Raw genomic sequence first — 144,179 nt, forward strand, 5'->3', positions numbered from 1 at the left:
TTATATTTTATATTCATTCTAAGACGTAGTATCATTTTTAAAAATCATATTTGTATAAATCCAAATTATAATAATTTAATTTTCCAACTCAAAATGCGTATATAGAAAGCATAATATATTATAATAAAGATATCATTTCATAGTGCATAATAGGTAGGCCTATTACATAATATCAGATAACATTTCAGTATGAAATATTTCAGGATCATTATTGATTAATTTGGAATTCGATTGGTGTGTCGATGATAAAATATATCTAATATTATCAGTCAGTCTGAAATTCCTCAGTCAAAAATAAATATTTTCGCATTAACCGCATAATTGATATATTCTTTGATTGAATTGATAGTTAATTCCGCCTTTAAAAAAACATTTCAATACTACATTCTATCTATGCAAGCACCTGAAGGATTTTCCGTAGACAAATGATTGTTTGTATTATCCTTTGCTGTGGTGGGAACATGAAAAGGTACAGCTTTTTGTGTTCAATAAGAATGGGAAGAGGAACGTGTGGACTAGAGGTCGACATAAAACATCTGTAGGGTTACCGCCCTTGCCTACACTTGTGCAATTTGAAGATGGAAAAGACGCTCAATACAGAAGGATATAATTAAGGAGGGAGGCATCAAAGACAGAAATCAACTTGGCTAACACTCACATTCTCTGGTGCACATTTACTTGTAAACTATTTACACGTGATGTTTGGTTACCATGTTAACCAATATCATGTTTGATTTTATTAAGTCAACAAAATTTGACAATTTTCTATTCTTCAAACAATGTTTACTTTTAAAAAAATTATTATTCTCTTCGAAAGTTGTAAATTTGTGGAAATATCGAATTTCGTATCTTTTTTTCACATATAAACATGTTGGTTACAAGCAAAGAAAATTGTTTTATTGAATAATTGTTGATTAATTGAACAAAAATCTTTCAGTTTTGTTTTGTTTATATTATTACTATTATAAGTATATTGAAGCTTGTATAAAAATCATACCAAATCAAGAAACCATATATGAATAATGATAATTATTTGACGACATTTCAATGAATATTTTCCAACTAAAATGTTTTCATATTGCCCCCTTTAATGTAAAATATTTGTATTCACTTATTTACACTTTTGATGATTATGATATATTAATCTTTGCTATTTTTAACCAAACAAAATTATATACCAATTATTCATATAATTTTTCCAATATTATAACCAAATGAATAAAAAAGCAATGAACAGCTTTTCTGCACTAAACGACATGTGGTAAAGTCAAAACAGAAACGATGATTAAAAATTAACGAAATTCGTCAGGCTTAAAAAGGACTGTTAGTGGGAAGTGAAGCAAAACGATTAGAAAAAGAAATCTACTTTTTTATGTCATAAATATTTTAGGTCTGGGTGTCATGATTATTTTCATTGTGGAGAGAATTTTAAATAACATTCTGATCTATAGGGAAAAATTGGTTAGTAACCGTTAACTTTTATACACGTTGTACACACTTAACCTTTCTTACAGAAAACATCGCTATGCTGATTACCTTTACACATTCAACAAGATGTTATATATAAAGTATATTATTCATATCTCTACTGTAGCCATTTGCTCAATCTACACAAATTGAGGAGTAGACAAAACGAGAAGAATATTAAGTAGGTTTAGTAGAGTTTCTCACTGATCTGGCGACTTACAATCTGGTTTTGTTTACATCTTTAATTTAAACCACCGACAAATCCACTTCTTTTCCTCATCTCTCATGTATTAGGAACAACCTCTTGGGATAATATAAAAACAAGAATAGCTTCCTTTACGTGAAACGAAATATTAACGTCTGAAAGGCTCGTACAAAGCTCGATTAATTCTAGAGTATAGACTACAGAAGATGGAATGTGGTGAATGTTCTTGTTTTATAATACAAGCTATGATATTGCTGCTACAAACAAATTGTTCCCTTTATTTTGAAATAAACTGAATTTCAATAGAGAATTAATGAATGTTACAAGTGATTAAGTACAACTTCAGCTCCGGCCACCAAAGAAGTGTGAAATATATATTTTCATTGTTGCGACGCTATCTGTTCATTTCATAGTTTTTCTTCTACGCATAGTTTTAACAATTAACAATTAACTAGCAACATCACCAAGCGAATAAAGATTGATGTATTACTTTTTAACTATCTTTACACAGTATACTTTAGGATAATCTGCTTGGAATGTAGTTCTAATTGTCATGATTTGGTTTTTATATTGGTAGACTTCACTTATCATCCATGATCTGATGATTTTTTGCGACTCACTTTCTAGGTCATTGAAATAGTCCACCAATCAAATACGCTACACATTAACAGACTACATTTGAGAAGTACTACGATATTTGTTGTTTAGAACTGACATATAAATCGTTCAACTTTTAATAGTTTGTTATTGTTATAGAATCTGATTGGTTAATATTAATTATGACAATTTTTTAAGTTATCATGGTTACTAGGATAAAATTCGCTTAAATACGATTGTAAATTTTTCATCAGATCATGAACGACGATTGCAAAATTCCACAGATAGAGCCTAGATTAAAAATTTTATGTTTTTCCTTTGTATTCCCCGCCATTTTAGCTTAGATCTACATTTCGTGCGAATGAAATATAAAAATATTCAGATTAGATGGAAAATTTGAGATTGGAAAGGATAGAATTAAAAAGTTTGACATTCGACACAGGCGGATAATTATAATTACAGGCGCTCGAGGATTAGACTAGAATGATTTAGTGTCAACAATGTTATAATCCCTTGGCACTCGAGACCAATATCACCTTTTGTTTCTTCATTAAAAACAGACTAATGTCATGTTAATGGAGTCTATTATCTCAGGGGACATAACTCCGACAAATCTTTACTGATGAGAATATAATTCTTGTAGGCCAACTTAAAAGTTCTCGACATTTTAATAAGGATAGGAAAATGTAATTTTAGCAGTTAAAATTGTAAAACTGTGATATAATGTATCTTCTCTCAATCGTTACTTTTCTTTCAAAGACATCAAACGACATCAGAAATATACAGGTTCCTTTAATCCCTTACAATTGGTGACAAGCTTTCACCGAACACAGTATGTGATCGGTTGATTTAATCATTATGCTCCTTCTCGAGAATGAACAAGCTAGATTTTGTAGTTTAAATTTTAATCTACATTATAGAACTTAGAAGTTAAACCACCAGAACGGCGAAAAAGAGAGATTTAATCATGTTATTCAAAGCGAGTACCGATCTGTAAGAAAACACACTCACACTCACACTCTGTCTGTTGAAATTACAGAAACTGGTTTTGGCAATTGGTTACAATTGGTGACAAGCTTTCACCGAACACAGTATGTGATCGGTTGATTTAATCATTATACTCCTTCTCGAGAATGAACAAGCTAGATTTTGTAGTTTAAATTTTAATCTACATTATAGAACTTAGAAGTTAAACCACCAGAACGGCGAAAAAGAGAGATTTAATCATGTTATTCAAAGCGAGTACCGATCTGTAAGAAAACACACTCACACTCATACTCTGTCTGTTGAAATTACAGAAACTGGTTTTGGCGGTGGCCTTTTGGAGAGCGCGTACAAAAGTATGTCTTCAAGTAATGTTGACTACGAGGTCGACATAAACAGAAAAAGAAATGAATCTGTCCCCGACTGCGTTTTAGTGTTAATTAAATTTTAAACCGATATGGGTCTACATGTAGCAAATTCGGAAACTCAAAGAATTCAACCAGCAAGATTATTTAGACAATCTTGATTGTCTACGCTATCTAGCCTACGTAATAGCAATGAGAAACGTGTCTATTAAAAAAATTGTATTTATTTAAAAGTCTACACATGACCTAGCACACCCTTGAAAATTCTTACAAATAAATCCTCGACAGGAAAAAAGTAGCAAACATCGGTGTAGGGATGTAATGCTTCAGACAAGGTCAGAGGTCAGTTATTTAATCTGGCAGTAAAATTCGTTCTACAGTAATGAAATAATTTATTCATAAGCCTTGTTCTGTTTGATGAGGTGTATATTTCAAATAACGGGACGTATAAAGGATTTGCAGAGTCTGGATGATAGACGCTTCAGAAAACAATAATTCATAAGATAAAAATATGACATGTTGTCATAATGAGATACAGTATATTATAAAATTCCATATAAACAAACAAGACCTTGATGACCTCTCGCATATAACACCGGTAATTAGAGAGATCTCACGAGAATTTTTTTTATCTGTAGAATTGAGTTCGCCTGTGACGTTACAATCATGATATATCCCATAAGACATCATTAAATCTCCACTTGCCTGTAGTTTCAATTATATGTTTTGGCGATTTCTTCAATATCTTATTCAGAAAACACGGAATGGGCCTTTAACTACTGTTATGTATGAAAATTATAATACTATATTCGAGTCTTTTAATGATATACAAAATAGTCTATGCTGCTGTTGGTACATTAAGGCCTGTTGTACAGGGGAGATAGGCTTGAGCGTCACCTGCACATGCACGACGCTGTCGTGGTGTCCTTGGTGAACAAAACACGAAATTACCTTGCAAGTTAAATCAAGATTTATTTAATAGTAGAACTCATACAAATTGCATTATGTATACAAATTTAGGTTACAAAGAAAAACTTTAATATTTATCACGAAATAGCAATGCTGTGTTGTTGAGGATTCAAAGATATGGCAATAATTTCAAGATATAACATTAACAGATTTGTGAAACAAAATATATTTTAATCTTTAAATATATATATTATATATTATAATATTAGGTTATTCCCATCATATAATTTAGAATTTGAATTTTATAAAAAAAATTGAATTAGTTATAATGATTTATGACCGTTTATTTTCCATCACGGAGAGTGACCATTTCGCAATTTTTTCATTTTTGGGTTGAAAAATCTTTTAGGTTCAAGAAGGGCAATTTACATATCATTCTAAAAAAATACCACTCGTATAGTAGCCCTTTTACGACCTAAATGATTTTTTGTGGAAATCAAATATAAATGGCGGAGGAAAATGATGATTGTTTGAAGTGCTATTATTCTAATTGGTGTATGGTTCCATCTAATTTGATAATTTTGAATCGTATCATTCATTAGCTAATCGATTCCCGACTAATAGACACTGATGTAATTAAAGTCACAACTCCGTGTCTGATTATTACGCGATATACAAATGTTCCTCATAGAAATATTGTACAAATGAAATTAGGTCGTCTGGAATTTCTGAGCCCCAGGATATATTTTTAGACTTCTGTGAAGATCTAAATTACGGTTAAACTCTAAAAGGAATGCATAAATATTAAGGAAGAATCATGGTTGAATATTAAGAAGGGTAAATTACGGACGAGAAAAATTTTCAAATAAATTATGTCATACAGCCATTGTCTTAAAATGTGCCAGTATTCTGGATGTCGCAAACGGTATAGACGATGCAGTTAGGCCTATACATCCAAAATGTACTTGTAGTTGGCTAGCATATATAATGCCAAACTTGTTCACTTATTTATATATAGAGACAATTTTTACTATTACTTCAAATATTTGGCGTTATAGACGTCAAGTACGCATGATTTATTTTGCACCCCAGACAGAAATTGGCAACTTATCGTTGAATAACACATTTGTACACCAGACATAATAAGTGATAACAGTGATGATTTAAATTTCCAATCGCCAACTCTCCTTTTATGTACAGCAACATTCCTTACTCTTACTGCTTCCTCTTCTGGTCACTTGATGCCATTTTTCATTATGACATGTCGATTCTTTATGAATGCGGTTGCAACTTCTTTTGTTATAATACAACATTTGTGATGAGGTCCCGCCGTTGAACTATTGAAATCAAATAAATATTTTTTATTAGTTACGTCCCTTGAACCTTTAAAATTAAATAAATATATTTTCATCAGTGACACCCCTTGAACATTTAAAATTCATAAGCCTGTAATAGTCACTATGTTTTTTTTTGTACGTTCCCAACCGCCTTGTTTGCTGTGCATGTTAAACAGCAATGACGGGTTTGGCGCAGGAACAGTAGGACTATAATTCTTACTCTTCTAGACACCTGATACCACTTTTCATTATGAAATACTTACTCGTCTATGACAAATATAAATTAATTAAATGTATATTTTATATTACCTCCCTTGAACATAAAGCAGGGTTGTTACTATCAAATTTTTAACTAACACTCCTTTTCCCCGCATTTCTCCAACATGGTGATGACACCCGAAACGTATAGGGGAAATGTTGGAGACAATAAGACAGTGTCAACACACCCAAACTGACGATATTCTTAGCAGGCACAGAACCCGATTGACATAGGAGCTATATACTATTTTGCTATTATTTGTACGATTTGAAATGATATTGAAATTACAAATTTCTTTGTAAGATACCTATTTGGTTTTATAGGTGAGGGTAAAATTAGGACTTTAAGGGATTATAAAAAGGTAAAGAAAAATTGTGCAAATTGATGCTATCGGTGTCCCCGATACGCATAAAAGGGATGAAAAAAGGATCGAAGAGAGAAAATGAAAACATGCACATCTAAAATTATATAACGGTCTTTGCTCATTTTCACACAACTGCACTTTTATGTGTGCTAATGGGTTTTCTAGGGGCATTCTTGGAGGGAAAAGGTTGACCGAATTATAGTTGTAGGCCTACCTGATATCATATCAATTTTCACATTAAATCAAGTTATTTGACATATAATTCTGTAGATAATAATTCTTGATGGAACTTGATTAATTTAGTTTGATTTAAGATGTTGAATAATTGATGAAGTTATCTGAAACTAAATACGTGAAATTGACAGCTTTAGTATGAAATATGGTTGGCGATATACATCAGATACCACTGTTATTATTATAGTAGATTTATAATTAATAAAAAAAAATACACAGTTCTTTACACGGCATTCGTGTCACAATAACAACAATAGATCACTATATTCCAATCAGATCAGGCACAACCAAACAGCTTCCAAAATTCATCTAAAACAGAATTACATTTATTAGCTTTTTCATTTCGACTAAAGAATTGTTCATTAAATCTTGATATAGCGCTGTTATAGATTGTTAGCGACCAACGTTAACCTCATTAGTTATATCCAGTCACTTGTTTCCCAAGAGAAAATATATTAATTATTCAATAGGTATTAATCAAGTCTTGTTGTTTGCTTCATTTTCAATTCACCATTTTTTACAAGTTCTGTTGTTTAATGATAATTATGTTCAGTTTGTTTGTGTTTTTGCAGTCATGTAATTCAATGGCATCCATTTAAACGCCTATGTTGGATCAAATGTGGCCACATGGATTCTAGATTTGCACATTTTCATTTCATCGTAATCATTACGATGCTTTTACCCATTTGACCGAAATAAGGCTTTTCCATTGTATACGAGGAGTTCTAGTATAACTGTGATTACAGTGACGTCAATATAAAAAGAGGTCGACAGTTTCTTTTCTTCCTTACCACACCATCCAACTCAAATTCCAGCACATTCTATATTCCTTGGTTGATGTTTGATCAGATTATGATGTAATTCTGGAATTTTAATTTTCCGAATCGTTTCAAGTTGGGAGATAGCAGAAAATGGTACTCGAATGATTCATTACCAAATTAAATTCTGAACGAAAAGTGTCAGTTTCTAGTTTTTATCACATATTTATTTCAATTTTACCCATTTATTATTTTATAAATCTTTACCGGTTTTTTTCCTTGGCTTAATATCACTTTCATGTTTTTTCATGTGACTAAGTGTATTTATATTTATTTATCTTTTTCATTGGCTTTCGAGCCCAATGTTTTAGACCATTCTTGTAAGTAAATTCCGGCCCCTAATTCTGTGCCCAAATGGTTAACACGGAAAATGTTTGCCGGTCAAAAGAAGACTTCACAAATAGACCTGCCATATGTAGGTAGGCCCTATGATAGTTGGTTTAGATAAAAAAATACTACTTAGGCATAACCTATAACTCTGTCTAATCTATAATACGCTGCATGAATTTTTTTTTCTAAAAGGATAGTGGAAAGATAAAAGTAGAGCTATATAAGACTTTATCACATTCTTAATTTTATTAGGAAAAATACATCGTATACCTTTCAAACCTTCTTCCCGATACAATGGCAGATGTTATGAGGACGAATTCTTTTTCCAATATTTCATGAAAATTATCAGAGGAAAGATCTCGGCAGAATGATAATGAAGAAGTCATGAGTCACAGGACAACTTAACTGATAATAAATTTCATTTCGTTTTCCGTTCATCATTCGTATCAACTTTTTAATCAACAAGCCAACAGTCATATTTATTTCTGACCTGCGGATTATTCAAGTCACAATAAATTGACAAATAATCAGATTTTTATTATTTCGTTTAGTTTTATAATATCGACCTCAGAGTTCAAGTGATTGACATGAGTCTGTTAAATAGCGATTTTATCCAATCAGAAGATTAGAAGACATTTATTTCTTGAAGCGATTTTCTTATCATTCCATAGGAGATTCTTCTAAATCTGATTTTGATAGTTAATGGGATAATGTTGGATTATAATTTTAATAAATGTGAAGTTCATTGAAATTTATTTTCAATGTTTTTTTTTTGAGTAACATTAAACACTTTGTCTAACTTCTCAAAGATATTGCATAAATGTGCCTCAAACACATAAATGTCCCCCAAAAACAAGCATAGGGCTTATTAAATATTAAGCTATTTTCCGGATTTGTTACATAAATTTATATAATTATACCAGTATTAATTTCTACCAGTAAATATTAAAGACCAAGTTTACTTTTTAACAGACAAGCATTTGTGAAAAATGTTAACCACATGTTTATATAAGTCAATGATCTGTGATTGTTTAAATTGTCAAAGTTGAAATGATAAAACCTTAATATTGTTTTCATTATATTTTATTCGTGTTTCAAGTTTTAGTTTACTTAATATAATATTGTCAATAAATTTCAGATGATAAACTCTTTCTTTCGTTTGTTTATGTTAGTTTTATTAATTTCCGACTCTTTCAGAAAATATTGACCTCAAAACATGGACAGGAAGTTTGTCCAAACATGGAATGTGCTACTATGAACTTCAGCTTCTCAAAACATATGCTCCTTATTTTAGTATTTGTTTGTTCACAAAGACAGTTCATCAGTTCTGAAGAAATGATCTAGTATTTTAATTGTCCGCTCCCCTGTGACACTGCAATAAACATAACATAACATAACCAAAACATAGTTTTTTTTTTAAACAGATTGGAAACATAAAAAAATAATAATAATACAGAATATTACAAGTTTAGAGTTATATTCAATTGTAAGATATAGTATAATGTAATATTTCAGAAATATCTTAATGTTCTTCATTTCTTACAATCTAATATAATATTCAAGATTTATCTTTTAATCTCTAAACTTGTAATATTCTGTATTCTGCATTATTAACCCTTATCCTGTTTTATTTTTTTCGTAATGTTTCATATTGTATTATGTTTCGTTCTGTATATTATATTAATCTTTATGTAACATTATATTTGGCTTTTTATTATAATTTTCTACTGACATCTCTGTTTATCAATAACATGTATCATTATTTGGGTCTGTTATCAAATAGAATATATTTTGCGAAAAATGTTTGTTAGCAGTATTTTCAGTTTGCAAAATTCCATATTCTTAAGGTTTTTCTATTGTCTAATTTCCAATTTTCGGGACAGAATGGTACTGAATGGACCCTACTCCGGCACTTATTTTATGGATTGTAAAATGTTACTGGATGGAGTAAAATCTAGATGTCATAAAATTCAGAAACATTCATGCGTCCCCAAATGTAAAAGGTGACAGATGGAAACGGTCGGATCAAAGCATCATGTCACGTGAGTTGGACCGTTACACAGATCAAAGCATGCCGACACCAGCATCTTTTAGTCGTGATTACCCAGTATTCTAAATTCTACAGTACATTAATCAAATAATATAATTAGTAAATGATAGAGATTGCGATATGAAATATGTTACTGTTTAGAATCAATTCAATTAATGACAACCCTTTAGGCCAAATTCTTCGGTGATGTCATGTCTTCTTCTGTCTGGTATGTTACAGTTCTGGTCCAATTTTACGATCCTCAGATATGGCCCTCGATAGATGAAAAATATGCATTTGGTTTACTAATTACGGAACTTATATACCTGTTAAATTTGACAAGAGTGTACTTAGAATGATGGAACCCAAATAAGAAAAATTGAATTTTCTACACATGATTAATATAATGATAAACAATGTAAAATGAGCTATATTTTACCAGCGGCACAGTAGTACTTTCTTTTGGTTTCCGACCGGCCTTAATGTGCACAGCCTGTTAGTTAGCGATCAAGCGTCACTGAGTAACCATAGTTCCCTAAGTTTAAATATTTGAATTTGTTAGTTCTCAATAGCAGTGATGATTTTCTTGCTATGTATAATTATTGTTTGTGTGAATGATGCGAATATATCACCCGATCCTGTAAAATTAGCTCTCTCAAATCGAGTGAATATATATATATATTAATATGCGTCTAGCTCTAATACTTTGTTTTATATAACAGTGTCTACTAAACTGTTGAAATCATGATCGGAAGACATCATTAGTTTTGCCATTAAGATCTGAAGACATCATTATTCAGTGTAAACATGAAAATTAGAGGGGAAAACTGGATTTTGACTGATTACTGTTCAATTTCTACCGGTTACCAACAGACACCATCCATCTCTTTTTTACTCTAGAGACGCGCTCTTTTGGCAAGACAAGTTAAATGTCTCGGGCATGTGGACACGAAATGAAGCAGAAGTCAATAGAAGCCCGGAGCGATAAAAATTTTGTCTATTAAATCTGGTTTGGAAGAAAAAAGGAAACTCTATCTTTACAGCATTTGGATACTCTTTTTTCCATTTTCATTGTTTTACTCATAATAGATAATTATGATTGTCGTTAAGATTAAAAGATCGTTTTGTGGCAGTATCTCGAATTTCCCGCCACATGGCACGAGTATCAGTTTACTCATTTTACTGTTAGATTTTGAGCCGATTTGAACCCGTATTGTCGTAAATATGGTATTTTTGAAATTCTTTAATTATTAGATATTGACAGTTCATAAATGGTATTATTTTATCATAAACTATGATAACTGTTACAACCTGTTCATATAATTCTACTCTAGATATACGCTTTCTTTGAACCTTTAGTGTTTACTTGTCAATGGGCAGTTTTAATTTTAATCCACTCCCTAAGGAAGAGGTGGAGCAGTGAAATAAAACGATCCTGGACTGATCATGGGAATGTTTCTGTAGGATACAACATATTATCACTCAGTATTAATGTGTCATTATTATATACTTTTTATACAATATTTATAGAAAGCTAATAACAAATTAAGTATCTAAGATAGCCAAATCTTCCTTGTTGACATTTGAACCGAATCCTGTAATGATGACCGAGGTCGAGTAGCTGATGTCACTTGATTTGACAGACTGAATCAAAAGTCAATTGAAAAGATGTTATAATAGCAATAAGATTGTGTTGGGGAAGTCTAGCAAATGTCCGATTCTAATTTCAACATTAATTTTCAGCTTGTCAATTACAGATCTTTAACTCTATAGGGGTCATGATTTCCTATATGTAATTCTTAGTACAAGGGTCTGGGGTATTCATTAACCTTATGTTTTTTTCAAGCTGCGATAGTCGCATCTTTAATGAAATGAAATTAATAATATGATTAAAATATAAAAAATTCACTTGTTTAAATTAATGTGGCATTGATTCAAGAATATTTTACAGGCATATTTTACTTTTTACATTAACAATTTTACTACTATAATGATATGTAGATAATCAAACAGATGTTAAGAAATCCCCTTTTTGATGTCGGTCACAATGGTTTCTCCCCAAACGTTCATCGTCCAATATTTACACAGTTGAAAAAAAAGCCCGACACTACTTCAAAGCATAATTTTAATACCCGTGCTGTATGACTATTTTCAAAATTCAATCTCCTGGACATTGTCATTGAAAATGTCCCGTAAGACATTTAGACAGATTACGGTTAATAGGTTTGTGAATCTTTATATATTATTCATTTAACATTTCAACTTCCGTATCGAGGGATTTCAATACAGCAGTCTACAAATGATTTCAACAATTAAATGAACAGCTAACAACATTTGGTCAATAGTGATGATGTGACGTAATGTAGCGTGAAGCAAATTGAAAAATAGCATTATTTTGTTTCGTTTGATAGCTCATTATAGGAATAATGGGGAATTAAATTAGATATTGGATAATAATAGGAAAGGAAGGTATAATAATAGAGTTAGTGGTAAAAGGCTAATTAGACGGAAACCGTGATATTGATACGTGGTCTCTTTTCTTCAATAGACCGGTGGTTTGTTAGGCAGCCACTCTGGAATAGGCGTTGGTGTATCATTTTATATAGCCACAAAACCAAACGCCATCCAACAGGCTCGACTACATTGTATCCGAATATGGTTTTTGACATATCCCATCTCTTGAGGAAGTTATTGCGAAAGGGGTGTGGTTTGCTCACGATGATCCTACTATTGAATTTTTAATTTCCGCCAGCATACTCGATCTAAACTTTTGAAACTTTTACTTTCTCAAGTAAACCAGATTTTCTCCGGAAACCTTAACCACCTGCAGTACAATCGTCTTTCAGGAAGCTCGACTATTTCAGTAAACTTTAACGCCCTCCAGCATATACATTTATCTAAGAAACCTTTATTTTCTCAACATGCCAGAAATTGAAATGAAGTATTACGTCATATTTTCTGTATTTATTGTGTTATGCAATGTGCAATGCTGAAATGTTGTATATTCAAGCACGGCTGTCCCCGGAAACCTCAACCTTTTTCATCGAGCCAGATGATCTCCGCCATAGTAACGCCCCCAGCATGTCTGACTATCTCAGACAACCTTGCAAATAGCAGCCATACCCTATATAGAGCCAAAAGCTTCTGTAAATAAATCCAAATCCAAACCAAAGAAATATCTTTCATAGAAAATATGGAATGGGCGATATTGGAATAAACCTCTGCATATTCTATATCATTGTCGATCATGTTGGCTCGGAGTCAAAGGCGAGCAAGGAGTCCTGATCGTGTAAAAATTGTTTTGTGATATTCTGATTCATGTTTCCAACTCCTGAAATATGCAGTTTATGCATCCCGAGTGAATGCACATAAGAAGGGGCTGCAGACATTTTGAGAGTAAAAGTCACGAGACTGTCGCGTGTGTTTGTTCATGGATAGAGCCGCCCTTCATCATTTAAAATAAAAAGTGGTAAATTGTTTGAAAATAAAATGGACATATCGCGTGCAGTGGGAAAACGAATTCACACTCTCCAATAATTGGTTTGGAATGATGCTTCAAGAACACAGAATTTCCATTCGTTAGATCGACCAAAAGTCATTTCGGCACTTGGCATTTGAGAATAGGAAGATTACTCTATGGAATTTATTCGATTATTTCTTTCTGATGTTTGCCAGGTCCTGTGGGATGAATGAACAGCAGACCTCCGATTACATTCTTTATTTCCAATTGTCTTAAATTCCTACGTAAATACCATGACTATGATTTGTCTATTGTCGTTTTTCTAAGATCTCCGACCTGATTCAAAAAGTCATAATACATTTTTGAAAGCCGAAAGTGTAAAGGCTATAAACATGAAGAGTTCTTCCAAATTAGTGGAAATTATTCCCATTTAAAATAATGATTATAATAATTACATTATCGCGTATTTCATATCAACAAAATATAGTAATCATTGGGTGACCCTGTGAATAACTTCTATTTGGAATTATTTAGTAGCATTAGGGATTGGGATGTCCAATATATAATCAACTAAATCATGCAATTTTGCTTGAAGTCAAATAAGATATTGTTCTAACCAGAAAGCAACTTTAAATAAATTTTTGTTGTATTTGTAAAATAAATATGGAATAATTGTAAAATCTCCATCTTTAAAGTTAACCGACACACAGCCTAATGGAATATGTAAATGACATGTATACCAATCCTTCTATCTTACTGAATAAAGATGTCCCCAATGACTGCTGCCTCTCTATTATGGCACCACAAATCATTTTTAAACGGTGTTAGTCGACTTTACAACCCAAATAAATTATTCTGCTCTATAGAAACACGACCAATATAATTTACATGCGAGAAATTAATTTCCCCGCTATTTATGCAGGGAAAGTTTTGTCCACATTCGATACAGAGAAATGACTTTCTATTTTGATATTTGATGCCGTTACATACATCTATAGAATTAGAGCTTTAAAAATTCAATACTGCTTTATGCAAAAGGAATGGGCAAACAATTCAAAAGAAATTCAGTAGTTCACATCAAATATGCATAAAATTCTTTAAAATGAAGAAACACACATGAATTTTCAGACTAAAATTCCAAATCTTGTGTTGCGCATAAATATTTTCCCTTGATGATTTCTTACTAAATTATCAATATCTGGAGGGAAATTTCACACTTTAACGTGACCTCTTGACTTGTAAAATTTCATTAAACCTCATACAGTGAAACTAATTGTGGAATTTACTCCGGCCTTTAGAGATTTTCTTTCCTTATAAAATCCACTTGTTTCATTCCACAAAGACAGAAACTAACAACATCCAATATTGAAAGGTGTTACAAGTTCAACGTCAATGGTGTCATTTATCTGTCACTGTAATTGCTGACAATGACTTAACATTTTACCTTACATTTAAGTAACTATGTTGCTTTATTTGCTTTTCTCTCCAGCGTTTGTATTCTTATCGCTCAACTCTTTGTTAGTATATAATTGTTACATGACCTCCCTTGAAGTTAAATGTTATTCAAGTTTATTACTTCATGTACTGTACTTATGCACTTCGTTCTGTTTTGATTTAGTCTGCAATAATATAACAAAAATAACAGTAATTTATTTATACCATTTATTTATTACCGGTCTATCTGCAATGCAATAAGTTATATTTATATTTCATATATAACTCCTCTTGATTTTCATCTAATTCATTGTCCATCTTAATGATCTCACACTATTACATGTCATTTAAAATTTTCTACATTAAAATCGTTTTATGTAAGCCTTTTCTTCATTACTATATTATGGTCCTGCATTTGAACACCATTCGTAAATATGTATACTTCTCTATTGTATTCATTCTCTATTGTATATTATTTATTTTTCAGATACAATAGAGCCAGTTGGAGAACATATAATGTCACCGCTATTGTTCTAAAACTAAATGATCCAGATGATATGAACACGAAAACACCACTTAGAATGGAAATGAAGAATGGTAGTAAATTTGTTGAGAAACGTGATATTTAAATGTGAATTGTATATGTCTGCTATTTTCTACAATAATTTATAGCTTTTCCTGTCATAATTGGAATGGATTAAAAGAAATTTGGCTTAGCATTCATTTTGGACTAAAGAAGTCTGACTAAATACCAGATAGATGTTGTAGGAGATAATAAAAATTTATGGCATGATAAGGTCCTCAATATTCTATCAGCGTATAAAATTCCAAGGTTTGTACATTTTTTATGAATTTGTATTATTACAGACACAAGATCTATCTGGAATGGCAGCTCTCAGACGGACTCTTTCGATCAAAATGAAAGCAAAGCGATTTTTTTTCATGAGGAGTATAACCGTACAATTTCCTCAACATATGGACAGAAGGATAATAATGTTTAAAATTAAAACGAATTGTAAACAGAAAGTCTCCAAAATAGTGTATTCCTTCTATAGTATATTTCTAATGGTCTTCATTATCCGGACGGAAAATATATATATTAAAAACACTAATCTACACGTCTTTTAGTGGTCTTTGCTGTGTGCCTTCTTTCTGCGATGGTCATAAGAGCGACTTATCACTCTCCGATTGAATACCAATTCCTTAACTTTTCACGTGCTACATCAGGTGTGAGCTGAATAGAAACAATAATTATCATCTCAGACTTTTTCTCTCCAATTAGATACAAATTGGAATCGGATCTGACAATTTGGGGAACAGGTTTTAATTGGATCCTGATTTTCGCCACCTCTCTTCATTAATTGTAGAAAAAGCAACTGGTACCACATGAGACGAGTAATTATTGTTATAATTAGAAATGTAATTACATCAATTAATATAAATAACAACTATAAGATAAACGTTTTCCCTGTTCGAAAATGTATTGTTGTTGTAGCCCTACACCCAGTGGTGGAGCCCCGAAGGCAAAAATCTCATAACTAGGTTAGAAATTCGGGCAACCTCAGGTATTTCGACCACCCCCCCCCCCCCTTCCCCTCCCTTTCGGACGTAAACCTTGTGCCGCCACTGCCTACACCGACTCTCTTTTATAAGAACGCAAAACGTATATACACTGAATTTGCCAGACAATTTTTATCTTGTCTGAATATTTCATATATCTTAGTAGAAATTAAAAAAAAATTCAAAAACTCAATATACAGAAAAAATTGATATAAAAAAACCACCTTAAAACTTCGTATACAATATTTTTTTCCCTGTCAGTGTTCAGAAGGTCTCACATAACTTGTTACAAATAATAGCCAATACCAAACAAATATTTACAAAAATACTGAAGACCAGAAATTTTGTAATCTATAACAATACTTTCTCAGTTTTTTTTTTAACTTAAAAAATAATCCGCATATACATGAAGTATGATCATTCTTGACATTTGTTAAAGAGCAGTATTTTGGTATCGACCATGATCAGATCTGTATTCAGTTGAGAGTTTGATGGAGGGTTTCAGATTAACTGGACAGATTGAAGGATATTAGTTGACAACAATATGAAGTAGTTAATAATCATGATAATATTCCACACTTCCTTAAAGAATCGCAGTTCACTGTGTACAATGGTTCAGATTACCACGAATAGATCAACCCTAAATTCTACTCTCTAATTAAAAAGGCTCGTTAGGTATTAAGAGTGTTTATTATCCCATTTCAAGCTTGGATAATTGCCTATTAAACTTCAAGAATAATGGATGGATACTATTGGTTGAGCCCCGACAACAAACTGTTCCTGATAGACGGACGATATCATCGTTAAATTTCGTGTTTTGAATCTTCGGTGTAGGCCTATGTTGAAAATATAGATACGTAACAATGAAATGATCGCATTTAAAATGTGTATCAAAATATCTCAGAAATATGAAAATAAAAATATTCTTTGTAAAATTTGATAGATTTTCGATGATTTAAAAGAAAGTCTATTTGAAAAATAGTATATAAAAAGAACAACATATGCACTTATATTCCATTTTTTGCGCAATGAAAACTATAAAAGTTAATCGTAAACAGATTTTTTTCTACTGTAAAACGGTTCAAGATTAACATCAATAACCAAAGAAAAAACAAACACACAAAATTAGGCTGAAAAACTATTAAAGATGTTAACAAGAATGAATAAGAATGGTGAATTATCTTATTTCACAATCATCTTTATTTCTTAATTGTTTTATTTTCAAAGATATTTCATTGGCAATGTTACCTTCGAGAAATATTACAATTAATACATTTTGTTCAACTTTTAAAAAATAAAAAGCACAAATTCCCTCTGTACCACTCATTAAATGTAAGTACAATAGCTTGTATAAAGACAAGCCGTTCGGGATTCAGGAATATTGTTGTCAAGCTTCATCGACACTGTTGTAAAAGAATGTAAAGAAGAATACATGAATCTCAAAAAGACATAAACAGGCGTTTTAAATCCCTTGACAACAGCAGAAAACAAAGTGCTTTTCACATGGGAGGTAGAAAAAAGCAAAATAAAGATGGCGGTCATTTTCAGCTTCATAAATTGTTGATTTGTTGAGTGAATTAATCGAAAATGTTGTTTTTGAGTCTTAAGATCAGAGGATGACATTTGATTGTCGATTTGACGAGCTTAACCAAGCATGATGAAGAAGTGTAAATATTTCAGACGAAATTTCTCTAATGTAATGGCTGCCTTATTTTAAACAATAAGTAAAATTCAGTGGATTTTTTCACAAACCGCTATGAATTGATTTCTTTTCATTTACATTCATAAATAAACCAAATCGACATACAGACCTTGAAATTTAGTCACATTAACCAGTAACACAAAAATAAGGATGGTTAAACTTCTTTTTCTAAGAAGATAAAAAATAATCTTTAATAAACAGATTTCAATGATGTCAAAACAAAAACTAAAGTTATTTCAACTCAACACACTTTGGCTTACAGTAGATCCGTGAGTCAGCCAGCTTGCCAATTTTCGGTTGGCTAAGTGTTTGCATCAGCTGACAGCAGCTAAACCAACACCTTTGGTGGCTTTAGCTGGCTTGGCATAAGACCAACTTGCTAGCCGCAGCTTTGAGCAAAACATAACTTTCGCACTAAGTGCCACTAATATCAGATGGTAAATGATTCTCTCCGACTAAGACTAACCGGTTCCATAACCAAGAATCGTAGCCTTATAATGCAAATTGCTAAATTGGTTGCAAAGAAATTTATTAAGGAAAAGACCAATGCTGAATTTCAACATTTTGGTCCAGATCAAGTAAAACACAACTAAAAGTTAAATGAGATCAAAAATTCTAGAATTACAGGAAACAATATTAATTTCCAAATACTTAACAATGCGTTTGTGACAACTTGCTTTTAACATACATGTCAATGCCTTAAACTAAAATGAACCGAGTTGCAAGACTTGGGTGCGCAGTATGAAAAGTAACTAAAATAGATTCTAAGATATATATACTATTTTAAAAACGTCTTTAGCTGAGTTTATCTGGATTTTCTAATATCTGTTTCTATTCCAGCCTCTGATACCTATTTGCACAGGATGTCTTCTAGCGTAGAGGCAGAAAAAGGCCCTGTGAAATTGGGACATTCTGCATCTCTGCAGGTGCGGGTTTTTTTTATACCTTTTTAGATGTTTCGGATCTTCAAAAACCAGATATATTTGGAAAGATTAATGTTTTTGTAGTTCAGTCATACACCATTTATGTCACGTCTCCGGCTCCTCGCATCGGCTGTTTTAAACTGCGTGCGCAGCCAGGTGTTGAAAATCCTTAACTAACAGGGTGTTTCTTTCTGACTCTACTTCAGCTGACAATTGTCAAAATATCCATCAGAGGCTGAAATAGAGGCAGAAGTTTCGGACTACCAATATCTGCACTGCATTTTAACTTCACCTACCAGTCCAAGCAAAGACTTACAAGTTATGGCAATGTTTGATATTGTCATGAATAAGAAAGATCATGTTCATATTCGGAGCATCAAGTGAACTTCGTTTGGCTTTTATATTTAACCTTTTAGTAGAAACATAAAACGCTTAGTTTTAGAGGAACACAAATGTCCGATTGAAAATTGGAATGGTGAAAATTGATATTAAAAATGTCAAAGATAGACATACATTTAGAAAACCTATACAACCCCTTTAATGACCAAAGAATTGTAAGTCTTAATTTAACAGCACTTAAAACAAGAGGTGGAACCAAAGTTAATTTTCCAATAATTCTTGAATTTGAAATTCTTTTTATCTAAAAAAAATAAGGGTATTTTTAATTACAGGAGGCAATATCTGTATAATGTCATTATAATACACTATAATAAAAGAAAATATGATAAACCTTAGACTTTGATCAATAAAATAATATTCTAATGACAACTCTTATTCTTCATTTCATTATCTTTCCTTTTTATATTGGAAACATTGTAGCCATCTTTTTTACTCCTGGGAACGTTGATGGATGACACGCGATCCGAATTCATGCATATTCATAAGAAATTTGGTAAGATATAGTGACATGTAACAGGAGAGAAATAGATGGACTCTAAAGCCAATAGAGTTGTTGACCCCCGGGGACTCCTTAACATTAGGATAGCACGAAATATTTATTACGATTTTTCTTTCCATTTTTGATGGATGACTGGGAAAAAATTAGTTCTACTGAAATTCTGGCCTGAAGGCGATTCAGACCCATCTGTCTTGCAAGGCGTTTTAACGTGTGTTTTTTCCTAATGACTCGTATTTATTGACGTAATATGAAGAAAAAACGTTTTAAGTCAGGTTTTATACAAAAGACGAAGAATGTCTTCTCTATTTAGTAATGAGCTTTGCCTGTTTCACATCCCAATAGTCTCATTTTTCATCCCCAAAACATTGTCTAATAGTTCCGAAATTATTCGTTCCATTTTGTAAAAGAAGTCATTAATTTTAGACTGTCAAAAGTTTGTCTCCTATTCACTACTTTGCTCCATTTAATTTTACGCATTTCGAGCAAGCCTAATAAAATTCTCGCTAATCTTCAACCAAATTAATACATTTATAGAAATCCTCTTAGAAAACACGAATAGAGAATAAAACATAAAACATACTGCAATTACTTCAGAGAATACAAAACTATAAAACCCCAGTCTCTAGGCAGCCATCTCTAATTCTCTTGATTAGAACAACTACAAAAAATGAGATTTTATAAAATAAAAAAAAATAGAGAAGTTTACAAAAATAATTATTTATATCCTGCTCTGGCATTTCGTCAATTTTGTATAGAGATTCTGTTTATTCCAGTCTTAAAAAGTACAGAAAAAAGTATCCACCGTGAAAAAGGGACGACAGTAACAAATTGTATGTCAAGTTACTTTGTATGTCATGTTCCTTTCTTGATTACCAGTCGCATAGTTCTCAATATATTGTAAATCGGATTTGAAATAAGACAAGTTGACTAAATCTAGTTTGAACCGTCGCATGAAAATCCCCCAATGGGCGATCCGTGGAGGTCCACTATTTATCCTGTAGGTCTTTAAAATGTTTTCTCTTGCCTCTCAAAAACCATATCTAATCTGGTTAAGTTCAAGTTAGGCATGCGCAACAACAACAAAATCTGAAGAGAGATCTGCAGATGTAGTTAGGAATTATGGAAAATAGAAAACGCTATCTTGATTTCAATATTTGATCTGTAGACCAAATTCAGATCACGACCACTTCTGACAAAAGCTGTGATCTCGTATTTACACATGTAACGAGATTTAACGAGACTATGTTTACAAGTAATTATTAGTAGTGTATTGAGTGAAATGATTGTTATTAGCAGACGAGTTGGATTAGCACTTTCCTCAACAAATATTATTAAACAAATAATGGTGAACATCAGATTAGTTTACTCTAACTAAATTTGCTTAACCTGTTATGGAATTAATATGCATAAGTGAAGAAGAAGAAGTTTAGAAAGCAATCACAAGGAAAGATGATTTTTTTTATCTACTATATCAATACAAATATAAAAAATTGATTAAACAGATATTTTTTGACGCTTCAGTTGTTCAAATCTGTACCATAGGGTCTAATGCATCAAGATTCATTTGAGAGTTCCTGGTATCAGAAAATGTAAAAGTTTACAGTTTTAACAATTTGTTTTACTGTGTAGTGTATCAACTGAAAGAAAACAATCACGCCGTCGCTATCACTTTTCTAAAATAAAATCAAACGTTCAGCAAAACGTAGGCGCTTCCAGGGAAGTCTATAATATCGCGTCTTCAAGGTTGTGAAAAATTTAGCTTGATAGTGTTGTATGTTATTAGACTATACCGAATTACTGTTTAGATTAGTCCAATACTGGATGCGTCTCACCCGATGGTGGATTTTCATTTACCCGATGTTATTTATATATCAATCATGGTGGAATAATAGAAATCAGCACTTGTCGATAGTTTAAAATGAAAGGCTATTAATCTCTAACAGAGATACACCATGAAGCATTAATATTATAATGTTATAGAAATAACCTAATATAAACTATAAAGCCATGCTGTTGATAAAATAAAGTTGATCCTTGACACCTTTCACCAAATTGCTTGACTATATTAGCCATTAAACACTCGCTAAATTAGTGCTATTTGAATAAGAAATTGAATTAAATTCCGTCTCAATCTTCCAAGATGGCAGCACATGTCCAATCCCATAGATAAGACAACCGTACGAAAACCAGACACGTGATCTCATCAGAACCAATTCACGCACCATCGGAATAAATCCGTCAATTTTACTTTTTAACTTAATTAGGAAGAAACATGAGGAGATTATTCTACTTAATTATTTCAATAGAAAATATCTCAGTGAATTTTTATCACATTTGTTGTCAATTCAAAGCAAGAAGTAATTCAATTATTGCAAAATATCTCAATACAAGTATAGTTTACCAGTATAAATCCTACCTATTCCTAATCTACCGTTATCTACCAGCATCTAGTTTACCAGTATCAATCCCACCTATTCCCAATCTACAACTACCAGTATTTAGACAACAAGTATTTAGTATATAGACTGTCAGTATCTAGTCTATCAGTATTTAGTCCAGTGCTTCTCATCCTCAGTGCATGAGGTCAAGTTTTAAGGGTCAAGGGTTAAGTAAAAACGTTGAGTACTAATTGCTAATTAAGCAGTTTGACCTAGTTTTGGTGTTTGGGTTTATAATGGTTCGATATTGTTAGTTGAAACCTTTAGAATGCAATTAGGCGTTTATTTTACTTAAATCCGTACAGTAGTTTTTAACAGCTTCCACAAAGCATAACGAAATTTACAAGTTCACTTAAACCTTTTAGATACTTTTGGCTGGATTGTTTTGGTTAAAACAGGGACACTGTTCTCTAGATTTTGGAGTATAGTTTTCACAAATTTGAGCAAAAAAAAAAATGCGACGGAATGTCCCTTTAATTCTCCCAATGGTCTTCCAATTCCTCCCCTGTTGAGAAGCACTGATCTAGTCAACCAGTATCTAGACTAGTAGTATTTTGATTACCAGTATCTAGTTTTTCAGTATCTAAACTACCTATGACTAATCTGCCGGTATCCAGTTTACCAATATCTAGTCTACCGGTATCCATTTAACCAATCTCTTGACTACAAGTATCTAGACTACCAGTATTTAGACTACCGGTATCCAGTTTACCAATATCTAGTCTACAAGTATTTAAACTACCAGTTTCTAGACTACCACCATCTATACTACCAATATCTAGATTGCCAATATCTAGATTACCAGTATCTAGTCTACCAGAATCTAGACTACCAGTATCTAGAATACCGGAATCCAGTTTTTAGTATCTAGATTACTAGTATCAAGATTATCAGTATCTAGACTACATTATTTAGACTACCAGTATCTAGACTACCAATATCTAGAATACCGGAATCCAGTTTACCAGTATCTAGACTACCAGTATCTAAATTACCAGTATCTAGACTACTTAAAGCACTGATTGATAACATCGCGTTTAGATAATTTTATTTCTGTCATTCCTGACAAGCTTCTGAAAAAATTAACCAAAGTTCAAAATACTGCTGCACGCCTCATATCTAGAACCAAACTCCATGACCATATTACATCAGTTTTATATGATTTTCTCCCTGTTAAATACAGAATAGAATTTAAAATATTATTATTATTCTCTGTACAGGTGCCTCTCCTGGAATAAATCTGCCTTTCAATTTAAGATCAATAACTTCTACCTATAGTTTTAAGAACACATCTCTTCACTCTAGCCTTTTAATAAATAATAATAATAATAATAAAAATCTTCCTTTTCTATGATTATTAATGTATTGAGTTGTTTATTTGTATTTTTGTTATTATTATTTGATTCTCATAATCTTCATTATTTTATTTGTTTTATTTTATTGTGTATGTTTTATATGATATTCAGTTTTAGTGTATGTATTAGGGCCTGTATTGTACTGTGTACTTGAACACGTATGTGAAAGGTGGACGATAAAAATGTGTATAATAATAATAATACCAGTATCAAGACTACCGGTATCTATTCTACCAGTAACTACACTAGTCTACAAGTGACTGGTCAATATGAATCTAGTCTACCAGTATCTAAATTGTCGGTATATAGTCTACCAGAATCTAGTTTACCAGTATCTAGACTACCAGTAGCTAGACTACCAGTGTCTAGTCTACCAGTAATAAGTTTACCTGTATCTAGACTACCAGTATCTAGTCTACCTGTATTTATTCTCCCAGTAACTATACTACCAATAATTAGTCTAACAGTATCCAGTTTACTAATATTTAGTCTACCAGTATCTAGTTTACCAATATCTAGACTACCAGTAACTGATCAACCGGTATCTATACTAGTTTAACTAAATCTAGTCTACCTGGTCTATCTAAACTAAAAGTTTCTAGTCAACTACAATCTAGATTACCAGTATCTAGACTGTCAATATCCAGACTACCAGTATCTAGACTGTCAATATCCAGACTACCAGTATCTAGACTGTCAATATCCAGACTACCAGTTTCTAGATTACTATTAGAATATCAGAATATATAGAAAAGCTATACCGTACGTATTAAAATCCCTATATAAGTCGTTTTAAGACAGGTCAGCAAATTTAACTCTTAATTAATTCTTAATGGATCTACCATTGCTAGATGTACGAAGTTAACTTGCCATGATATTGACATATGCCAATCAAAATTAAGTGGGAATTATCAAATAAGTAAATTCATTTATCCGCAATCGTCTTACTGGAAAATATAACAATTTTTTGGACCTTATATCATTCAATAATTGGTTCTTAATTGGTTTGTTTTTACCACTAATTATAAAGTTTTAATTTCTATATTATGTCAGAAAGGGAAATCTGCATTTGGTAGTTTGGTAGTTGATCTGCCAAAAAGTCTTTATTTCAGCCTAGTGTTAATTGGGTACATAAAATTTTCAAAGGGACTAGTTAACGGCCTCAAATTCTATCAAATAACCACAGTGTAGGGTACCCGTTAGTTACTGTTTAGATTCCAAAGACATGTTTTCATGAATTATGCAATATTAAGATGACATCACAAAACAAATCAACATACGTATAGACCAGAGATGTTCAACCCTGCAAGGTTGAGTATCAAAACAGATAAGAAAAGAAATATCAGGGGAGGTGACTTGGAAAGTAAAGGTAAATACTTCTGGGAAATTTAGAGTTAGATGTCTGACAACAGTTTAAGATAATGTCCTCACGGGGCATACAAAATTTACCATTTATTGTAGACATTGTCAGAACTAATTCTTTACAACTGTCAGTAACATGAAATACTTAAAATCCCCAATGAATGGGAGAATCAAAATTTCTATGACTATTGCTTATCCTTCAGAGTAAATACTCAAGCTCGAAACCAGTGGTCGTATAAAACATTTATAACACTGTTCGGTATTTATCAGACAATTTTCTTTATGTATTCAATTGCAACGTATGATAATTGATATTGGGTTCATTGGGGTTACAAAGGTACCTAACTCTATATGATTTTTTAGTAAAACCTAACTGAGTAAGAAATGCACAATTTAACAATTTATTACAGATAGATCAGACGAAGGAACCATTTAAGACTGATCTTAATTAATGATTTGAACAATATTACCAAAAATATTTTACAAAAAAATATGAAAAATGTTCATAGTATAAATCCCATCTTATTCCTCCTGATTATAATATAATATTTCTTATCATTTGTCACTGACAGAAAGTGTTCTACTCATTTCTTATTTTACGTTCGCGGTCAAGGGGAAGCGACTGAAAAAAAAGTCTAGAAAGAAGATCGAGCCCGTCGAGCAAAACAAGACAAGTTAAGGGCAATAACTCAAAACTTAATTGTAAATGGTTAACTCATCTGAGATCTCAGCAAAATACATAAGCATACCAGGTTTAGTTAAAATACGATCAAAAGTACATTCTATTGCGTTCTCGAATCTGTTAACGATGAAGTTGAAATTAAATTGGTCTCATTCCTGAAACTTGTAATAGGTTGTCTCCCTTTAACCGCAAACTGACAGATTCTATAATGTAGTCTTTTAATAACCACGAGCAATCCAAATTAATTATATTGCTTGTCTATTCAAAAATTGAGTAAAATTATCATTACACAGAAGAGTAGGCTAATAATTTTTAACCAAAAAATGTCAAAAATTCTGTCTTTAAGAGATGTCGACCTATGACAGCAGTTTCATGATCTGAGGAAAGGCAACAACTCTGTTTCTAACTAAAACAGGTGTTTGCATAAACATGTTAATTATATTTGTAAAATTTGAAATCAGAAATTATTTCAGATGCATAAGATTAAACTTCTCCTTCCTTTTATTAAATTATTCTATTTCGCTCATTTTCAGTCCCACATTGATTACTGCTGCTCCATTCAGGAAACTTGTAATAATTATTCTTCAGCAGCTCTTAATAGACTTCAAATATTGGCTTTTAGGCCTATAATAAGGCAGTAGGCCTACGATGCTTTAGGAACACGAAAATCGAAGTCAATAGCTTGTATTTTATTTCCGTTTACTGATGGAACTTAGATATTCCCCAATTTGTACGTTGTAGTTTTTAGTTTTTGACATGTTCTATTGACGATTTGATTCAAATATTCCGTGAAATGTCGTTTTTCGTTTCAGAACTTATTAAAAACAAATGTTATAAAATTGTAAGGTAGCATCGACGTATTGATGGACTCCAGTGACGGAGTGGCGAACTCATTGACGGAGTGACGAACTCACTGACGTATGAGGTAGCCCTGACTCAAACTTGGTGTGTTCGTAATCACCCAAGGATGAACACTATTGAAAATTAGAAGAATCCAAAAATATTTAGTATAAGTTATTGCCCTTGTTCTTGTTTTTAGCTCGTAAACACTCTACAAGACACAATTCTTAATGGATTTTGACAAAACTTGGTGAATTTTTTAATATCACCCATGGATGATCCCTTTCGAAAATCGAAAAATGTTTCATAGGAATTATTGACCTCGTTCTTGAACACGCTTTCAAATTTTATCTCTTGAACACTAAAAGGCATGATTCTTGCCGGATTTTAACAAAACTTTGTTTTATTATTTAGGACCGTATTTGCCTTCTAGAGTTTTCAAGAGCTAAAAATTGAACACGTTTTCAAGAACATAACTCATACTCAATATTATTCAGTATCACCCTCAAAAAAAAGTGTATGACTGAAGGTTGAATATTGCATGCTGGTGATTGTTACTGTACTGCCAAATATTTTTATTCAAAATCAAAGCTACCAGTGGGCGTATATTACCTTGCCTGGCAAGCTATCTTAAATAATTTATGGTTGACAGACCATTAGGACTTTGTGAAATCATTAAACTAGTCTTATGTCTTATTGGACAACAATAAAACCCCCCAAAATCCAAATATTTCATTTCTGCAATTTAAGAATGCTTAAAACAGTAATATTAAATCTGGAAGAAGAGGGTTTTAGCTCTTTTCTCAGCTTTTACCTACACCAGCCCCACCACTCAAAAATCTAAAAACTTGGTTTTCAGATGTCTTAATGACACGTAATGTGTCATTTACAAATTTCATTTGCTCCACATTTAGAGATCTCATCAAATGTCTATACTCATTTTATGGCATCTTCATGCAGTGTCTTGTTTGGGTATACCAAAATCTGGACCAATGTCATATCAAAATTTAACAGACTCTTCCTTCTCTTTCAGAACATCTATATTAGCCTGTTCTTCCTGGTCATCCTCTCTCTCAGGCTGTTGACCTGAAGGGACTTCTTTGTCCCAGGCATCATCCGAGTTATCTTTTTCTGCAATCATTGATGCAGCAACAGCTGATCTGTTATTTTCAAACAAAACCTGCTGAGATGCTATTCTATCTCTCATTTCTGCAAACCTTTCACCATAAGAAATATGATTTCTAATTGGGTCTACAAATTCATCTCTCCTCAGGTACTTTATCAATGTTAAAATTTACATATCCTATCACCCCAGGAACAGATCGTTTGAACGATAAAGTCATCATATTTCAAATCTGCGTTTTCCAAAAACTCATCAAAAGTTATGTCTTCTCCTTCAATCATGTCACCCATGACCAGTTTCATTTTACTATAATTTTCCTTACAATTCTGGGCATGTGGAAAACCACATTCAAGTGGTTCTAAAATTTTAGTTTCTTTCATAGAAGGTTTGGGTAAACCAAATCGACAAGTTTTTTGATTCTTTGCTTGTGAGTTTGATTTTTCATATACTCTTTCATCCAAATTTTCATCCTCCATCATTCTAATTGTATGTAATTGTAGAATCAACAAATTTACAAATTTCATCAATGCTTCTTTCACCATAGACAGGAGCTTCCGCACACCACAGCAATGTATGGAAATGTGGTGAACTTCTGTGTTGGAGCTAAACTCTATAAAAAAAATCGGTGACTTTTCTTTCTTTAGAAGTAAAACATCTTTAAAAAGCAGTTTGACCTGGAAGTCAAATTGTCTAGTAAATGTAAGAGGGCCAGAGTTTAACTTCAGAGAAAAGATAAATAGCGCAAAGAAACTATAATTGGGCATGTGGAAATGGCGTCCATTAACAATAATTGGCAGAATATGTGTCATTAAATCTCTTGTTTTACCCAAGTTCATACAGTTACTATTATCCTTACCAAACCCAAATAATCGCGTATTTAATGAAATAGAAAGTATGTTTTTCAAATTCATCTGGAATAACAAGCCAGACAAGATAAAAAGAGAAATTATGAAACAAGATTATCTAAATGGGGGTTTAAGAGTGCCAGATATTAAAATTTTCAATAATGCATTAAAAATCACTTGGATTAAACGTATTTACACAGGAAATGAACGTTATGCTTATTTCACAAACAAACATAAAAATTTCAATGTATTTTTTATTCTCATGCGGTTCCACAAACTTGGAAAGTTTAAAATCAAAAAATCCTTTTTGGAAAGATGTTTTTAGTGCTTGGAAAGTTTATGCAATATTATGAATGATTCTGGTAAAAACATAGCCTACCCTATCTGGTTCTCTTGTAGTGATAAAATTTTTTTTATTAAAGAATGGTTTGATAGAGGGATACGTACAAATTTAGATCTTTTTAATGAGAGTGGTGAAATGTATTCATTTAACGATATAAAACGTATATTTAGATTGGTTAATGGAAATTTCCTTGACTATGAAAGAATTATTCGAACAGTCAAAAAAGTACATAAATACCTACAAAAATGTATGGCCCACATCTCTCAATATATCATAAAGTTCTTTTTAAACAAACTGGCAGTAGACATATATATGATCTTTTAATAGGAAATAATTCAGTAGAAGTCAATTAAAATGGGAAAATAGATTTAATCAAGAAATGGATTGGAAAACAATAAATATGATAGCAAGGACGAATTCTTCAAATACTAAAATAATAGAACTTCAATTTAAAATCCAAAATAATATATTAAACAGTAACGTCTTTCTTTTTAAGATAGGATATGTGCAAAGTCCACTTTGCATTTGCCAGGAGGAGGAGGAAACATTAGATCATCTTTTTTTTATGTGTAAATGTATTCAAACCCTATGGAATCACATCATTTACTTTTAAAACAAATGCAATAGAAAATAAATGTGTCTTTAGTTGTTAAATATTATATATACCTCTGTGAAAACCAAGACAGGAAGCCAACTATCCAGAACATGATTATTTACATTAATTCACAAATAGACTTTAAATCAAAAAAATCACGATTCCAACACCTTTAGTGAAAAATGGCTTCTTTTCCGCTCTATTCTCAATAATGTAGAATAATTTAATAACATAAAACTTGTATCTGTTTTGAAAAGAAAAAAATTCTGGATCAGTATTATTTAGACATGTGTAGCTTCTCCATTGATTCCCCCTTTTATCAAATTTTTAACAGTTGCTGAATTTTTTTTAAATCTCCAACTGTTACTTTCCGTCCATCAGTTTTGTTTTTTCCAAGGGCTATTTGAGCACCTATAAGCAATGTTTTCATTTGCAACTTTTTTAACTTAAAAAAGATGTTGTCAATGCATTTGCCTGCCCTCCAATCATATCTTCTTAATTCTGATTTACAAATTTCACTGCAATAAACCTTAGTAGGTCGATCAGAAATTGCAGTTCGACCTTTCCTAAAGAAAATGTTAGGAAATGCAAGACTTTTCCATTGCCCTGATTTTCAAGATCCCCCTTTCCATCATCTTTTTTGAGATTCAAGTCTACGACTTCTGGAATCCCGTCAAATTCAGAATCCTTCAAGACTCCATTGCCAAGATTTTCAAGACCCTGATTCCAATTTTCTTCAAAGCAATTTTCCTGAAGCCAATCGGCAGCCTCTCCGATCTTGTAGGGCCGAATGTTTTCAGTCATCTCGGCATGATTGTATTTCAATTGCCTTTTTAATTGAGCTGCTAATGTAATTGTGTCACCTGTTGCTCTAGGCAACATTCGAACAGTTGTAGTGACATGAACAACATTTCCATGAATTTTCCTCTGTTTCCCACTGGGAGCAGCTTATACCTTCATGAAAGGTATTCGTAGGGACAACAGTCTCCATTCTACAGGGAATAACTCCAGACTGTTTGGTTTATTTGGAAAATTCATTCCATTTTCATTCAAACAAGGTGGAATTTTGTTTTCTTTATGTAGGCCTACTTTTCACGTGTATACACTGGTATACCACATACCCATCCATCATTTTTCAAACAAAGCTCTGCAGTTTGAATTACGCATACGAAGGCACGCTTTTACACTATGTCTGAACCACAATTGGTGACAAGACACCCATACGTAAGTTGGCCAATTTTTTGATATTCTTGTGAAATTCAGAAATAAATTCAACAGTTGATGAAAGATCTTTCTCCTTTCTTTGAAAAATTTCAGCTGCATTGAAATGAGGATCATCTCTCTTAGTCTGTTTACCATAGACTTCCCTTTCTCTTTCAGTTTTTCTTACAGCAGGATTAGCTCTCTTAGTCTGTTTACCACTTTCCTTTCTCTTTCAGCTGCTCTGAAATCAGAATCAGCTCTTTTGGCACTTTTAGCTCCAACCTCTTCCTTCAAATCTCTGTAATCAGGATCTTCATTTCTTTTTCTCCTCTTGGTGGGAGTTTCTCTCAAATTTTAGCTGCCCTGAATTCAGGATCAGTTCTTCTCAAATTGTTGTATTCTTTATAATACCTCATTCCTTGATCTGATTTTAATTCTTTCAGTCGAATCACGTTTGTCTGCTTTCCTTCAAATTTAAAATATTTTTCAAATGTTCACCCATTTTCTTTGAATGGGAACATCATCTGTAACGGATGGATTTCCTTCCAATACATCTGAATTCAGTTTGTCAGTCACATTTGTGGGGCTGTCATTTCCATCATAAAAATGTCCATCATCTGTATTGGATATTTCTTCCAATACAACTAGAAATAGCCCAACATTTTCATCATTTGAATTTCCATCATCTGCAATCGCTTACTCGCTAACCTGAAGGTCCAGGGTTCAATCCTGGCATAGGTTGAGATAATACCTTCGGATTTTTCAAACCCGGTTTCCCCCTGTCAGTGATGCAGGTATGAGGGGCTGACATGGAAAAAGCGTCTAGTCGTTCGGATGGGAAAATAAACCGAGACCCCGTGTGCTAGAGGCTGTGCACGTTAAAGATCCCTCGACAGTTGGAAATCGAAAAAGAGCAGGCTAATGCCGCTGTCCTGGCAAAATTTCCCTCATTTCACCCTACATGGCGTTGCCCGTCTTCATTAACCCACATGGTGCAGAAAAGTAGGACGTAAAACTCCATCATTTCATTTCATTTCTTTTGTCTGTCAGTGCAGAAATCAAATCTTTCTGCTTCTTTCGTCTTGATAGATTACTTTTCTTCTTCTTTCTTGGCATGTAATAAACTTAAAATATTAAAAGATAATTATGTGTGCATTAAAAGCTGTCATTTTATATTTCTTGAATGTTTATTTATTTTCATTTATCTATTTAATGTTTGAAAATAAATTAAAATCATTTCTTTTAATTTGTTTGAAAGTCAGGATAATAAATGCATAAACTTTAGACAAGTTGTCTCACCAGTTTTTATCAAACCCAAGATATAGTTTTATTATCTAAGATAGCTTGCCAGGCAAGGTAATATACGCCCACTGGCAACATTGATTTTGAAAAAAAATTATTCATCCTTCAGTCATACACTCCTTTTGAGCTCTTTGCGGCAATACTGAATAATATTGAATACGAGTTATTGCCCTTGTTCATGAAAACGTGTTCAATTTTTGCTCGTGAAAACCCTAGAAGGCAAATATTAAACCATCAGCGTTTTCAAGAACGAGGTCCATTTCTCCTATGAAACATTTCTCTTTTTTAATTTTCGATAGGGTTCATCCAGTCGTGTTAATACTTAAAAAAAACCTACTCAACACTCGGTTTTTGCTTGAAAAATCATAGTTTTGTAAAAGGGCGTGTTAACACTTAAAAAACTATAATTTTCAAGCAAAAACCGAGGGTTGGTGGCCTAATACATATATACCTCTTTGCTCAATAGATTTCTTCATTAAATTAACTCATTTAAAAACAGAATGAGTTTAATTTTAAAACACAAACAACACAAATTCGAAGGAGATGGTTTCTTCTCAGCTCTATCGTCTCTCATCCCAAAAAGTAGCCAACTTTGTCTCAAACAATAAATCCCTTATTTCCTCAGAAGCCCAAGCTGTTGGATCTGTTGCAAAAGCAGGAGTAAATATAAGCGAAGCAGTGAAAAGATCTAACGAGTTGAAAGAATTACAACATATAAGGGAAATGCGAAATAAAAGACTAGAAAATAAAAAAGGCAATGGTTTTAAAATTATTGGATAAAAATGTAAAACTTATTTCGGTTCTGACATTCAAAAATCATTAGGTTCTCTTCCTGAATTTCCATGGGCAAAATACCCCGGAGAAAAACATCTTCCCGGTCATAATTACACTTGTCCAGGTTCAAGGTTAGATCTGCGATTAGACGAAAACGATAAACCCAAACCGGTTGAAGAACCAGTCAATAGAGTTGACGCCGCTGCGCTTAAACATGACATTTTATACAGAAATAAAGACATAATTTCCAGACACGAAGCAGACAAACAAATGATAATCGAACTTGAAAATATTCCAAATCCAACTTTTAAAGAGAGAATGCAAAGAGCATTAATCATTAAACTCTTGAAAGCAAAGATGAAGATAGCTTGCGAGGCAAGGTAACATACGCCCACTGGCAGCTGTCAGAAATGATAAAATAGTCTTTAGTGAATAAAGTACTATTTTGAAGAAATTTTATTAGTTTGAATTCAATTACATATATATATATGCCAGTTATTTGTGCTGAGTAATATTACAAAATTTTCTAAAATCAATATTAATAACCCAAATACAACAAACAATTAAATCACACTGCTCTAATCAAGGGCAAAAGACAACTTTTGCCGTGTGTCAATGGCAATAACTCAAAAAACGTTCATCAAAAATATCTCAAGTTAGAACTTGTCCGAGATCACACCAAGTTTCATCAAAATTGGTTGAAAACTGTAGCTTCTATTGTGCTCACAAACTATTTTTAACAAATTTCGAGGTGTTTTTACAAAGTCAAGGGCAATAACTCAAAAAACGTTCATCGAAAATGCGTCAAGTTAGAACTTATCAATTCCAATGATCACACCAAGTTTCATCAGAATCGGTTGAAAAGTGTAGCGTCAATCCTGCTCTCAAACTATTTTTAACAAATTTTGACACGTTTAACAAAGTCAAGGGCAATAACTCAAAAACCGTAAATCAAAAATGCGTCAAGTTAGAACTTGTCCGAGATCTTATCAATTCCAATGATCACACCAAGTTTCATCAGAATCGTTGAAAACTGTAGCTTCAATCCTGCTCACGAACTATTTTAACAAATTTTGACGCGTTTTTACAAAGTCAAGGGCAATGACTCAAAAACCGTTCATCGAAAATGCGTCTAGTTAGAACTTGTCCGAGATCTTATCAATTCCAATGATCACACCAAGTTTCATCAGAATCGGTTGAAAACTGTAGCGTCAATCCTGCTCACAAACTATTATTACAAATTTTGACGCGTTTTAACAAAGTCAAGGGCAATAACTCAAAAACCGTTCATCGAAAATGCGTCAAGTACGAACTCGTCCGAGATCTTATCAATTCCAATGATCACACCAAGTTTCATCAGAATCGGTTGAAAACTGTAGCTTAAATCCTGTCCACGAACTGTTTTTAACAAATTTCGACACGTTTTAACAAAGTCAAGGGCAATATCTCAAAAACCGTTCATCGAAAATATGTCAAATTCGAACTTGACCGAGATCTTATCAATCTAAAGCATCACACCAAGTTTTATCAAAATCAGATGAAAACTGTAGTCTCTATAGTGCTCACAAGAAATGTTGTAGTCTCTATAGTGCTCACAAGAAATGTGGACCGACGGACCGACGGACCGACGGACAGGGGCGACGACAATATACGACCACATATTCATGTGGGCGTATAAAAATGGGTATGGGAATAGCAGATAAAATACACAAAGAATTTTAAAAAAAACAAACATTTTTAAAAAGTCAAAGTGTTTTATAAAGATGAAATATGGTCAGCTGATTTAATTAATATGACTGTTGAAAGAGGATATAAATATTGTTTAACCGTTATTTGTACACAAGATATGCTTGGGTTATTCCTCTCAAAAACAAAACAGGTTTATCAGTCAAACACGCATTTGAAACAATAATGAAACAATCCGACAGACGACCTCAAAAGTTATGGGTAGATAATGGAAGTGAATTTTATAACAAAAATATGAAATCTCTAGGATTTGAAATTTACAGCACACATAATGAAGGTAAAGCTGTAGTTATTGAGAGATATAATAGAACTCTAAAAAATGAATTATTCAAAAGTTCACGGAATTCCCAAAAATGGCTTAAAATATTACCAGAGGTTGTAGATGAATACAATATCAACAAAATTCATTCATCTATAGGTGTCACGCCATCACAAGCCACCAACAATCCAAATATTATAAAGTCAATTAACGCACAACATAACTACAAAAATGAGATAAACAATTTAAATATCAAACCCAAATTTCAAGTCGGAGATCGAGTTCGTATTTTCAAATATAAAAGCTAATTCGAAAAAGGCTACGTTGGATTTTGGACCAACGAAATATTTATCGTAGATAAAGTAAATAGCACATCACCTCCAATCAGGCCCGTAGCCTGACCAGTACTCCTGGGGGGTCAAACGTGCAATCGAGGGGGGCAATTTAGCAAAGCACCTTGACAGACGATTAAACGTCGGGAAACGGACTTTCATGGAGTATTTTAGATTAGAGATTATTTTTGTTAAAAGACACAAGTTATAATACGCTACATTTTATTGCCGTTTTAGTTTAAACGTAGTCGGGTATGTTTTATGGCAAAACGTTGAACAAATACGTCCAAGTTAATTTTCTGAGTACGCTTTCTGTTCAAGGCAAGAAGAACAAGATTGCGCTGGCGAAGCTGAGTCATAGATCGTCGTTGTGGTGAGTTAACGCGAGTAAGAGTTGAAAAGCTGCTTTCACAGTGTGTCAGTCGTAGTAGTGTCGGAACCATCAAGCAATTTGTCTTTTTTGATCAAATATTTATCCATTTTTCCTACTTTGGGTTGTTTGATTCATATGAATATTTTTTAGGATAATATATGTGTATTGGTTAGAATTTATTATCAACCAATCAAATCTTTTGAATTTTGAGACGGGACAGATTACAATCCAGTATCAGACCAATAATTTTGTTACCAACGACGCTTTACTGCAGACTTTTTATGATTTTCAACGAACTCAAATTGTCTATTCTAATGTAATTAAATTTTAAAATGTTATGAAAAGCTATGATGTCTGGTTTCATCCTCAGCTAAGTATAAACAGAAAGATATTTAAAAACAGTTCTTAAGTAGGTCTACAGATAGGAATACTTAGTATTTTGTTGAACCATTTCGCATAACGCAGCCCTGAAAGCCATAACCTTATTTTTCGTTACGTAAAATCAAAATATCGAAATACTCATGATCATATGATCGACAATGCAAGAGCAGCTGACTGGTGCACTTATTCCACCATAATGCCTGACCAGAATGACCACTGTTGGCCATTCACTCAGACTCAGTTACCTGCCGCTCCTATTGAGGAAAAAGAAATGGTGTATTTTAAAAAAGCGACCCTTGGCTACGGGCCTGCCTCCAACATATGAATTAATCGATCAAGACAAAGAACAAATCATAGGTAGGTTCTATCAAAACGAACTTCAAAAAACTAACTTTTAAAAATAATATCTTTCTCGATAAATACGTAACCGATACAACTACAAACTTTCAACTTATGAGATGGGCAAACGAGTTAAATATATAACCGTTTTATTATTGTAAGCGAGATGAAATAAATAATCTCAATGATAAGAAAGGTAAATTTTATGCGATAACAAATATACATACTTCAGATCAAAACGGAGTTCGTCACTCTGCTTTATACAAAGACTCTTTAAATAACTTTTATTTCTCCGATTCTTTTGGATTAGAACCAACTGAAGAGATAATACAATTAGTGAAAGCAATAAAATGTTTAACATTTCAAATTCAATTACCAGGACAAAAGTTTTGTGGACAGCTTTCACTTTGGGTTTTATATCAATTAAGTTTAGGAAAACAATTTAAAGAAATTATAATAAATTCAACTTAATAAAAATGGCGAATAAATTTGGATTAGGTTCTTTACCTATAGATACTAAAAAACTTAACACAACAGCATGGATAAAAAAGCAAAACCTTATTTTGTGGAACAAAAGGTGATTTAGATATGAATAATTTTACCATAACTAATTTAAAGTTACCAAAAAATGATTACGATGCCGTTCACAAGAAATATTTAATGGATCAATTAAATTTAATTGAAGTAAATAAAGACCATTTAAAAGAAAGAATAAATGATGTGAAAAGATTCTTCAAATGACAAATAAATAATAAAGATTATATTGATGATACTAAATTACAACAAGAAGTAACAAGTTTAAAAAGTTTTATTGAAGAATAATTACTTAATGTAGTAGATAAAACTCAGTTACAATCTTTAACTTCATTAATATCTAATTTAGATGATAAGATTACAAAACAAAAAATAGATCTTGAACAACTAATAGCGAATATTAATCCAGGTATATGTGAAGATAAATTAACAACATTAGAAACTAAACTTATTGATAATAGTGAAATACAAAAACAAATAGTTGGTATATAACAACAATTACTTAATGTAGTAGATAAAACTCAATTACAAACTTTAACTTCATTAATATCTAAATTAGATGATAAGATAGCAAAACAAAAAATAGACCTTAAATAACTAATAGATAATATTATTCCAGGTATGAATGAAGATGAATTAGCCGCATTAGAAACTAAACTTAATGATAGTTGTGAAATAGTCGCTATTCAAAAACAATTACTCAATCTAATAGATAAAACTCAGTTACAATCTTTAACTTCATTAATATCTAATTTAGATGATAAGATATCAAAACAAAAAAAAGATCTTAAACAACTAATAGATAATATTAATCCAGGTATGAGTGAAGATAAATTAACTGAATTAGAAACTGAATTACAACAAGAACTAACAAATATTAAACAACAAATTCAACAACAGATAGAAAATATTGATTATAGTGAGCAGATAATTACTATTAATAATAAAGTTTTAAAACAGGAAAAAAATATAACCACATTAGAAAACAAACTCAAGGAAAATAAAACAATCATAATATTTCAATCTTCCATTTAAAAATATTGGTGGAAAACATGTTTCTATTACTAATAATAAGATTATGAATTTAAAAAATATGGATTTACAGCAACCGTTAAAGGATATTCTGTTCAAGATTTTATGTTCCTCCAAGGTATTTTTAATGAAGAAAATTCATCATATTTTATTTTCCGAGGAAAACTTCAAATTGAAATTACTTTTCCTTTGCAAAATTTGATTCAATATTCTTCATACAAAAATCAGAAACATCTAATCAATTTAACGCTCATAAAGTTCTTCAGTTTATCAATGGTAGAGAAAATGTAGAAACTAAAGAATTGGAAATTAACGATGAAAACAGTAAGGCTTATCCCTACTTATATGAAATTAAAACGAGTGGAAAATATATAGACAGGTTGAGAATGTCAATTTTACCAGATAAAGAAGATGAGGTGTTTGGATTGGGTAAATTCCATATGATATTGGAGACGGAAACTCCACCATCAGTAAGTATTATTAGAAATCCAGAACCACAAAATATAGAGGAACAAGGAGTTATGAGTTTTTTACGAACATCAACAGACTTTGAATATGTAAAACTATATTTTGTTAATACTGATTTATTTACCTCAATTGATATTCATAAAAATCAACAAGATAACAAATTCATAATATTTTCATCAATAATTGAAAGTGAAATAGTTGGTGGTATATATACTTATACATGTATGATAAAAATCAATATCAAAAAACCAAAAATTTCAGTTCATTTGATTAAGATTAATGATTCGAAAGAAGAAATATCTATAGTAACTGTAGAAGTTACTATTTTTAAAACTATAGAAATTTATCATGGCTCAGCGGTTGAGATGGATATTTTAGATAAAAATTATCCATCTTTTAAGTTATCAGAAATTCACTTAATTTAATGTCTTAAAAATGGAACTGGAAAGTAGACAACAATAAAGACAAACAAAACGAGTTAAAAGTCAAACTAGAACAGTATAATAATTGTAAGAAAAGATGGATTAGAGTTGATTCTGTTTTCAAAACACTGAGTGTAGTTCTAACAGTAGGAACAACACTTGCAACAGCAGTAACTGGTGGATTAATGGTTCCAGTACTGTATTAGCCACAATTACTGCTATTCAAACTTCATCTTGTGGCTTGGAAATATCAGCAATAAAAGTTAAAAAAAAATACTTAAAAAAATAGATAATTAAAAAAGCATATATAAAAAATAATATGAATAAATCAATTGAGCTTAATGATGATGAAACATTCATAGAAAACGTGCTATTTTCAAATATTATCAAGATTATTTCTGATAAATTTTTAACATTCAAAGGACAAATTGATATAGATGGAGAGATATGTCAAGATGGAAAACACAAACAAGATATGCATCTTGTTGGTTTCAATGCTAAATCTTTTCACACAATCTTTTCTAAAATGGATTTAGAATCTGATGCTTCTGATAGGTATTTTACAGGAAGAATCCTTATACGTAAAGACAATTTTAAAGAAATCAAAAGATCAAAAGTTGGAAGAGGAAGTGAACTACTCAAAAAAATAAATGAATATAAAAATGAAAATTGTTACATACCAACAGATGGTAACTGTTTTATCAAATGTGTAAATTATGTTTAAAATAAAGATTTAACAAATGAATTTCAAAATTTCATCAATGGTTTCTCAAAAGCAAATAGAAAAGGAGTGATGGCAACTGCTAGAATTAATGAATTCAATAAGAAATGTGATATTTCATTTCAAATTTATACTCATAATAATAGACATTTGCGCCCCACAATTGAAAAAGAGGACTTAGATTGGGTTTTATATTTACACAACTCACATTTCTGTCTTATAAGAAGAAATAAAAAAAGTTTGGGTATTAAAGAAATAGAAAATAATTATGAACAAGTATGGAAAACCTGTAGAGACGATAACGCAGTAACACAGGTTTCACCTCTTAAACTAAACGTGTTTTCAAGTATAAGTGATGGTGGGTTATTTGCTTGGGATTATGAAACATATTCAGAAAGTGAAACGCGTAAAACAATACCTTAACAATACCTTATGCTGTACGTTAATCAATTTAGAAAAACTAAGAAAAATGCTAGACAGAATAAATAATCTCTTTCCACATTTAAATCCTACAGGTAATGTTCCAGAAGAATTTTATGATAAACTAATGAATATCGTAGAAATATTTGTAGGTACAGATTGTATAGATCAAATGTTGAAATATTTAGATCAATATGATAGAAAGAGAATAATATTAATTTCTCATAACGGTAGCGGTTTTGATAACTGGATCGTGCTTAAAAATATAAAAAAAACTAACGCATTGTCCTTTAAAAACACCCAGAGGAATTCTATCTTTACCTTTATCTAATCCATACACAGATGAAGATTTACAGAAAAAATGGAAAAGACAGAAAGAAATAACAAGCAATGATAATTACTTACAACATATTAATTTCACTTGTTCCTTTCAACATGAAACATCTAGTTTAGCGGCATGGGGTAATTCATCTACTCTACCAATGGATTTGAGAAAGATCACTGATATCAATATTGCAAAATACACCGAAGATAATTGGGAATCTTTAAGACAGGAATGGGAACCTTATGCTAAAAGAGATACCCTATGTCTTGAGCTTGTTTGATAAAATATAACCAAGTCACGAAAGAAGTTGTAAACCAAAATATGTCCAATAATCTAACGGCTCCAGCTTTGTCTTTTAAGAGTTGGTATTATTTGTATCATTACGATAAAGAAATGGTTGAAGAAGAATGGTATGAAACTACTAGAATGGTTCCGAAACATACAGAAACAGAAAATATAGAAAAAGTTTATTCGCATACACACCCTTTTATAAGACATTTTATTAGACGATCTATTAAAGGAGGAAGAGTTTCGGCAAATAGAAAATTATTTGAAACGAACAAAATGGATGAAATTTGTAATGTATTAAAGGAATTTATTTCACAAAGTAAAACAGGGAGTGATATTTCACAAAGTGAAACACCACGTGATACAGAAAGTATTTCACAAAGTGAAACACCAAGTGATAACATAAATGATTTATTCAAAGAATACAGCGCAAGCACAAAAGACAAAACAGAAGTTAATTCAAAACTTAAAAAAAATAAACTGTAATAAACTAATGGCATTTGATGCTAATGTTTTGTACGCTTCAGCAATGTCAGATCAGGTTTAGAAATGATTTCTGTTCAGAAGTTTTAACATCGGTTGATATTCAAGAAATACTTAAAGCCGGTGGTAAAATACTCAGGATATTAGATGGTATAGTATACGAAGAAAAATTTAAAACTCCACCATATAGAGATTATATTTTAATTTTAAGAGGTCTTAGAAATAAATATAAACGAGAAGGTAATATTGTGGGTAATAATTGCATGAAATTATTAGGTAATTCCTTCTTTGTCAAATCTATTCAGAGGGATAGAATCACGAGTAATTATTTGTGGAATGAAAAAACTTTTCAGGCTAACTTCGACGCACATGTTAAAAACTATGAAAAAATAAATGATACTCCATATTTCGTTGAGATAGAAATTGAAGAAAAAGAGATTACTGCTGAAGATCACTCAACTAAATCTACAGGACTAACACCTAGTCATTTGGGATCATTCGTTTTATCTCACAGTAAAAAAATAATGAATAATTTCATTCATGTAATAAATGGATTTTATAAACCTGAAATATACCGATACTGATAATTTATACATTTCATCTAGAAATTGGGATAGATTAAATCTAGCTGGGTTGGTATCTGAAAATGAATATTGTAAAGGCAAGAATGATAACGGTGATGGTGATGGTGTATTTAGCGCCAAAAGTCAAATATAATATCATTCTAACTTCTGATGGTGTTTTAAAAGAAAAGAAAACGTTTAAGGATTATTCTAATTCTAAAGACAAGTGTAGAAGATTATATTCGGTTGGCTAGTGGACATGATGTGTCGAATGAATTTAATAAAAAAGTTTCACAAATGGAGTGGTTATTCCAAAGGATGATGATAAACAAAAGAAAGTTTTTAGAAGTTATTTGAATCTTGTAAAGAGAAAACCACCAAACAGTGGAGGAATTATGTTTCCTTATAGTGATAAAAATGAGTATACTTTTGATGAAAACTATGAATTTGATGATTTCGATTACCTATATATTCAAGAAGAGAATGAAGAGTGATTAATTACTCAATAAATTTTGTTCTTTTCTTTAAAATGAAGTTGAAAAACAATTTCCTCGTTACCAAAATCATTAAACCTATTTTTACCATCTTTGATTTCCAGATTTATATCTTTAATCATAAAGGAATTAAGTGGTAAATATGTTGTTTGAAATGGTTTCTCTATAATTCTATATTCAATCGGTACAGTGAATGTTTGAATACTGTAAATAATCTGACGTTTGTGTTTATTGAAAAATCCACCGTTTACTAAATTACAGTGAATATTAATAACGTCGATATCATTCTCGACATTAGCTTTATGTGGCGCTAAAGTGGATTGCGTGTATGCACCCGATTCGCCTATTATTAGTTGATTCTTTCATCGGGTGGTGTATATTTGTTTATCAAATCCTAATAAAGTATTCAAAGAATTTTCTACGTTGAAATCAACTTGACTATTATTTCTCAATATCAATTTTATTTTGTTCAGATTTAAATTACCATTTTTTACCATTTGCACTTCCTCCATATTCAGATAGATATTCGTTTATGGCAACGTATTCATAGCTTCCTGGTAGTAAACTTATGGTTTTGAATGTAGCTTCTTTATCTGTTGATATTTTCATTTGGTTATTATTTTCGTTGATATTTCTAATGGAATTGTAAACAGAGAAATATTTTAATCCCAATTCATATTCTTCATTGCGATCGAGTTCATACTCATAATCTAGAGACAATTTAATGTCTGATTTATTTGAGGTGATAACGAAATATTGTTCTTTATTTGGCATTTTTTATTACGTTTTTATAATCATTTTTATCTATGATACCTTTCTCTAGGAATCTTTTTAATATACAATTAACTTCATTATATTGTCTGTCTGAACGATGACCTTCTTTCATTGCTGCTAATATTATTTCTAATCTATTAAGCAATTCTTCGTTATTATCGGATAAAAACGTTATACCTTGTCCACTTTTTTCTCCAGCTATCTCCTCTTCCAATTCGTCTATTTTTGTGTGATTTCATCATCTTCAGCATATTCATCATCTTGATTAATAGCTCTTATATATTGATCAACTTCTTTTAATCTTTTTGTTTCGGGTCCCGTCTTTCTTATCGTATGTAGAAGGTCTGAGTATTCTACTAAATCCTTGTAATCGGCAATACCAACATCCCCACCATTCATTAAATCTATTAATCCTTCTGTTAATGTAAATATAAAGTCTTTTGTATCGATTATAAATTCGGGGGTATTTGGCTTAAATCTTATTCTAAAACCATTAAACATTACCCCCACTTCATCAATGATTGGTGAAATGCTCTTTGCTAAATTTGGGTTTGGATTTGAAAAATAATGCTTTATATTCTATTTGATGAGGAGAAGGATGCGGTGGTTGTTGAATTTGTTTAGGTGTGGGGGTTGCTGCTACTTCTAATTTCTTTTTAATGTCTTGTTTAATATCCTCTTGACTTTTTAATATTGGGTTAAATAGAGTTTGTAGATTTTCTGTTAATCCAAGTTGTTGTAATTTGTTATTTTCAACTTGAGTCTTTATTTTATTCTTAGCTTTGATATACTGTCTATTTCTTTTTATAATATTATTCCAATCACCCATTTTTAAAGAAATAAAATTAAGATATATCTGTCATAATTTTTTCACCCGCAGGTTTTCTAGTATTAACGAATATATATCCATGATCATCTGGGTTTCTCCATTGTGCTTTACAATCCTTTTTGAATGTATCTCTATCCATTCCGTGATTAATTGAAAACAAAAATTACTCCATCTTCTTTATACTTTGAAAGAAAGATTCCCTCTCCAGAACGTATGTTTTTAAAAACTATGGCATTCCCCTTATGTTTGACCTTCATTTCTCCAGTGTCGATTTTATCTATAAGATTACTTAATCCCTCTTTAACAGTTTTTCTTGGTTTCTTCACTAAACCGATTTCCAAATTCTTTAACTGTCCCTAATATATCTGCTACTCCTGAACCTTGTGCTATATTCTCCATTTCCATATTATGTCTACGTTTTTCACTTTTTTCAGCATCAGCTGCTTTCTTGGCGTTGATGGCGTGTGTTATCCCAACCGCCCCACCAGTTGTCGCCCTGCCGCGGCCAGACCAGCAAATATCAAGGGTAGGAAAGGTAAAAATCCACCTTCCTTTACACTCTTGTCAATTCTTTCCAAATCTATATCATCTCTAACAATGTTTATATTTATCAATAATTTTTTAGATATTTTAATCCTTTTACCATTGTAGTTGATGATTCCGTTTCGATAACTTCTATTATTCTTTTTACTAAAGTTTCCGGCTTCATTTTAAGAAAGTAAATGATTATTCTATACGAATCATCCGTCTGTCGGATATTTTAATTAAATGTTTTGCTTCTTCCAATAATAAACAATAACCGGTTACATCTCCTTGTGTTTTTTCAATATGAATATTTATATTTACTCCTGTTTTGAAAAGATCTTCTTGATGAGCTGATAGATCAAAACAGAAGATTGGATGATTAATTGCAAAATCTACATTTTCAAACTGAGGTGGATTTCCAAATAATTCACACATATTTTTATAGTTTGTATACAATTCATTATAATCCTTTGTGGATGGATTAATTGTTAAAGGTTGGTTAGAATAATTATCATTATTTAATCTTTCTTGAACTTTACGGATTATAGGATCTTGAGTTTGGTTCATTGCTACTCTAAAGATATTATTGTTATTCGTTTGAGAATCTGGTAAGTTCTTGAAACCAACTATTAAATATCTTGCTGGTTTAATAGTGTTAGTGATTGGCCATGTAGTGGATTCTCCAGTTACCTATTGTATTGCGACGAAGAAATGCTATTTCAATATCTTTAGTTAATGAGTTGAATATTCTCGTTTCTACTTCAATTGATGGTGTTATTACCGGTATGTAAAGTTGGAGATTCGTTATTTCTAATTTTGCATCTGAAGCATTCTCTCCAAAGAATATCCTATCTTCTTTGATTTCTCTTCGTAGATGAATTTTATATGGTAACCCTATGGAAACTTTTCTGTGCTCCAATAGACCGAATTTCCAATTTACGTAATTACCCCACCTATTATTCTCAACAACATTATTGTACTGAAGTACTCATTTTTCAAATCCATGATTACCTGCTCGTCCTACTCTTTCTATTGTTTTTCGAGCAATAGCTCTCATTCTATCTTCATTTGCATCATTTGGAACATTTCTCATCGGTTCTTTTAAAACACTTCCATCGCCAACATCGGGTATCCATCCGGAAACAGAATCGTAACTTTTGGGATATAGAACTGTTTTCAACATTGTGTCAAATTCCCCAGGATGTTTGATGGTTTCTATGGGATTTGAATCAGCTTCCAATACCATTTCAGTAAATAAAAATGGGAAGAAATTGTTTTCTAAGGTTGTGTTGGTTTTTTTTATTTTGAAATCGCATCTGAAATAGGCATCAGACAGAAGCAACCAATTCGATAATGAATTAATCTCGAAGGTGACACTATCCCCATCATTTAGTTGAGACCTAGAGCCTACGGTTGGTGATATGATAATGTAATCCTCTTTTATCTTATTAAAAGAATAACGAATTGAATCATGTAATTGATAGATCGGATCTAATCTGTAATTTTTTTTCTGTCATTTTTAAAGATAGGTTTTACCCTATTATTTGAAACCATTTACCCCCATGGAAATAAGATTGGTAATGTTCACCTCACGACCGCTCCTTCAGAATCGGTAGATATACTTTAGGGTCATGACCGGTCCTGGAGAATCGGTAGACATAGTTCAGGGGTCATGACCGCTCCTTCAGAATCGGTAGATATAGTTCAAGGTCATGACCGCTCCTAGAGAATCGGTAGACATAGTTCAAGGTCATGACCGCTCCTTGAGAATCGGTAGACATAGTTCAGAGTTATCTCCCCTCTTACACAATCAATAGACATAGTTTAAGGTCATGACCGCTCCTAGAGAATCGGTAGATATACGTCACATATTATATCCTTTTCCAAAACGCTTGTTCTTCAGCACTTGTTCTTTCTAATTCTCGTTCTATTTTTAAAACCTGCGTCAATAATTTTGAAATTGAAATGGTTAAATTTTGAAACCTCGGATATTTGTCACAGAGTTTGGCAAGTTTACGTAATTTTCTACTCCAACTTACTGATATTGTTAACTCATTTATCGGAATTGATTCGAAATCCCCGTGATTTAAGATATATAATTTCTGTAACCATAATCCAAAAGTAACATATTCTTTAATGGAGCGGAAGGGGGCTTGTTTTATAAATCGATCGCAGTTGATCACAATATTTTTGACAGCTTCATCCCCAGTTTTTGTATGGTCATATGGTTCTATTGTTATTGGAATTTCTATATCATGTAGATGCGCTTTAAGTTCTTTTAACAAACCCTTATTGTGAGTAAGATTTTCACTAAACTGATTTTTAGGCTTTTTACTAAGTTCTTCAAATTTTTCTATATGAAAATTCTTAGCCTCTTGGTACCCTTTAGTTAACAATATATCCTTCAATTGCCAGTTATGGTTTAAATGTTCTACGTGATATGAAATGTTGGCATCTATTAAACTTGTGTCTGGAATAAAACAAAATTGATATTTTGAAAAACAACAGATAACATATCATCTTAATTCCACCCTCTCGTCTTATGATTGAATTAAACAAAGAACATACCTTGATTTTGCATGATTAAATTCCTAATCTTCCAGCGTAACAAAATTGAGACAGTATTAATAGTTGAGTTTAGTTTGTCTATGCTGACGTGGCATGGGCGGAATGTTATATGTTAATATAACCATCTGTTACTTAGTGACGTATATCCAGTCAATAATAGTCAGTCTGACTGTTACTAGGCGTTAAAGGTTTTTATTGTGTGAGTTTTTATTCAGTCTATTATAAATCAATAACTGTGTATAAACTAGTTGTCATTTTACTCTGAAGTAAATAAAAAACTTATCTCCCATTAATCAGTTGAGATTTTTATCCAATAATTTAAAACCATTGCCTTTTTAATTTTCCAGTCTTTTATTTCGCATTTCCCCTATATGTTGTAATTCTTTCAACTAGTTAGATCTTTTCACTGCCTCGCTTATATTTACTCCTTCTTTTGCAACAGATCCAACAGCATGGGCTTCTGAGAAAATAAGGGATTTATTGTTTGAGACAAAGTTGGCTACTTTTTGGATGAGAGATGACAGAGCTGAGAAGAAACCATCTCCTTCGAATTTGTGTTGTTCGTGTTTTAAAATTAAACTCATTCTGTTTTTAAATGAGTTAATTTAATGAAGAAATCTATTGAGCAAAGAAGTATATGTATAAGGCCACCAACCCTCGGTTTTTGCTTGAAAATTATAGTTTTGTTAAGTGTTAACACGAGCGAAGGGAGTGTTAATGCTTAAAAACTATAATTTTTCAAGCAAAAACTTTCCTTTACGAAAATGAATTCTTAAGTTCGACCACTGTATTCTTGAGAGTTGTAAACGTCTGCATTCTTGAACGTTTACCATAAAAGGTAACGTGACCTACTTCATTTACATAATCCGGAAATTCACGGAAACTAACGGAAATATAAATCAATAATTGCTCCTTGTCAAAGGGACTGAAATCTAAATAAGCCTCAAAACCGGATGTTCAAATGCAGCATTGGTAGGCTACTTCTACAAAAAATGTCGGAATTGAAAAAATCCGCAGAAATTCTTCGAGTCCCTGGAAAATGAAGTACCGGTAACTTCTAGTTCAAGACCATATTCACTTTGCCTCAGACATAATGTCCTTTTACTTACGGAAAATAAATTTGCCATGGTTTGTAAAGAAAACCCATTGGCAACTAAAAATTCCAATTGTTCAAATGGAATGAATAAAGTTGGTCTCCCAGTATGTCCTTGAATAGGCATATGTCCTAATCCAAAATACTGTTGTTCTTTGGAGCACAGTTTTCCTATTTGCTCAGCAGCTTGTTGGATTAGTTCCAAAGAGTTTCTATACAGCAAGACCTATAGGACTAAATATTCATCATAATGTAGGCATAGCACCCTTTGTTGTCCCGTTTAATACAACCAGCAATCGAGCAAGCAAGATAGTTCATGCCCACTAAAGAGCCTTCAAGAGAAATTCCCCCATGTCTATAAGCAGAAAATGATAGTTGCACATTCAAAAAATAAGAACTTAAATGATAATATTGTTCATAGTAAACTAAAAACAATCAGTACATAACAGATATTATACTTCTCGCCCATCGGGCGAGTTATTTTTCTAATTTCAGATCAGAATAAGAACAGAAGAAAACCAATATCAAGACCCTTAATCCTAATTTCTAAATAAAGTGTCTGCTCCACCCTAGGCCTGTACATTTGGGAGAATCAAACCCTCCCTTCCCCGAAATCTAATGATGATGTACAGGTCACTGGTTCGTTCAGTTATTGATTATGGTTGTATTGCCTATGGTAAAGCAAGTGATACTCAACTGAAGAAACTCGACGTTCTACACATGAAAGCTATACGTATTGCCACCAGGGCAGCCGTAGGTACGAAGAATGAGGCGCTACTTCAGGAGGTGGGAGAGAAACCCCTCTCTCTTCGGAGGGAGGAACTATCTCTCAAATTCACAAGCAAGCACGAGAACCCAGTGGGAGCAAGAGCTAGCGCTCTTGATCTCATTGATTCCATGTACGCCGACCATTTGAAGATCTACACCGATGGTTCCAAGAGTAGTACCGCAACAGGTTACGGTTTGTGCATCCCAGCAAAAGGCATCAGCATTAGTAAAAGGATCCCCCCGCACTGTTCAGTGTTCACAGCAGAACTTCTTACCTTTAGGGACGCGGTAGCATGGCTGTCCGTCAATCACACGGAGCATGCCGCGATTCTATCCGACTCGCTAAGCAGCCTCCAATCTATCTTTCTGACCTCTTCTAATTGCAGGTCAGAAGTTATTTCCAAAATAAGAAGAATGATCCACAACTAACAAACCAACAACGACCAGAAGATTGAACTAGTATGGGTTCCATCGCACGTCTCCATTCCTGACAATGATCAAGCAGACCGTTGTGCCAAGGAAATCTTACCGATATAGATTTTGGGTATGGACAAAATAGTATAAAAATCATTCGTCTAAATCGTACCAAAAATCGTGCAAAATCAAAAAAATTAAACCAAATAGTGTCAGCAGTTGCATGCTCTGGGGAAAGGCAACAACTCTGTTCCTAACCAAAACAGGTGTTTGCAAAAAAGTAAGCGTTCTTTCTAGAGAACAATACCCAAAGAGAGTCAAGCTGGATTCAACATGGTTAAAGGGAAACAACATATTAAAAGTGTCAGGAATGAGACCAATTTAGTCCCACTTATTTGAAACAAGCAAACTTTACCGTTAACTGACTTCATATGAATCATGTAATGTTGAAGAATTCAACAGATCAAAGTATAAAAATATACAATTTACTTTATTCATCAATTTATTGGTGTTTACATACTAAAAAGATAGCTTGCCAGGCAAGGTAATATACGCCAAACTTTCAGCTTTGATTTAAAATAAAAATATTTGGCAGTACAGTAACAATCACCAGTATGAAATAATCAACCTTCAGTCTTACACTTCTTTTGAACTTTTTGGGGCAATACTGAATAATATTGAGTATGAATTAATGCCCTTGTTCTTGAAACGTGTTCAATTTTTGTTCAATTTTTAGCTCGTGAAAACCCTAAAAGGTAAATATTCAACCCAGCGCATTACTGAATAGTAAAACCACGTTTTGTCAAAATCTGGCATTAATCATGCCTTTTAGTGTTTAAGAGCTAAAAATTGAAAGCGTTTTCAAGAACGAGGTCCATTTCTACTATGAAACATTTTTCGATTTTTTGGATTTTCGATATTTATCCATGGTTTATAATAAGCAATTTAACCAAGTTTCATCAAAATTTGTCAAGAATTGAGCCTTCTAAAATGTTAACGAGCTAAAAATTGAACAAGTTTTCAAGAACAAGGGCAATAACTCCTACTAAATATTTGGGTTTATCCTTGGGTGAAAAGAAACACTCATGCTAAATTTTGTCAAAATCTGTCAAGAATTGTGCCTTCAAAACTGTTTAAGAGCTAAAAATTGAACGCATTCTCAAAAACAGGGGCAGTAACACTTAATTAATATTTCTTGAATCTCATGATTTTCGATAGGGTTCATCCTTGGGTGATTACGAACACTCACCCCATGTTTCGTTAAAATCTGTCAAGAATTGTGCCTTCTAAAGTGTTTACAAGCTAAAAATTGAACAAGGGCCATTACTCATACTAAATATTTTTTGATTCTTCTGATTTTCAATAAGGTTCATCCTTGGGTGATTACGAACACTCATACCAGGTTTTGTCAAAATCCATAAAGAATTGTGTCTTGTAGAGTGTTTACGAGCAATTGTGGACGGATGGACGGACATGGGTGACGGCAATATATTCAAAAATTATATAGAATTAACATGATCAAAATAGAACGGGTGGCATCTATCTTTAATACATATTATACCAGATCATATCCCAATGGATCTTTATTCTCATCTAATAATTGTAAGGAAGAATCTTGTAAATGACGAAGTAAGGTCTTTAAATTTTCTGGATTGAATTCCTGTAAAAAAAGAATGGAACTTGTAAAAACTCCACTTTTCTGTTAAAGCTTTTTCTACAGCATATCAGAAAGGTTTAATTTTTGAAAAGTTTATAAATATTACGAAATAAAAGAATATAATTCTGATTGCAACAAAGAAATCTGATTCCATTGAATCTTCCGAAGATATGCTTTCTTCACAGCCATAATAATGGAGTCACTTCGATCTCTTAATTCATATGTTTTGATATTTTATAGCATGGTTTAGAAAATATAAATAAAAACATTGTAAAACACATTTAAAAAAAATATAAGTCCATATACCTTGTATAAGAGATATCGTTCTGATGCTATATAATCAGCAAGTTGTAAACATTCGGCATACAGTCCAGAAGAGTGTAACATATGATGTAGGTTAAAACATAAACCAGGAATGTGTAATTCTCTTAATCTTTTCAACTGTAAGCTTCTTCCTTCATCTTCATTGCTATCCTATTTTATTAATAGAAATGGTACAAATATAACCATAACAAAACATTGGTTTCTTAAAGATAGCTTGCCAGGCAAGGTAACATATGCCCACTACCAGCTGTCAGAAAGTCTGTAGTGGTTTAATATGTGAAACCAATCACCCTATTTTTACTAATTTCAAGTTAACAGAGATCTCACATAAAAAATGTAGTCTCTATCAGGCCTATAAGCCAAATTAGACGCTTTGAATTAATTCAAAAACCGTTCACCCGATTGTTACCAATTTCAACTTGACTGAGATCTTGTCCATATATACATGCATACCAAGTTTCATCAAGATCAAAAACTGCACCCTGTATCATGACTACAAGCCAAACTTGTAGGGTTTTTACAAAATCAAGGGCAATAACTCCAAATCCATTCATCTGATTATGACAAAATTCAAACTTAACCGATATCTCATCAATATATACATGCATACTAAGTTTCATCAATATCAGGTAAAAACTGTAGTCTATAGCCTGCCTAAAAGCCAATTTTACTAAGTCAATGGCAATAACCCTGAAATCGTTCATCCAATTATTACCAACTTCAAACTTGACCGATATCTCATCAATATATTCATGCATACTAAGTTTCATCAAGATGGTATCAAAATTGTAGCGTTCATTGGGCTTACAAAGCAATTTTGAATGCAATTTTACTATGTCAAGGGCAATAACTCTGAGACCGATTATCCAATTTTGAACTTTACCGAAATCTCATCAATATATACATGCATACTAAGTTTCATCAAGATCGGATAAAAATTGCAGCCTCTATCGTGCATACAAGCAGAATTTAACACGTTTTAACTCAGTCAAGGGCAATAACTCTGAAACTGTTCATCTGATTATTACCAATTTCGAACTTGACCGAGATCTCATCAACATATAAGTGCATACTAAGTTTCATCAAGATTGGATAAAAATTGCAGCCTTTATCATGCATGCAAGCCAAATTTAACACGTTTTTACTAAGTCAAGGGCAATAACTCTGAAACCTTTCAAAACCCAACAACTGGTACATGAGAGAATATGTAATTTGGCATTCAATCAATATGAAATTTGAAAATCATAGTAAACAATAAATGATTATTTTAATTATTTTACCCAGTTCTAATTTACAGGTATTAATGTTTTTGATAATGAAAATGTTTTACAAAAAGCAGAATGCCTCTTTAAGTAAGCTAATATATTAGCTGACAAGTGCCACAAAATGTGAGAAAAATATAAAGCAATTATTTATAGAAATTACTGTAGGATTTTATTGGAATTTCCGATTGTCCCACAGGCTCGATGTAATATTCTTTGTCACAATGCTTTATTATATATAGTTCTTCAAATTTGAAACTATTCTGTTTCAGAACTGTCAACTACTAAAAAGATAGTTTGGCAGGTAAGGTAATATACGCACGCCCACTGGCAGCTTTGATTTTGAATAAAAATATTTGGTAGTACAGTAACAACCACCAGTATGAAATATTCAACCTTCAGTCCACTTCTTTTGAACTTTTTGGGCGATACTGAACAATATTACCAAGTTTTGTCAAAATCTGTCAAGAATTCGGCCTTCCAGAGTAATTACGAGCTAAATATTGAATGCATTTTCAAGAACAAGGGCAATAACTCATACTAAACATTTTTCAGTTCTTCCGATTTTCAATAATAGGGTTCATCTTTGGGTGATAAACACTCACACCAAGTTTCGTCAAAATCCATCAAGAATTGTGTTATTTACAGGCAATTGTGTACAGAAAGATGACATGGGTAACACCAATATACGCTTCAACCCCCTCCCCCCATTTTATGTGGGCGTATAAAAATATATTTACCTGTACTAAATCCACCATCCAACCACCATCAGTAAATAATAATAAATTATATATTCTATCTTTACTAATCTACAATTAGAAATTACTGCTATATACTATCTCAAATCTCTTTTATCTTTACTAATTTTGATAATCATTTGGTTACATTAGAATAATGAAGGTATATTTCCATATCAACTGGTGTATAAAGTTTGTATAAATATCATGTAATATCATATTAATTCATAAATTCATGCACTATTGCATTTCCCTACCTTTGTTTGGGCAGTGAGGTTATGTCTCCATCTATCTAATTCTGATTCAAATTGTTTCATTCTATGTTCATAAGCTACTTTATCAGTAAAGCTGGCTCCAACAGTTAAATTAGGTTTCTGAGGCTTAGCATGATGGAAGAATGAAAACCAGTCATTAAAACTGTCCACAGCATCCTTAAAAATAAAGTTTAAAAGTTTTATGACCTTAGAAGAAAAAGATAGCTTGCCAGGCAAGGTAACATACACCCACTACTGTCAGAAATGATAACAAAATCCTTGGTGGCTTAATAATGAATTTTCAAGTAATCTTAAAATAATCTATTAGTCGAGGCAAAAACCTGAAACAGTTCATCAAATTCAAACAATGTCTCAGTGCTGTACACACAAGGACAACAACTCTGAAACTGTTCATCCGATTATTACCAAAGTCAAGGGCAATAACTCTGAAACGATTCATCTGATAATACCAATTTCGAAGTTGAATGAGAACCCATCAATATATACATGCACACCAAGTTTCATCAAGATCAAATAAAACCTGTAGTCTCTATCGTGCCTACAAGCCATATTTGACATGTTTTTGCTAAGTCAAGGGCAATAACTCTGAAACCATTCATCCGATTATTACCAATTTCGAACTTGATGGAGATCCCATCAATATATATACATAACAATTATCAGGATCAGATAAAAACTAGTCTATATCGTGCCCACATGGCAAATTAGAAACGTTTTTTCTAAATCAAGGGCAATAACTCCGAAACGATTCATCCGATTATTACCAATTTCGAACTTGACTTAGATCTCATCAATATATACATGCGTACCAAGTTTCGTCAAGATCAGATAAAAACTGTAGCCTTTATGGTGCATACAAGAAATGTGAACGGGCATATAAAAATAAAATCTACAGAAGAGAAAGATCTAAATTTGAATTATAGATTTTACAAAATGCTGACAATACTGCCAAACATTTCCTCAGTCGGTTTCTTGAAGTTTGTATAGGGTTCACTTCATAAAGCTATGTAACCAGCTTGGTCAAATTTAACAAATCCACATTACTGATTCAGATGTTTATCCTTACTAGATATGCCTTTATACACATGTATTCTCTGATAGCATTTTCATCTGCTGGTTTTAGATTTCTGTGACCAGCCTGAAATATATGTAACAATTTATTTGAAAAGAACTGGATGCAATGTTAGAAATGAAAAATGAAATGAATCGAGTTTTACGTTCTACTTTTCTGCACCATGTGAGCTAATGAAGACGGGCAACGCCATGCAGGGTACAATAAGGGAAATTTTGCCAGGACAGCGGCATTAGCCTGCTCTTTTTCAATTTCCAACTGTCCTGCATCACTGACAGGGGAAAACTGGGTTGAAAAAACCAAAGGTATTATCTCGACCTATGTCGGGATTGAACCCCGGACCTTCAGGTCAGCGAGCAAGCGTCTAACTCACAGGATGCAATGTTAGGATATCACATTTTTATTGCCTAAATGAGTTTAAAGATAGCTTGCCAGGCAATATAATATACGCCCACTGAAATATTCAACTCTTTGGGGCAATACTGAATAATATTTAGTATGAGTTATTGCCCTTGGTCTTGAAAACCTGCTCAATTTTTAGCTCAAGAAGGCTAATATTCAATCTTCAGCTCAGTACTGAATAATAAAACCTAGTTTTGTCAAAATCCGGCAAGAATCATGCCTTTTAGTGTTAAAGAGCTAAAATTTGAACGCGTTTTCAAGGAAGGTCAATAACTCCTATGAAACATTTTTTTATTTTTTGATTTTCGATAGGTTTCATCCATGGGCGATAATAAACAATTTCACCAAGTTTCGTCAAAATCTGTCAAGAATGTTTACGAGCTAAAAATTAAACAAGTTTTCAAGAACAAGGGCAATAACACCTACTAAATAATTTCAATTTTTCTGATTTTCGTCAAAATCCGCCAAGAATTGAGCCTTCTAGAGTGTTTACGACCTAAAAATTGAACACATTTTCAAGAACAAGGGCAATAACTTATACTAAATATATTTTGATTCTTCTGATTTTCAATAGGGATCATCCTTGGGTGATAACGAACACTCACACCAAGTTTTGTCAAAATCCGTCCAGAATTGTGTCTTTTAGAGTGTTTACGACGGACGACAGACATGAATGATGGCAATATACGACCCCATTTCATGTGGACCTATAAAAATGGTTGTATGATCACTGCAACAAAAGTTTTGCAAGAAAAGGTTGTTGTGTGGCATTTAATGTCGAAGTTACACTCCATTATATATAGCCTGAGCTTGAACACAATTATCATAGTTTTTTTTTTATTAATTTAAGGAAATGGTATTTATGTAATACTTACTGTACTATGGTGTATTTTATATATAATGTCAATGGAATCATTGGGTAACTTATGAAATACTTGTTTTGCTGCTTCATGTTTCTTGACAGCTAGAAAAAGAATAACTATAGTTACGTATATATATATAAATACAGTCAAAATATCATTCCTATCAAAATGTACTAAAACATAACAATCATGAATCTCTGTGCCACCATGAATTTGATATTCTAAAACATAAACTTGATATGAGTCAAATGTATTACAGACCAAATTCACTTTTGAGTTATTTTCTTGTTCATAAGGGTTTACTCTCAAAATTGTCAAAGCACTCTATATTTTCAAATTCTTTAAGAAAATAGAGCTAATTTAAAAATACACAAACCTATAAAACCTCTCATTACAGCATTAGCTTGTTTAACAGCCTCTGATCTGTGTTTAGGATCAAACACCAGCCAATCAATGGCTTCAATTTTCTCACGGTCTTCCTACAATATCATATAATAAACATGTAATGTTCCATAAACTCTTACTTTCACAAAGGGATAGTTTCTACTTCTTCATGATTTCTTGCCAAGAACAAAACATAGTCTTGCGGCAAGTCTCGCAAGCGAATACGCCCACCAGCAGCTTGATAAAGAGCTAAATGTGAACTGTAAAACAAACTCTATATCGCAGCCTGTAAGGTGAGCACAAGCCAAAAAAGTGAAAAAACACGATGTCAGAGTTTTATGCGATATCTCTTAAGGAAATCATCGGATCCTCACCAAATTTCATACATGTGGGCGTATAAAAATGTTTTTAATTAAGCTCTATCATAAGTAAATTCATTGAGGTCATCATCACGTAAGCATAAGACTCCCAAATAAGAGATAATGACTTACATCTGTTATTTCAATATTACAAGCACTATCTGATACAGTGCTTGAATCTTCCCGTTTACGTATATTTTCTACTACAGTTTTGGTTATTAAACCTATATCTAATTCTTCTTCTTCAGCTAGATTTAATACATGCTGTCTTTCTTCTTTATCTTCTATACCTAAATGAAAATATGGACAACTTTATCATTTATTTACTGAGTATTTTCGAATCAGACTTATTAGAATACCAAGATTGTAGATTGTATGAATTAATTTGGTATGAACTAAATAAAAGCTGTAGTCTCTATCTCGTTCTCAAGCAAGTGTGGACGGAAGGACATGGCCATTTAATATTTTGGAAGTATGTTATTTTCAGTTTGTAATTGAAAGTTTTTAAGATTTTTAAAGAAATGATTTGTTACAAATATAACCATGTGAGAAACAAACACTGATTTTTAATTTCATACATGACAGACTTTCAGATATTACCTTACCTTCTAAAAACTTGGCATACCAATTAATCTGAGATGTTTTAGGTAAGTTGGACACATAGAATGCTACTAATTCTTTATTACCATTTTTAATTAAAATGTCTATATAAGTCTCTATAATTACTATAGCTTTCTCTTCCTAATGAAAAAAATTATATGAAATAAACAACAACAAAACAACTTGTACACAGAATTAAGATGCAAGAGAAACACGATCACCATGAAAAATAAGGGAAATTTCACTTGGTAGATTTCCTCTACATGTACGAAGCTTGCAGAAAATTGGGGGCATGGATTTCAACCTCGACTACAAGACAATTAATAAAAATTTTAGCCTTGAGGCAGGAGATTATTTGAATAACTTTATCACTTAATCAAAATTGTTTTGTAATATCAATGCAGACCTTAAAAGTTATAAACAAGACATTCATTTACCTGGTCCAATAATATAAAGGCAATCTTCATATAATAAATGTTAATTGAATACTATGATAGAACAGAGTAATAACTTGTTTTATTAAATGATCGAAAAATATCTCTCTTTTTATTGGTTGAGAGTGTACATCGCTTCCTTTGATAAAACATAATATTCACTGCGCAACTTTGCACGAGAGGTTAATAACTTTCATATTGGGTCAAGCATCTACCCAAAAATAGTATAAGTTAGCATAAATTAGATTCACAGTTTTCATTGGACAAAATTTGATCTTCGGCCAATCAAACTGGTTTTGTATGTGTCCTTCGGATTTCCCCAGTTGATGACAACAGTCAACAAAGTCTGTATTTATAGATGTCATGGACAGCAGTATACAAGAATTGCAAATGACGGCATCTTGACATTTCACTGGCTCATGCCAATGACGTATAAAGCCATGAATAGACAGTGCAAGATAATTTATACAGACGAAAATAGAAAGTGAATATACGAGCTATGGATCTGGACACGATTTGCTTCTATCATTTTCAATACCGTACCTAGTCTATTCGCGGCTTTATTGAGAAATTGTCATTTAATAAAACGTTTAATGCCTTTTGGTTTCAGTTGACGTGGGTTTTATCAACCTCAGGGATGCAATATTCATCTCAACTGTTGGTCTCGGTAAATATTACACCATTTGGGTTTATAAATCCTCATGTCAACCTCACCAAAAGTCATAGTATAAAACTAACCTCTGCTATATCTGTTATTCTACGTAATACAAGAACTAGATGTGCCATAAAACGTACAAGATGTTGTGGAATTCCATTATTGTCTGATTGAATCCATTTGTACATAACCTGAATTAATGCTAACAAGGAAAAATAATTACTACTCATCTGCTTCCTCATCAAGAATAATACCTCAAAATCAAATCAAAACTGTAGTATCTATTGCATTCACAAGCAGATTTATTTAGGTATTTGGACGAAGTCAAATGCCATATCTCAAAAAACAAATTTGCAAATATCACATTAAAATGTAGGCTTTTACAATACAAGATGCTACTCTATTTCACTGAATCATGTTTAAAACTATTGTAGAGCATTGATTACTAAAATTTTTATATACTTACTAGAAATATCTCCTAGTATAATATACTTCTGTATCACATTATACCATAAATTACATTCCAGTTGAATTTTCTACAATAAAAAACAAATATGTAGTTAATCTGACCAATATATTATGACAGTCAACATTTCAACATACACATTTGACATGTAGCATACTTGAGACATATCTGTTCGATTTTTGTACACAACTGGGGTCTAGTCAGTACATAAATAAGAGCAGTCTATTTTGTTTCAAGATAGAATAGATATATTTTGACTCCATGCAAGTCAGACATATAATGTTGTGTTAAATAACAACTAGGTAAAAGTAAAGCGCACTGCTTGTGAATCATCTCTGAAAGCGTACAAATGTATTTCTGTCACTATACAGTATCTGTAAGTTAACCAGAGAAATAGAATTTACCTCATTTAAACTAGCCTCAATTTCAGCAAACACCAAATCTGGATACAACCTATAATCAAAATCATGAACTTTTGAATTCAGTGTACCTTAACTTTCATATTTTTGTTCAGATTATGATGTTAATACCAAAATCACTGAGGGAACATTGCTCTATTTTAAATCAACCAGATTTTGTTACATTTCATGTCTGTTGTTGCCCATAGCAAATTACATGTATTTAGACAGTGACCTCAGATATAAATAAAATTTCTGCCATCATACATCCAGATCTCAATTCTGTCTTAAAAAAAAAATCAAAAACTTACAATTTACTAAAATATTCTGGTGGTAAGTCTACAAATTTTCTGGCAGATTTGGTATTTCTTCTTATTTCACCTTCAACATGTGTATCAACCATCACTTTAAAATAGGCCCATAAATAATCATGCCATGATTTACATACTGGTAATATAGCTGACAAATTACCACTCATCACTCCATAGATAGATTTCTCATATTTATCAAATTTTGCCTAAAAAGTAGATTTTCACAACTTTATTTCTACCATTAATCATATACAAATTAAATGGGCAAGTTGATAATGAATTTAAAGCTCTCTAATTTTATAGCATAATCATGTTATAGAGTATTTGAAGATAATAAATACATCTTACTTCTTGTCAAACAGAATGTGTACACAAATCATTTCATACAATATAACAATCTTATGTAATGTAATTTTACCTCTCGTGCCATTTTCCAACAAACAAGTTTCCAGACATCTCTATATTGATTACCCTGTATAGATTCAACTTGACCACCTTCACCCAACTTCTGATAATTAGAATCATGAAATGGCTGCCAACCTTCTAATGTTGCTGCTCTCCATGACTGGCCACAATTACGACAAACTTCTTGTGCCTTAAATCAAAGTAATGGATTTGTTATTTACCACTTTCAAAGGGAAGAAAAAAGAAACGCTGTTTTAAATTTACCAGACCAATAATACTCGTCTTTAGCCAAACCATTTTCCCCATATCAAATATAACATTTACTGCTCAGTTAACTTAACAAGGATTTGAGGAAAGATGATATACATGTATTAAATGTCATCAGAATTCTTATGATGACCATGACTAAAAAACAAGATTATTTGATTAAGACTCAAGTACATGCAAGATTCATAAATGTTTATGTCCTCTGCATTCTGGGAAGATACACCAAATGAAGATGACCTAGCTAAGAAGCTCTGCAGTTCTATAAGAATGTGTATAAATGATGAAGAATTCTACATAACCTACCCGATCTAACTGTCCAGCTCTGATGCATACAAACATATGTTGTAATAATCTCAATTCATCTTCCTTATCTAAATCATCTAATGAACTGTTCTGACGTATAGGTGCATCAGGATCCTTAAAATAAAGAATGAGAATCTTATAGTAACACTTCACCAAGTGGTAAAATAAGAGATAAAGAAAAATACTGTTCAAATCCAGCCTTAATTCAAAATAAGTCACCATATCAATAGGTATATTTTCTTCAAAATGACCGGAGAGAAATATTTTTAAGAACTTCTTCAATATCATTCTAAATGTCACATGTTACATAGATTGGATGCATTAGTCATATTTAAATCTGATACAATATAACTTAGTTGATACCTACCAATTCATCAACAAACACTCTAGAGGTTCGGACCATTTTACCTTCTTTCTTTTGTTTCAGTTCATGAAGTGAATTTTCCCTACAATAGGTCACAGGACATTAAATATACTCTCTGTCTACTTGTTTTCTCAGTGTAAATATTAGTATTTGGCTTATTTTTTTTTTACCCAGCAGAATATTTTGCATAATAAATAGTAAGTAAACCATTTTGAAAAATAACTTTGAAGCATGTCCCATCTACATTCGATATTTAATGTATCACAGCTATCATGTTTAAAAAGATAGCTTGCCAGGCAATGTAATATACGCCCACAGGCAGCTGATTTTGAATAAAAATATAATGTCTCCTACGTATTCTAAAGGTTTCAACAAATAATATCAAGCATTCATATTTTCCAGTGGCATGCTTGATGAAGGAATTCAGTGACTGAAAATTTGGAATGGTTGTTGTCATATCCACGAGAGGAGGCTTTTCATACTGAAATGACACCTGGCGAGCCAGCTGCTGGCTTTTAAGTAGTCCGGCGGCAGCTTGTGGCAAATTTTCAGTGGCTCACAGGTCTAATCAGTTATCTTTAACCGCAAACTGACAGAGTCTTTGCGTGTTGAACCCAGCTGGGTCCGAAATCTTACCGATATAGATTTGGGTATGGACAAAATAGTATAGAAATCGGTCGTCTAAATCGTACCAAAAATCGAGCAAAATAAAAAAAATTAAACCAAATAGTGTCAAAAATATACTGTCAGCAGCTGCATGCTCTGGGGAAAGGCAACAACTCTGTTCCTAACCAAAACAGGTGTTTGCAATGCGTTCTTTCTAGAGAGGGCCAACTTTCAGCTTTGATTTGGAATAAAATATTTGACAGTACAATAACAATGACCAGTATGAAATATTCAACCTTTAGTCTTACGCTTTTTTTTAACTCTTTGGGGCGATACTGAATAATATTGAGTATGAGTTATTGCCCCAGTTCTTGAAAACTTGTTCAATTTTTAGCTCGTGAAAACTCTAAAAGGCGAATATTCAAATCAAGTTTTGTCAAAATCCGGCAAGAATCATGCCTTTGCGTTTTCAAGAATGAGGTCAATAACTCCTATGAAACATTTTTCGATTTTTTTTTATTTTTGATTTGATTATAAACAATTTCACCATGTTTCGTCAAAATCGGTCAAGAATTGAGCCTTCTAGAATGTTTACGAGCTAAAAATTGAGCAAGTTTTCAAGAACTATGGCAATAACTCCTACTAAATATTTCCAATTTTTCGGATTTTCTATAGGGTTCATCCTTGGGTGTTAACACTCAAATTAAATTGCATCAAAATCTGTCAAATCTTCTAGAGTGTTTACGTGATAAAAATTGAACGTGTTCTCAAGTACAGGGGCAATAACTCATACTAAATATTTTCCGATTTTTCTGATTTTCAATTGGGTTTATCTTTGGGTAATAACAAACACTCATGCCAAGTTTCGTCAAAATCCGAGATAAAAATTGAACACGTTTTCAAGAACAAGGGCAATAACTCATACTAAATATTTTTTGATTCTTCTGATTTTCCATAGGGTTCATCATTAGATGATTACGAACACTCATACCAAATTTTGTCAAAATCCATCAAGAATTGTGTCTTGTAGAGTATATACAAGCAATTGTGGACGGATGGACATGGGTGACAGCAATATACGCTCCCCATTATCATGTGAGAGTATAAAAAGGGTATGACGACTAATTCTAAATAAATATTACCATAATTAAAACATGCCTTAAGGTAGTCAAGTTAACTTACCAAGCTACAGACTGATCAGAGAAGAATCTAACATCATCAGAAAACATCTCTAGATTATCTAAAGAACAATTTTCTAACCAATCTATCACCAACTGAGATTGTCTTATTAATGGTGTTTTTTCAAATAAATCATCAACTATCATCTGGTCACTTTTATTATCAATCTGAAATGAATAGATACGTCAAGAAAACAAAATAAACTGGGATAAACTTATAGCTATTTGGAATCTTCTGAAAGTGATAATCAAAGTTGAGTGTCTTTTTGAATTTTTAAATTTTGCGTACCAAGAATGTCCCTAATGCAGAGTAGAGGAACCATAATTTCACCAATTACCACAACATGGCATGAAATTTTTTCTTCTTTTTTTTTTTAAATATATTTATGAATTTACATAGAATTAAGTTTCCAATTTCCTGTTTTCTTCCAAAGCAACAAAAAACTCAATTTCTGTTTCAAACCTACAATTTGTCCATTCAATTACATTTTCCCAAAATATGATGCCATATGGACAATCCTATAATAAATGTTTGATTGTTTCAATTTGCTCTCTACACATGCTGCAGAATGGACTGTCACTGACACCCGTTTTGTATAAAATATCATTTGTTCCTAAAATTTGGTGAATTATTCTACTATAGTACATTGGAAAATTAGGAAATTAGGAAATAACTCATCCATTTGTTTATCAAATCTGATATTCATTTTCCCATTTGATCTCATTTCAAGGTTTTTCATCAATATTTTGGATAAAGTGATTATAGAAGGATTTGCAACCCTTTATGTCATTTAGTTATTTGTCTAGGTCACAGAGCAATAGATAAGCCCATTAATTATGTGAAAATTAGTTAGTCATTAGTATGATTTTAGTTGAAAAGACACACACACAAAACATACACTGTATGTTATATAATGTACTGTATATAGCCATGGCACCAGTCCTGAAATAAATATTCCCTGAAATCTAACTTACAAATCGATTAATCTATTAATGTAATATGATACATTTACATGAAGAAATATTTGTTCCTAGGATGAATGGGCATTGTTCAATGGTTCCAGATTTTGATTTCTTTTGTAAGCTACAACCAAACGTTTTGTGTATACATGGGGAAATGTATCTGGTTATCGTGTTGAATCCATTCATTATATTTCCATAAAGTAGGTCACATATAAATCTTTAGTTCCCATTCTTTATAATATATGGTTTGATTGTATATTTTAATCATACTATTAAATCAAATAGGTAACATTAGTTTTTCAGTGGTAAGACTTTCCTTTATTAATATTTCTATAAAATCTTGCAGAAAAGACATCCTTCTAAAAATGGTTATTTATGTTCTTACCAAACTTATCATCATATTTGAAATAATGTTTATTATTGTCAGGCAATATGTCAAAAAGTAATGTTTTCCAACAACTTTCTGATCCTATTAACTTTCTCATCCATGTTAATTTGAACTTTTTATAAAAAGCCTCACATTAGTCATTTGCAGGCCTCCAATTTGATGAGTTTGTACGATAACTTTCCTTGAGATTCTATCCACTTTATCATTCCAGCAATGATTCAACTTCTTTAATTTTGTTTTCTCTTGGTGTATGTAAACTTATGAAAAAATGTGTTATTATGGGTAATAAGAGAGTTATTAGAACAACTATTTTGCCAGGCACAGTTAAATATCTTCTTGACCACTGTTTAGTCAGCTTTTTTTATGTTAAGTATCTTATTATGGCATAAAATGTTGATGTTACCATTGTCATAAGTTAAACTAATGATATTGAAACAAAACTTGAATCCTACAATTCATGTGATGTACAATCATTACTAGCTACTAGTTGCATCAACATACTTAGTATAATCTACTGCTTCTGAAAGAAAATTGCCAAGCCAATACTGATTTTTTTATGAATTATTTCAGAACTTTTAAAGCAACATTGAGTTTCTTCATAAGATGACACAAATCACAATGGTATCAGGACTTAAATACAGTACAAAAGAGACTGGAAAATGGCTACAAAATATACCTTTGCTGGTGTATCTAATATCATTTCTTCTTCATCATTATTATCTTCTGTATCTAATAATCTATCTTTAGATAGAGACCGTAATAACTGCCACGTATATTTCTCATTTTCTAATAATTCTAATGTGTCATATGTTTTCTGAAATCTACATAAAATACTTTTCTAATTACACCTCACTTCAATACATTTCATTCTTAATTTCCTGAAAGCTGACTGATTTGCAAAAACTAATGAAAATGACATCAAAAGTTATAAATTTGAAGCTACAAAAGCTAAAAAAATACAGCATAAGACCTACTTGTGTTGAGCATTTTTGGTTGATCTGTTGACTAATTTCCTTAATAATATGACATGTTCTGAACAAATATTTTCACAATCAGACATCAAGTTAAACACCTGCATGTTGGATGGACTACGTTTTACTGATTGGTGAAATTCTCGATAAACACCACTTGATGCTGGAAAGTAGAACAGACAACAGAGTAAATGACTAAAGTTGATCATATATCTTTGACATCAAATTCTCAAGACTAAAGCTGTTTTTTTTTTCATTTACAATTTGAATTTCCATGGTGACTTCTCACTCTTGATCTGATCAATTGTTGAAAATTAATTTCTATTTCCTATTCTATTTGAAACAAAATAGATCAAGATTTTGTTTATTCCACCATTTCTAAGAAAAAAACCCTGTAGATTAACCATTCAATTTCCATGTGCAGAGCATTCTACTTCTTCTATTCCACTAAAATACAAATCTGACAGAGACAGATAAATCAACTAAGTTAAGTTGCCAATTAAAGACATAAGTTGACAAACCTGCAAGTCCAGGGTCATCTTCAATCAATAATGAAACATTAGTGGTGGTCAAATCATCACCAAACTAACAAATAAAAAAAAAATCATTTTATATGTTATTTCAAATCTATCCATTGTACACTGATGTTCCTTAATCACCGGTAGGATATATTGTTTATATTCTACCGTTGCTCTCGCAATCCCATATTCTCGTCATTAGAGACCAATAACCTCCCTTGGCAAACCATATGTCACTATTTAATTTATACAATCAGGAAGCTCGTAGCAAAAGATGGCGATTGCAATTATCTGGAAATGTTGCATCCCATCAAACCCCTTTCCATCTATGTGAAACTTGACAGAAAATTACTAACACATATGCTTAATATTCACATAAAATTTCAGAGCATTCTAACATTTCATCCATCTTAAGCAATTTTCAATTTTTTCAGGTGGGATTTTTCCCGTAATGGCGAAATGGAAGGGGACATAATTCATTCATGTAGTCGTACTCGCCTTGCCAAATCATTGATTCACATGCCATTTCAAATAAATACGAATTTTCTTGTCGTAAAGATTATAGAAGATATTCTTTTCATTCGTCTTTTGAAAACTATATAATAGCTGTTTGAAAATTGACACTATATGACAAAAAACTCAACCATGAACTTTGAGACTCAATTATCAGAAAGCAAATTTGTTACTAAAATTTTGTGTCTGGTAATTCAAAAATTAGGAATCTAATTGGTTGAGAAGTAAGCTCTCTACCAATCAAAATTAATGACGAGAATATGGATTGCGAAAACAATGGTAGAATAGAAACAACATATGCTATGGACACTAGGGTTAGGTATTGATTACCAAATTGAGATCGATTATTGACGGCAAGGTATCGATCAATAATCGATTAATAATCAAAATAATCCTTAGATACTTTTTTGTATCATAAAATTATGATAATACTAATATCAATGCTGAGATCGATTATTACAGTTTATTTTGGGTAAGTTATATGCTGATAGGAAAAAATTGTGGAAAAGTGACCTTAAAAAGACAGGTAGACTGGAAAAAATGTTACTTTGATATTAAATCGATTATGAAATTTGATAATCGAAATTATAATTTCCTGGTGATGATACTCAATTATTTTGATTTATTTTACCCAGCCCTATTGTACACAATAATCATATCAAGCTCACGGCAAAATTCAAAGAAAATTCATTTTTGTTCTGTTTTTTAATTTCAATATTGAGGCATTATTAAAAGCAATCTTTGAATTTTCTATTGCTCATTTCATTTCAAATTATAACACACAAATACATGTACAAGATGATGGTTCATACCTGAGCAGCCATATAATTTGACTGATCTCGAGAAAAGGCGAAATTGGTAAGCATACTATCATTAATAGTCTGATAACCTGTCACTCCTGGTCTACTTGGTGAAGCAGCTCCAATAGCTGATATATCAAATTTTGGTCCTGGGATAGGAGAGGCATATTTTGTTGTATCTGAAAAAATATAGTATAGAATTGCATTTTATAACATTTTGTCAAAAGATTAAAACAAAATAAAATAGGGCACATGCAGAATACCACAATAAAAGAGATAAAAATACCTACATGTACTATTCCTCAAAATACCAGATTTAGGTGTTTGTTGAAATCTTGGTGGATGGATAGGGGAAGCCACAGCTTCATCTAATAACTGTAATGCTAATCAAAAGTTAAGGCTTTTATGGTGTAATCTAATTTAATAAATATAATTGATACAAACTAAAAAATCTTAACCCATTTGTGCTTTTTCATCAAGAGTTACTGATTTCATACTGATCAGTAGTTCCAAATATGATACCAATTTTTGTACATAGATATTCAAATTAATGTTTCTTGAAGAAAAAAGGATACACTTATGAAAGTTTGGTTTTGGCAGTGAATGCTGTTCTTGTTGCTGATAAGCAGCTTTTGATTTCTCTGGAAAGAGACTATCCAGTTTCTGAAATGAAATTACAGGTTTATATTTGAAGCTAACCATAAACATACAAATGATTCCTAACTCTATTATCAAAATCAAACAAGCTGAAAGAATGATATGTATACATCAACATTTAAGAGTGTGTCACTTTCACCATGAATTCATTTTCTAAAAAGCAAATATCACCAATCACAATAAATATGAATCCTTTATGGATAACGCAACACAATCATATGATATACTAATACCACTCTTAATTTTTTTTTTTCACCTCTGATGATGACAATGTAAATTGTTGAAACATTATCTCCAAAAAAAAAAATCAGGAAGAGTATCCCATAAAATTGTGTTCTATTATTACAATAAATATTGTGTGCCAATCATTACTAAATGAATTGAAAATGAAACTCCAAAATGATCATGAAAGTTGAAGGTTGTCTTTTTTGCTTTTAAAAGAATCTAATCGGAAATTTGTAATTTGGAAATATGATTTTGCAGAGGGTAATTTTCACATATACCAGTAATTCAAAAAAGAAATTTAAAATCTAAGGACCTGAAGACATCCTTTGCTATTTTCAAACCAATGATGAGACTGTGAGTTCAGATGTGAATTTTTTCTGTCATTCCATCCATATCAACAACAACAAAATGTCAACTTCTTTTTATGAGAATGTCTTCATGATACATACACAAGATAAGGTTTAGCAACACTCCCTCTGACATAATACCACTTCCCCCCCCAGATATATTCCATCAAAATGACCCACATTTCAGTCTGGAACTCCTCATCTGTAAAATCATACTTCCCCATTATCATTTTTTTATTAGGTCTATTGGTAGGCATTTTCATCAACCGACAGACAATTAAGACCTTCAGTATTAGTTTGGGGTTTATATCACAAATCATACACAAATAATAATCAAAATAAACAACAAATTGGTCATCGTCCTGTTCTTCCCTGAATCAAAATTTCAAAACAGACAGTTCTAGAAGTGTCAAGCAAATATTTGTGTTTGAGAAGAGTTCTACTTTTATACTGAAGCCTTTCATGTTTTAGGCCCCTTAACATACAGATGATATATATGTGTTGGGCCTATTCAACTAATAACAGCTCATGGTTTTGTCTTTTTCACCTCACAGCCTTTTTCCCAGAGCAGTTGTCACACTGAGGATAGTGACCCTTGTGATGGCAGCGCCATCCGCGGATGGGTGTTGTAGTTCCTTCTAAAGTCGCTAGATGGACCTACTGCTGGTATTTCCTATTATATGACCGTTATTCCACTTTAAATGTCCGCGAAAAGTTTAATTTTTGCTATACCTACGCTATTGAGCAGATTGTTAACGGTTTTCGAAAAAAGAAAATCTGGGTCGGGACCGTTTTCGGGCACAGACAGGACAGTCACCAATTGTTTTTTTTATGTGGCTTTAAAATGTGATCAGACAGTTGGACCTGTCTAATTAATGACCCAATTCATATTTGTTGATTGATAAAAATAGGAAGAGACTATTGTTTTATGGCAGCCATGAACTTTTTAATGAATTCTTTAGTTGCCTTTAGCGTGTTTGTTTGGGTCTAAACAGTTCTTTGTTGTTTAAAACAAAAAAGTGAGTAGTCTGCCGTAAGCATAGAAAAATTATTTCAAATTACGGCTGCATTCTAATTCTATCTTGTTCCTCAAAAATAATCAATTCATTCAATTCCAGACATTACAGTTCTTGAGAATAGATCAAAACCAGTTATACCTGTTGAGGAAATGAAAATGAATCCATAATTTTTGCGTTTAGTTAGGCTAATTTATTGTAATTTTTATTCATATTTGTATAGAAGTTTTTACTGTCTCATATTTTGATCCCGCTCTCAAGCTCAAATTCTTGAAATAGTATTAAACAAAACGAAAAAATAGTGACAAATAAAAGATATTATCCGAAACATCGATTTGATTGAAAATGTACTCAATTTATGATCTAATTAAAGTACGCTATATACTACAATTCGTTTGATCAGATTTTCTTTTGGAGACAATCAATCCAAAAAATTAGTGTATCCATCGGCCACAAAAATTGGCCGGCCACTGAAGTAATGACGAAGTGTCAATTGGAAATACCGCCATATTTCAAAATGGCGTCCTCCAGGAAGAAACGTGCTGAAGATGATATAGAAAATAAAGAGGAAATGAACAATGTTGAAGATGATTTTGATGAAGCGGGTTCTGGAGATGAATTGATGGACCAAGTAAGAATCATCAAAAAATACGAAACTTCTTGATAACATAGTATTGAGATTTGCCTACCTGAAAACCACAAAAAGTAAACAAAAGGGAGACAACACACTGGCATTAATTTTACAAGAATTAAAATACCAGACCAAGGGTCAACTATGTTACATCTATTAGATGTAGTTACCTTTCTCTGATCTCTTTTCCTTTCACTTCAGCAAATGGAAGTTGAGTTTGAAGCAAGAATGCCACAAGATTCAGACTTTCATGGAATAAAGACACTCCTCCAGCAGGTAAATCTTTAGTTTAGTTGTTTAATGACACTTTACATAAAGCTCTGTGCTCTGTGTATATTAGACGGAAACATCTGTCTCTTATCCAATACAATAGAATACAAAAAGTGTAATGGAAGATTTTTTTATATTAAAACAAAGTTTCAGAATATTAAAATATGTCTTTATTTCAGCTGTTTTTAAAAGCTAATGTTAATTTATCAGAACTGACAAATACCATTATATCACAGAACTACATTGGTAATGCAATAAAGGTAAAGGAAATGATGTTTTATTAAATACCATTTAACCGTACTTTTTTGCACTTTGCAAGAACTTTTGCCTAGACAGCTGCACCTACAATTATTAGGTTTCCAGTTCTAAGAGAAATTTGGATAATAGGGTTATGGCTTTATCAGTATTTTATTTAGGAAGCAGGAATTCAGATTGATGACTTTTAGCATGGCATATAATTCAATTTAAATCATTCAGCAAACCCAAATTGGTTATTTTAATTACTGACATGTTTGTCTTTCTCTCAGTGTTAATGTAACTGTTTTTATAGCAACTAAATGATGATGATGAAGATGATGATAGTGAAAATGGTTTTGATGATGGTGATCCAGTATTTGGTATTATGTCAGCTATAAATCTCACAGAAAGACAAGTACGTTTGTTAATCTGTTTTTGTATAATTGCATCAAAGGCACTTAGCCATGCATTAAACAGTTCAGTTGCATGTTTTATTATATAATTGTGTAGAGAGAAGGCATTGACTGGAGCTGTATTTGCAGATCATTACCGACATTGAAAACAGAACTATAAATATTACCTCAGAGATAAGATTAGAACCCACAAACACAATTTGTTAGACATGACCCAGCAAATGATTAGGATTTTAACTCCCCAAGCGTCAAAGAAAGAAAGCCGGTATACATGTTTTCGACAATTATTTACAGTGCAATCTAATGAAATCACTAATTTCAGAATGATTTAGCATGTGTAAGAGAGATTATATCCTGGTTATCAGAGAAATGTGAATCAGCTGGTGAGGATGGAAGAAAAATCTTTGAAGTACTAAATAACAAGGAATGTCATGTTGGTTTATTAATAAGTGAAAGATTTCTCAATATACCTATTGAAATAGCAGCACCATCTTATGAATCTTTACGGTTTGTGTTGTGTGTAATTTTCATATAGTATTATGCTGTAGACCTTATTCACACGTCAGCCATATTGAATCTAGAACAAGGCTCATAACGCTTACCTTTTCCGTTGCGTCACTGCATAAAATCGCCACCTTGACGTCTAACTTGAAACTAATCATATTTTACATCATTAAATTCAAAACTGATTAAGCTATTTAATGATACTTTCAGATGAAATTTACCTTCACACATTTCCTAGAAAGGGCAGTTTTAATCCCATTTTATTGCTGTTGAGCTACAAATTGGCTATTCATTCAATGAGGTCTCCATCTTATCAATGGATGATGTAATTTGTGTTCTAAACCCTGCTTTCAGTGTCTCAAAAACAAGGCGTGAATAAGGTCTATAATTATGGAAAGGTCATCTCATGTTATATTTGAAATATAAGGCACATATAACTTACATGAAATATCTTCTCTCCATTTGTTTGTCAATTAATAAGTAAAGAACAAAGTAAAAAAAGTAAAAAATATTGGTTTTGAGGACAGGTTATAATGAAAGAGAAAAAAGAAATTATTGTAGCTGTTCTGTGAATGTTTTTTTTATTACAAAAGTTAATTGTCAAATTTCAAAATAATATTATGTGTCACTTGTGTATTTTAATTTTCTATTGTTTTTTTTATGTTTAGGAAGGATATGACTAAAGCTAACAAGAAAAATATGAATTATAATTTTGGTTATTATGTATTAATAAGTAAATGTTATCGAGCTAGAGTAGAGGGAGGAGATAGTCTATTAAATAATCAGATGTTTTACAGTAATCCTGAAGATGAAATATTAAATGAGGTTAGTATTGTTTGTCTCTTCAAGAGCAAAAATACTTAATAACTTTTTACAGAATTGTCAACATAGGGCACACTGTGACAGTGATCACTAAAATAAATTAAACCATCAATTTTTACGTCAATCAGCACAAAATGCATCCTGTATTATCCTTGCCTTGCTAACTACCACTTTAACTGCATTTTATGTATTTTGATTTGACAGAAACCTTAGCTAGTCTGTATTGCATTGCTATTTGTTTCACATAAGATAAGTTTTCAGCCAAAATATAGGACATGTGTAATTGAAAGTCTAATGTTACTATTTTGAAGCTGATATTCCAATTCACATAAAATGATACATAATACAATTTAATTTATCAAACAAAAAGAAGACAGTGAAGTAATGTGAAATTGTTTGTATATTTTAGTTGAGTGATATAGCAGTAAGTTTTAGTGTAGCTAAAGAAAGAGATAATATTGTTGGTGGAAGTTGGGATGATGATGATGATAGTATGGAGGCTATGAGATCTGTGATGGTATTTACTGCTGATAAATATGATTCTATTATACAAACTTTAAAAACACAACTTGCCACTTAAAATAAAGTGTATAATGTATATCAGTGTTATCAATATATCATATGACAGAAATTTCACAGGACATTCTTTAGTCTGTTGAAAACTTTGTTTTGTACAGTAATGGTGGTTGTTAATTTGTAACATCTTACTGATTAGAGATTAATAGTTTTTTATACGCCCACATCTCTCTATGTGGATGTATATTGTCGGCACCCCTGTCCGTCCGTCAACATTTGCTTGTAAACGCATATGAAATCAAATGAAATTTGGTATGTGTATACATATTCATAAAACGAAGATCAAGTTCGAATTTGGGCTATTTTCAACCTTTAGAAGCAGAGTTATTGCCCCAAAATCTTGAATATGCTATTACTCCCATAGTTTTCAACCGATTTTGATGAGACTTAAAATGGATGTAATTGGACCTAAATCGAAAGGTTTGAGAAAGTTTAGTTTGCTTCTGATTAAATTTAAGGCTTTTTCAAGATTTAGGCCTCTTACGTCAGTTTTGAGGAGTTATTGCCCTTTAACCTCTATACAGTAAGTGCTTCTATCAACATCTATTGCTCATAAACACTCTAAAAACTAGAGTGTTTGAAGTAATCAAATGAAATTCGGCATGTGCATACATATTCATGTCTGTCCGTCCGCCCGTCAACATTTCATAAAACGAAGATCAAGTTCGAATTTGAGCTATTTTCAACCGTTAGAAGCAGAATTATTGCCCTTGCCCCAAAATCTTGAATGTGCTATTACTCTTAGTTTTCAACCGATTTTGATGAAACTTAAATTTGGATGTATCGTTTTTACCATCTGCATACCGTGAAGGGCGTATTTGGTTGTGGTCCACCATCTTTCTTTTTGCTATGGGTGGAGAGAAATGACAACTAGAATTGTAACTTTTTTCATTAACATGAATGGGTATTCAGTTACAAAAGAATATTCTATCTAATCATTAATTCATGAACTTCATCTTTGCAGTCATTTATCCCCTAATTCAGAACAAGTTATTTACGTTTGAAGTCAAAAAGTAAAGACAAGGCTTCCATATAATTTATTTTTTTCTAAAATGCTTCCTGCCTTTTGTAAATTCAAAACTTCTTAGTGGATCAGATTTCATTCTCTGTAACAAAAACAATATATCATCAATAAACATTGATATAAAAAAAACAAGATAACTTGCCAGGCAAGGTAACATACGCCCACATGCAGCTTTCAGAAATGACGATTCAGTCTTTAGTGAGTAAAATACGAATTTTTCTCATTTTAAAGATGCATTTGTAGTTTGAATTCATTGTTATAGATATTTACCGTTAGTTATTTATGCTGAGATTTTCCACAAAAATTTTAAAGATAGCTTGCCAGGCAAGGAAATATATGCCCACTGGCAGCTTTGATTTTGAATGAAATATATTTGGCAGTACAGTAACATCATACACTTTGGGGCAATACTGAATAATATAGAGTTTGAGTTATTGCCCTTGTTCTTGTAAACATGTTCAATTATCAGCTCATGAAAACTCTAAAAGGCAACTATAACCTTCAACGCAGTACTGAATAATAAAACCAAGTTTTGTCAAAATCTGGCAATAATCATGCCTTTTACTGTTAAGAGCTAAAATTTGAAAGCATTTTCAAGAACGAGGTCAGTAACTCGTATGAAACATTTTTTTATTTTTTTGATTTTCGATAAACAATTTCACCAAGTTTTGTCAAAATCTGTCAAGAATTGAGCCTTATGGAATGTTTACGAGCTAAAAATTAAACAAGTTTTCAAGAACAAGGGCATTAATAATATTTTCAATTTTCAATTGGGTTTATACTTGGGTGATAACAAACACTCATGCCAAGTTTCGTCAAAATCCGTCAGGAATTGTGCCTTTTAGAGTGTCAACGAGCTAAAAATTGTAGCGTTTTCAATAGCAAGGGCCCCATTTCATGTGGGCGTATAAAAAGCAATATCAACTAGAACTGTTCCAATAACAGTACAGGGCGGGTTACGACATTCAGGTACATACGAAGATGGTCTATTGCAATTACTTTATGTAAATACCTTTCTGCATCTCTAAATGCAAATATCCAAAAGTGCCTGTAGTTTATAGTATATTTACTAGGAATAAAAGAATATTTGTTAATTAATAAAGAATAAGTTTGATGAAATCCGGATAAGAAATAAGAAAGTTGGTAATGTGCATGCGCTCAACAAAAATTCAATATTTCCATCAAATTTAGAATTGAATTAAACACATACATACCAAGTTTGGTGAAATTCGGATAAAAATAAGAAAGTCGATAATGCGCATGCGCACAACAAAATTTCAACATTTCCATCAGATTTAGAATTGGATTATACACATACATATCAAGTTTGGTGAAATTCAGATAAGAATAAGAAAGTTGATAATGCGCATGCGCACAACAAAAATTCAATATTTCCATCAAATTTAGAATTGGATTATTCACATACATACCAAGTTTGATGAAAATCGGATAGTAAATAAGAAAGTTGGCAATGCGCATGCGCACTACGCAAATTCAATAATTCCATCAAATTCAGAATTTGTTTATACACATACATACCAAGTTTGGTGAAAATCGGATAAGAAATAAGAAAGTTGGTAATGCGCATGCGCACTACTCAAATTTGATAATTCCATCAAATTTAGAATTGGATTATACACATACATACTAAGTTTGATGAAAATCGGATAGTAAATAAGAAAGTTGGCAATGTGCATGCGCACTACGCAAATTCGATAATTCCATCAAATTTAGAATTGGATTATACACATACATACCAAGTTTAGATGAAAATCAGATAATAAATAAGAAAGTTGGCAATGCGCATGCGCACTTCGCAAATTCGATAATTCCATCAAATTTAGAATTTGTTTATACACATACATACCAAGTTTAGTGAAAATCAAGTAAATAAGAAAGTTGGTAATGCGCATGCGCACTACTCAAATTCGATAATTCCATCCAATTTAGAATTGGATTATACACATACATACTAAGTTTGATGAAAATCCGATAGTAAATAAGAAAGTTGGTAGTGCGCATGCGCACTACGCAAATTCGATAATTCCATCAAATTTAGAATTGGATTATACACATACATTCCAAGTTTGATGAAAATCGGATAAGAAATAAGAAAGTTGGTAAATTAAGTGGAGGTATCCCTTTAATTTGCTTCCGTAAGCTTAACTTACAGTATAACACGGTTCAATCCACCCTAGAGATTATTTATATACCGCAACGGGACTCAAAACATTTTAAAGAAATATAAAAAGGAGGGTGTCTTTAAAACAACTTAAACTTTGATTTCTATTGGGGTTGACAGCCAGGTTAATCTAATTAGCCGATTTATCTAATAATAACCCCATGTTAAGTGAATGGGGTTTCGAATTTGCATGTAAGGCATGTATGTTATATATCATTGGAAAGCGCAGGATCTCAGCATTTTGAATCCGACAGAATTATTTCTCTACCTCTATTAGGGCATATGTGAGGACGCTTTAAAGATGCAGAATCAACTTTCAGTGACACCCATAACACCGAAACCACGTGTCGGACACAAAAAATATTAGCATCATGTGAAAGCTGAAGTCAATAGTAAACATTAATGTAAATATCAACGTCATCCGAGGCCAAGTTCCTTTGATAGACGCATTTAAAGATTTAAGGAAATTGTAACATTTCCTTTAATGTGACTCTGACATCATCAAATGTCACATGAATTGAAACCATTTATTAAGTGCATTAATAATCTGAAAGTGGTATGGCGCTAAATCAATTAGGGTTTGGGATACAGCACTTCAAAAATGCCATTTTGACCATATTTAGATCCCTATATCAGAAGTTGTTGTTTGACCCCAAAGGTCAAAAGGTCATGAGAAGGTCAAGGACAGCCCTTATCACCATAGTCAATATAAAGGTCATCAAAGGTTAAGGTCATGAGTTAAAAGCCTTCAAACTTTGAAAAAAAACATCAGGTCGTACAAAAAAGGCAAAACCGAAAATCAAAATTATGCTTCCCATTTTTTGTAGACAGACATTAAACGTATCGTATGACACAAAAGTTATGCAAATCGGATGATAAATGGCCTCTGAATAGCAATTTCTGGAAAATGAGGCAAACCAAAATGGCTGCCTACTTGTTACTTCCGGTGCGAGTTTTTTTTTTAAATAAGTTTGTATTAAGGCTGGTAATATAATGCATATTTTATTTTGGACATAACTTAATTTCACCGTAAGTGATACCACCGGAAGTACTAACATCGAAACCGGAAGTGACAAAAATTTTTTGAATGTGTGCTTTTATTCCACTATGCTGGCAGTCTACACTAAGTGAGTTTCAAGTCAATCCACCAAACTACAACCGAAATAGTATTTTCTGATTAATTACGGCAAAAAAAAGTATTGAAGGAATTTTCGAAAATCGAAAATTTTCAACTGCTATCATTTGTCCTTTGTTACAAGAAATACGATGCAGAAAACCCGATCAAAATCGGTTAATAAACACGCCCTCTAGAGTCCATTTTCCGTTTGTTGCAACAACGAAAAAAAAAAAAAAAAAAAAAAATCAATTCCAAAATAACCAAAATACATCAAATCACACAGCTCTAATGTCAAGGGCAAAAATTGTTAAGCAAGAAATTGTCAAAATTCAAAATTAAGATCTCATCAATATAAATAAATAGGATGTATAACTCATTTCATTTATCAGCTCAAATCATTACACCAAATTTCATAAAATTTATCTATTTGCTCACGAACAAATTTTGACATGTTTTTCATCAGTCAACGGCAATAACTCAAAACCTTTTTATCGAAAAATCATCAAATTTGAACTTGTCCAAGATCTTACCAGTGTAAATGATCACATTAAGTTTCATTCAAATCAAATGAAAACTGTACTAGTCTCTATTGTGATCACAAGAAATGTTGATAGATGGACTGGGGCAATATACGTCAACATTTCCATGTGGGCCTATAAAAACTATACAAATTCTAAATATTAAGAAAATTATTATAAGGAATGCTAGCAAAAATTCAACATACCTGGTATCGTTTTTGAGCATGTGATTGTGTGCTTGCATAAGGATGGTGACTTTGGTTTGACCTGCTTTTCAATCCCCTATAACCATGTAAACTTCTTGGGACTGAAGAGATATAAAGTTCAGTTTCTGAATTATAAACTATTCAAATCTTTTTTTTCATTGCTCAGTTATTTGGCCAAGGACCAAATATTCAGATAAAGAGGATGATCAATGTAACATAGTGTGCAATAAGGAAAATTTTGCCCTACAACAACTTTATAGGAGCCTACAAAAATAAAATTTATCCTACCAATATAATCAGGCACATGTTTCAAATGTTCCTGCTGTTTAACTGTTCTTAATGGTTTATCATGGCGTAGAACTTGTAAATCTTTGGGATTATCTTCAAAATATGACTGAAATGAACAAAATAGATTGTCAGTAAAAGAATATTGCTGTCAATTATTCTCATTTTTATACGCCCACACATAAGTATGGGCGTATATTGTATTTGCATCTGTCCATCGGTCTGAACTGTTCACATTTACCTCGTGCTCACTCTACAGGCTACAAATCTCCAACGATTCTTTTGATCTTTTGTATGTGTGTCAATATCATTATGAAGATGTGCACTATTGAATTTGGTGATGATCCAATAATTTTATTGAAAAAGATCAACACAATAAACCAAGTAAAATTTATGTGAAATTTAACAATGTTAAAGTTGGTTTTAGCTTCTAGAAATCAAACTTGCTGTCTGCCTCCTAATGTAGAACCAGGTAGTATCAATAGAGAGATATGAAAGTACAAGCTAAATGTGGCATCAAACTTGATACAGAGTTTCTTTTACAGTTTATCAAGATGTTTTGTACAGCTCTAATGAGATATCAGACTTTAAGAATGCGTTGACATTATTGCACATATCATTCAAGCCAAATGGATTTTGCTAACATGACATGATAATCTGAATATGAGATAAGTTTCAAGTATCCCAAACCATACCAATGCTAGAGAACCTCTATAGAATTCTTTCAATAAATTTTTTTTAATTCCAAAAAGGGATAAATATCTGATAAATACAGTAATACCTTCAATTTTTGTGAAGATAACATTTCACTTTTGATTTCTTTCAATCTGGCTTCCTGTATGGCTTGGTGAGTTACTGACATCATAGCATCCTATAACAGGGTATACAATAAATATAGTTTACAAGGCAATCTTTTACACAGTAAATAAATAAATATTCCTCACCATCAGAATAGTTAACATAGAAATATGTTTTAAATAAAATCATAGAAAATTTATTTCATAGGCATTTAAAACCCCTATCCTCAAACTCATCAGTAAGTTTCATTAAAATGCAATCAAAACAGTAGTTTCAAATATTCTTGTTCATTAAGATGTAAATATTCAAAGAACATGGCCTATACAATATATTACAAAACTGGTGTGAGTTTCTATTGTAATAGAGATAAATATTCTTCACCTTTGATCTGTATCTAAATCCTTCTATTTCTGCCATATTAAACTGAAATGGTTCTAGTTTATTACCTCCTATAGCCAGAATAAAATAAATTAATGTATTAGATGAAGTAAAAGCAATGGAAATTATACAATTTTTACAATCGTTCCATACTGGCTAAAAATTGTTCAAATTTAAAAGCAAAAAACTTGCAATTGACAAACAAAGACAGACAAAATAAAGAAAAAGATTTTGTGTGATAGAAAAGAAGACAAGTTTACCTGGTTGTTCAGCTAAATCCTTTTCTACATCTTCTAACAGTTTCATTTCTTTTACATTTACAAATGACAAGGCTGTACCTTTTTTTGTTCCACGAGCCGTTCTAAAATATTCAGAAGTATGGATGTAAAATTGATATCAAGAGACTGTTGATAGTAACAGTAACAGATAGTAAATAGTTTTTCACAAAATACCAGTTTCTCTCTTAAACTGTAAACTCTGCTTAAACTATTGTTAATGATTACTAAAATATCTTAAAGAACAAAAATAAATATCAATGAATAAAAAATCTATGTTTACCTTCCAACTCTATGAATATAGCTTTTGACAGTCTTAGGAAACTCAAAATTGATCACATTTGTTACATTATGAAAATCAATACCTCGTGAAACACCATATTCTTTGTCTTTTTTGGAACCCCTTTAATTCAAATTGAATAAAATGTAAATGCTACTCCTTAATATAGACTTATATTTTATTAAACCATGATAACAGGGTGTTATTGTAACCTAGACATAAAAATCTGTGAAAATGTCCAGCAAAGATTTTGTTTTAACAACTTGTCAGTATTTGGGAATTCTCAGTAATCTGGGAAGGTTGGCAACATATTAGTTGGTAATATGTCTTATTAGTTGATACCTTGAATAAAGAATTTAAATTTAGTTAATATATATGACATGACAGAAAAGCTATGTACTCACTTATTTTTATGTGATTTGTCTAATGCTTTACCAACAGGATTAAAACATGCTGATTCATCAGAGGCAATAATATAATCATATAAACCTTCATTAAACTGACTTACTATATGACATCTAAAATATAAAATCCAATAACAACATAATCTCAATTATAAATGTTTATTTCCTCTGTGTTGTATTTTTCTTACCACTCATAATTTAAAGGAATATGAAGCCAAATCTTCATCAACTGATCTAGTAAAATATTGTATTGGGTTAATTTTTTAGAGAGAATTGCAGTTTATCTTTCAAAAGCACAAAAGGCTGATAGTTAACAACAAATTTTTCTGTACAATTTATTGTAAAGCATTAGCCCAATTATCGACTTTGTACTTAATTAGATTTATTTGTAACAAACCTGGATTTTATTGGAAGTTCTGAATTTAACACACAAGTTGGTACCCCAAATTGTTCTAAAAACAACTTCAATCTGAAAGTAATTATGAAATATAGCTTGTAACCATGATTAATTGTATTATATTGTATGAATGAGTAAGCTAGAAGTGTTCTACTGGTGTACCAGTTAGGTAGGATATTTCAGACAAATTCTTTTATCATTTCAGAGTAATTGGCACACCAGACAGTCACATTCATTACAAATATAGAAGATTGAAGTTGTACATGATAATATCAATTATTATAGTTTGTATAAATAAACTGAAACTGATAACACATTTTACTAAAGTCCGGCACACACATGAGTCAATTGTCTCAGCCATATGGTTTCACCGCAGTGGGTGCAACTTTGGCTCATGATACCGAGAGTCCAACCAAAGTTCAATTTTTGACAAAGGCTCTTAAATATCACATGACAACTTTAACACATTCTATTGGCCGTTGAGAAAATCTTGACTGAGCTATCATCTAAATCGTCATTCGTGCCAAAAAATATCAAACAGGATAGATTTCTGATGCAGTGTCTCATGAGTCAAACGATGTAGCAAAAATTAACCGCACAAGTAAGATTTCAGTTACTCAAATGGCTGAGCGCTGGACTTAAGGCTCTTGATATCACTACAATGCACCAACAATTACCTTGAAAAGAAAAACATACAATTTCTAATGCTTGGCAATGTAAAAGATCTTACTTGTAACATTTATTGACTGAATTAACAAATAAAATCGATTTTCCTCGAATTAATCTCAGCTTTAATAATGCACATAATAAAGCAAACTTATCTCTGTGTTCACACCTAAAATAAAATAATTAATTCAGATCATTAGCAGTACAAACAGATATACAAAAGAATATGACCAATATACACAAAACTAACAATGTAATTATCAGTTGACCTTTTTCTACTTAACAGGATAAATTTCTGTTATCTTGATTTGATGTATGAGAATTATAGACAATGTTCAATGAGATGTTTATTGACCTTACAAATTGAGTTACATTCATAAAGTTTGCAAAGAATCGCAAAAGGAGGTCACTGTTAAAATATTAAAATAATATTGATATGAATATTTACTTACTTGACAACATACTGTGTTAATTGATTTGTTTCTGGTAGTTGAGATTCTTCCAACTTTAATATTACCTGGAAGTTCAAATTAAAGCACATAGATCAAATCATCATCAAGCAGATAGTTATATTTGCAAAGCCATCTCTTCCGTACTCCAGAAGCAAAATACAAGATACTTTTTGATTTTCATCTACCAAGCTATAGCACACTGTTCAAGAGTTTTCAAATTACGATCATGAACCAATGTCTTTCTCAATGAGCTTTACAAAGAATCAAAGTAGTTATAGCTTACTGGATTATGTAAAACCATTTTCTTTAATGTTTTAACTTCATCTGTTAACGTAGCTGACATTAATAAAGCTTGATATTTCTCAGGAAAATGTCTGAAAACATAATGGGCATAAATCCATGGTGCTAAAATGCTTTCAAAATCATGATTGCTGTGGAAGCTTCAGAATATTTAAAATATTTTATCATGCTTGACCATAATCAATAAACTTTCAAAATGTTTCTTCAAATTTAGTCAATCTCACTTGTGCAACCACAAGACAACTGTCTTGAAAGGATTTCATAAATAATGACATCAGGTCTATGTTCAACATCTGGATTATTTTTCATCTTAAAATCCTTTTGTCTGATAATAATAATTACTTTAATAATTCTTTCATGTCCTCTTCATGACCAAAGGAAAATACAAGGTCAGCTTCATCAATTACTATCATTTCTAGACTAGATTTTACATCCAGGTTTCCTTTCTTAATGTGAGCTAATAAACGACTAGGTGTCCCAACAACTATATCTGGCCTTTCCATTAACATCGGTCTGTAAAGAAGAAAATGACAAATAAACGAACATCAATGGATTTAAAACAAGAACTAACTTTATCCATCTATATATGTTTTACTAGCAATAACCATCATACTGATTATAATTATATCAAATATATCAACTACATCATATTTACCTCTGTGAAGATAAAGAAACTTGTGGAGCAACATCAAAACATGTGACATCCCGAGAGCAGCATCGTGTAAGTGCCTGTAATAAGACATAACAGTTTCAGACCAATAATATAGTCAAATAACTTTATTTCATGCCACCTCATGTGACCTCCCCATTTGCATGTTTTGATAATGGTTTATCTCTATAACGTCAACCTGCAGGATTTTTCCAATCACTATTAGTAATAAATTAATCTTACGTTTTGCTTATCTTATTTTGTCAGTCCTTCTTTGAAAGAATTTTCATTAGTTATGATGAAATATAATTAAAACTAGAACTGTTCTAATAACAGTACTGATGCAGGGCGGGTTACAACATTCAGGTACATACGAAGATGGTCTATTGCAATTACATTGATGTAAATATTTTTCTGCATTCCTAAATGCAAATATCCAAAAGTGCCTGGAGTTTAAAGTATATTTACTAGGAATAAAAGAATATTTGTCAATTAATAAAGACCAAGTTTGATGAAATTCGGATAAGAAATACAAAATTTGGTAATGAGCATGCACTCAACAAAAATTTATGATTTCCATCAAATTTAGAATTGAATTATACACATACCTAGCAAGTTTGGTGAAATTCGGATAAGAAATAAGAAAGTTGATAATGCGCATGCGCACAACAAAAATTCCATATTTCCATCAAATTTAGAATTGGATTATACACATACATACCAAGTTTGATTAAATTCGGATAAGAATAAGAAAGTTGATTTCCTTTAATGTGACTCTGACATCATCAAATGTCACATGAATTGAAACCATTTATTAAGTGCATTAATAATCTGAAAGTGGTATGGCGCTAAATCAATTAGGGTTTGAGATACAGCACCATAAAAATGCCATTTTGACCATATTTAGACCCCTATAAAATCAGAACGTCAAAAGGTCATGAGAAGGTCAAGGACAGCCTTTATCACTATAGTCAATATAAAGGTCATCAAAGGTTAAGGTCATGAGTTATAAGCCTTCAAACTTTGAAAAAAAAACATCAGGTCGTACAAAAAAGGCTAAACCGAAAATCAAAATTATGCTTCCCATTTTTTGTAGACAGACATTAAACGTATCGTATGAAACAAAAGTTATGCAAATCGGATGATAAATGGCCTCTGAATAGCAATTTCTGGAAAATGAGGCAAACCAAAATGGCGGCCTACATGTTACTTCCGGTGCGATTTTTTTTAGTTAAATAAGTTTGTATTAAGGCTGGTAATATAATGTATATTTTATTTTGGACATAACTCAATTTCACCGGAAGTGATACCACCGGAAGTACTAACATCAAAACAGGAAGTGATAAATTTTTTTTGAATGTGTGCTTTTATTCCACCATGTGAGTTTCAAGTCAATCCACCAAATTACAACCGAAATAGTATTTTCTGATTAATTACGCCAAAAAAATTATCGAACGAATTTTCGAAAATTGAAAATTTTCAACTGCTATCCTTTGTTACAAAAAATACGATGCAGAAAACCCGATCAAAATCGGTTGATAAACACGCCCTCTAGAGTCCATTTTCCGTTTGTTGCAATTTTGCGTAATGTTGCTCACAAAATTTTCGTTTTACATTTAAGCTGGGATTAGCCACGCGTTACGAAACGCCACGAAGTCCGTTTTCCCGTACCTGTTGCCGTTTCCGAGAAAACCGGCCTGCTCTGGACGAAAAAAAAAAAAAAAAAAAATCAATACGAAAACAAAGCAAATAAATACTAAGAGGTGATAATTATACTGCTGGGTAACCATACATGTTTTTCTCAACTTATTTATAGATTAAACATTGTACAAGAAAATAGGTGATGCATTTTGCAGCCGTTGTAGAGGTGGCTAGTCATGAAATATGGGTCAAGGTGAGCAATTCATAAAGAATATCGAAACAAACCAATTTCAATAATTTTGAAGTGAATCTGAAACATCTAAGAAATAATAAAAAAAAAATTTTGTTTTTTTAATTTTGATGGAATTTAGGGTTGAATCCTAATCTGCACCAATATAGGTTACATCACTGTAAAGAATTTTTTGACAAATAAATAAGGTATTAAATAATGCCTTGATAGCAAAAGAATTCACACTATAAATAATAGCAACACATCTCAAATTCAAACTATGTTTTAGGACTTGACTATAAGGTCAAAGTAGATATAATATAGATGTACTCACAGATACATTCTTAAATGCTTGATTACATAATTCCTTTGATGGAGTTAAGATAACAGCCTTTACTGTTTGTTCTTCTACATTCTAAAACAGGTACATTTTTAGAATTATGATATATGTATAATAAAATAGTAACAATATAGATATAGCTTGGTATTGGTGTATTATTTTGCAATGAGCCATTTAATAATCACCAATTATTATTTTGTATAACAGTTGTTTTGCAATTGATAGTTTCAAACTACAACTGTTGAGTACTGTCTATAACATAATTTTCAAAGTGGTTCGAAGTTTAAGATATGTACATATAGGAAATCAAATTACTATTAAAATTCTTAGATGAGAAAAAAAAAACATTTTTTTTCTCAAAATTCCAGTGAAAATCAGACTAGAGCCCTATAATGGTATTATGATACATATTGCTCAATGATCTGCTGTACGTACCTATCATGACTGTTCAATAAACATAGAGTATATTAAGAATGTAATAACTATATATGCTGTAGATGAATTAGAGATTGCAGACTTACTTTCTTGTGCATCAAAATCTTGTTAATCGCAGGAATACAGAAGGCACCAGTTTTTCCAGAACCTGTTCGGGCTCGGGCAAGAATATCTTTTCCTTCTAAAGCAAGAGGTATTGCTTTTTCTTGAATTGGAGTTGGTTCTCCCCAATTCATAAGTGATATTGCCTAAAATTAGAACAAAAGGTGTTTAATTCAGAATTGGCTGACACCTATTTGTCTTTAATCAGAATTTTACCAGTCAATAAGTTTGTTTACTGAATATCAACTCAAATATAATCTACAGATTGTATTCGGACAGATGAAAAACTGTTCTGGTGGAATATGATTTTCTAATTTGCAAACACATAACGGTTAATATACCACAAAAATAAGTACCAAGAATGCGAAACAAAAGACAGACAATTAAAAATTTCATCTGATCATTTTATTTTACATACGACTTAAAAGTCCTTCCTGGATCAAAACAAGGTGAGCACACCTTTCTCTGCTAACTAATAGTCTATTAACATTGGATTTTGAAACTTCATAATGATTTTAAATGTAGAGTGAAAACATCTTCATAAATGGTGGACATGTTGTTGAAATTTTCACCTCTCATTGAAATCATCTCATCTGATTGAAATTCATAGTTTTGCAATTTAATGTTGAGGAAATAGCTTTCAGGGGGTGAAAATAGCAATATTTAGAGGGATTGTAAAGCAGTTTTCTAGCCTTTTTATGTGTATCGGGGATACCTTTGACCTGCAAATCGAGAAAGAGCTAACTAAATCAAGGTGATCCAGTAATGATCGCCTCACTGCATTCGAAACGGCCATATTATCATAAGTAAAAATATTTAACTCTATGATTTGCACTTATCTATTTTTTCCATTCTGTTAAAACTAAGCAGTACAAGATGAAGTCCGAAACATCTGCTTTTATTCTATCCTCTGATCATACATGTGTAATCTACCGATGTTGTCGGGTTTCTACCGTTTTTGCATGTTGTCTACCGTTCTACCGGCGGGATGACCGATTCTACGGATTTTTGTTTTTTTTCCTGATCAAATTTTCACGGGACCTACCGTTTTCAATGTTCAAATTCTCTACCATAAATCAACAAAATATCTATCATCACTTGTATCTTTATTGCCAGTAACACGCGTTAATCTCATCAACTTTATAATATTATCATTGCCTGATTAATTAATCCCCCAATTAAGATGGTAATTTGATAATTTTCGCCCGATAATGTGTATTTTAAGCCCACATGACACACTTTTTCTAACAACATCCGGTAGATTCTACTTTCGCTTTTATAATAAATTTTACGGTAGCCCTACTTTTACTAAAAAACGAAATCTTTAAGTCTTCTCAGTATCTTATACTGTCAGTGTCAATCTGCGAGGTCTATGATAGGCCTATCTAACATAGACGTCGTTTCAGAAATCTTTGTTATTATCGATAGATTATCATGCGCGACTGCCTGTCTAATTCTTATGTAAACTCAAACTTCGTTTCATAAAATCGTTTTGTAATTTTTACTGTAGCCTGTAAACATTCATTTGATTGCCTGCATAACGGGCTTACTTATTACAAGTCTTTCCATTCTGAAGAACGTCAAAATGGAAGCAGAAAATCTAGTTCAATACTTCATGAGAGTGTTGCAGGAAAAGTATTGAATGATCGGACTGGAGATATTTAAGATGTCATGAATTACACCTTTAGAAAAAGTAACATTGCCTGTACATATTATTTACTAAATATTGCTTTCAGGACATACTGATTTTTAATATGGTATTACATGTAGGCCTACCGGTACCATTTAATTTAGAGGGCTGGGATCATGCTTGCTTTCTTGTTTTCAAACATCATTTCACCTTTACATCATTTTTTATTCAATCAATACTGAAGAATGATAATATAAAATTTTTTTTGGGCCCCTAAATTTGAAATATCAGGCACTATTTCTAGAATTATCCATAATTATAGATTGTTAATTTTAACTGTGTCATATAGGCCTATGATCAATATAATTAATTTACAAGGCTTAAAGGTTATTTGAAAAAAAAAAGAAAAAAACAATCAATTTGGAGTTTCAAATCACGAATTTACGCGCTTTGGAAAAATCTCCCGACTTTTCACCCAATCTCCAGATTTTTCATTTAACAGGGTCTTTTTTTTCTGACTCTACTCCATCACAGGCTCTGATGGAGAAGAGTCCGAAAAAAAAGACCCTGTTAAATGGGGATTTTCCACACATTCGAACTTTCGAAGATTTGTTTTTTATAATGAAATATCAAATTACCTTTACCATGATAGTATATTAATCTTGGGCATCATAACTTTTGTTTTCTTAGTAACCTGTGACTCTATTACCATTGAGCTTTAAACGGCTGATTCCAGATCAGTTTCGTGAAAAAAAACTTTGATGGAACCAGAATCGTGACACAAATGGTTAAGGAGAAAACAATGGTAGGACTGAACTACAAAATCATTCATCTGTCCAAATAAATCTCGGTTTCGTAGATCAGAGAAATGTAAATAGGTTGAAAAACACTACACCTGCGAAGATGCAGAATGTCTCCATTTGACAGTGTATTTTTTTTTCTCTACACCAACCTACATTCTGTCCAAAGAGCTGCCAGAGGTTGGAATAGAGACGGCTGTTTCGGTCTATATAAGACGTAGTAAAGAGTTTTATAAGGCAACGGTGAAACAAAATATGAATGAATCTGCAATTTTTAGTTAGAAATGCTGCTATCTTGTAAGGGGAGATATATTATAGTGTTATCGTTGTCTGGTGGTAGGTTGGTTACAAATTCTCTTGCAGGAGTTGCTTATTTTCAGGTTAACTCTTTCTGGAATTGCAGGAACCACAAGCATCAGACGAAAAATTAGAATGTCCCAAATAGCAGTCAAAGGTTTCCCTGATACACATAAAAAGGCGAGAAAACCTCTTTACAATCCCCTTAAAAGTAACTCTGAGGGACAAAATATAAATAAATAAAGGATAATGTGAGAGAGACAAAATCCAGTATCCAATATCATCATGACTAAGGTTTTACTATATTTTTGGCATTAACAAAAAAAAATAATGATAAATTTATGCTTAATATTTGAGGAAGTGTTTATTGTTACAGAACTAGCAGTCAGGGTCTTTGCTACTGGGTTACTTTTAGGGTTTGGGGACAGTTCTTTACTGTAACAAGTGGTTGCCTAGCAAGATACGCCCACTTTCCTGACACAGTTTCAGTATATCAAGGATATCTGTGTCAAATCATACCAAAAATCTAATTAGTGTCAGATATTGTTGATTTAAACAAACACACATTATTTAATAAAATTCTGACATAAACTGTCACCTCTTATCTCTAACAAATTTTGATGCGTTTTTACTAAGTCATGGGCAAAAACTCAAATTCCGTTGATCGAAAAATTGTCAAATTTAATCTTGACTAAGATCGTAAGATTATAAATGATCATACCAAATTTCATTTAAATCGGATGAAAACTGTTGTCTCTATTGTGTTCACAAACAAATTTTGACGCGTTTTTCATAAATCAAGGGCAGTAACTCAAAAACCATTCATCGAAAGATAGCCAAATTCGAACTTGTCCAAGATCTCATCATTATAAGTATTAATACCAAATTTCATTGAAATTGGATGAAAACTGTAGTCTCTATTGTGTTCACAAACAAATTTTGACGCATTTTTCATAAATCAAGGGCAGTAACTCAAAAACCATTAATCGAAAGATAGCCAAATTCGAACTAGTCCAAGATCTCATCATTATAAGTATTAACACCAAATTTCATTGAAATTGGATGAAAAGTGTAGTCTCTATTGTGTTCACAAACAAATTTTGACACGTTCTTAATAAGTCAAGGGAAATAACTCAAAAACTGTTCATCGAGAGATAGCCAAGCCAAATCGATCTTGTCCAAGATCTCATCATTATAAATATTCACACCAAATTTCATTGAAATTGGATAAAAACTGTAGTCTCCAGTCATCCATCCATTGCAGTGTACAAAACCAAATTTTCAGGCGTTTTTCATAAGTCAAGGGCAATAACTCAAAAACCGTTCATCGAAAGATCGTCAATTTCGTATTTGTCCAAGATCTCATGAATATTAATGATCACACCAAATTTCATTCAAATCAGATGAAAACTGTAGTGTCTATCGCATTCACAAGCCAGTTTTGACGCCTTTTGGCTAAGTCAAGGGCAATAACTCAAAAACCGTTTCATTCGAATCAGATGAAAACTGTAGTCTATTGACAAGCAACCACTCTCTGACTACAATGTTTATTTAATTGAAATTTGGCAATTATTTTGATATGAACTGAAATATTTATTTCAAAATACTACTGTCAGTGTCTTGCATTGTCTTTGGGATGATGAAAATGTTATCACTGGAAAAGTTATTATTTGTAACAATAATTTTACAAACGAGAATTTTCAGGCCAAAGAGTAGGTCACTTTCTCGTGAATATTTGGGAGGGAAGTGTGTCTATTTGAAATGTAAGATCACTGAACCTTATATTTCCATGAAACCAAATGTTGACATGAAGACAAATGACACACGGTTGGAAATCAGAGAGTAGTCACTATTTAACATCAACAGAAGACACTGGCACATGGTTAAAGTTGCATTTGTTTGCTCTCACTCTCAGTATTATTGCAGAAGTTGGCAAATCTGACACACCAAAATGCAAAAAAGTCATAGAAGTTTTACATATTCGATAAGTTTTCTATTCAACACAGTTACCTTTAGAAGCCTGTCGTCTAATCCCATATCCTGAAAAGGGACGCACACTTCATCGTCACCTTCCATGTTTCTGATATAAACTGGAACTGAAATTCGGAAAAATATAAATAATTATTGATAATATAACAGGAAGTCGAATACATGTGTTCATCCGGGTACTTTGGGTGTGTTTGATTCAATCATATTTCTATTCGGATTCTCTTAGTTCCACCATAAACATCCTGTCTATGCTTTGATCTGTACATACCATAGACATAGCCACTTACTGAAAAACCTTTGAGTATAACTCAAAATTCTGCCCCCCCCCCCCCCCCAAAAAAAAAACTATCGGGGTATTTAAAAGGTTTATGTAAACTTTTTAAGTACGTTACGATTTTAGAAACAAAAACAAAAAAATGGCAGAGAAAAGGGTCTCTCAACTGACTCAAGCATCCTTCTTTTCATATAATTGATAAACTTAGCTATTTCGACCAAGATCGGTGCTTTCAATACACCCAAACATCAAAAACTAGTTGAAGCTGTTAAGTTATTAATTAGTACACTCTGTTTTTAATGAACCCTTTTAAAAAAATAATTCAGTTTCACGATGTAGATTATAGATGTAAATACCATATATTTTAAAACTATTTTCAGGTATAGGCCTTATTTACGACGTTTTTGATAATGAAAATTGTGCATAGGCCTAATATGCTCCTTTAACAAGGTTAAGTGGTGAACAGGTTCAGATCGAGGTCTTAATTTTGATGTCTGTTCGAAAACGAGATATCGATTTAGGCGTCTTATGGCACCTCAAAAAAATTATAAACACGTATACGCTATAAAGTGACGTTACCCTAACGTAGAAGTCTCAAACGAAACTACGTATAGATCTTACATGGAAATAACACGAACGTAGTTCACAACCATTTTGAATTCTCGCTGAAGTAGAAATTTTATAAAGGCTATATTTCAACAAAGTCTTCAAGCGTGAATAATTTGCTTGGTTGAATTTTTTTTTTTAAATTTGAGGTAGAGATTCAAATTGGTTGTGAACTACGTTCAAGTGTGTTATTTCTATGTAAGAACCAAGTTTCGTATGGAAGACAACTGACTAAAAATTGTAATTTTGCTATCAGTACCCCCAATACAAATAAAAAAGTATTTTTGCGGGAAAATGTTTGAATAACAAGTCGGAAAATTTGAGGGACCAAATTTACTTTCTTTTAAATATCAAAGTTCATGGTTGAGATGTTGTCATAGTGCCAATCAGCTTTGATAGTTTTCAGAGAAAGAATAAAAAAAAAATCAACAATTTTTATACGCCTTCTCGAAAAATATTCACATTTATTCAAATGAACCGCGAATCAATCAACAAAGCAACGAATAATCATCGTAGGCCTACCGTTGCGGAATATGATTAAATGCCCGCTTTGTGATTGTATCACGGTGTTTATGCATGTATTCTAATGCCAAACAAACTTTCATTGCCCCCAACATTTTCGGAATTATGCAGAATTATGAATACAATATCAACCAGTAAATTCACAGGACAGTGAGTGAACTGATAATTAGGGTCAGAACTCGGACTATACTAGACAAGCTGTTGATGTTATTTGATGACAGTACACAACTCAGCTGTTGAATGACATGTATTCACTGTAAACACTGTAAACTGTTGTTATTGTTGAGCTTTTTTACGGAATCCAAAAATACTTAAAGCTGATGCAATGCAACGAAATGTTGATATGAAAGTTTCTTTTCAGTCCGTAATTTGTGAACTTGGAGTATTTACTACAATCCTTCAAATTCAAGGCACAAGGTAAATATAACGAATTGATTTTCTTTTCCAGTATTTTAGTTTGATATCATTATTATAATCAAATTAAAAAATGACCTTGACAACATATGTTTTTGCAAACAATCTATAAATGCCATTCTTGTCGTCCTTCTTCATTCTTCCAAACTCGATCTGATCTTGGTAATTCTTGGGGATTGGCAGTCGTTGGTTTGGTTTGTTTAGATTAATTATTCGATACGTGTTGGAAAACTTGAAGACTCGAAAGGAAAAGAAAGAGGGAATGTGAGAAAGAGAGAAAAAAAGGGGGGGAAATCTTTCAACAAAGATAAGATTTTTGCCCGAAAAACATACCTTCGGGGTTGCGAGGGTTTCAGAAAATCCCTCTGCCCCATGCAGCGCCCCCCCCCCCCCCCCCAACTTTTTCTCCACCACTAGGCCTACCGTTGCTAAAGGAACATGATTGAATGCCCGCATTGTGATTGCATCACGGTGTTTATGCATGTACTCTAATGTAAAAGTTCTGATTGTGGTAATTCGTGGTAGTCGTTGGTTTGGTTAATGGTCAGATTAATTATTCGATAAATATTTGAAATCTGGAAGACTCGAAAGGAAAAGAAAGAGAATGTGAGAAAGAGGCAGAAAAGGGGTAAAAGCTTTCAACAAAGATTAAGATGTCCTCTAATCACTGTAATGAAACATGATAAATTATTTTAGAAACTTTGGTTGATCATAGATGATACGATTCTGCAGAATGTAGACATGTGATGGGAGATGGGACCCATGATAGTTAGATCTGGTGGTTGTTGTTGGTTGAGTGGTCAAAAACTACCCATTTTGTCCCAAGCAGCAGATAAGGTCAACTGAATAAAATATAAGAAAAGTTTTTATGAATCACTCGCGCCATATATAGCCTTTCCGAATGTCATGGTCCTTTAAGTAAGCATATAATGGCAATAATGTATGTGTAAATTTCAATTTTTTAAGGTCGAATCACTCGGGGTTAATGTGATAGTCCAAACTCCAAAGGTGACTTCACGTTTATATTTACCTAAAGTCTGCATTATTTATAACGTCTCGAAGGTAAACGATCCTTGATTAGAAAGAGATATTTGTGTATCGGATATTTTACACGTTGATGTCGACAGGCAAGGAAAACTCTTTTCTTTTTATACGCCCACATGAAAATGTAGTCGTATTTTGCTGTTGCCGATGTCCGTCAAAATTACGTAATTCATTCCCTATTTGATAAAACTGGAATGTGTATATTGATAATAATATTGATATTGACGAGTTCAATTTTGGTACAAATTGGCTGGTCGTTTTTTTTTTTTAGATATTGCAGTGGAGTTGTGGCTCCAAATAATTGACTGGACTGACAGAATCCGTTTTTGGCGCCCCTAGAAACCTGCGACAATTTAAATAAAACATTTAATTAAATACATTTTACGCAATAATACAAAACTAATAAAGAACTTTTAACTTCAACTACTAAGGGTAGCGTAGATATCTTATTTCTTAACAAGAGCATAAAATCGGAATATCGATCTTTTTTTTTTGAAAAATTATCGAGACCCTTGCCTGAAAGTGTCAAGAAGACGAAAGTTTTGATAAAATTAGGTACATATGTAGGCCTAAGTATATCATATGGACAGCCTAATAGCTGTAACATCTGTAACAATATCGTGATCTATCTTGTCATCATTAATTTTGTCCTTTGTGTATTGAAGAGGATATGCTAGCTTTGAACTTATTACTTAATAATCGAACGATACTGTATTTTAATGAGTTTGGCTAAAATATCGTTCTTCTTGAAATTCAGCATATCCGTATGATATTTGTTTTGTCTCAATTAGTTTGCAATGAATTAACAACACTACTGCTGTTTATATAATAAGCAAAAATGAAGATTTAGTTCAAATTCAGAAGCTTTCCAATTACTTGAAGCAGTGGTATTGCTCAAACTACTTTAGTTTTCAAACAATTTTTATACGCCCACATGGGTTATTGATATTGATTTTTAAAAATTGATGGTATTTCTCAGCATAGATAACTGGCAGTAAATATATATATCATTGAATACAAACTATTAAAATTTAAAATTAATATGGTATGATTTACAAGTGAAACATTTATTTTCAGTCGAGGTTAAGGGAATAGACGAGGAGCAGAGTTTTCAAGATGTTTTACAAGGTAGCTTCATCTAGACTCCAGTCAACATCTTTTCTTATCGGTAAATTTGGTAAACTGGCATGTAAACACAGATCGAAGACAAAGTTTATGGCAGCACAATACAGAAATATCTCAACCTCAGCCATTCAGAAACAGCATGCTCTTCATCGAAATGATCTGGTAAACGCAGAAAGAATCGTAGTGAAGTTAGGTAGTGCTGTTATAACAAGGGAAGATGAATGTGGTATTGCGTTAGGTCGACTAGCTTCAATTGTTGAACAGGTAAAATGAATTAAATAATGCCTCTTTCCGATAGGATGACGGCTATGAGTCAAAAGAAATACAAAAGAAATATAATAATGAAATAAGGGGCGCAACTCCTGCCTAAAAGACTCGGTCAGTTCATCAAGCGGGAACCATTGAGCTAGGCTAACTATATTGTTACGACCCTGATTAGATCGCTAGCCTAACGCTACTTCACTTTACTTGCTTTAGTCATTCATATTGACCAAGTCTACTACATAGTAGAGGCGTTTCGGGCAAAGAGGTACATCTCGTAACTGCACAACGAGTTCTACCTAGCTTCTACTAAAATCTGGAAAAATCGGTCGAGTCATAGAGTATCAATAATATTGATATTTTGGAGATATTAACTACTCATTTGACAAGGGCGGTGAATGGAATTTTTTTTATTTTTGCTGAACAGAACATTAACTGATTTGAATTTTAGGTTTCGCAATTGCAGAACCAAGGAAAAGATGTGCTCATGGTAACTAGTGGAGCTGTTGCGTTTGGTAAACAGAAATTACACCAAGAAATTATTATGTCCAGAAGTATGAGACAGACTATCTCAAGACGTGACTCTTCGGTAGATTTTTTTATATTTATTATTTATATTATATTCTATACACCACACTGACCTGATTGTAACACCTTTTCGATCCACAAACATAAAGGACAATATTTTACATGCAATTTATATTATATTATATTATACGTTATTTTGTCTTTTACAGAATCACCCTTTATTAGAACCAAGAGCTTGTGCTGCTGCTGGACAGAGTGGTTTGATGTCGCTATATGAAGCTATGTTTTTACAGTATGGTATCCGAACAGCCCAGGTAATAATTGATACTTTGCGATAAAGGGTGGACAGGATCTTTTGGTCGTGAACTGTTCAACATCTTCCATGCAGCTAATAATGATATGTGTTTCTTCGTATAACATACACGAAGATCTATATCAATAACCTTATCTTAAAAGAATTTATTCGGTGTCTGATAGATTCCGATTTTTTCAAACCCATTCTTAAGTATGCATCGAAGAATCCTTTGTCTGTAACATTGTGTAATATTTTTTTCTTCTTTATTTTAGGTTCTATTAACTAAACCTGATTTTGATGATGCATATACATGTAAGAATTTACAAAGTACATTAAACGAGCTGCTTAAATTGAATATTATTCCAATATTAAATGCTAATGATGCCATTGCACCTCCACCAGAAACTGACAGAGACTTAGCTGGGGTAAATTATTTATTTTACATGTTGTTTTTGGTGTCCTCTGATATGATTTTCTTAAAACTATAAAATGCTTTACCTTGTAGGAGCAACTTATCCTCTTTCACTGCTTATGTTTATGACACAATGTTTTTATAACTATAATATAATGTATAATTATATTCTAATAAATCATCCACACACACTGGTGCATTTCATTACGATGTTCTGAACTAACATTGATTAATGACACTTGCAATGTTTACACTGGTATATTATTATGTGTGATCCAATAGTAGCAGTAGATGCTCTTTTTACCCGGTCCTATTTGTGTACTGTTTAGGTTTATAGGGTGTTGTATAAGGACAATTTTATTCAGGCTTCAAAGATTTAAGACTGATGAATTGTAGATGATTGTATCTACTAAACTTAACAAAAAAATAAAAACAAAACATCTGTATTTCAGTTAAATTTAAATATTTTACTGCATGGAAGGCGTGAGCCTGATGTATGTATACCTAGTTCTTATCACCATTCTCAATCCTATATCTTTCAAATCCCGATAAATGCATGCACACTCTTAAACATGCTGTAGAATTTTTCCCTAGCTTTTTCTGCCGTGTAAAGTAAGTTTGGCTGTTTATGGAAAACCTTGTGAATTGAACATAAGGAAGCGTATCATCTTTAATCATAAAAGCATTTTAACGATCGACTCGTATCACATCGTATCCAAACCAAAGATTTCAGATGAAATTCATGACCAGCTGCGAATGGCCAATCATGACGCTCGAAACAGAAAACACAACAGTTGTACCTCCATGATTGGGATAAGTTAGCTTTTTTAAAAAAGATAAATCGGCTAATTGTAAAAATTGTTTTATCATTTGTGTCTAAAGTAGATTGCAAATTTTGTGTTATATAGTGTTCTCCACTTTTGCAATTACGTTTATCGCACTGCAAGACCTCTTTATTCAACATTTTAAATTACTCTTTTTCGCTGCTATAAATGCATTATAGATACATCGCCGAAACATTTGTTTTCTGAGCTCAAAAAACTATTTCGACTATTTGCATAGGAGAAATATATTTAAAGGGACAATTTCGCCATTTTCAGGGGTTAATGAAGATATGTAAAAAGTAACTGTAAGACCCCAAACAAGAAATTTCACTTTTTTTTATTTCGTTCACAAGCTTATCTTCTCTCTAAAAATCGGGGTATCCGAAAGTTGAACGTCTTGTTGATATAGTCTCTGACACCCAGACACATCTTTTGTCACAGCTGTGCGTAGACCAAGGTGGACAGGATGATTGAGTCTACTGTATGCAAGTGAAGTCATTAACCGATTGTCAAATTGGAAACTCTTGAAAAAGCGACTCTTCAGATGATTATGGATACACATTGCCAAGAAGACTAAAATTTAGACTGTAAACTACTACTATAATCGATTAGTTTAGCTGAACAATTTCCGTTTCTGGGTTCATGGTACGCCCCAAAAATGGCGAATAAGTCCCTTTAAGGAAACGGCAGTTTTGAAAATGTGCATAAATATATATAAAATTAGGGATTTAATTAATCTGTTACACTCATGACATTTGATTGCATGCGCTTTAGTGTCATTAGCATTACGATATTATAAAAATATATTATATTTATATATCTTTGTAATAAATCTTTGAACCTGATCATACAGATTAAGCATAAAAATGGCACCTGGTATGCAAGAGTTTTGATGAAACTACTAGCATCAATAGGTAAACATGAAATTGATCCTCGCTTTACGTTATTACGTCACATTCATAATATAAATGTATTTTTTTTTTATTGCTTTGTGTGTAAGAACAGAATTTTGCTACAACCTTTTTGGATTTTGCCATCAAGTAGCTTACAGGGTCTTGAATATATGTAAATAGAACTACCAGAACTGCTCGAAAATAGCATAATCCCTTCAAGTATGATTTACTAGATACTAGAAATTTCATTTTCTTTTCCTATTAATACCTTTTACATTTAGGGGTATCAACACAGGCATCTGTTTCTATCAATAGTCGACCATCTCTATAATAGTATATATACTATTATAGATAGAGTCGACTATATTGATAGAAACAGATGCCTGTGGGTATCAAGCATGGATATGAAGGCTCAAAATTCGACGGCGGGCTGATAACACTATTACTGATTACTTTAGCTAAAAATTCCCGTTTCCGAGATTAAGGCACGATTGGTCAAGTGTGTGACCAACGTGTCCCTTTAAATGCTACAATTTTCTGCTGTGTGTGCACTTTTTTATATTTACATATATCTATATATATATGATCTGTTGATATTTTGTTTCACTCTTTTACTAGATTATTAGTGTTAAAGATAATGATAGTTTAGCAGCCAGATTATCAGTTGAAACTAAAGCTGATCTGTTGATTATAATGTCTGATGTTAATGGTTTATATAACACTCCTCCCGGTACACCTGGTTCCAGATTACTACATACATTCTGTCCATCAAATGAGAGTAGTCAGATTGTTTTTGGTGAAAAATCTCGAGTTGGTCTTGGAGGAATGGAATCAAAAGTAAGACCTGTTTAAGATAATTTTAATTTTCCACCATTTTCACCTAAAGATGCTCCAGTCATGTAGTGATTTGAAAGGTTGCATGCTTGAAATCGGCCCATTTTAATTTTTATTTACAAATAAAAGCCAAAAGGAGACGATTTTCTGTATAATTTGTAGGTAACAGCAGCAAATTGGGCATTAAAACATGGTGTATCTTGTGTTATATGCAATGGATGTGAAGATAATGCCATCATCAATATTGCTGGAGGGAAAAAAGTCGGAACATTTTTTACATCTCAACCTTCCACAGGGACTCCTGTTGAACTACAAGCTATTCAAGGTCAGTTAATATAAAATATTTCTATATCATTTTATAAAGTAGAATATGTTATTTCTCAACAACATCTAAAGACACGGTCAGATGATCACCTCATCTTCGATTCTTAGATACACTTATACCACATTTTGATTTATTACGGTTTTTGGTCAATAAGCTTGCCTTATCCTGTTCTCGTTCCTAAATCTATTTTTTGAGAAAAAAAAAACACCGCTATCATGGTCATCTAAACTAGTGTCCAAAAGAAACGATACCACCTGTTTGCAACGACATAAAAGAAAAACTAAACAATGCAGAAGTTTAGGATTGGTGTTATACTTTTGAGGAATCCTTTCACAACATCTGTACAAAAATTTCATTTCAATAAAATCTGTACAACCAATATGACAAGCCTTTAAAGATGGGTGGGGTCGAACATTTCGTTAGAGCACTGATCACAGAAACAACGGGAAATGTCACACCACACGTCACAAAGTCAAGTCAATAGCGGGTATGTCCAGCGTGAGCATCAATACATGCCAGAACACGCCTACGGACCGATGCCGTCAAACGTCTGATGACGTTGGGAGTGATGCGTTGCCATTCTTCGAGGAGACATCGTTCCAAGTCCGGAAGGTTGACTGGAGGCACACGGCGACGTCGGATTTGCCGATCGAGGTGGTCCCATAAGTGCTCGATGGGATTCATGTCAGGTGAACATGCGGGCCATTGCAAAACCTTTACGTTGGCGTTGGCAAGGAAGTTCTGTGTCAATCTTGCTGTGTGTGGCCTTGCATTGTCATGTTGGAAAAGGAGTCCACGAGGCTGTTGCTGAATAAAGGGCACCACAACAGGCCGTAGGATGTCATCAATATAACGCTGTGCATTCAGGTTTCCACGAATTACGACAAGCCTCGTTTTGACGTCACCACATATGCCACCCCAAACCATTAACCCTCCACCTCCAAACGGCCGGACCTGTTGGATACAGTTAGGCGCCAAACGTTCACCAAATCGTCGGCATACAAGCTGCCGTCCATCGTTTTTGAAGATGAGGAATCTGCTCTCATCAGAGAACATAACACGTGCCCAGTCCCGCCGTTGCCAACGTCGAACTCGCCTGGCCCAGATCAGTCTGTTGTTACGGTGTCGAGGCGTCAGGAGCGGTCCGCGGTAGGGATGACGTGGCCGGATACCATACTGCCGTAGTCTCCTGTAGACGGTCTGTCGACTGATCCTGTGTCCCAGTGCTGTAGCCGCCGTGGTCGTCGCTGTTACGGTGCGGTTCCTCAGGTGTAATACTCGGATGTAACGATCTTCACGGGGCGTGATTACTCGTGGTCTTCCACTCCTGGGCCTGTCTGACGTCTGACCTGTCTGACGTAACCGCTGCATCAACCTCGTGATAGTGATGCGTGCGCAGCCCAACCTTCTGGCGACGTCGACGTGTGTCGCTCCTTGTTGGACCATTCCAACGGCTCGCTCTCTCTCGATGGCTGTCAAACGTGGCATATCTTGTGTTCTTTTTGTTGCTGTGATATCAACGTGTCTGATCAGCCGTTTTATACAGTTTTTATGCACGTGCAGAACATGCTTGAGAGGGAAATGTCACTTTCACGAAATTTACGTTTTTTCCCGGAAGTGATCACGTGTTCCCGGTATTTTTATCGACTATGCTGTGTTTAGGATGTGCAATACGAATTGGCATGTTTTCATATTAGACAATTCACTTAGTAAAAAACAATTTTGAAAATAAGTTGGTATCGTTTCTTTTGGACACTAGTTTATATTTGAACTCGGCTTATCATTATTATTTTAGCTCGGGAAGGCAGTCGGCTCCTTCAAGCCTTATCTGGAGAGAAAAGAGCCGCCATGGTTCACAGATTAGCTGATCTTTTATTAGAAAGAAAAAAGGAAATTTTAGCCGCAAATCAACAAGATATACAGTTAGCAGCCAAATCAGGTGGGCGATTTTTGAACAAATAACAGATTTGACAAGCTTTATTAAAATTTTCTCTGGTTTCAAAGTAGCACTGGAGTATAGATTATTGAAAGTCGACGATTATTGATGGACGTCTCTGGTTTTAGCTTATTGTAATAAGTATCTGGTTTGAAATTCCTCCTGGAAGGTTCTGGTTGTCGATTTTGGGGCTTTGGTTTTAGCTAACTGTTAAAAATATCTGGTTCAAGATTCCTTCTGAAAGGTTCTGGTTGTCGATTTCTGTTTGATGTCAATTTTTGTCGCAAGTCACTGGTTGTTCGGTACGGCTGTAAGTCCGGTTGGCTCGCTTACTGCACTTTGAAGTTTCGGATTGTCGATTTTTATTGCGAGTCTCTTGCTGTAGATTTCTGCCTGTGTCGGAAGTTTCTGTGTGTAGGTTACTTTTGAAAGTCCCTGGTTGCAATTACTGTTAGAAGTCTGACTTTCTCTTGTTATAGATAACTTTGGCAAGTCTCTGATTGTAGATAACTGTCGAATGTTATATCTTCGGATTATTGTTGGACGTCCCTGGTTGTAGCTTACTGTTAGAAGTCTCTGGTTGTCGGTTACTAGGCTATGGTTTTAGATTACTGCTATAAGTTTTTAGTTGTTGATTACAACTGGAGGTCTATGGTTGTTGATAACAAACAGGTTGTAGATTTCTGTTTGAAGTTTCTTGGTGTAGATACTGCTGGAAGCGTCAGGTTGTCCAATAAGGCCTACTTCTTGAATTTCTGGTTGTTGATTAGTGCTGGAAATCGCTTGTTTTAGATTACTGTCTGATTCACTGGTTTATTTGTATTGCTGCAAGAGTCTTAATGTTGAATACTGCTAGAATTCCCTACTTTTCAGATATGTCTTTATTGGTTTCTATGATGACTGGGGATATCCCCTGATCTGCCATGTTTAATTTCACGAAATTTCACTTCGCAAATGTTCCCACATGTTCAATACCTTATGTAATGGCTCAATTGATTTGGTCTGAATATTGATTGGAGAGGTTGAATGTTTGCCGAAACCTCGTGATCAGCCAGACATATGTTAGAATCTGGCTAAGGCATGGAAATAGCAAAATGTTCGTCCGTACTTAATACATGATTTGTATCTTTCCTTCTTACAGAAATTTATGTTTAGAATTTAGAAGTTTTTTTTTGAGGATGCTCTCTCGACCAAAGTGTTTCACGGTCTGATTTATTAGTTATCACGCATTGATTGGTTATGTTTTAAGGATTGTCTGGACCTTTGGCATCCCGCTTATATTTGAATGACAAGAAGTTGACGACATTATCCGATGGTTTACGTCAAATAGCTGACGAAGCTTTGCATGCAGTAGGAAGAGTTCTACAGAAAACCAGAATATCTCATGGAATGGAATTACAACAAATAACCGTGCCAATTGGGGTATTGATGGTGATATTTGAATCCAGACCCGATGCTCTGCCCCAGGTATATTAATATTATCTTTGTCTCTCTAGTTTCACGTTTACTCATTTAACAAGAATCTGTTTACTAGTAGTATTACGGAGTTACTGCACAGATGCCCAGACAGAAATCTATAATAGCTGCGAAACTGTAAAATTTTGCTTGATTATGTTATGTCATGATAAGCTATTGTAGACCTCGTCTAAGTTTTTTTTTTCTTGTTTAAGGTGGCAGCTTTAGCAATATGTAGTGGTAATGGTTTACTATTGAAAGGGGGCAAAGAAGCCTCTCACACTAATAAGATATTACATGAATTAGTTGAAGAAGCCTTATTGCTGTTTGTACCTAAAGAAACTATATCGTTGGTAAGATTAGAAGACTTTTCTTCACGCCCACAATCTTGAAGACTCCCAGCTTAATAAGCTCATAAGGTACACGCTTGGCTGACAAGTTTTAAGTTTGTGTGGGATATCTCTATTAGATGGAAACAACAACTACGCGCACTCAATAAATCATAAACATAATAAATGGAACTTATAATAAGTGTAATTATTGTCTTGGTATCACACAATCTTGTCATCGTGACCAGACCTTGCCCCCATTCGTCATACTTCATGGAGGTAATACAAGTGGTTGGTTGGTAGATGACAAGTTAACGTTCGCTTCCAGCGTATGCTATAATCCCAAACTAGGTAGTTGTTGGAAGTCGTAGTAGTTGGTAGTTAAATAACGTATTTATAGCTAAATATTGTTCAATCGAATTGGCCCCCGCTGTTACGCTTTGTTTGCGAAAGCAACGTACGCCTACGTACTCATTACATATTTTGGTTAATATGGACGGTAGAATTGAAGCCGAGAGAAAATTAAACCTTACTTTTGAATATTTACTTGGACAGAATGTGTTCTTATCTATTCAAACGAGCGGCGGCAAAGCGGTGTTGTATTTTGTTTACATGACCTCATTTCCGTTCTACAGATCTGATTGGTCGGATTCAAATAGCATCAAACTCATTTCCACGCCATAATCCGAATTGTGGCGTGCTTAGTGTAATACGGGTTAATAAGACCATGTCAAAACCCGTATTCGGGATAGATCTTGTCAACATACCTATCTTGAAGATCGGTGATAAAACTCTTGACAATGAGTCAGAATTTGTTTTGTGAACACAATAGAGACTACAGTTTTCAACTGATTTTAATGAAACTTGATGTGATCAAGTTTGAATTTGACGATTTTTCGATGAACAGTTTTTGAGTTATTGGCCTTGACTTAGATAAAATGCTTCAAACTTGTTGATAAATACAATAGAGACTACAGATTGCATGTGATTTTTATGATGATTGAAATGAAATGAATGGAGTTTTACGTCTTTTTATTTTATATTGATGAGGTCTTGGTCAAGTTTGAATTTTCAACGATTTCACTCTTAACAATTGTTTGCCCTTGATATTAGAGCTGTGTGATTTAATAATTTGATAAATTTGGGTTATTGATATTGATTTTAAAAATATTTGTGGAATTACTCAGCATAATAAATAACTTTAAATATATACATCATTGAATTCAAACTAATAAAATTTCTTTAATATGAGAAAATACTTTAATCACTAATGACTGTTATATCATTTCTGACAGCTGCCAGTGGGCGTATGTTACCTTGCCTGGCAAGCTATCTTCGAGTTATGACGTCATTTCCGCTGTAAATGACATTTTTTTAGAGCTGCTGGTGTGTAAACATGGAAGGCAACTGTGTAGAGAAAGAATGAAAACCTTCGATCTGTTAAGTATAAATCGTTTCAGCCAGCCCTCGTAGCATTTCTGACAACGTCAACTTTAGCGCATAACTGGCACAACCGTTACATTTTGATTTTATTACCTGTTTTTATGTCTTCAATATTAGGTGAGTCGACGAGAAGATATTCAAGATTTACTTCATTTATCAGACTATATAGATTTAATCATACCACGAGGTTCCAGTCAATTGGTACAAAGCATACAACATGCTAGTAAAGGTATGTTTTCACTGAACAGTTAAGATGATAAACGGACTTGGAAAGCACATCGATAAAACTATTTTCAGGCCTGACTCCAGTCACGAAGTCGTGACTTATAGGTCCAGAAGCTTGAACTTGGAAGAGCCAGAAAGGGAGAAGGATAATTGACCGGGTTTATTTCCTTGATAATGCCTGATAATAGCACCAAAATTAGTATTTACTTATGGTCAGACATACATATTATCATCTTTCTACGTTGTTAGTGGTTTCCTGAAAGCTTTGTATTAATTGTCCATGCTGTTATTACCAGGGATTCCTGTCTTAGGGCACAGTGAAGGTGTCTGTCATGTATATATAGACAAACATGCTGACATCGATAAAGCTCTCAGAATTGGTAGGTATTATGTTGATCAAATACACTTTTTTGTATAATTTGCATTGTCATGGACTCGTATGTTATGTTGATTGGCAATTTCACCCACTCCAACATACGCTCGATCGACTGCATTTAAAGATCGAAGAGCCCAAGAAAATTCTTATCACTAACCATGCAGGATAGAAAGCGCACATTGGTTTTTTCCCATATCGCCTCTTCCCAATTTGCACTTTCCCTTTTCACCCCTTCCCATTATGTCCCTTCCTTTTTCGCGTCTTTTTCATTTCGCCCCGTCCCGTTCTATCCCTCTCACCATTTTTCCCCTTATTCCCCCACTTCGTCTCTTTCCTAGTTCGCCCTTTCCCATTTTTATACGCCCACAAATATATTTTGGGCGTATATTGTAATCACCCATATGGCGGTCCGTCGATCCGTTCACATTTGGCTCGTGCTCACTCTATGGGCTTACAATTCTTTACAGATTGTTTTGATTATTTTGTAGGTGAATGTCATTATGAAGATGATCCCTATCGATTTTCTTGATGATCTGATAATTTTTCACCGAAATATTCTGTGCAACTTAGCATTTTCACTTATTAACTGTATTGTGCTACTTGTGCTCACTCTTAAGGGAACAATTCATTATGGATTCTCTTGCTTTTTATTTTGTGAGACAATGTCATGATAGAATAGGAATAACGTGTCCGACTAGCATTTTCACTCAATTAGCTATATAGTGCAACTCGTGCTCACTCTACAGGCAACAATTCTTTACAGATTCTTTTGTTTTATAGTTTGTGGGTCAATGTCATTATGATGATGAACCCTATCGATTTTCATGATGGTCTGATAACTTTTCCCTGATATATCGTGCCCGACTTGTCCGGCAACAATTCTTTTTGGATTCTTTTGATTTGTATATGCCCACATGTAGTATGGACTTAAATTGTCTTCACCCTGTCTGTCAGTCTGTTCATTCACATTTGGCCTTAAATTACTTAAAACGCTACAGACTACAGTTCTTGATGTATTCTTTTGATTTTTGTTTGTTTGTAAATATATCGAATTTCGCCATAAGATTGATATTTGGGTAAAGAATTGATTTAATGTTTTGCAGTGTGTTCATTATTCACAATTCTTTATCTTTCAGATACATATATTTTTTACATAATCTACTGTCTATTTTGCAAGAATCAAGACATGATGCGATACAATAAAGTCTGCTTAAAATTCTCTATAGACTAAACATTAAACAAATGTGAATGGACAACAAACAATGATTTGTACTTGCAATCAAAGCTGCTGATGGACGTATGTCAATTTGCTTCGCAAGGCTATCTTTCATTGGATTTAAAAAGGGGTGCGACAGTAAGGGTAAGCTGAATACAGTAAAAGAATTCCAATTAAATTTGAAAAGGAATTTGAAAAGGACGTACATCAGCTGTTTACATATAATTTCATGAAGTTATTGAATACAAATCTTAATTTTTGTTTAGTCCCGCCTACTCTTTATTAAATTCCAACTGCCCCAGAGCCAAAATGCATGTGGGACCGGAATTAAAATCTTTGATTAATCTTTTATGTGACCTAATTTTAAGAAAGGAAGGGGCGAAGTTGGATTGGGCGAATTGGGGAGGGGCGGTAAAGTGGAACAATAGCAGGAGGCGATATGAGAAAGCGGCAAAAAAAACAGGGGCGAATTGACAAGATGTGGGAAGACACCGTGCACATTATGGCTTTCAATTTCGTTTGTCGGCATATCCGAAACTTGGTTGACATCAATTGACAGATACAGAGAGTTCTATAGTCTTTCATTCTTATTTCTAGTTTTAGATTCTAAGTGTGAATACCCAGCAGCTTGTAATGCTATGGAAACGGTTTTGGTACATAAAAGTCTTGTATATACTCCTTTGTTTGATCAGATCTGCGATGTCCTGAAGCAGGAAAATGTGAGTATTTGACAACCTATAAGTAGCATTATTTAAACTCACTTATTTACTTATAACATACTCATTACACATTTCTAAACTTGTATTCCATATAGATATTCCACAAAATTTATCTATAGATCGGTATACCAACTTCTCACGAACTTCGAAGGTCGACCACGTGTTTGTAGCCTATGTTGTAATGCAGATTATGACAGAACAATCGCCAGCTATTTGATCTGAAACCAATTTGCCAATAAGGTCAGGGTTGGTAGGTGCTAAACGAAGTTTAACTTCTGTGGGGAATATTTTATAGGTAAAGTTACATCTAGGTCCTAGATTAGCTGAAGTAATGAAGTTTGGACCGGTGAATGATACTGATATGAAGAAGGAATATAGTAGTTTAGAATGTGCTGTTGAAATTGTAGATAATGTTAATGATGCTATCAAACATATTAATGATAATGGTAGTTCTCATACTGATACAATAGTAACTGAAGATGGTAACATTATTTTTTAACTTACTTTTGAATTTTGAGGGCACATGACACGTTTTCTTTTCCAAAGACATCATACACGGTGATGAATTGTAGCCGCAATCTGTATCAATTGCCTTCAGCTGACGACTTTTATATAGCCTTTGATAAGGAGGGCGTAAGACGTTTAGCCCGGATACTTGCATTAGACTTCCATTTTTTTCTTGCGACCTGCATCATCGAAAGGCAAACAGGGGTAAAAAAAAATGTGATAATGTTATCTCCGTCTATTCCGGGATCGAACCCTGAAGCTGATTTTGTGAGCAAACGTCAAAGGATGTAAAGATTTCAGAAGGACCACATGAAGCTTTGTTTGGAACAAGGAAAAGCACAAACTTTGGATTTTCTGCTTTTTTCGATGAAATATTTTCATATCAAAAGCGGTGTAAATTATACATGAAAATATTTCTAAAATATGCTATTTATATCTGTATATCTTATTGATCAAACTGAATTTGTTTTAAAAGGGTTAATTAAAAACTGACAGTACTAATTGTTAATGAATCAATTAATTTAAGTTAAAGTTAATGAGTTTGACCTCGATTTGGTGTTTGGCTTTTATATTTAGTTAAAACCTTTCGAATATGTAGGAGACAATTAGGTGTTTATTTTACTCAAATCCGTATAGTAGTTTTTTTTCCGCTTCCAAAAAGCATAACGAATTTAAAAACCTTACGTAATGTAATGTAATGTAACGGATTGATTTTTTTGAGTTTAAACTTTCAGATACGTTATAGGGCACATTTCTCTACATTTTGGTGTATAGTTTTCACATATTTGAGCTAAAAATATTTTCCACCTACAAAAAGCGTAATATATGTCCCTTTATCATTGATAAATTATCTATTTTATTTTCAGATGACAATGCTGAGATATTTATCAAGATGGTGGATAGTGCTTGTGTATTTCATAATTCAAGTACAAGATTTGCAGATGGCTATAGGTTTGGATTAGGTAAGTATCGGGTACAAGAAGTTTTCCATGTAGGTTCTATCAAATTTTTACGCTTTACGTTTTACAGAAGTAGGCTCCTTAAGAAGAAAGTTAATTCTGACATATCCTCAAAAGTGCTTACTCTCAGCCAGTCAGCCTCGGGGGCCTCTGATCGGTTAACTATTTCACAGTCCTGATTGACTTTTTAAGTTGGAGGAAACGTCGTAGCTATAATATTGATTAGTATCGTGCATCTAATATTGTATATTATAGGTGCCGAAGTTGGTATAAGTACATCAAGAATTCATGCTAGAGGTCCCGTTGGAATAGAAGGTCTCCTAACAACTAAGTGGATATTACGTGGTTCCGGACAGATAGTGCAAGATTTTGATGAAGGGGGATTAGAATATATTCATGAAAAACTTCCAATTGACTATAAAAATGATTCACAAAATGGTGGTAATTCTGCCGTATCGCATAGTTAGATTTGATTAGCAAAGACATAAATGCATACACGATTAAGTATCTTTATGATTATAAACGAAAAGATGGCGGAAATTGATCTGAACATTTTGACCATTACACTGCTGAAGATATTTTATTTCGTCTTTTTTTCTGTGAAGTATTTTACTAATTCTCGATTTGATTTTGACTCGTTTTAGTCTGATGACGCAATTGACGTAATAGGTTGTTGGACGAGGCTGTTAAACCCACGATGACTGAATGAGAAGCAGGATACAAGTAATTGTAAGCTCAATGTTTCACAGAATCCCTTCAATGGTGGTGATGTTCTATTCGAAAATAAAAATTTATTGGTTGAAAAAAAACCATAATATTTAATGATTTATTTTATTAATGGTTGGGTTAATAGTAGAATGAACTTTGGGTAATAAACCAACTTGATGAAAATACGTCAAATTTGGCGTCGGAACAATATCATTGTCAGGGTTCGGGCAGAACACGGCTAAGATCGTTTTCATTAGCAAAATCTGATCAAAACTATGAAGGCAACCTGTTTTTTTTATATTTAGGTCTGAATGATTTTAGCCGAACACTTTGTTCATGTTGACTAGGACTAACTCATAGACTAAAACGCAATGACTTTTTGTTTCGATAAAATTGGATTTGATTTATATATCGTCATTTCAGTTGTCTTGAGATCTTTTATATATTTGTGTTTATTTAGAAGACCCCAGAATCGGTTAAAGTAGCCCTACCTTTAATGTTCTAAACAATGTGTAAAATACCGATAAATTGTATCTCTTCGAATCCTTCTAGTGATACCAGATCAAATTCTGTAGCTACAAAATTGTTGTTGTTTTGACTTGAAGCCACAGAAATCAGAACTCCAGAGAGACATTATCTGATTGATATATACATGCATCATGTGATTTTCATTTATATCGGATAGTATACCCTATCTATCCGGATTGGTGCCTTTAAGTTAGTCAGATAATTCAAATTAATTCTATTCATAGCACATAATAATCTTAAATATATATGACATATTATCTTTGCAATCGTATTTGCTTAAAATAAAATAAACTTGTATGTTGTTCATTTTTATTCACAAAGCCTCCAACGTGAAGAATGAAGTGATATTTTGAAAATCAGCTAAAATTTTGTTTGAACGCTGATATTGAATAATATGCCTATGGTGACTCCTTTGAATCCCTTATACATAATTTTGAAAGCAAAACAGCACACAATTCAATAAACAGATATTGGCAATACTCCAGATGGCACAATTCTAGATGCATTTTGACGAAACTTGATGTGACTGTTTTTAATCAACCAGGAATGAACCCTATTGAAAATCAAAAAAATCGAGAATATATAGTATAATTTATTGCCTTTGTTCTTGAAAATGCGTTCAATTTAAGCATGTAAACACTTCAGAAGGCGCAATTCTTGACGGATTTTGACTTAGGGTTTATGGAGGGGGGTCGTTGCCAGAAGTATTTACAAAGTCAAACTTGAAAACAAGGCCTTGACTTTACAAAGTCATATTTCAACATTACACAATTACAAAATAAACCTTCCTAAAATCAAAAGGTCAATGTGCTAATTACAAAGTAGAGATATTGATAGTTTACTTTTTAAACTTTATTTCCAATCAGGCACCATTCAAACTTTCCTTTACGAAAATGAATTCTAAACTTTGCATTATTGACATTATCAAATATGTCTTCTTGACTTTGCATTCGTGAAAGATGTAAGTTCGACCACTGTATTCTTGAGAGTTGTAAAGTCAATTTCTGCATTCTTGAACGTTTACCATATAAGGTAACGTGACCTACTTCATTTACATAATCCGGAAATTCACGGAAACTAACGGAAATATAAATCAATAATTGGCGTGAGTGTTCGTTATCGCCCAAAGATGAACCTTATTGAAAATCATAAAAATAGAAAAATTCTTAGTATAACTTATTGCCCTTGTTCTTGAAACGCGTTCAAGTTTTAGTCTGTAAAAACTCCAGAAAGCCGAATTCTTGACAGATTTTGACAAGACTTGGTAAGAGTATTCGGTTGAATATATAAGGTTGAATATTTCATACTGGTGATTGTTACTATACTGCCAAATATTTTTATTGAAAATCAAGGCTGCCAGTGGACGTATATAACTATTTTCAAATGTAGGACTAAGTTTAAACTAAATCTTCATTACCATCAATCAATATCACCACCATTTACATCAATATCACTACCATCCTCGTCAATATCACTACCATCTTCATCAATATCAAAATCTTCATTAATAATATCACAATCATCTTCATTGATATCACTACCATCTTCATCAATATCATCATCTTCGCCAATATCACAATTAGCTTCATCAATATCACTACAATCTTCCCCTCTACCATCAGGCATTTTCTAGATACAAATATCACTACCATCTTCATCATTCATACGACTACAATCTTCACCAATGTTCCTACCATCTTCATCTATATTACTACCATCTTCATCAATGTCACTACAATCTTCTCCAATATCACAATCTTCATCAATTTCATTACCCTCTCCATCAATATAACTAACAACTTCATCAATATCACAATCATTTTCATTAATATCACAATCATCTTCATTAAGATAACAATCATAAATATCACTACCATCCTCGTCGATATCTCTACCATCTTTGTCAAAATTAATTATCAAAAATAATAGATTTCGAGTTACAGGCCTGTTATCAACCTCAGTTATGTGTCAAAACTTATCGAGAGATATGTAATGATCCAGTTAAACCAACACATCGTTTAAATAATTTGGCTAATCCGTACAAAAATGCCTACAAACCATTTCGCATCACAGAAACGACAGATATTGATGACGTTGATTGAACAAGTGAACGCCGCCAATTCTATCAGTAAGTAAGCACTCATTAGAAAATGTTACCCCGCAAGGCTCTGTTATTAACCCTACACTCTTCACCATTTTAATCAACGATCATGCTCAGGACAATGTGAAGCATAAGGAGCTATCGGTTAGCACGGCACTTTATAATGATGATATTTCTACATGGCTAGGTCACTCTGACGCTGGGACTTTGTGATGCGAAAAAAATATGTATTCTGAGAAGTATTAGACACTAAAAGTGCCTTTTGTTCACGTCACATAATCCCGGCGTTGGGAGGTCAGGATTGGCTGGCGGTGTTATCAAACTGACGAATGTTCTACCGGGCCGTCGTTTGAACCTACCTGAAGTGCTCAAATTGAAAATAATAGTTAATGTTAAACGGAAATAAGGTTTGGTCTAATTTTAATCATATTATGAAACCGTTATCTCTTCGGAGGGAGGAACTCTTTCTCAAATTCTGGGGAAAACTGCAGTGTTCGTCCGAAAGCTTCCCAACGTACACCAGCATCAGAAACTTCCCCTTGTCGGAAATAACCAGAAGAACCGGAGTATTTCTTACGGGAAAGCAGTCATTGACTATCCAAAGAATCAAATTTCATGAATTATTTCATTATTTGCTCTTATTGATTCGGTGTACGCTGACCATTAATTGAAGATCTACACAAATGATTCCAAGAGTAGTACAGCAACAGGTTACGGTTTGTTTGAGACTATCAGTTCAGCGCCATTTAATGTTGTTGTGACCACGTCGCCACAAGGTCGAATCTCCTTTTTCTATGCACCAAACTGAAAACCGCTCGTGAGCCACTAACAGCTAGAGTACTTGGAAACCAATGGCATACCACTCACCATACAGAATGTTTTGGCTCAACCCACGGACCACTTGTAATGGAACTCGTGTACCAATTTATTATCATATCTTTCTTGAGCAGATAGGCTAAACTTTTACTCTCATAGTTTCTGAACACTTTTAATTATATCCAAGCAACAAATAAGTTTCATAACAGAACATATCTTTTTACCTTTGGATGAAAACTAAAGACCAGTATAATTAAAATTGGTTTGTTTCGATTTTCTTTATGAATCCCTCACTTTGACCCATATTTCATGAGTAACCAACTCGACAACGGCTGCAAAATGCGTCCAGGCCCGTAGCCTGACCAATACTCCTGGGTGGGCAAATGTGCAATAGAGGGGGGCAATTTAACAAAGCACCTTGACAGACGATTTGATTTAATAATTGCTACATTCTAGCAGACGACGCTTGGAATTCCGGTTACAGATAGGGATTATAAGGAAATTAAGCCGATGAAAAATTGTGACGTTTTGTAATAACTGAAATCCGCCATTTTGTATTTGTCAAAGTATACATTAATCCGTTAATGCGGACGTCATGCGAGGTCGCACATGTAAATTATTAATCCTTTCCGGAAATGAACGAAAAATAGGTTAGCACGAAATTAGGTTACTTAACTGTATAAGTTACGAAGTAAAAATCCTGTACTTGAAAGAATGATCTTTATAATAATATGAATATTATCGACATCAGATCTGTCTTAGATAGCTACATAAAGATTGAATATACCAAAATAATATGTCGAAAATGATATGTTTAGAATGATAATACCAAAATGACATGTAGAAAATGATATGTTTAAAATGATAATACCAAAATGATCTGTAAACGTGTAATTAGTGAGGAAATGACAAAACACATTATTTTGTTTTATCACAATTTACTAAAGCAATATGACAAAGTTGACCGTATCATAATAAGTATTAGACAATTTAACAGAGCATCTTATTTTGACCCAAAAACCCTTCCATAAGACTCAGCCTTATTTAATATAAAGTTGGATTCGCTTGAAATATGAAAATGTTTTGGACTGGAAGAATACAATTGGAATGTTCTCGAACGTACAAGTCATGATATTCGAACTAATCTTACAAGAGTGGGTTTTGATAAGCGAACAAAACGGGTTCTTGTCGGTGTGTTCGTTTTGCCGCATTGCCGAACTTGCCGCATCGTGCCTAACTGCACAAAAACAACTTGTAAAACGAAACTAAAGGTTTCTGATAAAATCCAGAATGGCCATTTGTTTCATATGAAACGAAATATTTCAATCAGTTGTCCCGCATCGATTTCCTTTTTATTTATAATTTGGACCTGTTAGGGAAATCTAAACTATAGTTTCAAGACTTTCGTATTGTGCCTTTTTACAGAGGCATACTTTTCGCTATTATGGTGACAATACTGAGTTTTTAAAATATAACCTCACCGCTCACGGTTTTAGATTCCGCAATACTTATTTTCCTGTGGACCCATCCGATGTCTGAACTGTCATTTTTCTAAACAATCGCAGGTTGGTCTATTTTTGTCTCCAACTGACGACATTTATCGAGAGTTCTAAAATTCTCCTCGCTTGATAATTCTGATTTACTATGCAGAAGATTTTTACTTTCAGACATTTCAGTGGCCATTTTTTCTAGCACGTGGGTGACGTTATAGGCACGCAGTAGAGGGACATAACTCTTGCAAGTTGTTTTTGTGCAGGTGGGCACGATGCGGCATGTTGGGCAATGCGGCAAAACTAACCCACCGGGTTGCAAGACAAGACGTATTGTGGTCTGAAATCAATTAATTAGAAAAGAGTTGTGTCCCTATACAGATCCATTTAACCTCGTCTTTACTTCAAATCCATAAATCTTATATTTGAAAAATCAGAAACTAAATTGATTTTATCTAAGATTAGTTACATTCTTTTTTAGGCGACATGTGCAATATCATTTAAAGTATTGAAAACTGTGACATTAAATTTCGCTGGATACGAAACCTTCAATAGTTGTTCTAGGCTAGCTTTTTATGATTGACCTGAAAGTGAGGGTTATTTTCTGACGTGATGTGTTGTTATGTTAAGGGTTAGGTTAAAAATGTAATATTCAGCAAGAATTCTATGAAATGCATGCATTGATTTGGGTAGGGTGGGATAAATTAATATTCATAAAGTGATAACAACCCTTTTCAGACGATGTCTTACAGAGTATTTTCGTGTTCTATTCGTCGAGCCCGACCAACCGGTAAGTTGTCATTCACTCCATCCATGCTAAGTTATACCAAAAATATAGCAAGAGTCATTTGGCTTGGTGCATATTTAAGTTGAGCTTTCAATGCTTTTCGTCTCATTGTTATATTTTTTTTTAAATTACAGCTACATCTGTTTATTCAGTAGGCGTAATGAATTTAATCATACATTAGTCCAACATGTCAAAGATGATGACATCAGTCGGCCCTATGGTAGGGTATGCAAATTCTGCGACAGAGACTACTAACTAATGCTAATTCTACCGTCTAATCGAAATCTAACTACTCTGTCAACACTGTAGATCGATCAACAAGGAGTGAAAATTATGAAATTTTTCTCCGCCATTTTCCTAAAGGCCATCAGTGATTGGATTGTTAGGTTGTCATGGTTCAGGTCCAGTCTATTAAAAATAAGAAACTTTTTTTTTATTAGCTTTCTAACAACAGCCCTCTTGAACCTTATGACCTAACCTGATAATACCGCGTCACAAAATGCCAGCCCTGTAAAGTGTAGAAATTTGATTCGTTAAAACAGACTTCATCGATTAAGGTCACAAAGTTAATTTGACGAACATTTAAGAGGGCTGGCATTACACCTTTACTGATGTGAATATTTTAAAAATAAAAGCTAATGAAAAAAAAATGGAATGAAAGTTTTTTTAATTTTGATTAGATTGGGTTGAGGTCATGAACTTTCATCAAAGTGTTGAGTTAGACTGTGTATTTATACAGAGTCTAGACTAACATCATCAGCTGGATCCTGTTGCAGATATGTATGTAAAGCGAGGACTAGAGACTAGAACTTTTGACAATGTAGCCTAATGCAATGTAGAATCTTGAAGGAAAATATTTAAACACAAATGATGAATTTTACACATGATGAACGTCATAACATATTGCAACAATATACGATTCTTGTATTACAGGTGAAATACTGTTACTGTCGAAGGTTCCTGTTGCCACATGTTCTTTCCACAGGAATTATCAGTCATTCTCCTCCAGAGAAAGGTATAGATTATATTTGCAACAAACTAATAGATAATGCAATGCAAACATGTAGCATCGATTTTTATACACCCACATGAATATTTTGGTCGTATATTGTCGTTGCCCCTGTCCGTCTGTCCGTTTGTCAACATTTCTTGTGAGCAATATAGAGACTACAGTTTTCATCTGATTTTGATCAATCTTGGTGTGATGCTTTAGATTGATAAGATCTCGGTCAAGTTCAAATTTGACGTATTTTCGATGAGCGGTTTTTGAGATATTGCCCTTGACTTTGTAAAAACTCATTAAAAATAGTTGGTGAGCAGGATTGAAGCTACAGTTTTTAACCGATTCTGGTGAAACTTGGTGTGATCATTGGAATTGATAAGATCTCGGACAAATTCTAACTTGACGTAATTTTGATGAACGCTTTTTTAGTTATTGCCCTTGACTTTGTAAAAACACGTCAAAATTTGTTCGTGAGCACAATAGAAGCTACAGTTTTCAACTAACGCGTCAAAATTTTTTTTTTGCACTTGATTAGAGCTGTGTGATTTAATTATTTGTTGTATTTGGGTTATTGATATTGATTTTCAAAAATTTTGTAGAATTACTCAGCATAAAGAACTGGCAGTAAATATATATATCATTGAATTCAAACTATTCAAATTTCTTCAATACGAGAAAATTCATACTTTAGTCACTAAAGACTATTTTATCATTTTTGACAGCTGCCAGTGGGCGTATGTTACCTTGCCTCGCAAGCTATCTTTCGTATTGGTTATTGAAATATCTCCTTTATTTTTTGTCATATTGCTATTTGTATACTTTGACACTTACGTAAACAAACTCTCATTTAAGGAAATGGTCAAAATAAATTGAAATTATTTGGTTTAGCACTCTCGTTGGTAAATCTGATTGGAATATCTGCTTAAAAATAGTGTCATATTGATAGATCTAGTCTTGACTAGAATGACTTTGATCAGTACTATTTTGATATTTCCTTTCATATATAAAAATTTGATTTGTCAGAAAAAGCTCGATGACATCAAATTAAATTACAATGTGGTGTTGTTGTCTTTTCACATTTTCCAATGAGGTCTCAATACTTAACAACGAAACCTTGTGTTAATTCAAATGGTTAGATTGTGAGATTATTTAAGCCAAGAAATAATATATTGATCTGTTAAAGTCTTTGTTCTTAAACATTTATATTTCAGAAATAACTTAGGACGATGGAATGAAGTGTGGAAAGTGAAAAATGATTGCAACCAAATTTATACTACAGCCTATTATTCACAGTTCTCATTAAGTCATAAACAGTCTAATAGTTACTTTAAATCCAAATATCTATTAGATGCTAATAGAAGATTAGCCAGTCAATTCTTGAATAATTTATCATTATCTAGCCAGGGAAATTATAGAGGTTTTTCTCACTCTATTATATTATATAAAGATGAATCAAATGTGGAAAAATCTGTGAAACATTACAAAGAACAGACAGATACTGTAGAAAAGAATAATAAAAATAGTAAGTCAACTGAGGTTGAAGTAAAAAAATCTTTGTGGCAGCGTTTTGTTGCAGAAATTAAACATTATTATAATGGATTTAGGTTGTTATTTATAGACGTAAAAATTTCTTCTCGCTTGTTGTATAGAGTGTTAAATGGTCAAACATTGAGCCGTAGAGAAAAAAATCAGGTAAAAACGTAAACTTAACCTTCAATCTCTTCCTCTAGCAAATTTATTGATCAATTAGGCTTTATGTGCATAGTCAATGTATACTATGATGTCATAAGAAATAAGAGCTTTGCTTGTAAAAATATGAATTAGTTCAGTTTTAAGTCCATTTTGTAAGGTTTTAGTGTGTGGATAATGCAGGCTGTGAAATTTGGATGATAGTGAAAGAAGGAAATATAGTGAATAATTTTGACTTTCTTGAATTTATTTGCTCTGATGGTGATTGTTTTAATAACTTAAAGATTTAGAAATTGTTTTAGTTCTGTTTAGTGCAGAATTGTACAATTTTTTGTATCAAAAATAATCCAATATTGTTAACAAAATATCTGTTTAATTTACAGTTGGTGCGTACTACTGCTGACCTCTTCCGTTTAGTACCATTTCTAGTATTTCTGATTATACCATTTATGGAATTGCTATTGCCAGTTGTTGTCAAAATGTTTCCCTCTATGTTACCTAGTACTTTTGCTGAAGCAAATAAAGAAGTAAGGATTGTTTTTTTATTATCATCATATTGACATTGATATATAACTTGGGTATTGTGTGATAAACCTATATACATATGCACATGCTGATTTGTGCTTTTTATTTAACTTTTGTATTAAACCTCATAAATGTGGAGTACACTTCTGCTTGTTGATTCTCTTATTCTACCATGAATGTGTCAATGAACATCTTATACTGCAGTTGATTTATTAGATAATATTTTTCTTTCTTTTTCAGCAAGAGAAATTAAAGAAACAATTGAAAATTAAATTAGAAATGGCAAAATTTTTACAAGAAACAGTTCACGAGTCTGCCTTGCAAGGGAAGAAGCCATCCAAACTTGCAAAGGAATTCTCTAATTTCGTTAATAATGTAAGTATGATCCCTTAACATTGTAGTTACTTGTAGTTAGAAATGGAATTATCAAATGACAAGTGGATTGTAGCTGCAGTAGCTCATTGAGTTGGTTGTTTGCTCACCCAATGATGTTCCCTCTCATTTGGTGTATTTGAGCTTATGCTTATTTGAACTTATATTATGAACTTCAATAGGCTATCTAATTGATCTCTTTCTATATTATAGATTCGAGAAAAAGGTCTAGCTGTCACAACTAAAGATATTGTACAATATTCAAAATTATTTGAAGATGAAATAACATTAGATACACTATCACGTGAACAATTGAGGGCCCTATGTAGAGTATTGGGTATACAACCAATTGGTACAGATGCTATGTTAAGATTTCAACTTCAAATGAAACTTAGAAAACTGAAGACAGATGATAAGGTATGATATCATGTTATAGTTGTTGTACTATATTAACTTGCCTAGTTGGTATATTTCTGAAATATCTATATAATACTATTAAAAGTTACTACTAAATGATATTGCAAATGAAATTATTAAAACAAAGATTTATTCCTCTATTGCCATTATTGGAAAATCGAGAATGATATTTATATGCCACATCAATATGTGGTCGTATATTGTTGTTGCCCCTGTCCGTCTCTCCATCCATCTTGTGGGCACAATAGAAGCTACAATTTTCAATGGATTTTGATGAAACTGGTGTGAGCATTTGGATTGATATGACAGCAGTCGTGTCCAAATTTGACGATTTTTCGATGAACGGTTATTTAGTTATTGCCCTTGATTAAATAAAATCACGTCAAAATTTTGTTGTGGGTATATTAGAAGGTACAATTTTCAATGGATTTTGATGACACTTGGTGTGAGCACTGGGATTGATAAGAATTTGACAATGAACGTTTTTTGAGTTATTGCCCTTAACTTAGTAAAAATACATCAAATATGACTTGAAAACATGATTTTTATTATTGTTTTTATTGGATCTTGATGAAACTGGGTATGCAGGTATATATTAATGAGATCTCAGTAAAGTTAAAATTTGTCTAGGTAAGTAAGTTAGTTAGTTAGTTAGTTAGTTAGTGTGAATTTGATGATACGTTATTATATATCTTTGAAAATTATAATTCAATGCTTCCGGGTTATTGCTATTGATTTAAAAAGATTTGTGGAAAAACTCAACTGACCCTAAATTGATGAGATATTCAGGGTTTTTGAACTACAAATGCATAATGAAGATCTTCAATATGAGAAATTTGGTATTATTATGAAGATCTTAAATATATTTTTGGTCAATAAAGATTTAGTTATCATCACTGACAGCTGCCAGTTGGCGTATATTAGCTTCTCTGTCAAGCTATCTTTCAATTTAAACATTAATTCAAAAATCTATTTTTAGATGATTTTAAGTGAAGCATCAAGGTCTATTCTATGAATTTTAGCTGTATGTTGAAATGGTAACTGAATTATTGCTTTTAATATTGTAGATGATAGTTAAAGAAGGTATAGATACTTTGACTATGTCTGAACTACAATCAGCATGTAGAGCTAGAGGTATGAGAGCTTTAGGTCTATCAGAACCAAGATTAAAGTTTCAACTACAACAATGGTTAGATATACATCTAAATGAAAAGATTCCACCCTCATTATTGCTGTTATCTAGAGCTCTATATTTACCTGACAATTTATCTACAACAGAACAATTAAAGGCAACAATTTCATCTTTACCGGAGACCACTGTGAGTTATTATTGCCATTTTTTTTGTAGAGATTCACGAAGATGTGCCAATGTTGCTGTACTGTTGTGTATTATTTGATAATTGATAATGAATTCATAATGCCTTTAAACTTTGATACTTCACATTACTGTGTAAAATTTGACAGTAACTTATTATTTCCATGTAACAGACAGTGAATTCCTATTTTCTATGTACCATTTTGCTCTGAAATTTCTGTTTGACAGCAAATTCACATTGAGGTAACCTCATATTGCTGTGTAGCATGTACCAGCAATCCTCACATTGCTTGAAGACTGATATCTATAATTGGATACTGATGTCACTGAAATGTGTCAAACGAATATGAAGATCTTGGGATAATGAAGTCACACAAGATACAAAAGACTTACAATGCTTGAATCTTTAAACAAAAATTGGATTTTCTATTTTTTCTTTATGTATTCCATTGTTCTTTTCAGACATCGGAAACTATTGTTAAAGTGGCAGAATTAACTGGTGATAAGATTGATAATAAGGCTAAATTAGATTTGATTAAACATGAAGAGGCTGTGATAGAGAAAGAACAACAACAAAAATCAATGGAAGAAATGGTATGGAACCATAATATCTCATTATTGTTTATTAACAAACTAGAAAACAATTGTTTAATAAACAAAATTTATGTTATTGGTTGCTTCGCCGAATTGATTCAATTCCATGTATTTGTCTATTTTTGTTAGCTGGAACAACAGAAGGAAATTGAAGCAGCAGAAGCCAAGGCTGCCAAACGACAGATGGAAGCTCAGGAAATTCTACAAGAAGATGCTCTAGATGTCAAACCAGCACAGAGTGAAAGTAAGTAGAAGGAAGATATTGGTAATTTTTATATCATATTATTAAATACGATTCTTTTCCAATTACATAAGATTAGTGTTGTTTCTCAAAGACTGCTATTGGATCAGATGGAGATAGTTGTAAGCTGAATATCATGTGCTGAGAAAAAAGATTTCAGTGTGTGTTAATCAGAAAATCTCAACATCTTCTGAAGAAAATGTGTACATGGAGTATATTTGTTATTTTAGTTGTAAATGATGGTATAGTATTAGAAGAGGATATTGATAATAGAATAACTAGTAAAGATTTAGAAGATATAGAATCTGCATTAGAAGAAATTGTTGAACAGAAAAGATTAAGTATTGATGAAGGAGAACTGGAAGATTTAAAAGAAGATGTTAATGAATATAAAGAGGTATGAATACAGTCTGACAAACTATGACACTATTAAAAAATCATAATGTGCAGCATCAAAGAGAAATGCACCATTTTCCAGAAAGTGAACCTTTTAAGTTTATGAACCCACATATTCTTATCATGAAACATATACTAATACAACTGGCATTGACTTTTGATACATGAAAAGCTGAAATCTTCATCTGTATTTGTAAGGCCAAACAAAATTAATATCTTGATTCTCAGAAAATCCATCTTTAAATAGTGATGAGGGAGGGCGGTTTTTATTTTTTTAGTTTTCATTTTCAATGAAAATTGCAATTATTGTAAATAATATTCTGAAGAAGATTTAACATGTTTAATTCAACATAACTAAATGTGTAAGCCATGTTTCCTCAATTCTGAAGTAACGTTTAAACAGCTCCAGTTCCAGTTTTTGATTTCGATACCATGACTCAAGAAATTTGGATATTTGGTGCTGATAGGTCCATGGCAACATCTAACCCTTCAACTTCATTCTGAAGACTGCTTTAAGCCATAGTCAAAGTATGCGAAAAAAACTAAAATTGTCCACAGAAGCAATCATTTTGTTTGTAGAAAGACACATACGGATAGCAGAACCATTGCCATTTTTATCCTGTAACAAGATATTCATTTTGTCTGGCCTAATCTTTCTGGTCAGTCGTATTCATTTCAAGTCATCCATGACAATTTTTCCAGAGATGTAGTTAGTCAGATTCTGTGACTTAACAATCCTGTTTTCAATTCTAAAATTGATGTTTTAAGATAAACAATACATTATTCAGGATTTAGAAGACTTGAAGTCACTTATGGTTGCAACTGGTGATGATAGTAACATACAAGAATCTAAAGCAGCTAAACGCCTAGCTAAGCGTGTTGACAGAATGATTAAGAAGCTAGATGGTATGACAGGGAAGATGTATGAAAAGAAAGAGAAATTTCAGGAAGACATTGAATTACGTGAAGTTAAAATGAAACGTAGTAGTGAAGTGAGAGATGATGAAGAATTAATGAAGAAATACCAAAAAGAGATCAATAAAGACAAGTAAGAATAGTTTTGTGTTTAAATTTTTACATAATAATTCGTAATAAATAGGAAGATTTGAATTGAGATATTCCAGTTTTTTACAAAATATGATGTGTGAATTACCTTCCTCTGTGTGGCAATTTAACTATGATTAACTAGGTAACTTTTCAATTATTAATTTAATATGAATAGGTGTTTACTTTCTTCACAAACACAAATATAGATGTAAAAGAAAAATTACTTTTATAATACACAGGGTATTTTTGTATTTGTTTTTAGGGCCAACATTATCAGTATCAATGAGATGGTATTAGGATTAAAACGATTACAGAAAGTACCAAATGAAACAAGAAATCAACAGATAGTTGAGGTATTAGATGACGATAGAGATGGTAATATTAATGTTAGTCATGTTCTCAAGGTAGATTTAATTTATTTCTAAACACTGTTACTTTTAAAGGCATTTTTGTGGCATTTAGGGGGTTAATTTTAGTCTTGAATATACGTCTTCAGAAGTACTTCAGAAGGACATGCACACAAATTGCATAATTCAAACTTCAAACTATAAATTTTACTCACTATTTCTATATATTACCAGAGTATCTTAAAATGATGAGTCTTCATCTTATCATTCATAGAAAATAATGGACACACATAGATTCGAAGGAAGGCTCAAATTTCGACAGTGAGCTATGTACAATGTTACTGACTGAAAAAATGGCCTACCTGTCTCTTTTAATTCAATTTTTTCCTCAAGCACAGCCTTTTTATTGACTGCTAAATCCATGAATGAATGATTTATATGATTTGACAAATAAAACATTATTTCTAGGTCATTGAACAGATTGGCAGAGAAAATGTGAAACTTGATTCTTCACAATTGTCTGAAATAATAGATTTAATTAAGCGTGAGGAAGCTATAGAAGAAGAGGAAAAATTGCAAGAGAAACTAGACAAGGAAAAGCAGCAGCAGCAGCAGCAGCAACAAGAACAGCAGCAAAATCAACAACAGCAGCAACAAGAAGTCAAAGGCCAATAGAGATGAAATTGGATATGTTTCTGTTTAAATGTTATCTATAGACTGTGTGACTATGAAAAGTGTGTGTAATGATATATATATATATATATATATATATAGTGCCTATAGTCACAATCCACATGCTACATATGCCCGGTTATAGTCTACTATAGAAGTAGAACAAACTTTTTTTTCAATGGTGTAAGGTTTATCAAAATATAGGAATGTGATTGAATTGGAAAAACTGGTTAAAATGAAGATGTTCAGCTTTAATAAAACTTATTGTACAGTGAGATTTTTAAAAAATTGAATATATGTTTTGTACCGAAATAAAATATCTGAAGTAGAGATGCCTATGACAACAAATGGGTAAAAATCAAGGACCCGTTTTCTTTCAAATGTATATGAAAAAGTCTCATTAATTGAATTTATTATTATGCCCAGAAAGCTAGTTTGAATTGAGGATTTTAAATTTACATGAAAAAGAAATTGACAGAGTGTATTATGTTACAAGGACAAGTTTGGGTGGAACAGATCTTTTTCTACATTACGTATAGTGCATGTAGTTTGAAAGTTATATTGAACATTATTATTTGGAGATGAGAAACCATATTGTTGAATACTGTACTAAAAGTAGTTAGTCTTCTGTCAAATCCTCACAACACAGTGATGTCATGTACTTTCATTTGGATGTAAGATAGGCATGAACTGGTGTTAGTAAAGTTTCCTGAAAAATTTGGATATTTTCAGTGAAGGTGTTATGAAAAAAATTGCCATTGTTATGCTAAACAATTATGTTTCATAAAACCATAACAGATGACAACTTTTGATGCTACAGAGCAAAATACATCATGATTTAAAGAAGAATTTCGTCAATTTCTTAAGTTTTATGAAACTAAAAGGAACTATAGCAGTTTCATCATTCACAGAGCTTTCTAATTGGCTGTTGAGAAAATGTGAAAAGAAGGGGTATACAATTATTCTCCACAATCACTTGAACAGAAGAAAGGACTCTAAATTTATGGTTGTGACTTTACTACATTTGTGTTTAAAAATATACTTATTAACACCAAAATACATTGATAAAATATGACAACCAACAATAAATAAATATTTACATCAACCTGATAAAATATACATAAACACATGAACATAAAATCTTTAACAAAACATTCAATAAATTAGACTGTACCTATAATACTGATAGACCATAACACAAGCAGTTTAATAAATCTTAGAGAAATCCATCTCATTGCCTTCATGTATGATCATTATATCTCAAAATATTATCTTACTTTAACTGTTTCTTAGAACGAGCCCTCACTGAATACAATGATAATCTTTTATCTGGTATCAACACTATCACAAATAACTAATTTACAATCTTACAAATAAGATCTTTCGATATAAACATAAGTAATGAAAGAATTTAAAACACACTGTAAAGAAGTTCTGTGATGGTTGTGGCATGGAATGCTCTCTCTTTGGTAACACCTGATGCACTCTGCAACTGGGTTTGTCCACTCAAACACTTTTGGTAGATTCCACATTATTGTTAATGTTTCAAGCAGATGATGACATTTCATGCTACGAGAAGCTAAAACATATCTGTATCAGCTGAAAACCTGAATGATGTCATAATTTTAAACTGATTACATATTGAAAAGTATAGTGGTCGACGTCAAAATACACCCACTTTGGTATGCCATTGGTGAAAAACAGAAGACTTGCTCTTCCTTTTTTGGTAATATACTTCTATTAAAATCTATGAAGATATTGCATTTCCATTAGTTGAGATCACAGAGGTCAAAATTATTGCTTACTGTCCAAATTCATTTTTTGATCATATATTTACAACCAAGTTTTGTGAAAATCAAATGAAAACTTTGAAGGAACAGGCATTAATATCATGGGGGTTAATGATTTAAACAAACATACAAAATTTCATAAAATTCTGACATAAACTGTCACCTCTATCGTGTTTACAAACCACGTTTTAAGTGTATCAAATCAGATAAAAACTCTAGTCTCTATTGTGTTCACAAACTAATTTTGAAGTGTATTTCATAAGTCAAAAGCAATAACTAAAATATCTTGACCAATATATGTATCACAACAAATTTCATTTATATCAGATAAGATAGCTTGCATTGCAAGTTAACATACGCCCACTGGCAGCTGTCAGAAATAATAAAACAGTCTTTAGTGACTAAAGTACGAATTTTCTCATATTGAAGAAATTATTCATGCTGAATAATTCCACAAATTTTTTTAAAATCAATATCAATAACCCAAATACAACAAACAATTAAACTACACAGCTCTAATCAAGGGTAAAAAACAACTTTTGACGCGTGTTTACAAAATCAAGGGCAATAACTCAAAAAATGTTCATCAAAAATATCTCTTGTTAGAACTTGTCTGAGATCTTATCAATTCCAATGATCACAAGAAGTTTCATCAGAATCGGTTGAAAACTGTAGTGTCAACCCAGCTCACAAACTATTTTTAACAAATTTCGACGCATTTTAACAAAGTCAAGAGCAATAACTCAAAAACCGTTCATCGAAAATGCGTCAAGTTAGAACTTGTCCGAGATCTTATCAATTCCAATGATCACACCAAGTTTCATCAGAATCGGTTGAAAACTGTAGCTTCAATCCTGCTCACGAACTATTTTTAACAAATTTCAAGGCGTTCTAAGTCAAGGGCAATATCTCAAAAACCGTTCATCGAAAATATTTCAAATTCGAACTTGACCGAGATCTTATCAATCTAAAGCATCACACCAAGTTTTATAAAAATCAGATAAAAACTGTAGTCTCTATAGTGCTCACAAGAAATGTTGACGGACGGACCGACGGACAGGGGCGACGACAATATACGACCACATATTCATATGGACGTATAAAAACTGCAGTATCTATTGTGTTCACAAAGACACACATTTCCTAATAAATAACTCCCAAACCATTCATCTAAAAATCATCAAATTTGAACTTGACTAAAATCCCATTATGATCACACCAAATTTCATTAAGATCAGATGAAAACTGTAGTATCTTTAGTGTTCAAAAACAAATTTTTACTAAGTCAAGGGCAGTAACAATATAATTCAAACTTGACTAAGCTTTCAATTTAAATGATGACTATGAATTTCATTAAAATCAGATGAAAAATAGTCTCTTAAGTGTTCACAAGGCAATTGTGGACAGACAGACAGACAGGGACGACAGCGACAATGTACGGCCACATCAACTAAAAATGGACCAGAAAAGAACTTTTACTTGAAATGCTTTATGTGTCTTCTATTTTTTTGACAAATTATAAAGATAGTGGACCACAGCCATACACGCCCTTCACGGCATGCGGATGGTAAAAACGAAACATCCATTTTAAGTTTCATCAAAATCGGTTGAAAACTAAGAGAGTAATAGCATATTCAAGATTTTAGGGCAAGGGCAATAACTCTGCTTCTAACGGTCGAAAATAGCTCAAATTAGAACTTGATCTTCGTTTTATGAATATGTATACACATACCGAATTTCATTTGATTCCATCAAACAATCTAGTTTTTAGAGCGTTTACAAGCAAATGTTGACCGACGGACGGACAGGGGTGCCGACAATATGTCCACATAGAGAGATGTGGGCATATCAAAAATGATTATAATAAAAATTTAAATCAATATTACAGGCTTTAATATTCAACACTATCAAATTTGATTTTTTTCTTCATTTTAGGATTGTGTACACATACAAAATTTTATCATACTAGGAAATGTGAACAGACATATTGACGGACAAACATGGGGTAACATTTAATAATAAAAACAGTCATAGCCTATAACTGACAGTCTCATAAACCGAGAAACCTTAGTTAAAAACAAAGGTGGATAAATATCACCTATTTATTGTCATATCAACATCCTTGTTTGATATATCACTCTGAATCTTATTTTTATAAGTGATAAAGTGTAAATTGAAAAACAAGCTTCATCTGATAAAGAAAATCAAATTGTTATAAGAATAAAGTTATAAGTATATGTGGCAGGATTTGATTGTGGACGAATTCAATCAGATTGGACAATTGGAAGGTGTTTTCATTGTAAGATTCTGTTGTGTTAGCCTAAGTCTAATTTCCATAACTAGTTCTTCATTGAAGAACACAAAATGAACTTTTAGGTTGCTGGGGTAATGGCTTAACTGGTGCGTCTGCTGGATATTTAATGATTTCTGCTTTTAAAACTCTTTGTTGTTGTTCAACTTCAGGCTTAGTTAACTTGACACCAAGAATCTCAGCTGCTAATTTTTGAAAACATAAGTTCACCTACAAGAAAATATAATTATTAAAAGGTACATAAGTTAACATCAGATATGTGCACAACTACAAATACACAATCTCTAAGCATCATTTTGCAGACATTGGTTCAAACTCTCTGAAAAAAAATAACAGGAAGTAACTAAAGTCACCATTTTTGATATTTGTCATTGAGATTATATTTGTGTAGATTTGTATTATTTTATGATATTTCTTACCGAATCACCAGACTTGGCGGATACAAAATGACTGGACATTCCATGTTCTTGAGCAAATCGTTGATGTTTATCTTGTTTTACTGTTCTCATGTGTTCCAAATCAACTGTAATAGATACATTGACAAATCACACAGCAAATAACATGACATAACCACCTGCACCATGTGGGTTAATGAAGACAGGCAGGTTACATTGAGGGAAATTTCGCGAGAACTTTAACATGCACAGGCACTCGGTTTACTGTCCTATCTGAATGACTAGACCCTTTTTCCATGTCAGCCCCTGGGTTACTGACATGGGGGTACCGGGTTTTAAATTCCGAAGGTATATCTCGACCTATGCTGGGATTGAACCCTGGACCTTCAGGTTAACTCACTGAGCAACTGCGGCTCCAACCGACATGGAAAAAGTATGTACTTGCTAAAATTGGACTAAGGACCCGTGTGATACAGACTCGGCATGTCAAAGATCCCTGGAAAGCGAAAAAGATAAGGCTAATGCCGTTGTCATGGCAAAATTTCCTTACACAGACTGCATGGCGTTGCCCATCTTCATTATCCCAATCAGACGCAGACGAAAAACTACATCCAATTCATTTCTTTTCCAGTTAGGGTCTGAATCCAGAATTACAGTAGCCAGGGAGTAGTAAATCTTACTTTTATTTCCAACTAAAGCGATGTGAGGAGAACGGACATCTTTACAAACTTTTCTTATTGCTGCATACCAATCTTCTAAATTTTCAAAACTTGAATAATTTGTAATATCATACACCAGCAAAACTCCCTAAAATAATCATTTATCATGACTCATAACTATCTCTCTACAGTGATTGTATAGTTTGTGTCATCTTTAATGTATTACAAACATTTTTGACAATACAATACAATTAAGGATTCCTTCCTTTTGTAGAAATTTCCATGGACATAATCTCCTATTTATGAGAAAATAATGGAAAACAGGTAACATGTTTCGTTTTATTTTCTTTATTAGATTGTGATTAGTAGGAAGTTTAGACAAATATCTTAATCAATAAATCAAATCATATAATAAATGTTCAAACTTTTTAATACTAAAGGCATGTAGAGAGATACAGAAAGAGATAAATTAATTGTGATTTGTATTAGAAGTGTATAAGAAGTCATACCTGAGAACCATATATATAATTATCTAACATTTTACCACCAAGAGTTTGTCCTCCAATATCCCATACTTGAAGTGTCACATTAATATTTCCTGAAAATTATTTTTATATCTTAGTTTTCTTTTTCTAAAATTTGTGCACAAAATCAATTACAGAGGGGCTGTCATTGCATCCATTACAATCTTTATGCTAAAATATAATGATATTCACTGTAGATGAGTTGAAAAATTCAATCATTCCAGGGTTAATTTATGTACCGTATACACTTGCAATAATGCATCAATAATCATAAATGCTTTCAAGGAGCACCTTCACTATCCGTTCGAACAATCATACCTTAGTTTCAGAAACAGGTATTTTTTTTAGCTTACATAATCAGTAATAGTGTTCACAGCTCATCATCGAAATTTGAGCCATGTGTATCCACAATTATTCAGGTTTTAAAACTTTGACTCAAATTTCAGTGAGACTATGCCATACAGAAAACACATATATATAGGAAGAGACAGTGAAATATTTTGTTTGAGATATGTTTAAAGGGATACTACGTCTTAGGATGAACATAAAATTTTAATTTTGTTCAATTTGGCCAATAACAGTATATATCCATCAGTGAACTTACCTGGTGTCCTAACTATATATCAAAATTCCTCTATTATCCGATATATCCACAAGTAATTAATTATAAAACGCCTAATACATCCATTAAGCGATTTTCAAATCGTGAGTCTAGGAAATCCGGTGTAATTTTCAAGGGGAAGTAACTCTCAAGTGGGGTTTCCCACGTCCTTGACCTCTACTCTTGAATTGACCTCGACATTGTCAGACATATTTTGAAGACGGAATAATAATGCCTCGTAGGAAATTAAGCGACTCCATGAAAAAGCAATTCATATAATTTAGAATGAATACTCCACCACTGACACAATTTTCAACAAATATTAATCATTGGCAAAGTTTGTTTGTATACACCGGAAGATGATTGTTTCCTGTTTTAGCGTTGATTACCCAGACTCTTTTTTTCTCAAACTTTACGGACTTGTCGCTTGCTTACTTTTTTTTGAAATTTTGATTATAGTTTTATTGTCACTTTTTCAAACTTGATAAAGTGTGGAATGCATACTTATTTAACCAATGGTCACTATTAAACACAAATATTAGCCACAGGACGAGTGTATTCTAAGACATAGTATCACTTAAAGATTATTAAAGGACAATAAAGACCCAAATCATTCTCTGAAAATGCTGACTATTCCCCCTATAAAGCATGTATTACTTGTTCTCGTAAGAATTAACTTGAATAACAAGCCTTTAGATTGGAAAATAAAACATGTCTGAAAAGCTAAATAAATGTTTTTTATCATTCCTTTTAGCATTACCTGGTAGTACTATTCTCTTTAAATAAAAATCTAGCCCAACCGTTTGACCATACTGTTTGTTAAACTGCTCTTGTGAATATCTGGTACACAAAGATGTCTAAATATTGAAGAATACAAATGTCATTAACATACTGCAACTAGGTAATTATCATGCTACACACAAATAATGACAAATGGGTTCGACTAATAAACTAATTAAGCCTCTGTAGAAGGCCTCTGGCTGCACATGTCATGAGTAAAGTATTATTTAATATGGTACACAACATTTCTTTGGATCATTCATACAAAGGCCATTTAAGATGAAATGAAACTAGAAAATGAGATCAATAAAAAAAAACATTACCTTTCCTGATGCACCATCTCCCATTACAACTATCTTCAATTTCTTATCATTTATTTCTTCTTCCGAGTCCGACATAATTTAGGTACTAACTTTAGATCCTTATTATTTTCAACCTACACACTGTACTCAACAAAGTAAAGAAAAAGTCTCAAATAACCAAGGGGTTAGACTAAAACAAGAGGTATATCAAATTCTAATATCGAAGTAGAATAACTTCAAATGATAAATCTGATAAATCTATGTACTACTGGTACTCATACTGCAACACTAGTATTATTGGTTTAAGTGTCAAAGTGAATGAATGTTTATTGTTTAAGTAAAATAAATCAACATCCTCTTATTGAGTTCTTCTGTCCAAATGAAACGTCATTAAATCAAATCATATCTTTGCCCTTAGTTGAAATTCACTGCTGCAACTGTTTCTTTAATATGCTGTCTGTAGTAGGAATATTGTTGATAATCTATGTAATAGGCTTACTAAGTTGCTATTAAACTATTAGCCTTCTAAACTATTATGTGTGGCTGTAGTCTGAAGCGAGTGTGACTATGCCCAGACTTACTTAAAAAATACAAGTTCCCGTGGCGTTGTTCTAAACAGCGAGTTTCTTCTCGTCACCAACATGAAGGCTATAGCCTCCTGACGAATTTATGAATAATCTTAATTAGTTACGAAATATTCACTTAATGTACTCAAGGTTCTTCACTATAACAACATTGCTCTCAACCCGAAGCCAAAGTTATTGCTATTGGCTATTGAGTTATTTGGAAAAATATTTTTCTTGGTCAACAATATAAACTTCCGGTAAAACAAAAGGGACATAACTATATAAAATTTTTCAAGACCACATTTATTTAAAGGCTACCTGTAAAAGCGCGCCAATCAACATTGAGGTCACCGTTCTCGGCCTTTAACACCCATGCCCATCATCAGGCTTATCTTATTCTTGCAAGGTTCTTTAGAGTAATTGTGTTATAAAGTTTCTGAAGTAATATAGGTAATTAAATGTAGAATATGTTTCAGTTGCTCTTAGTTTTAGTTACTTAATGTAGCCTTATTTATCGACAACAATTCAAAATTTGAAAATCTACAAATGAAAACTAAAAACTTTCTGTCAAATGTGCTCCTTCTAGGCCTACCGGATAAGGACATTTATACTAGGTACTAAGCCCACCACTGACCAGTCCCATCCTGTATGACAGAGCATTTAACTTATAATAGACCGAAACATCTGTATCTAGCCTATGATACCAATTTGGACACGGCCCCGTCGCCAGGAATGAATTGGTGCAGATTTTGTACTCAGAACATTTGAACTTGAAGAATTTAATTCACAGAGAGCTCATCTCAGACTAGCCTATTTTGAGCTGCCAAAAACGTATCAAAATCTATAAAAAAAATTATTTTGTACAAAAACACTTGAATCAATCTCTGCTGAACTGAAGGTTTTGCTGGGGCTTAATTCTCACTTGCTAGGACCCAGCCCCCGCCCTAATGACGAGGCTGTTTGGACAGCTGAGTCTTGCTGGTGTACTCTATCGACAACTAGCAAAATATCCATCAGAGGCTGGAAAAGATTTCTATAGATGCAGATATTTCGGACTAAAATCATAAATGTTGAAGTAGAGGGAGGTCTACATATCAAATATTATGCAAAACAATACAAACAATACTAGAAACCTAAAATCTACACAGGTAGCATCTTATTACAGAAGTTCGAATTGGTAGAAAACAAAAAATGAATAATTGTGGAAGATGGTTATGCAGAAAAATTAGAGAATTTTTTGGAGTCACTCATGAAGATCAGGTTGAAGTATGGAGGGCAAATTTTCATAAAAATGCTCAGGTACAAAATAGTTACTCTTATACTATTGCTGGAATTTGTTTTCATTTGCCGTAGATCTACCTGTATTTCTGTGCTTAACTGTGGTTTGGACCAATACTTGGAATGAATAAGAAACTAACCTACAAGATTTTCAGATTGAGATTGTTAAGAGTGGAGCTGAAATCGATAATCGTTTAATAATCAAAATAATTCAATTGAGAAAAATACTAAATTAAAATCAAAATTCTCAATTTCATGGGCTATCTTTGTGTCATAGATAGAAGTATATTCTTGCTTTGATCGGTAATTAGGCTATAGCTTATTATGTGCTGAAGGGAAACTATGTGGAAGAGATTACTTGTTAACGGGTACAGTGGAGAAAATGTAACTTTAAAATATCTATATAATCGATTATGAAATTTGATAATTACGGAAGCATATTAGGACCATTCATTTTTTTTTTTTTTTTTAATTTTCAAGTTAGTATGTTGAATTTTCAAGTTAGTATGTTGAATTTTCAAGTTAGAATGTTGAATTTTCAAGTTAGTAACTTAAATTTTCATGTTAGTATGTTGAATTTTCAACATACTAACTTGGACATACTAGCTTGAAAATTCAACATACTAGCTTGAAAATTCAAGATACTAACTTGAAAATTCAAGTTAATAACTTGAAAATTCAAGTTACTAACTTGAAAATTCAGCATACTAACTTGAAAATTCAACATACTTACTTGAAAATTAAAAAAAAAAAAAAATTAATGGCCCTTATACGCTTCCGTAGATAATCAACATTATAATTTCCCAGCGACAATAATCGATTATGATCATTTTACGTCATGAAATTTGTTGCAGTAGGGATGCTTTGGTTCGAAATAGAAAGATCTTACTTTAAGAATTATGAATTACTATCTTTAGAGCGGACAAGTTGGTATATCGCTGTCAAATATCTTGGTATCAACTGCAAGTATCCCGTATCAGAGAGTAAAGGTCGTGGAGGAATTGGAAGAAACAGTTTCAGAAGTTTCAATGGATGATGATGACACAGGCATCTCTAATCACATACTTGGAAAATCATCTCACTTTCTTACTGGGTATGATCCAAATGTTATAACACAGGAATCTGGCCAAGATAGCATTGTCAGTCTTGTTCAGAGTTTAAAAGTCTATGATGTATCTCAAGATACACCAGATACACAATCGAATATAGCTCAGGAAGTGGCAATAACCGACATAAAACAAAATAACTCTGATGAAAATGAAACCCATGATCAATTAGATTCACAACCATTGAATGAGAATATAAAAGTTGAGAAGGTTCCTTCAGGGGACACACTTGAAGATGAAAGCATTTCCCAGATAGAAGAGAGTTGCAGAGAAAATGAAAAAAATTATGATGCAAGTGAAAATCTTAATCAGTCAGCTTCAAATATGAAACCATTAACACCATCCAATGATCCACCTTCATTCGAGGTCAAGCTGAATAATTTTATGTCCACAAGAATTCATGGTAAAAATGATGTAACCATGTCCCAAAATTTTCATCACAATCAGACATTTCCCCCAAAAAGAAACAAAGTTTTACCAATACCATTTGATGACAATCAAACAACTAAGAACATGAAAGATTTGAATAACTCGGCAGTTGATCCCAATAAATCAAACAGAAGTCAACTGAGAAACAACCTATTGGATGTCAAATCAAACATTAGACGTAATCACTCCATACAAAATCAACCATCAACATCTGGAAGAACAAACTTTGTTACTTCAGCCATCAGTGAAGGAACATATAAAAATGATTCTTACAATCAAAATCCATCATCCTCAACGATAAGGAGTTTTTATCAACTTGGTAGTTTATCTAAATTAGATCTGAAACCATCACAGATATTTGAGGTAAGTAATAAATTCACATTTTAACATGTACCAAAATCATATAAAATATTTTGGAATTATTAGTGCATCTTGTAAATCTCTCCAGAGGTAAGTAATTTCTGATCAAAATGATGTATTCTAATGCTGAAATCCATAGTCTCTACTTGTGACCAAGGCCACTTCTATAGGAGAGTATTTCTTATGACGTCTTATACAAGTTCATACTGTTCTGTACATTTACATTTTTTGTACATCAAATTCTTGAAATGCAGATAAATAAATTGTTTAGTATTATTTATTTGTAAGGATTATGAAGTACTAGAAGATGAAGGAGTAAGATTAACAGGTCAAGAAGCATTTAACCATTATCTGAATTTTACTGCAGTATGTAAATTTTCCCTTTTAAAAGATATTTCTCAAACTGGTAGAGGATGGATGTTGACACTGGTACAATTCTCAGCAATACTTGTGGAGTCACAATTTTTTTAATTTTTTAGCCTTGAGACAAATTCAAACAAATAAACCTAATCTTCAAAAAGAAATTTGAGTTCCACTAATATAAATACCCTTACTAAACATCTGATGTTGCACATACTTTACTTGTGATACTTTACACATATGATATATACATGTATGTGGTTCTTGATGCCCAAAATAGGTTAAGCTGGAAAAACAATTTGGAGTATTTGCAAAGCAAACAATTTACTAACATTTATAAAAATAATAACTACAGCTTGAAAAGGAGATGAAAATCAAAGAAATAAAAGAAACAAAACAATGGATTAATGAAAATTATGAATGGAGAATTAGAACTGTTCAACAGTTAGTAGACAATGCTAAAGGTAATTCTGCAACAAATCTTTACCCTGTTACAATAAATCGAAATACCAAAATCAATACCAAACTGAACCCTGATTAACTTCCTTAACTATATCAAAACCGGTTTTCGGGATTCGGGCTGTTGATTTATGTTGAATTTTGTTGTATATATAAGCTTTCTTTAATTTGATATAATATAACGCATGTTTAGCGATGAACATTTATTGAAAACAGGCTCATGTATTTTTTAAGCCTACTACAGAAATCCACAAAAAGAAGCAAGAAAAAAATGGAAAGATTTACGAAAAGAAATAAATCAGAAAAGTAGACATAGTTCAACTGATACAAGGGTTAAACGAGCTGAATTGAAACAATTCAAACCATTTTTTACCTATTTCATTATCTTAGTAAGTAGTTGGGTATATTAGATGGCATTATTTAAGTTATGAAAAAACTAGGCTGATGGATCTCAGTGGTATTATAAAAAGATGTACACCAAGTTCATTCTTTGATGAGGTAAAATGAATAAGCTTATTTCTACATATTTAAAAAAAAAAAAACACTAACATAACTCTTTAAAACTGTAGAAAGGGAGATAAAGTTGCTGAGCATGTAAAAAGTCTATATAAAGCAAGCAAATTGGCAGTGCAGACCTCACAGAATTTCTCATTGCTCACTGCATGATATTACTTGTTTCTGATATAATGTAATTTTTCGCAGGAAAGCTCTTTTTTTTAACTTTTTGTAGGTTCATGTAATGGTGTTTTCCTCATTAACAGCTATTGGATATATTCATCATATTGGTTTACAACAATCTGTGGTTTTGAAAGAAAATATTCCAACTTTTCTAGGTACAGAAACCATACATCACTGGATTACACCAAATGTATGGATTGGTTCGGATAGAAAATTTCTGATAGGTAGGTTATGATCAAATTTTCTCTAATCACTGGTAATACTATACTCTCACACAACAGGTCATGTGTTCATTGAGAACTCAAAATACAGGTTGATAAATATAATAAACATGGTATTTTATCCATTCTGCTAAATTATAAAACAGTAAATCTAAATAGATCTGCAAAGAATTTTAAAGTCTTCTGAAGAATTTGTGAACTGTTTAATCTTACTAAACAGGTTTTAGTTTCTGTCTGAATAATTTGTTTGTTTAGAAATGGGTGCTGTATTTGCACCTTGCATTAGAGATGATATTAAATTAAGATTAGATTATATACATAAATATGGTGACCATGATGAGGTTCTGGGATGTTGTGAAGTAGCAATGAGAAATACTGCTGGTACAACAATAGAAGAAGAATGTGACAATAAAACTAACGGTTGGTAACTTCTAATCACCTAGTCAGTTAAAAAAAAAAAAGGGGATCTAGTACAATTTAGTGCCATAATAGACCAGCTTTATTCAAAGTGACATGGTTACAAATTCTTCATACTTAAGATTTATTAACTCTCAAAAACATGGATATCCAAAAGTTTCAGAAGATATTGTGTTCCAATATAGTAAGATAAGAAGCAAGAAATTTGGAAGAATTGTTTCAATTTACTGTTTCATTACCCTTTGTAGGTGTAGGTGTTTGGAAAAATGGTATTATGTGTAGTGAAAGAACATCTGGTGAGAATTCGGTTAATCATAATCTCAGGCCATGTTGTCATCATCATCATCTTTCAACTTGTGAATTATTTTCTCATTCTCATTGTATATTTATTGGTGGAATATTTTACAGGGATAAAGATCATTGTAGTCAGGTATAATATTTACATTTTATCCAATCATTATACAGTGTAGTCAGGTATAATATTTACATTCTACTCAATCATTATAGTCAGGTATGATATTTACATTCTACTCAATCATTTTAGTCAGGTATAATATTTACATTCTATCCAATCATTATAGTCAGGTATAGTATTTACATTCAATCTTATCTTTGCTGTCAGGTATAGTACTTACATTCGATCCTATCTTTGTAGACTAGTAAAATATTTACATTCTATCCAATCATTGTAGACTAGTATAATATTTACTTTCAATCCTATCTTGTAGACTAGTATAATATTTACTTTCAATCCTATCATTGTAGACTAGTATAATATTTACTTTCAATCCTATCATTGTAGACTAGTATAATATTTACTTTCAATCCTCCAGGCTTTTCTGTTAAGACTCTGTATTTATATTGACAAAAAATATTTTATCTTCAAAATTTTTTCAGGTGAATTGTTTAGACAGTTTATGTGGTAGTAATATTACAACACTATATAACAGTGGATTGCCATTCTCACCTCAACAAGGCTGGCGTATATTCACATCACTATTCTATTGTCATGGTTTAATACATTTAATATTATTATTAAGTGTAGAATGGATTATTATGAGACCTGTAGAGAAATGTACAGGATGGTTTCGTCTGATGTTGATATATAGTATATGTGGATTAGCAGGCGTCCTGGTAAGTTCAATCATCAAGAACATTTCATGTGTTGAGAAAGTAACTGTGTTTCACTGAGTACAAGATATTTGTTTGGTAACAAGTGAAAAAAGAGTACTTTTGAAAATCAAGTAAGTTCCAAGTAACTCCAACTGAGCTTTCTTTCCCATTGACCTTTTATGAAATGACAAAAATATATACCAGACAGATTTATATTTAGGTCCAATATAAGGAATAATGAAACTTAGAATTTTTTTACACATTATAGTGCATACCCGTTGGGTTAACAGCAAACCGAAATCTTGAATGTACTTTGAATAGTAAGCCTTAAATGATTACGACTAAACATCTAAAATCTAATTTCAAACATACATTAACTGCACTTTAATTCACCAAAGGCAAAAACAACACCAAATTAACAAATACAGCCTTTAAACCCAAAGTTAACAATTCTTACACTCTGTCAGTATAAACCTAAATGTGATATTGTTTGAAGCAATTCCTGTTTTCTGTGAAGCACAGTTGAGCAGTACATTTCTCACATTTGTGTCTGTTTTTATTTGGCAAATGGCACAAATTTTAACGGCCAGTGAGCAAACTGGTCCTTCTGTGCATCTCTGCTTGGGTGGAGCCAAACTCTCCTGGACTGTGAAACAGGATTGGGGCTTCCTGGTCTTTCCAATGACGGCCGCCCACGTTTCTTGACGGTGTTAACCTCTATTAACCCACTTGCTACCTTGGCCTGGAATTTCCTGAGAATGAGTGGCTTATCTAATCCCAGTAGTTGAAAAACATGACGGTGCCAGAGCCAAGCGTTGACGACATCAAGATGTATACAGTGCAAAAAAGGTACATATACCACCTATGTGGAATTTGTAGCGTGCCACACATGGAGTTGTACTCTTTTATGATTAGAGGCCTGGTTACATCTGTGTGCTCCTTTTTGGTCTTATCCCATCATTTAGCAGTATCAAAAGGAACACAGGTAGACATCAGGGTTACCATTTTAGTATCCATCGCATACAATGTTTGATTGATTCTCCACCCTGTAGTCCAATGTACCACGTACGAGTTTAGAGAGTTCTTTCTCTGTTTTTAAAAAAGATCCACGAAGACGGTTTGCACGAACCGTGCCGGTATACTGAATCCCGTTTTGCTTGAGTTTCTCCTTCAGCCCAACTGATGTAAATAGATTATCAGCAAACAACTTATAGTTTTTGTGAGCCAGAAGCGTGTGGCTCAACTTGCATACCACATCACAGCAACACCAAGATCACCGTTCCCTCTCTTATTACCACTTTTATCTTGGTAAACTTCAAAATCATACAGCATGCCACTTTTAACGCAGCGGCACCAGATCTTGAAACCCCAAGGATTTGGTTTACCACGAAGATATTGTTTAATCTGGCTATACCGACCCTTAAAAGGGACCATCATATTGTCAATTGATTGATTCTCCTCGGGAGTGACAGGATGACATTGTGCTCGAAACATATTCAGGAAAGGTCGAATTTTCCACAACTTGTCAGTTTTTTCATCGTCGGAACATGTTCATTGTCTACAAAATGAATGGTCCTTAAAATGAGTTGAAATCTGTTCCTCACGATTATTTCAGTCACGGGGTCGTAACGTGTAAGTGTCTCGTAGTATAATCTTACACCAGACATTTGTACAATACCCATACGGAGGACCATTCCTATGACCTGTTCCATCTCTACTCTGGTATTAACACAAGTGCCATTTTTTTGAATGCTGTATTGGTTAGTAAATTGTACCAATTGCTCAAACATATCATTGTATTATAAACCAACAAAAATATTGCAGTGGTGTGTGAAGTTGGCCCATAGAATCAAGAGAGGGTGCAGGCAATGGTTGACCAGTAAATGAGAGGTCTGGGGAGAAAACTCTTTCTTCATCCATCTGTATGTCTTTGCAGACTGTTTCTTTCCACTCCCTGGTGCCACACATGTTGAAAGTCATCGTCACTAAAAGATTGATCATTTGTGCTTTCGTGGCTGGAGTCTGAATCAGCTTGGCCAGGAGAGGGAACTACAAAATCATCATCATCCTTTTCAGTGTCATCTCCGAAGTCACTGTCATTCCATTGTCAAGCATATCCAAGACGTCTTTTACACCTATACATGCTCTGGAAGATTCTCGACATATTCTATAGAACTCAATTTAGAAGCGTTCAAAGATAATTTGTAAAATCATTTACCTTTAAGGTAAAATTCTGAGGTTCTAAAATTAATTAAACAGACTCAGCATGCCATCATGGAGGCTGACATCTTGCCCTGGTTGCTAGGACAGCAATATCGCCCTCTGTTATCACTTATTAACTTTAGAATCATGGATGGTACTTTGGGCTTTGATGGCAACAAAATCATGTTTTAAGAGTAAGGGTCATTTTAATTAGTTAATTGATTAGTGGGGTCACATTAGACCCCTGGGGCTCTAGAGGTTAATCAATTTGTCTTATCTTTAGGTTACAGTTTATTGCAAACTAATAATAAGGAATTTTGATTACATGTGTGACTGAGTCTTTTTACACCATAAACTATTTTGTTTCAATGAATTCGAGATGTTCATTTATATTCGCTATATATTATTTATATTCCAGGCAGCTTCAATAATATCTCCTTATGAGCCTCAGGTTGGTAGTACTGCAGCAGTATTAGGCTCCATTGGAGTTTTAATAGTTCAAATAATACAAGCATGGAATATAATTGCGAAATCAAGACAACAGATAGCTAAAGTTACTTTTGTAGTAACCTTTTTCTTAGTATCTGGTTTGTTACCAGGATTAAGTAATTTCAGTATTATAACGGGTATAATAACAGGTATGTTATGTGCTATGGTATTTTTACCCTATATAACATTAGGACGTAATCAATATCATGGTAGAATTGTACTCCTCATAATTTCATTTCCATTATTATTCATGCTCTTATTTGTTTTAATATTTACATTTCTAAGAGTTCAGTATTCAGAAGGTTGTATGGGTTGTCAATATTTTGAATGTATGCCTTTTGCTGAAGGAATCTGTGTTGAATAATACATTTCTTTGCTCACACTTAGTGCCAAATTATAATTATGATATTTGATTGTTATTGTATTAAAAAGTTGATTTTGTCATTGATTTTTTTTTCCTTAACAGATATTAAGATTTTCTATCTTTTCTTGCTAGAATTCAGACTGACCAGTGGCTAGACAATCGTAAAGAATTTAAGGTGTAAAAATATTTATTAAGATCTCAACTGGGCTTTAATTTTTCTGTTTTTTTCTTGGTGGGTTGTCTGAATGATCTTCTATGGAGCGTTTATCTTGGCACTGTATCACTGACACACTTCCAGGATCCAATAATGTGGCTGATATTGTTGATTTAACTGATCTCCTTGATGCTGAAAATAAATATACCATAAAGGAAACTAAGTGTATTATTAGCAAGACAAAGGTGTCCCTGTAGTATCTTTAAGCTTGTAGTGTTGGTTTTTTGTCCGTGCAGCATTTGCTCAGAAAAAATTAGGTCAATTATAATAATTCAGTATTAAAATGTTATATAGTCGACTAGTGACCTTGAGCTAATCATCTTTGTTTTCAAATTTAAATTCTGAAACCGAGCTCTATAAGCTGATAAAACAGCTAATAAAAGACTTTTTCATTTGAAAAGATAGCTTGCCAGTCAAGTTAACATGCATCCAGCACCAGCTGTCAGAAATGATAAATCTTTAGTCACTTGAAAATGAATTTTCTCATAATCTTAAAAGGACATTTAATGAGTCGAGGCAACAACTAAAAACATTTAATCAAATTATCATAAAATGTCTCATGGACATACACATTGATTTCAAATTGCATCAACATTGGATACACACTTTAGTCTATATGATCTTTATAGATCAAACTAGACATCCTTTAACCCCTTAACAGCCATGGTCGCAAAATTAAAAATTCAACCTTTTATTGTGTCTACAAGCTTATTTGACACATTTTTTTTTAAGTCAGTGGCATTTTTTCAAAAAGCACTTTTCTGATTGTAACAAAATTCAAATTTAAACAAGATCTAATCAACATACATTTTATACAAGGTTTCTCATCAAGACATCAAGACATTACCAAGTTTCATCAAGATAGGATAAAAACAGTAGCCTCTATCGTGCCTACAAGCACACTAAACAAAAAAATGTTTATCCGATTAAAGCTTAACTAATAATCTTGACCCAAATCTCATCAATATATACATCCATACCAAATTGGAAAGGGGAACGGACGGACGGACAGGGACGACGGCAATATACATCCACATTTCCGCCTGGCCATATACAAATTGATTATGAACACATAAGAGAGAAGAAAACACAATATTATACAAGTAAGAACTACCAAAAACTGACCTGATCTTGATAAAACAGCCCTACAATTACAACACACAGCATCTCTAGCTTGGTCAAATGTCAATCCAAAAAGCTGAGCTCTTAATCATAGTCAAGGAATCTTAATAATTAAGATATAATGATAATGAAATTCTGAGACACTAGTGTATTATCAAGAAATTGTTTAAGGAACACGTTTGACTTTTTTGAGGGTTTATTTGAGTCCTGAATATACGTAAATAGTCAAAAGTACAAGAAATGTAGGAAAATTGAATTATTCTTTCAAAAATATCTCAAACTAGGAATTCTTTTCCAATTTCTATAGATAATCTTTTTATACGCCCACATGTAAGATGGGCGTATGTTGTAATCACCCCGTCGGTCCGTCCGTTCACATTTGGCTCGTGCTCACTCTACAGGCTACAGTTCTTTATGGATTCTTTTGATTTTTATTTTGTATGTCAATGTTGTTATGAAGATGATCCCTATTGATTTTTGTGATGATCGGATAATTTTTCACTGAAATATCGTGTCTGACTTGACGTTTTTCTCTATTAGCTATATTGTGCAAATCGTGCTCACTCTACAGGCTACAATTTTTTACAGATTCTTTTGATTTTTATACGCCCACTCAAAAGATGGGCGTATATTGTAATCACCCTGTCGGTCCGTCGGTTCACATTTGGCTCGTGCTCACTCTACAGGCTACAATTCTATACGGATTCTTTTGATTTTGATTTTGTGTGTCAATATCATTATGAAGATGATCCCTATCGATTTTCGTGATGATCGGATAATTTTTCACCGAAATATCGTGTCTGACTTGACGTTTTACTCTATTAGCTATATTGTGCAACTCGTGCTCACTCTACAGGCTACAGTTCTTTACGGATTCTTTTGATTTTTATTTTGTGTGCCAATGTTATTATGAAGATGATCCCTATTGATTTTCGTGATGATCGGATAATTTTTCACAGAAATATCCTGTCTGACTTGACGTTTTACTCTATTGGCTATATTGTGCAATTCGTACTCACTCTACAAGCTACACTTTTTTACAGATTCTTTTGATTTTGATTTTGTGTGCCAATGTTATTATGAAGATGATCCCTATTGATTTTCGTGATGATCGGATAATTTTTCACGGAAATATCCTGTCTGACTTGACGTTTTACTCTATTGGCTATATTGTGCAATTCGTACTCACTCTACAAGCTACACTTTTTTACAGATTCTTTTGATTTTGATTTTGTGTGTCAATATCATTATGAAGATGATCCCTATCGATTTTTGTGATGATCGGATAATTTTTCACCAAAATATCCTGTCTGACTTGAAATTTTACTCTATTAGCTATATTGTGCAACTTGTGCTCACTCTACAAGCTACAATTCTTTACATTCTTAGATTCTTTTGATTTTGTCATTATGAAGATGGTAAATATATCGAATTTCATAATACTTACAATAAAAGCTATCTGTGGGCGTATGTTACCTTGCCTGGCAAGCTATATTCTATATATGGCAGTGTCTCAAAAAAAGATGACCGAGATTTCATCAATATATATACATGCCTACTAAGTGCGTTTTTGCTAAATCAAGGGCAACAACTGTTCATCTGATTATTACCAATTTAGAACTCTACAATGTCTACAATATACACATGCATATCAAGCTCTGCTCAATACTGCAGGCTCAATTGTGTCTACAAGAAATATGAACGAACAGAGACGAACACAGGGAAGACATTTCCGTGTGGGCGTATAATTAGAAATGGCTATTTGATACTTTATAAATGATCTCAACCAGTCTATCACATTTATCACAATAGGAATCAAAGGATACAAATTAGCAATATCATATGGACCTCTTAATTCTATTGGCTGAAATAAAAAAAAAGATGGGTTGTCAGGCAAAGTAACATATTTTGGCAGAATGACAGCCATAACCAGAATGAAATATTTACCCTTGACTTAAACTACATGTGCATACATTTTTTTGAATCTGTAGCTTCATATATATGCTCATAATTTTGAAGTACACATGCAATAACTTGCAATTATGTAATTTGCTAAGGGGCATTCCTCATTGATAAGATAGCTTGCCAGGCAAGGTGACATATGCCCACTACCAGCTGTCAGAAATGATAACAAAATCTTTAGTGGCTTAAGAATGAATTTATAAATTATCTCAAATTCCTTGAAACAGTTCATCAAATTATCATCAAATTCAAACATGAACAATGTCTCATCGCTGTACACACAATTGCAATAACTCGGAAATTGTTCATCTGACCGAGATCTCATCATGCATATCTAGTTTCATCAAGATTGGATAAAAACTGTGGTCTCTATCGTGCCTGCAAGCCCGAGCCCGACAAGTTTTTACCAAGTCAAGGGCAATAACTCCGAAACCCTTCATCCGATCGTTACAAATTACGAACTCGAGTGAGATATCATCAATATATACATGCATACCAAGTTTCATCATGATCAAATAAAAACTGTAATCTTTATCGTGCATACAAGCCAAATTTGATGCGTTTTTACTACGTCAGTGGTAATAACTCTGAAAAATTTCATCCAATTATTACCAATTTCGAACATGACTGAGATCTCATCAATATATACATGCATACCAAGTTTCATGTAGATCGGATAAAAACTGTAGTCTCTATTGTGCCTACAAGGCAAATTTGACGCGTTGTCAAGGGCAATAACTCTGAAACCGTTCATCCGATTATTACCAATTTCAAACTTGACTGAGATCTCATCAACATATACATAAATATTAAGTTTCATCAAGATCGGATAAAAACTGTAGCCTCTATCGTGCCTACAAGAAATATGAACGGACAGACCGACGGCAATATACGTCCACATTTCCATGTGGGCGTATAAAAACAAAGATTTTCAATAATATGTGACTTACACCAGTGTTACCATTGAGAAAGTCGCATTTCTTCATCAAAATTAACATTTTCTATTGAAAATGGACATTTTCACTCAATATTTTTGATTTTCAGAAGGGTTTATCTTTCAAATATAAAAGACAATTTCCTCTGATTTATCTGAATATGTCAACTATATTGAACCATCTAAAGTATTACAAGCTAAAAATTGAACATGTTTCAAAGAACAATGCTTAAGATATTCCAATCAACTATGTCTTACATTAAACTAGATTTTCTGCACTATATAATATGTTTTGGCATCATTATAGCCAGGATTATGACATAATTCTTGATATTTAATCTTACCTTATTAGCACCACTGGTAATGATGATATTCTAGAGAACAAAAAAGTTCTTTTATTTCATTATTTATTTTTCATTTATGTGTAAAAAATCTCATCATTTGATGTTATTTCTTTTACTTACAAAAAAAAAAAAACATGATGCAATAAACTTACAGGAAATTGCACATAGAGGATG

The 144,179-nt window shown here is 32.7% G+C and overlaps 13 protein-coding genes across 13 annotated transcripts in view; 5 read left to right on the top strand and 8 right to left on the bottom strand.

Annotated features, from left to right (window-relative positions):
- Positions 1-22,960: 22,960 nt before the first annotated feature.
- Positions 22,961-24,387, bottom strand: LOTGIDRAFT_140704 (hypothetical protein; the record flags this gene model as incomplete). Its single annotated transcript, XM_009050623.1, has 3 exons — positions 22,961-23,151; positions 23,953-24,108; positions 24,279-24,387. Coding segments are annotated over 3 exons (456 nt in total), but the record flags the coding sequence as incomplete, so codon positions are not given.
- Positions 24,388-36,037: 11,650 nt separating this feature from the next.
- LOTGIDRAFT_173155 (hypothetical protein) lies at positions 36,038-38,626 on the top strand (the record flags this gene model as incomplete). Its single annotated transcript, XM_009050624.1, has 3 exons — positions 36,038-36,185; positions 37,321-37,518; positions 37,962-38,626. 3 exons carry the CDS (start codon positions 36,038-36,040, stop codon positions 38,624-38,626), a joined length of 1,011 nt encoding a protein of 336 aa, XP_009048872.1.
- Positions 38,627-43,205: 4,579 nt separating this feature from the next.
- Positions 43,206-43,520, bottom strand: LOTGIDRAFT_173156 (hypothetical protein; the record flags this gene model as incomplete). Its single annotated transcript, XM_009050625.1, has 1 exon — positions 43,206-43,520. One exon carries the CDS (start codon positions 43,518-43,520, stop codon positions 43,206-43,208), a length of 315 nt encoding a protein of 104 aa, XP_009048873.1.
- Positions 43,521-44,246: 726 nt separating this feature from the next.
- On the bottom strand, positions 44,247-45,291 carry LOTGIDRAFT_173157 (hypothetical protein; the record flags this gene model as incomplete). Its single annotated transcript, XM_009050626.1, has 2 exons — positions 44,247-44,686; positions 45,057-45,291. 2 exons carry the CDS (start codon positions 45,289-45,291, stop codon positions 44,247-44,249), a joined length of 675 nt encoding a protein of 224 aa, XP_009048874.1.
- A 625-nt stretch (positions 45,292-45,916) lies between these two features.
- LOTGIDRAFT_173158 (hypothetical protein) lies at positions 45,917-46,626 on the bottom strand (the record flags this gene model as incomplete). The annotated part of the gene is made up of 2 exons (XM_009050627.1): positions 45,917-46,515; positions 46,614-46,626. The coding sequence occupies 2 exons, from the start codon at positions 46,624-46,626 to the stop codon at positions 45,917-45,919; spliced, it is 612 nt and encodes a 203-aa protein (XP_009048875.1).
- A 2,733-nt stretch (positions 46,627-49,359) lies between these two features.
- On the bottom strand, positions 49,360-65,111 carry LOTGIDRAFT_200770 (hypothetical protein). The gene is made up of 20 exons (XM_009050628.1): positions 65,054-65,111; positions 64,536-64,695; positions 64,238-64,382; positions 62,215-62,357; positions 60,430-60,508; positions 60,063-60,176; positions 59,506-59,682; positions 59,088-59,293; positions 58,783-58,831; positions 58,379-58,448; positions 57,996-58,114; positions 56,829-56,964; positions 56,356-56,513; positions 55,857-55,959; positions 55,493-55,581; positions 54,210-54,281; positions 53,126-53,299; positions 52,872-52,940; positions 50,852-51,019; positions 49,360-50,548 (listed from the first exon to the last, which is right to left on the bottom strand). The coding sequence occupies exons 2-20, from the start codon at positions 64,637-64,639 to the stop codon at positions 50,444-50,446; spliced, it is 2,280 nt and encodes a 759-aa protein (XP_009048876.1). The 5' UTR covers positions 64,640-64,695; positions 65,054-65,111; the 3' UTR covers positions 49,360-50,443.
- Positions 65,112-69,125: 4,014 nt separating this feature from the next.
- Positions 69,126-72,065, top strand: LOTGIDRAFT_140700 (hypothetical protein; the record flags this gene model as incomplete). Its single annotated transcript, XM_009050629.1, has 7 exons — positions 69,126-69,239; positions 69,441-69,515; positions 69,689-69,769; positions 70,060-70,161; positions 70,482-70,666; positions 71,332-71,501; positions 71,908-72,065. The coding sequence occupies 7 exons, from the start codon at positions 69,126-69,128 to the stop codon at positions 72,063-72,065; spliced, it is 885 nt and encodes a 294-aa protein (XP_009048877.1).
- Positions 72,066-73,083: 1,018 nt separating this feature from the next.
- LOTGIDRAFT_173162 (hypothetical protein) lies at positions 73,084-89,595 on the bottom strand. Its single transcript, XM_009050630.1, has 17 exons — positions 89,477-89,595; positions 84,724-84,885; positions 84,197-84,277; positions 81,999-82,072; positions 81,686-81,856; positions 81,327-81,417; positions 81,044-81,108; positions 80,656-80,760; positions 79,926-79,997; positions 79,535-79,642; positions 79,128-79,247; positions 78,830-78,930; positions 78,573-78,640; positions 78,175-78,264; positions 77,397-77,502; positions 77,109-77,209; positions 73,084-73,167 (listed from the first exon to the last, which is right to left on the bottom strand). Exons 1-17 carry the CDS (start codon positions 89,540-89,542, stop codon positions 73,099-73,101), a joined length of 1,650 nt encoding a protein of 549 aa, XP_009048878.1. The 5' UTR covers positions 89,543-89,595; the 3' UTR covers positions 73,084-73,098.
- A 1,565-nt stretch (positions 89,596-91,160) lies between these two features.
- LOTGIDRAFT_225803 (hypothetical protein) lies at positions 91,161-107,444 on the top strand (the record flags this gene model as incomplete). The annotated part of the gene is made up of 16 exons (XM_009050631.1): positions 91,161-91,274; positions 93,393-93,704; positions 94,153-94,290; positions 94,439-94,543; positions 94,797-94,949; positions 97,272-97,490; positions 97,650-97,812; positions 99,608-99,751; positions 100,998-101,215; positions 101,419-101,556; positions 103,093-103,204; positions 103,497-103,580; positions 105,390-105,511; positions 105,807-105,993; positions 106,885-106,980; positions 107,233-107,444. The coding sequence occupies exons 2-16, from the start codon at positions 93,432-93,434 to the stop codon at positions 107,442-107,444; spliced, it is 2,364 nt and encodes a 787-aa protein (XP_009048879.1). The 5' UTR covers positions 91,161-91,274; positions 93,393-93,431.
- Positions 107,445-115,856: 8,412 nt separating this feature from the next.
- LOTGIDRAFT_140711 (hypothetical protein) lies at positions 115,857-122,028 on the top strand (the record flags this gene model as incomplete). Its single annotated transcript, XM_009050632.1, has 11 exons — positions 115,857-116,102; positions 116,483-116,626; positions 116,865-116,999; positions 117,210-117,413; positions 118,481-118,732; positions 119,191-119,322; positions 119,467-119,566; positions 119,794-119,960; positions 120,748-120,927; positions 121,246-121,410; positions 121,822-122,028. Coding segments are annotated over 11 exons (1,932 nt in total), but the record flags the coding sequence as incomplete, so codon positions are not given.
- Positions 122,029-124,812: 2,784 nt separating this feature from the next.
- LOTGIDRAFT_225808 (hypothetical protein) lies at positions 124,813-129,483 on the bottom strand (the record flags this gene model as incomplete). Its single annotated transcript, XM_009050633.1, has 6 exons — positions 124,813-126,336; positions 126,546-126,649; positions 127,202-127,328; positions 127,690-127,778; positions 129,066-129,162; positions 129,409-129,483. 6 exons carry the CDS (start codon positions 129,481-129,483, stop codon positions 126,163-126,165), a joined length of 666 nt encoding a protein of 221 aa, XP_009048881.1. The 3' UTR covers positions 124,813-126,162.
- A 6,052-nt stretch (positions 129,484-135,535) lies between these two features.
- LOTGIDRAFT_140706 (hypothetical protein) lies at positions 135,536-139,429 on the top strand (the record flags this gene model as incomplete). The annotated part of the gene is made up of 4 exons (XM_009050634.1): positions 135,536-135,691; positions 136,159-136,210; positions 136,307-136,395; positions 138,995-139,429. 4 exons carry the CDS (start codon positions 135,536-135,538, stop codon positions 139,427-139,429), a joined length of 732 nt encoding a protein of 243 aa, XP_009048882.1.
- Positions 139,430-140,778: 1,349 nt separating this feature from the next.
- Positions 140,779-144,179, bottom strand: part of LOTGIDRAFT_87019 (hypothetical protein) — a gene marked incomplete at both ends in the record, with an annotated part of 4,616 nt that continues 1,215 nt past the window's right edge. Inside the window, 3 exons of the mRNA XM_009050635.1 lie at positions 140,779-140,848; positions 142,592-142,629; positions 144,006-144,035. Coding sequence (XP_009048883.1) covers positions 140,779-140,848; positions 142,592-142,629; positions 144,006-144,035 — 138 coding nt within the window. The remainder of the gene's footprint in view (positions 140,849-142,591; positions 142,630-144,005; positions 144,036-144,179) is intronic.

The sequence above is a fragment of the Lottia gigantea genome, assembly GCF_000327385.1.
Source record: "Lottia gigantea unplaced genomic scaffold LOTGIsca_150, whole genome shotgun sequence".
NCBI classification, from domain to species: domain Eukaryota; kingdom Metazoa; phylum Mollusca; class Gastropoda; family Lottiidae; genus Lottia; species Lottia gigantea.

What these genes read in the sequence shown, in the direction of transcription:
- LOTGIDRAFT_200770 (XM_009050628.1), bottom strand. Translation starts at nt 64,639, where the DNA reads ATGCAGGTGTTTAACTTGATGTCTGATTGTGAAAATATTTGTTCAGAA. An exon ending in TATTAGATACACCAGCAAAG is followed by an intron (nt 62,358 to 64,237) that starts GTATATTTTGTA and finishes AAAAGTGACCAG; the next exon opens with ATGATAGTTGATGATTTATT. An exon ending in CCAGAATATTTTAGTAAATT is followed by an intron (nt 58,832 to 59,087) that starts GTAAGTTTTTGA and finishes TTTTGATTATAG; the next exon opens with GTTGTATCCAGATTTGGTGT.
- LOTGIDRAFT_173162 (XM_009050630.1), bottom strand. Translation starts at nt 89,542, where the DNA reads ATGGAAGGTGACGATGAAGTGTGCGTCCCTTTTCAGGATATGGGATTA. An exon ending in TAGACGACAGGCTTCTAAAG is followed by an intron (nt 84,886 to 89,476) that starts GTAACTGTGTTG and finishes TTCTAATTTTAG; the next exon opens with GCAATATCACTTATGAATTG. An exon ending in TTAACACAGTATGTTGTCAA is followed by an intron (nt 80,761 to 81,043) that starts GTAAGTAAATAT and finishes ATTTTATTTTAG; the next exon opens with GTGTGAACACAGAGATAAGT.